Source organism: Serinus canaria, chromosome 1, assembly GCF_022539315.1.
Source record: "Serinus canaria isolate serCan28SL12 chromosome 1, serCan2020, whole genome shotgun sequence".
NCBI classification, from domain to species: Eukaryota; Metazoa; Chordata; class Aves; order Passeriformes; family Fringillidae; genus Serinus; species Serinus canaria.
Window position 1 is genome coordinate 2,069,119 of NC_066313.1, and position 143,430 is coordinate 2,212,548.

The following is a 143,430-nucleotide window of genomic DNA, read 5'->3' on the forward strand; positions in this document are numbered from 1 at the left end:
ATGCTTAACTTTTCAAACAGAGGAAATTCAAATTGTCTATGGGAAATGGAATGGAAATTAGAAGGATTTATAGACAGCTTTTCCTGTCCTGTTGTATTTATCTTCCAGGTAGTAGATTAGCAGATTTCTGATTTGCATCACTCTCTGCCCTCTGTTCCCAGGAAGGTTTGCATGTTCCCTTTAAAGGCCACCTAGCAGCCCGCAAGATGCCTCAGAAACCTGCCCACTATTGCACCAGCTCCATGATCCCTTAAAAGAACTTGACATGTTTATGAATAAAAAAGGCAGGTAAAAAAAACCAACCAACCAACCAACCCAAAAACCCCAAAAAAGCCCCATATATATATAAATAAAAAATTTATCCAGCAAGAAAGAGCACAGTGCTATTTTATTTACTGTGACATCATATCATTAAATTTAATGCTATCATACATTTGGCTTGTATGTACAACAACAATAGGTGAGTCAATGAGTGAGAAAATCAATGAGGTGAACCAGGCAACAGATTTCTTATGAAACTTCTCTTTTTCATCTGGAATTATTAATTTTTTGCATTGCTAATTCTTGATACCTTTTGGAAAAAAGCTCTGAATAACCCTATATATATATATATAGATATATATATATATATATATATCTCAAAGATTTGTATTATTATCCTCATTATCTAAGCAAATCAATTAATCAGCTATCTGCAATCCATTTGTTGTTGTCACAGTACTTCTCCGTGTCATGTGCATACTTTTTGTAGGGCTGTATTTAAGTATGATGGATATACATTGAATAATGTATATTAAAATAAATGTTATTCTTCCAGTAGAGTTTGATCAAATATTGTGAGCTTTTATCAATAACTTAATCAGATTTGTTTAATTCATTTCCATTATTTGCATTAGTAAAAAAGACATGATGTGTAAAAATATAGGGTTTTTTTTTTCCCATGCTGTATCTCATAACATTAAATTTTAGGAAAACATTGTTTTATTATGGTGGATAAACTGAATTAATTTAGTTATCATGCAGCTTTAGAACACACAGCTAGTGTCAGATCCTGTGATATTAATGAGAACAGCCAGAGGCCAACACAGAGCTGGTGACCTCAGGGAAATCAAACAACCAAAACAAGTTGAAAATGTGGGAATCAAGTAATAATTCCAAAAAGGATGAAGCAGATCCTAACCTGAGGTGAATCCTCAGCCTTAGCCTGAGGAATGAGGCTGGGCTAATGCATCCATGCTGCTGTGGATCCAGCTCAGGCTGTGGCAGCTGAGGGACAGCCAGGGGCTGAGTCTTGGCCGAGGAACTTGGAGGAGAACTGGGAGCTGTGGCACAGCAACAGGAGAGCTGAGCCACCTTCTTTTCATCCTGCAGAAAACCTGGATATTGGAGTTACTGAGGTGAATGGACAGAGCCTGGGACAATGTACCAAGGAGGTGGCACCTTCTCATGTTGTGTCCCAGCAGCTCATGTGCAGAAAATTGCAGGGATCATGGGAGCATCATGGGGCTCTGAATTCCTCCCTGTGGATTGTGCCCAGAAATCAGAGAAGCAGAACAGGAGGAAAAGAGCCCTTCAGGTCTGCACATATTTTATTGAAGGGTACAAAGAGCCCCTCATGCAGCCAGATCCCCTGGGAGGGTCAGGTGCTCTCTGTGCCTTCTGATGGGCTCACAAACTGGTGGCCTGGTGTAAATGAAGAAAGGAAGCACTTTCCTGGGGAGACAACAGTCCCAGGCAAAGGAGAGGGAAGGAGCTGCCCAGCAATCCTCTGCTGGGATCAGTCTGCCACTGCTTCCCACAGCTGGCAATTCTGTTTTGGGGAACAAGCCAAAGGCCAGCCAAGGCTAAGACCAAATGATTCACAGAGCAGGACAAAATTCAGGTGTTCTCTAACTCCCACAGCCTGATGCCAAGCTCAGTCAAACCATCACACTCTGGCTGCAAATCACCCTCCTTGTCAACAGCACTCTTGTTAATGTCAATTATTGCAAGGCTTAGAAATAGGCATTCAATAATTAAGTACACATCACACTAATCAGCAGCCTGTTAGCAAACTTCTCAAGAGCTGAAGGAAAGCTGAAGTGGCACTGACAGATACAGTTTGCATTTGCAAAGTACTGCTCCTTCCTCCTGGTGCTTACAGAACCTGGCAAGTTTGCATAGTTATAAATTCATCAGATTTGTCTCCCACCAAAATCCCCAGCTGAATGGACCAGTAAGGACCTTGCTGAATGAAGTTCATGCTAGCATGAAGGGTTTCAATGGCTACACATATATTTCAATTTATGTTGCCATGTTAGAATAGAAATATTGCTATGTTGATGGATAACCATTCTCAGTTCACTCAATTCTTATCACCTGGCAGTGAGCCAGAGAATCTCTGAACTATTTCTGTGGTTTTGTAAACTCACAATCATATTTTTCTAGGTGCCAATTCCAGCACTAAAGGTTTGTTCTGTATTTTGCACTGCAAACACCTAATTACTAATTACCTGCAGTGTCAATAAATACTGATTTGCTCAAATGAAGATGTCACATCCTCTGACCCTATTTTGGAAAATACATCAGTGATTCTGAGGGATGGGTAGATATTTTCCCTTTAATTCATAATCAACTAAAAATCACACAGAATAAAGGTAAAATCCTGAAGGAACAAGTTGAAGTTACAGGAGAAGCAAACATTAGCTAGAGCATGAGAAAAAATCACCCTCATGATGCTATCAGTCATCATTCCCATGGCAGGGAGGCAGCAGAGGGGTTTTATCTCTGGGCCCAAATTATGTTGAATGGAGTCATGAGCAGTTTTGCAGTTCTAAGATACTGCTGGATGCAGAGAAAAGCCACCAGAGCTGCCAGTAGCAGCAAAATATTCTAACTAAACCTTGAGCCAAGGACCTGACTGCTGTTTCTTGATTTCTTTTGCACTCTCCCAGCTGGAGCATGACTTGGGATTCAGTTTTGTTCCTTCTCCCTGAGTGTCTGCCCCAAGGTGTCCAGCTGAAGACACCAGATAATCCTCCCTGTTAAATTATCTCCATGGTGAACACCAAACATTGCCCTGGGCCAGAAAATGTCATGGCCTTCACAAGGCCTGTGTTTCTATCTTGGTTGTTTTCAGGGGCCTAATCTTCAAACCTTATTTTTTTATTTTCTCCCCTTAATTTCTATATGAGGTACACGAGAGTCCCAGAACATCCTTACACCTTCCCTTCCCTTCCCTTCCCTCTTCCCCTTCCCCTTTTTTTCCCAACCCATTAGTAGTCAGGCTTTGAAACACTGGGAGAAAAAAAAAACCAAAAACTCAGCCACTTTTCTATGTATCTGCTTTTTTCTCATATGCAAAAATGCCCCCTTTTCAGCCCATTAACACATATGAAACTGAACTTGAAAGCAAACAAAAAAATTATTCAGAACATAACTTTTCACAGTGCTATAATATGTCTTGATTAAATGCCCCAAGATTTATAGATATCTGGGGGAAAAAAGCAGAAGGCTTAAAAACCAAGGAGTTTAAAGCCTGAAGTACCTCTGATGGATTTAGGTAGTTATGTCTGAAAATTAAGCCTCAGTCTTCTCCGAGTCCCATAACTAAAGCTGCTTTGTATTTCAGTCCTACAAAGAACTAAATAACTCACTGGCTACTGTCCTGCAAAGTCATTTCCTCTTTTTGTTTTCCCTACTTGAATTTTCATATCTTTTCCAACCTTTTGTGCTTAGAATGAGTCAAGTCTGGCAATTTTTCCCAGAATGGCCCTTTTTTTCCATAGATACAGTCTTTATTATCCTCCTCGACTCCATCTAACACAGATTCTTGTCAGTGCTGTCATAAATTATTCTTTTTTGCAATTTTAGAACTGGTGACTAAAATGGATTCAATGAGACCATTTGTGCTAAATTAACAGGTACTGCTGAGCATCTATTTCAAATTTGGAATGTGATTCTGTATGGAAAACAGGAAAAACAACCACTTGTTAAATGATTTTAATTGTCCTGCAGAGAAGAGAAATACAGCATCTCTCTTACAATTGGTTCTCTCATCAGAGAATACTACAGCTGATTTTTAAGTTAATTTTGCTGCAGGACCCTTCTGTTCCTACCTTTGCTTTATTTGCTTGTGGAGGTGATAAAAGGGAGAGGAAATAAACCAGCAGCAGGTCCCAGACATTCTGTTTGGAAAGAACTATTCCCAGATTAGCTCTGCAAGAAAAATGACTGGAAATACTGTGATTTGTTGGTTGCATCTCCAATAGGCCAAGTCAGGGGTAAAGGATGAGCAATTCAAAATACAGAGAGCACAGCCAATGTGCAAGCAAAGGCTTCTATTTTCAGGAAGACACATTTTTAATGCAGACCAAAAGAGACAGGAACAGAGAAAGAAACAATCTGTTCATGTCAAAACAGAGGGACTTTGTGACTGCTCAAATGAAAAAAATGAGGCAAGAGGAGAAAGGATAAAAATTATTATCTATCACTTTATTGTTTATATTATGCAAAAAGCAGAGAAAGAGGGGTTTGACATTCTGTGGGGCTGGGACAGGAAACCAGTTCTTGCCCATTTCTAGGATGCTTCAGACGAGTCCCATGCCAGCTGCCCTCTGCAGAGAAGGGAAATTCCCTGCTTAATAAGGTTGCTGTTTTTCATCCTGTCCCAAGGTTCTCAGCTCAGAACATTACAGCCCCGTCTGTCCCACGCAGCATCTCTTCAGGGACAGCTTCCAGGGCCATCACAAACAGCCTGACAGCACCTGAGGGCATTCCAGATGCACCAAACCCCATGGGAATTCTGTCACTTCTTCTAGCAGGGCTTAGAAATGATCCTGAAATTTCTTGGTCCCAGATGTTTTTGTAAATGTCCAGTTCCATCTTGGGCTGTCCTAAGGGGCAGATATTTGTCATGAGTGATAAACACATCCCTGTACCTAATGCTGTTCCTTCCCCACAGACAAATAATACGGATAAACAGGAATTTTGGGGCTATTAATGTTGTTGCCCTGAAAGATGCTGTTCCAGTTTTGGGAGCTCTGACATTCTGCTGCTGTAATTAGATTCCCAGAAGTGCTGTCCACTGATGGTGCCAAGTGCCTGGTGCCAATTAGGCTAAATTCAGACCCATTATAAGCATGTGCAATGCCCTCAGAGAGGCACTCACTGAATTTGTCCCAGGCAAAATGATACCAAATTAAAATACAGTGAGATGGATTTCTGACCCTTCCTCTTCTTCTGTTTTTTTAACACAAAAATGTGCCAGTGATACTGGCACCAAAACTCTGTGCCCCAATGGCTGAATGCACTTTGGCCCACTGGGGTTTGGACCATCTGGAAAGGAATCAAAAACCCTTGAGAAAGGAAATAAAATACATGGTCACACATGTCAGACTGGGCAGGTGAAATGTCCACCAGGATGCCAGTGAGGTGGGACACTTGGCACAAAATCTGGTTTTAATAAAATGGCAGTTATTTAGTTACTCAAAAATTCAGGCCTTCATAGTTAGACATTGTTCATGCTTTAGGCTTCTCTCTCTTTTTTCTTCCTTCCTCCTTATCCCGATAAAATTCTGTAAATTCTTTGTCTTTTGGTGTGAAATTATTCCTTTCTCCCCTCCCCACTGTGTAAAACCCAGTAAAAACAGATGTCCCCTATACAAGCCAGGTGCTTCTCTGTCCCCTTCTCCTCTTGCATCACCACACTGCACTTGGTTCTTCCAATTTAAAACTAATTTACTCTGCCCCAGCCAAACCCAGCACAATGTTGAAACCTGAATGGTAACTGCAGACACAGACATATATACACAGAGAGGTTTTTTATCTATAAATATATCTATTACTCTATTAGCTCAGAGCATGAGTTAGGTTTTTCTGGTTAAGAAAATTAAAAAAATATTAGAAACTGTAATAAGAACAACAGGATTCAGTTCTGCTCCAGGGTCCAGCAGCCAGACCCTGGTCCTGTTTAGGAGGTCTCAAAGGGCACTGGAGCCAGACCATAAATATTTTAGGAGACCATCATGACAATGATGGTGACACTGGGTCACAGAGCTCGGCAAGGAGTCAGGCAGCCCTGAAGGAAAGCCACAGAGGAAGAGCAACTGTGATTGACCTCTATAAGGAGAAAACATCAGAGCAGTGGGCTCAGACCAGCACTGTTACATCACCCAGGCAAGGAGTTTTCAATTGTGGTCACTGGCGCTTGTGCAAGAGCGTGCAGTGAGAAAATGAGTCTTTGTTTTAAACACACCAACCACTTATTCCCTTTCAACCTCAGAACACAGCTTTTCTTTTCTATTTTCTTTTTCTTCTTTTTTTTTTTTCTGATGGCTCCCTGTTACACTGCTACATGGATTAGCTTCTGCTTGAATAAAACATAATCATTTTTTAAAATTATACACCACAAATGCATACATGCATAGAAAGAGGAATGTGGCTTATGGCTGAGCCTTAGTGGCCTCCAGCCTTTCCAGGATAGTTTTTCTCACCAGAGTGTAACAAAGAGGGATAGGAAAAAGAAATAACAATGCCCAGCATATGGACAAATCTTGATTCTGGCCTGAACTAGATACAAATTTTTTCCTCCAAATACAGGGATAAAATTATATTGCTGTGTTTTGGTTCTCTCTTTTGATGGGACTAAATAAAAACTACATGGGTGTAATGGGGATGGAGTTTAAAGGGGTACAATTTGAATGGGCTCTGAACAACCTCAAAACAAAGGTCATTTCATTTCACCTCTGCCATGGTCAGACACCTTCCACCATCCCAGCTTGCTCCAAGCCCCATCCAGCCTGGCCTTGGACACTTCCAGGGATCCAAGGTCAGCCACAGCTTCTCCAGGCACCCTGTGCCAGGGCCTCCCCACTCTCACAGGGAACAATTCCTGCCCAATATCCCATCTAAACCTACTCACTTTCAGTTTAAATAACATGTAATAACAACACAGAGACTTTGGAATTCATTCCTACTCCATAGGTGTCATTTTGGTCTCCCTCTTGTTGCTTCTGCCAAAATGTTCAAGTATAAAATCTATAGCAATGACATGCAATATGCTAACTGTTGCATATGTTTTTCCTCAACCATTAATTTCTGTGTACTAAATTGCATACTTTGGCAGAATTTTTAAGTGTGCACAATTTAGAAATTGCAGTATAATATGATCTGGCCACGTGAAACGGCAACATTTGGGACACTGATCAGACAAAATCAGTTAATGGTTTAAAATAGGTAGTTCCAGATTCAAATATAATACAAAACTTCAACCATATAAAATTAGTCCTAGCAGGTTAACAAAAGAATTCTTTATCCTCTTTATATCCACACAAACATATTCATCCAATACTGTTTCCATAAAATAAACTATATTAAAACTAAACCTATCCTTGAGGGGCAGTGGGATCTTAAAAAGATTTCCCTGATTTTGCTGAGTCAGAAAATGGTCCTTTAAAGTAAAAACAACATATGGATAAAAGTGTTGAAAACAAAAATTCTCAGTTAATATTTTACTTTAAGAAATCATTATTCTGGAATAACAAGTGGTATTTATTATAAATGCATAAGGTTGATATGGCCACATTTTACTCTATTTATATAATGTGAGCTGCTGATGTACACATCATAATGACAGGTATATACTCAGCTATATAGGTGAACACAGGAAAGGGAAAAAAAGCACATTACTGCAGCTACACATGTTTTTCAGAATAGGGAAAGGTTCTTTTTCAGGCTCCAATAATTCTGGTGGAAATACTGTGCAAGGCAGGCATGTTTTCCATTAACCTAAATTCTGTTAGCCCCCCCAGAAAGCACACTGCTGAGAAATGATTTCATCCTGCACCTTTCAAACCCATCACCCCTCATATCTGCTCAGGGACCTGGGTATTGTAACCAGCTAATGTTGAAATACCAGCCTAATTACCTTGTAGAGTTATTTGTTTGTTCTGGAAAACTAATCCATGGATTCTTGTTAATTCACAGACAGCAAGTCTGAGATCCACATGACAGGCTTGAGCCAGAGCACATTAAAGTCAAAGAAAGTTCATTGACGTCAAAGGATTTCGGATCAGAAGCTAAAATAAGGTATTACAGCTCAGCAGTGAATAACACTTTTGTTAGGCCTTAGTTCTTCTTGCTGCATGAGGGGAGGGATTGTCTTTTTATCTTTCTCTTTCTTCTTCTTACTCTCCTCTTTTCTTGTTTTTCCTTCCTTCTTCTTTCCTTCCTTCCTGTTTCTCTCTCTTTTTCTCAGCATGAGCACGTTGTTTTCACTGAAATTGAGTGGAGTTGTGTTATGGACATCACACAAGTAGAAACAGCTCAAATATGGCCAGCTACTGAGCATCCCTATGGAATAATCCAAATTCCAAGCTGTGCTACCCTTAAACAAACGCCCTCAGCTGATTGGAATTTCTCACAGGCTGCAAAGCAGAAGAGCTCAGACACTAAGGGCTGAATTTCCCTGCAGCCACAAGTCTGAAGAGATATTTGTATATTTAAAGCAAATCCATAGGCCTCGTGAAATCCTCACCAATTCCAAGGAAAACATCGGAGTTTATGCAGTCCTGACATTATACTCCATTACACAGCCCAAACAGGGGCCAAAAATATCTGAAATAGTGCAAATACGAGCTGTGAGATCCAGAGGGCACCTTGCAGAGTTTGTTCAGATGTTTGTAGTGTACCTCCAATGACTTCTAGATCCAGAAAGGTTTCTCAGCAAGATTTAGCACAGCTCAGCCCTTTCCTGACACCATTCTGCAAAAAATTGCTGAATGTAAAAGAAGAATACCATTTTGTCCTTTTGCATTCATCATAGGATTGGTAAAATTACCCTTGGCCTTCAAAGGAGTCTCTTTTCTTTGTACATGAGAGTAAATCCTTTGTCTTTTCTGTCCTCTTCAAGTGTCTGACAAGCCTGACATTGAAAAACTAAACCCCTGTGTTCCAAAGCTCACCCATTCAGGGTTTTTTTAGTAACTGCCTCTGTGAAGTAACAAATATTGTCCTGATCATCTCCTGAGATGCATTGAGATCCAGCTGTGATTTTCATGTGATCTCTGACATAAGAGAACTTTTTCTGTGCTTGTCCTAATTAATATAAACATTAATTTCTGCTCCTATAATTGCATTTTACTTCAGAAACAGTATTTTCAGAGATTCCTCCAAAAGATGAATAAGAAATATAAACTATCTTAAGCTGGACCCCCTGCATGTATCAAATACAGCGTCCTGCTTTTGTTTTTTTTCATTTATTCTCTATAATAATGTCTAATTGCATCTATTAATTATGCAAACCCCCCAAAACCTTGCACATAAACAACTCCCATTTGCATGAAGAGAAGTTACTCATATCCTGCAGTAGAAAAAGCCTGCCTACTTACATTTTGCTGCAGGTTTTTCCTCAAAAACTCAAGATTGTTTACTCTTCTTTAACATAAAACCAAGAAAATCATCATTTAGCTTTTGGGCCAAACTTTTTTTCTGATGTGGCCTTCGACTTGGAGTACAGCAGTGTAAAGGTGGTGAGATAGAACAGAAGTAAGTAAAAATTAATACTTAACAACACAAAGCCAGCTTCTTATGTGGTTTCTCTGCTTGTTTGGGGAAGCATCTCACTGCACAATTACATCTTCTAATGGCAATATGTGATGATTTCCAATCTGTTCTCAATAAAAAATAGACTTCAGCTGAGTGACTAAAATAAATATTACGTATACAAATATATTTGTACACAATTAAAGGCATATGTGCTACTTGCCTGTTTAATTTGCTGAAATATCCCATTACTTTTCTCTATCTTTCTTCTGGAATTCTATGACTTCCTGAAGAGTTGGCAATCACAGGTTTTGAATTTTATGGAGTGGGCAATCTCTTCTTAGTTTTAATTCTCTCTTGATTAAATCTTTCTGGTGGTTAGATTTGCATGCAGGGGGATGGAAACCAATTTCCAAGACAGATGTCCCTTTTCTTTCATCCCCCATGGAACTCTTCCATATGGAGAATGTCAGTCAGAAGCCTGGCCACCATTTACAAGTCACTGGGTTTTGTGAAGCAGGGGCAAAGCCTTATTTAAGTAGTGCCCAGAGTCACCTCTGGCACCTTCCAAGGGAAGAATTTCACTGATAAATTAGTACTGAGTATGAATTCTTTTAATACAAATACTGCTGAGAGGAGTTTCCAGCATGTTTGGACTGGAATTACAGTGGTTTTCCCCAAGTGGATGTAAAATACATAGCAAGTTTAAGAAGTTTATTATCTCTCAAATTCTCCCTGGCTCAATATAAAAATCTATTTGAGTGATTTCAAATAGCTTAAAAGAGAGATCCAGCCTCCTACTACTTATCTGTGCTAACATTATCATCCACCATGTTTAGGAAATGATTATTTCATGAGGGGATATTTTCTTCTAGTGGATTAAAAAAAAAAGTTTTCTGGTTGGGATAATAAAGTTTAATAAGGAGGAAGAAGATAATTTTTTTTTTTTGATCAGGACTTCTCTTGATTCTTATTTTAAATTCAGACTGCATGATACCCTTTAATTCAATACCCTTTAATTTGCCTTTAATACAATGTTGCTTGACCAAACCTGTGAGAAGTCTTTGCATCAACAGTGCTGACTCCCTAAACAAAACACTATCTGAGTCATGTGCTCACACATACCTGGGAGATCAATTATGGAGATGAACTTTTCTGCCCACATCTTCTCACTGCCTGCCTTGGTGCTCTCCAAGTGATGGTAAAGTGTGAAAGTAATTTAAGGTTGTTTAAAGGTTGCCTTTACTTCATAAACTGGTGTTGGCTCTTTGCTGAGAGCCAGTTAAGGATAAGCTTTGCTTGTTTATTTCCTGCTGACATCAGAGGATAACTCAAAGCTTATTAAATTACTAAATGCAGGGCATGACAGCTTTCTATACCTCATCTTGGTAGCTGAACTCTGAGTGAAGAGAAATGACCACCAACTTGAAAAAGACACTGCTGCTTTTGTCCCACAAAATGCAGGTCACTGCTGTGCCCATGAGTGATGCTACCAAGCTCCAATATCGGGAAGTGACTGAAATGATGAGTAAAAAATCCATCAAACCACAGCTTTCATGTCTTAGGTGTCCAGTCCTTGGATCTGCTGCAAATATTCCCCACAAAAAGAAGCACTTGACTGCCTCAGCCCCCAGCTAAAATTGTCCAGATTCGACAAAGTGTGTTCTTGACCAAAAAAAACCCCCACGCCCACATAAATTATTGTTAAAAATCAGCAGTTTGTGGTGAGGACCTGAGAGCAAGGTTTCACCCTTGGAAGCTGTAAGCAAGCAATAATTAGATTTCCAGGCCTAGCTGTGACTCTTGACGGGTTTTTCAGTCTCAAGGAGTGTAACTAACCCGTAAATGATCTGCTGCGGCCTCGGGAAGCAAACCCAACCACGGGTAGGGGATTTAGACCATTTCCATAAATACGTTTAAAAACAAAAATAATGGGTGTTTTCAAACAGGCCTTGAGTGAAAAAAAAAAAAAAGAAGAAATTTTGAGGGCCTGTGCAATCTCTGCAGATGATATCTTCTCCATATGTGCCTGAAGTGAGCTCCAGCCAAGGAGCTCTCGGAGAGCCCGAGCTGCTCTGACGGAATCTCGCAATGTGCCTCTGGACTGGGATGGAGAGAGCACAGCTAAAATTCCTGGCTAGGAAATGCATCACTTATAAACAAACCTGCTCCAGGAAAAAAGTCATGGAAAGCGCTGAAAGCAGTCACATGGCAATGCAAGATGTCAGCAAATGTCTTTTCTTTCACCCTAAAGAAAGCTGAAAGTCAGCATGATTGAATGTCTCATGCCTGCTTCCTTATCAAGAGTATTTTTCCTGGCCATTTATCTGAAAAAAATACCATATAATATTAGAAAAAAAAAAGAAAAAGAAAAGCAGGCCTGCTCTCACTGTGCTGAATCACTAAATCAACTACAAACAGCATTGACTGCAATCTCAAGCCAAGACCTGGTAGGATCTGATTATTAAAAGATGCCTCTGCCCAAATTAACATGCAAATGAAACCATAGGCCAAAGTAAAGAATATGAATTTTATTTAACAGCAAATGTAATGAGGAGAGAGGCAGGGGGGACAGAAAGAGACAGAATGAGTAGGAAGAGAGACACCACCATGTGGGTTCCTGCAGCATCCCTGTAGTGACCCTGAGATTTCTTTATCATTTTTACTTGATTTCTCTTCATAAAGGTTCTCAGACATGTCTAGAATTTACAGCTCCAAATGGAATATATTCTTGAAGATTTCATTTTTTTTACTGTGTACTGAAAAATATATTTTAAACCCTGTGCAAAATTTAATAAGAAAGTGGTAAAGGTCTGGAGCATGAGTGAGCTTGGTTAACATTGGGTAATTTTAATCCACTGTTCCTGTGTCATGATGAAATTAGATTTCTTGTTCTCCTAGCTGAAAAATTCTCTGAACAAAAACAATGAGGTATTTTACAGGCTGATTCAGATGCAGAATATCTCAGAACAGCTCAAACATTTCAAAGCTAAAGCATGTAGCATTATATACTCCACTTTTCACCTTTAACATTTATCATTCCAAAAAGCAGCCTGGGCCTCTCTGTGGATGCTCACACTATTAGGCACAGAAACCATCCAAAGCAGCAGCTGGAAAAGGGCAAAAGGACTCAGAATTAAGTCTGTAAGACCTGAGCCAAAGAGGACAGCAGCTGTTATTTGGTTATTTGTGTTAGCTAAGTTGTATAAGTGGCAGATCATTTTCCACCCTAACACAATTATGTGCTTGCAGAAGTTGTTGTTGTTGCTTTTAATTGTTTGAGGATGGTTTAATGCTATTAGCAGGATATCTCCAGTCTTTAAAAAGGAAATTAAGATTGTGAAATGCTGCAGGATTGTGGGAGTGAATATATTGTTGTTCCACTACTGGATTTCACAGAGAATAGCTCAACAGTGAATTTTGCTATATTATAATACAATTCTCAGTGGAAAAATACAAGCATGCCAGTGGAGGTGTTTTGATTTACATCAGTGAGTCATGTCACTCTAAAAGCTTCTTATAGCCATAAAATACTCTGATATTTAAGATCTATTCAAATCTTCATGACAGAGCTCAGATTGAGCATTATAATGTTGTGAATTTCTACAGATCATATTTTAATCACCATAAATATTTCAGAGTACTCCAAAAGAAAGTCATTATCACTTGTTCTCTTTTAACAGTGATTTAGGATGTAAGGTCAATAAAGTTATCACCACTGGAAAGCCATTTCATTATTTTTATTTCAGTATACAGGGTAAAAACAGTATTGGTAGTGGAGACATCAAGATCTGAGCTGTCTGTTCTTAATGCAACAGATCCCTTGTTTGAATTACAGTTTTGAAGGTCATGACTGAGCAGAACAACTTTAATTCAAGTTCCCAGCAAGTTCTGCCTGTTTCCTCCTCTCAGCTGCCAGACTTCACATGTAGCTCACATCCACCAGCCTCAGGTCAAGCAGGTCAGGTATTTTATAGTTCTTTTCTAAAATTTGTTAAATCAGCCCAGCTCCTTCAACAAATCAGCTGATAGAGGTCCTGTCTTTAAAGCTGCTGTAGTATCATAAGGAGGTGGAAGAAGTTCAGTTGTTCATGGCCATCAAGATCTCAAAAAAAGTTTACAGAGACAATTCAGACTAAAAATTAAACAAGTTTCTTACATAAGAAAGGAAAATGTTTTGGGAAAAGTGAATAGGGCATTTTCAAACATACAACGTGCCCTTACAGAGATTACATGAGGTGTTTAATGAAATGTAGTTTTGAATACTCCAAATTGTCCAAGACATGGGTGGAACTAGAAAACTGTTCAGTTCAAACCTTTACAGGCAGAGGAGAGAGAAGAACACTTTTTACCAATTAATAGCTTCTTTCCAGTTGCAGTTGATAATTATAGTGAGTTTGTAGAGTTCAAAAAAATCAAAGGCCTTTGCAATCAGTCCAGACAAATATTTTTCTTGGTGTGCTCTATCACCTGGACAATCTGCTTGTAGTTCACCTATTACTTTCACATCCTATAGTTTATATAGAAGATTATTTTCCAAATTCCATCTGTATATTTTGACTGTAAAGTCTTTCCTATGTAAAGACCACCAATATCTTGCCAACCCCAATTTCATGAGCTGTTTCTAAACAAAACAAAAACAAAACAAAAACAAAACAACAACAGCAACAACAAAAAAAAAAAACACCAAAAAAAAAACCACCTCAAAAAACCCAAATCCCAAACCAAACCAACCAAACAAAAAAATGCCCATCTCATTGATCACAGAATGGTTTGGGTAGGAAGACCTTAAAGACCATCCAGTTCCAATTCCCTGCCATGGGCAGGGACACCTTCCAATTTCCCAGGCTGCTCCAAGTCCCATCCAAGCTGGCCCTGGACCCTTTCAGTCCAGTAGCTGTTTAGAAATCTGTGTGCCATGAATTAATGGCACATGTCAGGCCCTGGACAGGTATTGCTCACCAGGGGTGCCCAAAGGACAAAGTGATGGCACATGGCTGAGGAGACATCAGGAATTGTTCAACTGCAGGACCTGCTCTGTGGATAAACAGAGCACTTTGCCCTCACGGTCTTGAAGTTTGGATCTTCTCACAACCATGGATTTGTTCAGAGGTGGTAGCCTGTGTCAATATTTGAATTTTTATCACGTCTACCCAGCCATTTCAGCTCTCCCCACTATCTCACACAGGGTCAGGGTGAGTTTAAAAGCACACCCATAACCCCCTCACAGTACAGTCTCCAGGGCTATCCCAGTGCTGAGTGTAGCTGGAACTTGGCTTCTGATTTAAATTAAAATAACCAAACAGGCACACAGCTTAACCTATTCCCATCCTAAGGATACAAAGAACGTGAGTCCCTAGAGAATTCAACTGTGCAGATGTCCACCAAGGAACACTCTGAGGTCACCTGCACTGAAACTGGCTGGATGACAACATCTATCTTCTTCCTCTGCTCTCCTCCCAGGCTCTGGTTCTTGGATCTTTACCTGGACTCCAGTCCCATGCCCTGGGGTCACAGAGGAGAAAGTGGAAGATCAAGGGATGTAATCCTGACTCTGCTAAACCCCAGGCTGTTGTCCCTCCTACTCATAGCTGTCAGAGGCAGTGGAGAAACCGACTGATCTGCTGCTAATCTCCCAACAGCCTCTTCCAAACCACACCATCCTGGCTCTGGCTTCACAAAAATCTCCCAGTCCAACAAAAGTGAGGCTTCTCCAAGCACCAGTCCCAGTCACAAGTTGTGGTTTCTCGTAGGTGGAGGCACCGTCAGAGCCTTGGCTGGGTCTGGTGCCTTCCTGGCCTTCCCAACACCCACGGGAAGCACTTTGGGAAAGGGAGAGCACCAGTCATGGCACTGCAGTGGCTGAGGGGGACACACACAGAGCACAAAGCCTTTCACAGGGTCTGGGGGTTCTTCCCTGCAGATTTTTATACTTTTGGGTCAAACAAGGCAGCTACGAGACCTCGCCCTGCTTGCAGCGGCAAAACATCAGAGGTCACGCACACGGATCCTTGGGAATTTATCTCCCACTGCCAGTCCCATTAGAAACAAGTAATCAGTATTGCAAATAATCAACATTCCAAATAATCAGTACTACAGGCTGCAGGGACTGTCTCCAAGAGCCTTGCTTTCTCTTACACCTCACTGCCCTGCTCAAAGGTCCCAGGAGGAACTCTGTCAAAGAATTGGAATTCAAATCCAGGTCTCTTAGACACCAAATTTACTAGGACTCTATAATTAATGTATCCTATGCAAGAAAAATGTTATGCATCTTATTTATTATTTGGGAGCAGGGTCTTCTGGTTTTTATATTCCGTCATGGGCACCAGTTCCATAAATACTTTCTGCATGTGACTGATCCTACACAAGGTCTGAAGTCAGACTGCTAAAACACATGGCTGCAACATTGAGACCCAGATTTGTTTTCAGTCATTCTTATGAGAAGCTGTTTATCCTCTGAACCCCCAAGCCACATCTCAGAAGGTTTTTAGGAGGAAACCTAAAGGTGTGCCAAAGCCTGGGCAGATAGCTGCCCTGTGTTTTCAGTCCCCCAACATTCTCTGTTACAGCAGCAGCTTTTTACCCCCCAAGAAATGAGTGAAAATAGTCAGAAATAAGAATATATGGATCAGCGGTACCTCAATGAAAAATATCTAAATTCGTTTTTACATCCTTGACTAAAGTATATCACACTTTTCAGCTGTTGTCATTTGTTACACTTGCCTGGAAGGAAAACTGAGGGAAAATCACCTGCAATCCCCTCAAGAGTGAGCAACACCAGCAGCAAGCCTGGATTACAGTAGGGTTTCATCATAGTAGCAAAGAGTGAGTAAGTTTAGCTACAAAACTGGACCAGACCCAAGCCCTGAGAGCTGCCATCTCTCCATGCACAGTCCTGCACTGCCATCTGCAGCTGCCTGGCAATGTTTGGATTTCTCCATGAGCAGGCTCATGTCAACATTGGCAGCAGCATCCTCCCTGTAAACACTAGGAGTGTTCAGTGGCAGGCAGACTTTTTTTCCATTAATATTATCATGTTAAAATAACCAAAATATTCCTCTTTTTCAAGATTGTGTTTGTTCTTTCTCCAACTTTTTTTTTTAAAAGTTGGAGAAAGAACTTTCTGCTTTATCTCACTACTCCACTTGTCTTTGCCAATTGAAATTGAATGTCAGATGCAAAGTGAAACATATTTATTAACCCAGAAGATTTATAATACACTGAGAAATAAGATCCTTTTAGAAGTTGTGCAGGATACACCTAACTACACATCTAAATTGTTTTAAATTCATTTAACTACATTTACAGCATTAAAACTGGGGTTTAATTGAATATATCCCCTAACATCTATCACCAGAGAAATACAAATAGGTTTGGTAGGATCTGGTCTGAAATAAAGAACAAGCCTGCAAAGATCCACAATCCCAAGAAATTTATTAGGGTGCTTGTCATGCTCTGAAAGATTTCTGTCTCATTAGCAGCACAAGGGCCAGGTCCTGCCCTTAGCCATCCTCCAACAGCCCCGTGATGCAGAGGGGGAATGGCTTTGCCTCAAGGGCCAAAGGCTTCTCCCAGTGCCTGGTCAAGTCACAGAGCTTAGGAACAGACCCAGGAGCCTCTCAGGAGGCAAGGCTTGGGCCAGAGGCAAATCTTACACAGGCACAGGGCCAGGAAAAATGTCACATGGAGGAAATCAGCAAGAAGGATTTCAAAACTGAGATCTAGCCTATTGCTGATGAAGTTGGGCACCCTGAACTGAGCACTTGCAGTTCCCCAGATACCAGTGACACAAAAAAAAAAAAAAAAAAAAAAGAGTTTGTGTTCGATGGGACCTTGGAGATCATTTAGTTACAACCCTCTGTCATCCATGGGACACCTTCCACTACCCAGGGTTTCTCCAAGCCCTGTCCAGCCTGGCCTTGGACACTGCCAGGAATCCAGGAGTAGCCACAGCTTCTCTGGACACCTGTGCCAGGGCCTCCCCACCCTCACAGACAAGAATTTCTTCCTAACATTCAACTTAAACCTACTCTCTTTAAGTTTAGAGCCATTCCCTGTGTCCTGTCCCTCCATTCCTTGTCCCAAGTCTCTCTCCAGCTGTCCTGGAGTCCCTTTAGGCCCTGGAAAGAGCTCTGAGGTCTCCGTGGAACCTTCTCTTCTGCAGGACCAACAGCCCCAACTCTGTCTCAGCTGATTTCTTGGATCATCTTTATGGCCTCCCCTGGAGTTGCTCAATTTAATTTCCAGAGCAAAGGTCTGAGGGAATGCATGTGGAAATTTAAACTGTAGCACAGGCATCAGTCAAACAGGGAAACATGGAGAAAAAGTGACCCATGACTTGTTTAATACCTCAAGTGCTTTCTGCACACAGTGCTTCAAGGAAATGGTTTGTAAGGGTACAACTAATCCCACCTGCCAGTGTGTGTCCCTGCAAGTGTTAGCACAGCAAAACCAGAGCCAGAACATAAAGATCAAGGACACTTCAGTATTAAAAACTATTTTTAACAAGAGGTAAATTACATTCCCTGACATCATCTTTTATCTTAAATATTTTGCCCTATGTGAAAGAGTCACTGCAAAGAAAAAGAAGATTTATGGCTGTGTGGCAGGACAAATTGTAGTGGTATATGAAGAGATTGTGTTACCAGAGTTTAAAATACTGCAGGAGCCTGAGCAGGACTGTGCTTGAATTTTCATGTAGCCAGACTGACATCTTGTGGTTTGTGCAGGACATCTGAGGGGAATTAACTTTGTTAGGGCACTGTAAAGTTGCACCCATTTCTTTCAGCAGAACTGTGTGTGACTCTTCACTGCATCCATTGGTTGCAGCCAGGAAATTTGGAATTGTAGAAGCACAGGATACCCTAAATTGGAAGATGCCATCGAGGATCACTGGGTCCAACTCCTGGCCCTGCAGAGACACCCCAAGGGTCACACCCTGTGCCTGAGGGCACTGAATGCCTCCTGCACCTGCAGTGTGACATGGAGACAAACTGGGGCTCCTCTTATGAGCAGGTCACAGCTGCTATTGCCAAAAATGCTGTGCATGCTTCCAAAGAACAACTCAAAGCAAGAGCACACCTAAAGCTGGGAAATATCCAAAGTCATCATCTCTCCCTTTCTCCATGGAGGATGAAGGAGTGAGGCCTGTCTCCTAACCCAGCACACTTGGGCTGACCCAAACTAAGGGGCAAATGTCCCAAAAATCCTTGCAGGACCTTGCACTCCTGATGCCTGGGCAAATGATTGTGCTCAGGCTTCCCACACCCAAGCACTGGGAGCTCAGTGTGGGTGTAGTGCCCCAAGGACAAGTGGCACAAGCAGAGCACCCTGCCAATAAAAGCTGGATTTCTTTCCTCCTTATTTTTAACACAAGAGAATAGAAGGGGAAGAATTAAGGTCACCATGCTAAGAGAGGTGTTTCTGAGGGCAGACTGGAGCCACATGCCCAAGCACATCGAATGACTCCAGCTGAAGTTACAGGGAATCAGCAGCTCGAGCTGGCCTGGAGCAATAAACTCAGCCAAGAGTCTCCCACACAGCTCCACTCCTGCACCTCCAACTCAGCCTGGAAGAAATGTCCTTGCTGACCCATCTGGGATCTGCTCTTCATCAACACCTGACATTCACACCAAATTGTAGTTTAATGCCCATCCCTAAACACATGAAGGTTGCTGATAAAAGTGGGAGCTATTTGGTTACAGAGGCAGCCTTAGGCAGGGCTTGGTGTTCACATCCCCAGGCTGTTCCCATCCTTCCCAACTCTGCTCCCAAGCCATTTCTCAGCTTCTTTGCATTTTGAACAAACTGCCTTATAGAACATCCAGGTCTCACACAGGAAAGGTAAAGGGGGGGAAACATGTCCCTCAAGAGATTCCCTTCTTTTTCCCACAAGATAATGCAGAATTCTGGTCCCAAAAGAGGGCAAATATTTTAAAGCAGAGTATTTGAAGCAGAGCTGGATGGCTGTGTGGGTGAGGGGGTACCATGCCTGCATGAGCTCTCCCAGCTCTGCCCTCTGTTCCCAAAGCACTTCTTTTCCCACAGCCATGAATAAGAGAGAACAGCAGCTCATTCAATTTCTTATTTCTCATTTAAAGCCCTTAAATCACAAGCATTTTCTAAAGACTGAGAGACTCACCTATCACTATTGTGAGGTAATGAAAAGTGTTTGGAGACCTCTGCACTCTCTTAAAACCCAGAGCAGCCCCCCCAGCCACAGCTGGCAGCACTGGTACTGCCAAAGCCAAGACAAGGTCATGCCACAGCACTTCATACCAGGGCTTGAAGCTGCATAGGCCAGTTTTAAACAGGACAAACACTCCTGGAAGCATTGCTGAAGCTGCTGGGAACTACAGATGCAAGCAGAGCAAGATTTTCAGGGTGAGACAACCCCTTACATTAGACCCACTGACAACACTGGAATAAACAGGCACAAACCTGAAACCCTTCTCACCCAAAGGGTCTTGGGTGTCCTAAATCTTGTCTGATTTCTCCCATGTGTATGAACTAGCCCAACAGAGGATCATATTTCTCCCTAGAAACCTTCCCCCAGTCAGGAGAGACCATCACAACCAAAGGAAAACTGCTGGTGGCACCAACACAGCTCCAGAACCAGACAAGCCAGCAGCCATGTATCTGTAGCTCTTTTTTAGAAAGATGACTACAAATAAGGCCTCTGTCCTTCTTCCTCTTGCAGTGTTTTCAGTTTCTGTGTCAGGGAATAGAACCTCTCACCACAGGCACCATCTTGCCTCATTTGGGGAGTCTGTGGTAAAGCTTTGTTGTCTTCGGCTCCCTTGTTAATTGTTACAGCGCCATGTGGTGGAGATCATCATTCTTTACTGTCCAAACCCAATCTGTAATTATCTGCAGAAAGGCAATGCTATTGAGAACTGGCCTCACCAGAGAAGTCAGGGCCTTCACCTTCTCTAGGGGGGTTGAAAACAATCCCTCCTGGAGAAGGTGGAAGAGGACAAAGGCTGGTAGGTGTGGGCTCTGCTGGCTCTGAGATGTAAGCTCAGAGCTGCTGTATCCCATACTGGTGTGCAGCACTGCCCAAGTGAATTTTATGTTTCTTTGGAGCTACCGTGAGCTGTATCAGACAGCCAAGAGACAGCACACTGGATTTTTGACCAGTGGCTCATCCAAACAGGTGAGGTTCTCCTCCTTCTTGTCCTATAAGTGTGCATGGATTTTTCCTCAGGTGGATTTGCAGCACTTAATATCACATTGGGCTTGGACAAGTGAAGAGGCAAAAGGAAGATCTTCAGCTTCCTCCAGCACCAAAAGACTTTGTGCTGTTGGAGAGACCCACCAGCAGTCAGCAGCTCTGTTCAGCTGAGAGAAATCCTTTCAGGGCTGAATTCTTTACAAGCAAAGCCTCTTCTACACTCCCCAGGTAAGTGCTGCTGCTATTTCTTTTAGTTGGTTTCCAGCAGCATTCCCCTGGTGTTAATTATGCAGCTCACACTGCTCTTAATTACAGTCAGACCTAATCCTTCACATGCAGCACACCCAAAACATTACCCCATGAAACTGCAGCTCTGCAGTTATTGCACTTCATTTCATGCAGTTTCCCTTATGCTGCCCTGAATGCATTTTTATTCTCTGCCCAGGAGCAGTCACATCCCTCCAGTAGCAAACAATAAATGAATCTTAGGAGGCTCTAGTGTACTTAGGAGGCTCTGGTGAACCTATGAAGAGGCAATTTATTTCTAACTTGGCACTAGGCACAGCGTGCCTTGTAAATGTCAATTTGTGTATGTGTGAGCATCTGACACTGCTCAGCAGCACATGGCTGGGGCCAAGAATTTGACTGCCTCTGGTTGACTTGAGAGCCTAAAAATATTCTCTTTTATCAATATGCACCTTTTTGTGCTGATTTGTATGCTAGCAAAACCCTAAGCAGGCGGTGGTTTCATGGGAGTGTGGGATGGCCTGCCGTCAACAGTGTGATGACACAGTTTGTACCACTGCATACTTTGATTTGTCACTGTTCTAAATCTGCTGGAATCAGAGACATTTTAATCTCTTTTATTGTTTTGTCTTCATTTACATGCAGTGCCCACAGGGCCACTGGCAAGCAGAGATACAGCTAAATAAGTCAAGTGCATTGTTTTTACTACTGTAGCTCCTACTGTGGGCCCAACTCTCCTCCCATTGACGTCAACAGTAAATCTTCCAATGGATTCAGTGAGAGCCAAAACTCTCCGGTCACACCCTGTTATGTTTTATACCAGCAGTACTGTGGGCTCCAGCTTCAAATTCTGGTTCTTATTCCAATATGGGAAATGCAGGGGACTTTAAAAGAGGGTTTGATGATAAATGTGTGCATTTCCTTGGCAAGATGCTTTGTTTGTTATTGGAGCATGACAAAGGTCGACTGCCAAAAGAAAATCTTCAGGAATACCAAGGAAAAAAATCCTATTTTCCAACTTTTCCTACAACAAGATGACAATGGTGCACTATGATAAACCAGAAGAATACTTAAATGACACCCCAAGTGTGCAGCTTGGATAAACCAATTTTTCTACCCCACCAGTCCTTTCCAGCTGGCGACTCTCAGTGCTGCCTTATCACTTTCAGTTTCACCCACTGAAATAGAATTAAGTAACTCCTAATTTCATTCTTTAGTGCTCATGTTGCTCCCTTTTCCTGGTTCTCTCACCCTTTTTCCTTCATTCTTTATACTCTTTTCTGCTCATTGTTTTCCTTCTGTGTTTGCTTCCTCTCAAAGCCCTCTCTGTTATGAACTCAGCCATTTAGAGCCACTCGGCTCTTCACAGCTACCAAGATTTTTCTATTGTCAACTTTCATACTTTCGCAAGGCCAAAATCACATGCTGCTTTCAGGACTGCTCCTTCTCCCTCCACTTTCTTGATTCAGCTTTGTTTCCCCTCCCTTAGCACTTTGATATGCCCCCCATACATTAATTGCCTTTCACAGACACCTCTCCAACAGGGGAGTTCAGTCTGACACACTGCACTGGCCAGACTCTTCCCTGCCTCCATTCTTAAATCAGGCTGCAAACCAGGGAAAAGGGAGAGTGCATGATTTTTGCACAGTGATACCTCAGTAGACATCACACTTCAAACTCCTCACCTTCAAGGGATGACTCCAACAAGTGAACCAAGCCTACAAAAACATTGGTCATATCAAGAGATTTCAGATGCCGAGCAATGAGGAGTAAGATGATGTCACATTTTTTTGTGGGGCTGCAAACTGTAGGAGACAGTCAGTAAGGTGACACTCAGCACATCCCACACCCCATTTTTCTGACAGAGTGCTCTGTGACACTGAGGAAAAATTATGTCCCTCCAAGAAAAGCTGCAGAATCCACCTTCACATGTGTTAAATATTCCTGCAAATGCTGGCACAAGGTGTAAGGGCATCATCAGTGGGAATCAGCAATCAGTGAAGGCAGACTCCTTCAGTAGGGAGTCTGGACTAGATGCCTTCCAAAAGTTTTTTCCTGCCTGACCCATTCTGTGATCCTGGGATTTACAAAATCCTGAGGATGCAGGAAACATACACTTAAAATGCTGTGCAATGGTCCTTGCCTTCAATGAGCCAGCAAGTGAAACTTCCAGTACACAGACCAGAATAACCTCTGGCTTTTGAGGAGCAACATCCTGCAGATCAAGAAAAATCCCAATATCACACAGAGCAACCTGCTGCCTGGAAGGAAACACTTCCAGGAAAACCACCTTTGAAAAACAAATTTTGCAATTTCTGCATGATCATCATCATCATGCCTTTAACAGATCCTCTGAGAAACTCAACAGAATAAAGGTTAATTGGCATTATAGAAGTGCATAATGAGATAAGCAAACTTAGTTATTGTGATCCTATTCTTTGGACCACCCCACCTTAGCCTCTTAATTACATGTGATTGCCACTCTAACATGTAACAAGATCTGCAAAAACCCTTTATTCCAGCTGATATTAAGAGTCATAATACTTTTTTCTTCCTGAAGTGGATATTTCTTCTTATTTCTGCCCCTTCTGAGTATTGCAAAGCCACATCCATTAAGGAACAATGAGTTCTGCTCTGCATCATGTTTCCATATGTTCTGCTGTTCTGCACTGTGAGTTAATGGATTTCTGTTCTGCATCACGTATCAATATGTTCCAAATCCAAGGCCATAATCCTGTCTCTCCAGACAGCCTCTGCAAGACAAGGAATGAGAAAGATTAACCAGAAACAGAATCTGAAGAATGTGTGCTTGCATAAATGCAATACAAGACACGGTTTGGCTGGTGGGAAGTTGTCGTGACAGGAAGAAGTCGAGGGGAAGGCAGATTGAATTTCAAGAAGATCAGAAGCCTGCAGAACTGGAAGATGGACAAATCTGTCTTGTGGACTCAACAAAATGCCATTAAAGCTGCTGTTACATAGGCATGAAACTATATAATGCCATATTTTCTGTGCTATTGTTCAGAGTATGAGTCAGTAATGTAGAAGGCCTTTCAGCACATTTTCCCTTCTGGTAAAAAAAAAACCCAAACTCCAGAGAACGGAGGAAACAAAAATTCTGGTTGTGCATCTAAATTTTTTAATTGCTCTTTCAGTGTATGGAATGAATTGAATTGACACTTTCACAGTTGCAGGTTTTGGGGCAGAGATTTTTTTCTGCATGGCTGAGCTTTTTGGACAGCAGCACATCTGAAAACCCACTGCAGATGGGTTGGATACCAGCAGTGGGCAAAGCTGGAAAACTGCATTAGAATGGGTCATGTGTAGCCTTACTACTGGCACAATATCAGTCCCATGAGAAAGTCAGAAAAATAGACCAAAGTGTCAATAAAAGATGCAAAAATAATAGAGGAGATGTCAAGCATTATCCCAAATACTGTATTGACCTTGAGTCCAGCTCCTCCATTAGGGATACTTAGTTTTATTTCAGTGAGGGCAGGGGTGGAAGAAATGAATATTTATTTGTGTTATTTACATCCCTTACTTTCTTTATGAAAACAGTAGGAAACCAGAATAGATACCCTTCATCTTATGGCAACTGCAAGCAGACTATAAATGGCAATAAACATTGAGTTAGGGCCTTAGTCAGGAGATTTTATAGCAGATGCTCTGAGCAAGAGACATTTCAAATCCTTCACAGACCTGGAGATGTGGAGTTCCCAGCTCCCACCCTGAGAGTAAAGATTTGCTGTTTCTTACAAGCTAATCAAACCATGGTAATCTTTTATAAAGATAGCACAGCAATAGGGTAAATTATGTGGAGGTTTTCTTCTGCGAGTAACCACAAATTGCTACACACTACGAGTAACCACAAATTTTAAGAGCCATTTGCAAGTACTTACAGAACCAGGAGTTCCTTAGACTAAAGAGCACTGAAATATTGAGTCACACATGCTCAAAAATCATCTTTTGCAAAAAAGGAAAAGTAGTTTTTGGAGTCGGCCTACAGACACTTAATGTTTTATTATACTTTAATCAAAGCCCAATTAGTCATAAGATAAATTTAAACAGACTTCAGCAATAAAATGTCTGTCTCAGGCTTGTCTTACGCAACTCGAGAGCAAAAGAATAAGAGTTTTTTAATGGAAAACAGTTTTGTTTGAGTTAAAGAACATTTATAAAATCAGCTGCCAAATCACAGTCTTTGCAAAGGAAAAATATTTTAATTGGCTTTCAAATGATTCCTGATGAGGCATATTTGTTATCTTTTCCATCTGTGCACCTGAAAGCATCCTCTGGCTAGAAGGAGTTCTGCAGGTACTCTGTTAGTGCTGTCATTATTATTCTTAGCATAATATCTGGACTATTGTGGTAGGTCTGTAAAATGTTTTCCTGATGGCACACAAATCTTGTCAGCAAATGCACTCCAGTCTGCTCTCAGCTGGTGCGTAGTAAAGATAAATAACTAAAGAATTCTCCATGTGACTTCATGCAATATCCTTGGTAAACTATTTATTATGTCTGGGGCTATACAATGCCCTGTCTCCCACTCTCCAGTTTGCACAATTTAGTGATTAATGGTTAAAAAAGGCAAATCCCCTGCCAGTTTGAACAAAAAGTCCTGGGGACTTGATACAGCTGGGCACGGTTCCAAATTGGAGGAGGCTCCAGCAAACCAGTGCAGAACGTTACTGATCTGCTCCAGCCATGAGAGATCAGGATCCCAGCTTGGACAAACTCCACAGAGTCAAACACGGTCAGCAGCCAACTCAGGAGTCCTCAGGATGTCCCTGGATGTCGATGATCCACGTCTGGTCCAGTGTCACAGCTTGCTCTGAGGAAGCCCTGTGATGGTAGGGAGGATATTGTACTCACAGGGGACCTCAGCCATGGGTGTCCCTTCTGTCCCTGGGTGTCCCTGGGTGTCCCTGTGTGCAGGGAGGGCTCTGAGCAGGACCCAGGCTCTGCTCTGGAGGCCAACAGTGGCACCAGAGCCACAGGCAGGGACTGATGCCAGCAAATCCCTTGCACAGGAGGCAGAATTTCTCCCAGTCCTGAGCAGAGACCAGAGAGGCTATGAGGTCTCCTCACTGGGGATATTCCAGAACATCTGGACACACTCCTGTGCCCTGTGCTCTGGGATGGCCCTGCTGGAGCAGGGAGGTGGCACCAGATGCCCTTTCCAGCCTGAGCCATCCTGGGATTCTGTAGGCAACATTTGCCAGGGCCCTAATTCAGTAAAATTCTTTTAAATATGGATAGTATGAGTTTGCTGAAGGTTCCTGTGTGCAAACCAAGGCAAAGCTGCTAAGCTGGGATGGGAAATAAACACTCTCTTCAGCAGGAGACATTTAATAAACAGTAGGCAATGTCTAGGATCCTACATCTGCAGAGTTTTCTTCAGCCAGTGTGAGAAGAACACTTAATTTGCAAAAACAAACACTCTTCTTTCACACTTATAAGTGAAATATGGAACTGCTCTGCAGTGTTTCACATGCAAATGAGACGTGGGCCAGAATTCTTGCAGAACAGAATCATAATTCAGAGGTATTGTGATTGGCCAGGAAATCTTATGACTGGCACTTCCTAAACCAGGTGCTTAATTTTGCAACTTGATGTCTTAGGATTTTTATTAATATCAGGAATTGCTTGTTTAGTTGATTGGGACTTTTTGCCATTCTCATAAGAAATGTGAAATATAAACTGTTTTCTTGTATCTCTGCAGAAATTCCTGCCTGTTCAGCAGCTGCTGAATTCTAGACCTACCTAGACATATCCTGGTTTCAAATTTGTTTCTCTCACCAATTCTGAAACCAAGCCTGGCCAAGAAAACCAGACACAACTTTGTCTTTTGTTATGAAGTGTCCCACTCCACCTCCTCACAGTGCAGAGATATCACAGCACTCTGAGAAAGCAGAGCTATGTACAGGGAGAAACAGGGAGAAAAGCAGTGTTGGAATGATGAGAAGGGCAGGCAGCTCTCCAAAGACAGGAAAAGGGATAACAGAAAAAACACAAATGCAAGTGCACTCTTTCCCACAGGACAGAGCTCAAAACCAGAACAATTAAAGGCACTTTATGCTGAAAAGTCCTATTCTGCAAATTCTGTGGTGATTTTATGATCTGCTGTTCACAGGTTGCCCATCTCTTGTCTTGGTAGGGTGACAAACACGAAGGGATGAAGTAGCAAGGGAAGAGCAGAGGTAAAAAATTAGAAGAAAGGTGACTCCAAGGAACTGGGTGTGGAGGTGGGACTGCAGAGATCAGGAGCAAGGCAGCACAAGGAGGCACAAATCACAGCCACTGATGCTGAGGCCCCCATTAGTGGCTGGATGAAAGGGAGGTGGCACCAAGGCTGCCAACAAGTCCATCTCCACAAGTTCTACAAGCTCCTTTGTTTCCTTAGTTCCCACTAGAGGTGATCCAGGTAGGAATATCGTGCCACAATTCTGCTGAAATTTCCACAGAAAACCTTCTGGGGCTTGTTCAGGTTGGAAAACAAATCCCAGAACTTCAGGTTCAATGCAACTCAAGCCATGTTGGCTTCTGAGTTTTCTCTTTTTGATTGAACTGGACACTCCAGTACAATCCCTTTAACCATGCAATGGCCCTCTAAGGAAAAAGCCAGCTCTCCTCTTTGTACAGCCACTCAGGAGGCAAGCTCACACTGCATCTGAAACAGGCAGCATCAGCACTCCCTCCTTGCCTCAGGAGACTCAATTTGCCTCCTGTAGGTCCATCTGCACACAAACATGTGTGGTTTGGCTCTGATCAAGGTCTGGAGGGACCCTTTTCCCTCAGCAAAAACCCAGATCAGCTCCACTTAGAAATATGTGGATGAAGCACTCGAAAGGCTGAATAAACAAAAACATTCTTGCAGATTTGAGGCAGGACAACTTGGCAACATATTTTTGGAGGAATTTAAATCTTCAGTTACTCCTGGAATTCCTACAGCACTACCAATTAAATCTACAAGTCAATAAATAGCAAACTGTGTCTATTAATTAAAGACTACAGGTCACTCTGTGGGTATTCTCACTCTAAAGGGTTGCACAAAATCTTTTTGTTTTGGATATTTTCTTTAAGCTTGTTTTCCAAGATAAGCAATCAACTTTTAGCAATCATCATTTTAAAATAAAATTAAAGAAAAACAAAGATACTCTTTTGTGAAAAAGTAAAAATTTGCAATCATGGAGAAGAAAGTCCCCACTTTAAATAAATGCAGTAATTAAAATGGAATCCTAGAATGGGGTTCTGGGCTCCCAGAGCACACAGCCAGGGCATATCCAGCCTCCCATCCACCTGCAGATACTTTTTAAGTTACCATTTTAAACCAGACTGAACCCTCCATTTATTTTAAATTAACATTGTTACTTTAGCTTCTCTTAAATTCTTGGGGGTTTTCTCCTGAGTTAAATGAGCTTAGCAGTGCTTTACAGAGTAAGTGTTTAACATGTGCTGACCATACAACCAGCAGGATAATTTCCACTGGAGAAAATGATTTCAAGCTCCATAAATCAGAAGCAAAATTTTTTTTATAATTTACAATGTTCTCCTCTAATTGCTGGGAATAGTTTGAAAGCAAGAGGAGAACAAAAATTTATTAAAATAAAAAGCATGTTTTAACATATTGCAAACATAAGAATCTACTGTGTCATTGTAGTGACATCAATTCACTCTCTACTGAGTACCAGGGGAGTCCTAAATTCAGATGTCACATGTGGTAATTACTGCAAGCTCACTGAGCCAACTGGGTGGAAAGGAATAGGAAAATAAAGGAGAGCCTCTTACAGCACACTTGCACAACCCAAATGTCCAGATCAGAAATAAAATTGTCAGACTTCTTACAGCCTGTCAGGAATTCTTTCCTATAAGAATGTATGTAAAAGCCCTATAAAGGTGAAGGCTGCTGGGATTTCAAGAGATTCATGAAGAATGTTTCCTGTAAGGCCAAGACAAACTACAAAATAAATGTATGCATGAGAATTAAAAATCTGCTGAAGCAACACAGCATCACTGCAATAGATACAACCACCCATCTTAAAACAGTAATTGCATCTGGAAACTTAACCAGAAGTTAAACCTTATACCCCAGATAAGCCTGATTGTAATATGAGCAAAATAAATCTCCAGGCCAGGAGTGTGGTGGAGAAATAAATCTCCATTTCTTACAGGTGTTAAAAATCAAAATAACATTCAGCATCCAAGGCTTTTGTTTGGAAATCCATCATGGGCCAAAGCTCCCACATTTTTATGGATTCATTTATAACCCATTTTGCAATCACTTGCTGCATGCCACATGCAGTGTTCTGTGAAATCAGCTAACTAATTACAAAGTGCTGAACTGGACATGCCCAGACCCAGCACAAAATAAAATTCCTACTGCTCTGCTCATTTGAAAGTCAGATTTGGAAAACAGAAAGGGGAGGCAGCAAACCTGCATTTCTGGGAGACAGGAGGGGACTTTCAAGCACAAACCTAGAGCTTCCAGATGTGAAGATGAAAAGCCTGCCTGTGTTTTGGGTTATCTTAATGATGTCATCAATGCCCCAGAGGTCCCACTGCAAAAGCATTGCCTGGTGGAGCATGGCTGGCAGGCTGTGTTTATAAGGAAGGGGTATATGAGGTCAAAGAGGAGTCTGAACATCAGGATCCATGACATAAATGTGTGTGGGGTTTGCACAGTGCTTGCTTTCTCCTGGCTCCTGTCTGCCTCAGATCAGTGCAGTCATGTCCACTCATAGAAAACATCATGTGTGGCTCAAAAAGGCCAATGAATCTTCCTGAAACTCCTCTGCCTGCTGCTAGGACTGGATGCACTAGAACCACACGGGTTTCCCAGGCACCTGGATGATGAAAATAAATTTTCCAAGAATAGGAGGAGGATGCTGGAAGCCCAAGACCCAAGGTCAGCTGGCAAAGGTGAGAGCGAGCAATGTCCCTTTAGAGAACGCCGCATCACGAAGTAGCTGTGCCCAAATCTCTGTATCAGACAGAGAGGAGCAAGAAGACAAGGAAAATACCTTGTGACTTGGCAACTGCAGCTCATCACATTCGTGCTCAAAACTGTCTGCCCATTTGCCAAAAATCCATCTAAGAAAAAAGCCAGCCTGGCTCTTTTGCCGTGGTGACAATTCTCTGATGGGATGTGGGGAGGGAGATTGCTGGGGCAATGTCAGAGCCATTTAAGGAGTGAATTGTGTGAGGAATACACATGGGAAAAAGCAAATGGAAACTGCTGAGAGCATGGGGACACACTGGTCCCTACTGGTCCTCTCTCTGAGGCAGCAGCAGCAGTGCCATGTCAGGGCACTGCATCATTTCCATAAATTCGTGATATTTTGAGCATCAACATAATCTAGTGGAAGGCATCCCTGCCCATGGCAGGGGGGTTGGAACCAGATTATAGTTAAGGTTTTTTCCAGCCCAAACCATCCTGTGATTTTATCAGTGCATGATAATTTCAGCTTCTAGAATGTATAATTGCAGTGACTAGGCTTGTAACAAGCCTTTTCTTTTAGGAGACAGGGATAATTCTTTGGGTGAATTAATCATTTTTACCTGTCATGTATTCTCTCTTCAAATGTTCTGCCAAACAAAGCATAAAGCTGTCTGGTGATACAGTGTGGGTTATTGTGCCAGCTTAAAGGCCAAAACTATTACAGGGATAAAGTCTATATATTGTGCAGAAGAGCAGGACAGTTCATTTAGGGAAATTTCTGTTGAATCTGAAATTCTGTGCCTTGCAATGCACATTTCAGAAAAAAACCAGCTAGGTATGTGATCCTGTAATTCTACATTGCTTCTTCTCTTCTTTTTAATTAGATTTATTTTTAATGGAAACTTGTTGGCACAGCTTTTTAGTCATCACTAACAAGCACAACTGCAGTGGGCTGTAAATAAATAATTACATTAAGATATAAAAGGAAACAAACTTGTGACTTCAAAACATCCATTTCTTTTTTTTTTCCTAAACATTGACAAGTTCTTACGTATTAATCAGTATGTGTGATGCTTGAGGCTTCTTACAGCATGTCCCCTGTTGGTTTGTCTGGCTATTAATACTGTCATGAATCAGGAAACACTACTGTAAAAGATACTCAAGATAATTCTTCCTTTAAATTTCAGGGGAAATCTCACTGGCACTTACTCTTCTTCAGACTGGGAATCACCATGAACTATAAAAATCCATAGATAAGACTTATTTAAAGAATAATTCTGGTAGTAGGGTTTACTGATCCTAAGATGTGAGTGAAAACACACTGTCATTTCCAGGGCATAGTAAAGATTACAATATGCCTTCCTCTAGAGAGTAACAACTGTAAGTTCTTTTAAGTCTTGAAGGGACAAATTGAAATTAATCCATTAATGTCTAAAGAGAAATGTTAACATTTTTTTCAAATGTTCCAGTTAAGTGAACCTGTGTTACTTATCTGTTTTCCTTCCACAGACCTCATTCTGTAAGTGCTGAGATTCCCAACAATGGAAACCAGAACCACAACTGTCCACTCACAACATCCTTTTTCACAATTCATGCTCTGTTTTACTTTTTACTTTTACTTTTTCTGGGCATTTGAAAGGGCTTGGAAAATGCTGGCTCTCTTGTAGTTGCAATGCTCAGATAAAAACAGGCAGGATGTTAAAACTACTGAAAAACTGTTTTCTCCCATTCACCATTAACAGCTGCCCAGGAAAAAGCTCAGCTCCCTTTCCTGAAAGCTGCAGCAATAAGATTCCCAATATCTGACACTGTGAAGCAGTAAAAGTTGTTTCACACTCACCTGTCCTAATTACTATGTAGGTAAACCATATTTAGTAGAAATTAACTTTTCAAATCTATTTAAATAGAGAAATAATCTGCACCATTAGAGCTGTCAGGACTTCCAGGGCTGTGGGATAATCCAGGTGCAGTAGACAGAGGGAACAAAAGCAACGGGGTAAGTCCCTACACCATGAAGGAATTCCCTCTCTATCCACTTTGGTGTGGCTAAAGCCGGCCTTGCTTGATTGAAAACAATCAGGTTGTGCAATCCTTTGGCTCCTGAGCTGGTCAAATCAAGCATCACTGTTTGCTGTTACAAGAGCACCTTCTACTGCCTGTGCTGAGGCATTGTGTTAGGAATGCTGAAGCGTGACACAGCTCCTTCTGAACTCATCAGTGCCCTCCTAAAAAATGTTCAGGGAAGATTTCATGTATAGCTTGGCAAAAGAAATTATGCAGATTTCAGACTACTTGTGTTTTTAAAACTATTTTTTGAGCTTCAAATCAAAATCTCATATATTTCCATGCTTATACTCCGTGACCCATGCAGATGTTTTCCCTGCTTTTCCCCTCCACTTATGTTGAATTTCTAGGTTTTATTTCAGTTCAGGCATAACTGTTGAGACTATTTGCAATTTTCTGGAGTGGAGGATCACATAGCTCACAAACCAGCCATTAATAAAGCAGCAGTTTTAATTACACTATGTTTCCAACGTTGAGGCATTTGAATTCCACATTCTCAAGGAACAACAGTGTCCTGCCAAATTATACACTACAGGAACTATCAACATTGTTTAGCAAAATGCTACTACAACCATCAGGCACAATTAGTCATTACAGACCTATCTGCCAGGGAATACTGGAACTTTTCCTTCCTTTTTTTCCTTCTCCGTTTTTTTTTTCCTATGGGTTCTGCATTCTTGATAAATCTGCCCAAATTAAATTGAGTGTCTTCACTTACATATCTCTTTCAGGGGAAAAACAGCTATTCATGAGTTTCTTGTGAACTGTTACATGAATCGATTCAGTTGCAACATAACACCAGAAAGAAGCTCTGACCTTAACAAACCTTATGGACACTAAAAGGGATGACTCAGCAATTGATTGGAGAGAAATAGAAATCATCCATTAAATCATTTAGTGGTGACAATCTTTTTTGTCTTAGTAGCCTAGTTCTCAACTAATGGAACTTAAAACCAAAAAACCCAGTGTATTGTGGGTTCAGATCTCCTTCTCTGCCAGTTTATTTGTGAATAGCCTACTCTTTTTTTTTTAAGGATAAATCTAAACAGTCTTGAAAAATCCAACCCAGTACTCTGTTCCAAACAGTTCCTATTTCAGACATGCTATGCAGAAAACCAGTCTCCACAAAAACTCAGACAGCTTAAAAACTAATATGAGTGGCCAGATGCAAACAAAAAGAGATTTCTGTTGTATTAGAAGGCCCCCTTGGGACTGGCACTGCAATACATCTGAATGACTGTGGGTTTATTCTGTCATCTCACAAGATAAGGCTCCCATGAATTTGCACTCTAAGCACGTGCACAAGAGCTTGGAATTTATCCTACTGTTCAGCTAGGATGCAAAACGTGCATACATGGCTGTCATCTCCTTGCTTGGCAGTGTCCCACCCTACATGAGCAGGATAAAAAAGTAGTTTTCAGAGATGAATACTCAGCAGAAATCTCAGCCCCTCATTTTTGCATATTTTCCCTAGCAAAAATTCAGCCCAGTTTAGCTTTTCTCTTTTTTTCTAAGAATGTCTGGATAACATCAAGTGCTGTCAGTTAGGTTAATTCTGGTCTTGTGTGAGTGGATCCATTTTGACATCATGCTAGACTTGGCCTCAGTTTTGGGTACATACCAGTGGGGACAGGTGGAATTTCTAGAATAACTCTTGTCTCCTCGGCTGTGTTATAAAGCTAACCTGTGGAATCCGAGCAGGCAAAGCAAAGTGTGCTGAGGTAATTTGTATTTTATTTTGTACAATTTATATTTATATTGAACATTTTAATCATTGAGTATATATCTTAAATCTTATAGGCCACACTAGTTTTACCATCTTTCATGAACAGATGACAAAATAGTGACCTGCTTTTAGAACACCTACTTTTTGTACCATTTTCTAAAATTAAGTTGTGGGAGCTCAGTGTGGTTTTGCCCCTGTGTATTTGGGCATTGTGAGCTGATAACTGTAGCATGTTTGTACTACAAACCGTGCTCTGAACAAGGGCTTAAATCTGTTCAAGTTTCTTCATGTGAAAGGAATGTTGGCAGGGCTAGAGAGAAAAAAGAAACCCTTTAAAAAAAACGGTCCTGCATGAAGAAAGGAACTTTTTCTCTGCAGTAAATGTGATGTGAATAGAGAGAAGGACTCATTGTTTTCCTCTTGTTCTGGCACATATAGAGTGAATCAGGTGTGATTGTGTTTAATCTTGATCTATTCAAACAGGTTGCTGCTGCTACTGTGCATTTCCTCACAATTTGCTGTTTGCTTTCAGTAAATTATTTCAACCCTCAGTCTCTGCCTTTGTCCCTCTCTAACTGAAGGGAGCAGGGAGGAAGGGCAGGAGCTTATTTGGAGTTGAATTTCCAGCTGCTGTTAAACACCACAGTGCCCAAAGTGGCAGTCATGCCAACAATCTTTCATTGCAGGACACACTGCAAGGAGTTACCTTATTTCTTTGGTGGAAACAAGGAGCCCCAAGCTTGAACTGAAAAGAGAACTGTTTGGGACAGGCATTTTGAAAAGTCCTTTCTAATTTTAAGAAAAGTGTCAATGTGCAATAGAGTGCCTAGAAAACTCTGGAGCCTGTGTCATGGATATCTTTAAGGACATGTCAGGAATGACCACAGTGACTTTCTGGTCCTTCCTTGCCTGGGAGAAGAGACAGTCTAAACCCCTCAGGTGGATGGAAGTGGGTGTAATGGCAGATTTGAGCATTTTCTCTAATTCTTTACAAAAAAACAGGTCAGAGAAATGAACCTTACAAGAAAACAGGTCAGAAACCCCTCTGGAGGCCTGTCCAAGACTCAGCTGTGCCAGGTGCTCCGTGTAGCTTTGAATCAGGCCAGCAGTGTGTGCAGTCTGTCCTCACCAGTCCCCCACCCTCCATGGCCCCAAAATTTGCAGGCTGTGAACCAGAGGGAGCCCAAAGCTGTCCTTCCCTGTGCCCCAGCAGTGACAGAGCTGCTCTCCCACCACCAGGAGGGGAGGCTGGAATATCTGCCCTGGATGCATGTAGCTTGGTAATAGAAAATAAAACAATTCCTTCCATGCCTGATACATACTGTAAGACAAAGAACTGTAATGGGATTATCCTCCCACTCCTGCCCTGTTCTGATGTTCTTGTCCTGTTCTGGTGCTCTTGTCCTTATTGTCAATAGCTCTCCATTTCTCAAAATCTTTTCAAGCTGGCTGTTGTTAATCAATAACTAAATATTTGAGGATTCTTGCCTCAGGTATGGGATATTGAGACAGAGCTGGAATAGTGTTGAGTGATGAGCCATCCATAATTTTTTACTCTTAGTGAAATCATTAATGTTTATTACCTGCACTGCTGTTTCTAAAAAGATCACTCCTATTCCAATGTCAGTGTGATACCAGAACAAATATTTGGAAATTAGATAAACTTCATGCTAGTGAAATACCATAAGGTCAAAAGAGATTTGGAGAAAAAAAAACATTTCAGTTCATGTCAGGGATTGACCAAAACAATAAAGTTCTGTTATTTTCATACTAAATTCTTTCAATCTCCCTGAAAATCTTCCTTCTTCCTCCTCTGCACTGCAAGATACTAAATTTACACTAAAGCTAGAGTTTTGAACAACTGCTGAACTTCTCATTTTATCTTAGCAAAATCCCCTTAGAACTAGAGAAAGGCCAAATTGTTTGTACTTTTGTGTTATCAGAATGTACCAGGGGAAACTATCCATAAAATGTTCGCTTTGTAAAGACTTCACTGGATTTTTGTATCTAGCTTATGTTACATGCAAAGAGTTCTGATGGAAGGTTTACAAAGTTAAATATAGTGTGAGAAGAAAGATGACTCAGCTTATTGTCATTTAAAAAATGCCTAACAGTCTTCATCAAGTCCTTAAAAAGCATTTTGATTATTTTTATTCTCTTGGGAAAACCACTGGGAAAACCATTCTTTTACTTGCTCCACCCACATCTGCACAGTCAGAAATTGCCCTGGAAATAAAACATTTTGGAGGAGTTTTATTCCTGCTCCTCAGGTATTTTGCCTTTCAGACTGGCAGACGTGGGAATGCTGGGAAGACTTTGTGATGAATTGTTTGTGGGGGAAATAAATCCCTGACATTTTTCACAGGTTATCTGCACAGATGGTTAAAATACAGCACTTCCAAGGTTTCCATACAATTTCCCTTAGCCAGAACAGTGCTGGGAGGCAATGCAGAGCCTAGGCTGGTAAAGAACTGGGACAAGAAAGTCACAGAATATGGAAGAAGATGGATCTGCCAAGGCCTTTAAAGCCATTAATTTTCAAGGAAAAGTGTCTTTGCTTAAATTAATTCTACAGGCATTAACTGACATGACTAAAGTATTCTAGGATGTCTTCCCAATCAAATTTCTTATTTGTTCATTTTCAGAAGGAAGAAGAAGTTTAATTAGATCCAAATTTAACAGTAAGACTTCTGATACAGTGAAGTATTTATATCTGATTTCAGCCATGGGGTTTGTGTAATTTTTTCCCCAGAACTGCCAGTTCAAACAACTGTAGGAGGGAGGATCATATCACATTTTTATTCCTATTTGTTTCTGTATCTGGAGCTCTGATGAAATTCTTGGTGTTAGAAAAGGTAACTCTGGTTTGTACACCATCATCAGATATATAAACATCACATCCTTAGCACAGAGAAGAAAAAAGTCTTCAGGAATGAACACCAAGAAAATTATTAATAAGAAACATCTCATTTTCAAATTATAACTCTATATATGGCTTTTTGTAAGGTCTTGTGCAAACCCTCTGCCTCATCATCTCCCTCTGCAAGCTGTAGCTAAGTGCAAGAATTATTATGTGACCTGTGGGTAGTGAAAAATGAAAGCCAAAACCTTCCATTCATTTCATACCTTCATAAAAGCATTGTTCTGATTTGCACCATTTCCAGCAAAAGGAGGATGAATGGTACTCGGAAGAATTGCATCAAGGAAAAATATTGTATTTGGCATTTAAATTCAAAGTTGATAGCAGTTTCAGAAATGCCTGACCCTGATAGTCAATGCCAAGGGCTACATTTTTTGTATTCTGTAATACTCCTCAATAATTGCTCCAAGACTCATACAGAGAGAACAGTGCACAGCGAAGGCTGTCACTGATTCTTTGATCAAAATCAGATTATTTGCCTTTCTGATTTTTCAGAGGTTCCAAGCTGTTCTTGCTTTGGTTTTTGCTGTAAGAATTCTTGATGCAATGTACAACATACATGTTTGCCCCAGCTCCTGAGGTTTGTACACGTGTGAGCAACAACAGTCAAGGTGCAGTAAATTTCCTGAGGATTAATGCCTGGCTGGGAGGGGATGAAGGTCAGCAGCACAGCCAGGGATCGTTAACCCAAACTGGTCATTAATCTCAAGAAATTATTTCATGGCAAGGTCAGTATTGTTAGTTTAAGCTGGAAACAAAAAAAAAAAACATGGCTGTAGGAATTTTTATTTGATAGGTTTCATGGTAATATCTAGCATATTAAAAAAAAAATTGACCTGGGAGAATTATATTAATTAATCAGTCCACCAGCCTATCTCCCAGTGATTGATTAATTTTGCTTTCTTTAACATATGTAATGTCAGAAAGGATTTATAACAATTTTTTTTCCATGTGCAAATGCTGTGGACCTATTAAAGAATGACCTTATTTTTGTGTATCTATTTCCAGGTTTCTATTCCCTTCCCAAATTCTAACTCCTAGAGCTTACATCTCTCTCTAAATATTTGTTTGATGAAACATCTACTCAGGGTATTACATTTCAAAGTGATGTTTCAAAAGGCTGTTCTTTGCACAGTAAGGATACTACAGATTTACTCCCTTTAGAAGCAGTACTCCCCTTTAGTACTCCCTTTCCTGAAATAAGTCCCAAAAATACCCAAGATGCTGGCAGCCCTTGTGTTTAGGCACCAAAGATGCCAAGGAGCTCAAATATCCCCCAAATGTTGTGACATATTCCAAAGTAGCATTGATACAGGTGACAGCTGATGAAAACCTTTACAGACTCAGCAAAAAGAGGAAAAAATGCAATTCATCTTACACAATCCGAGAAATCTTTCTAAAACAAAGCATTTTTTTACATGTTTTCTTTGTTTGTTCTGTGTTTCTTTTTGCTGGGAAATTGCTCCCTGTGAGGTGCTCCTCAGCTTCTCATCCTTTGTAATTTAAGTACCTCTTGGTGGGGATTTGCTGCTGAAAGGGACAAAAATCTATAAGTTCAGCCCCCTGAGTTTATACACAGCAGATGCAGAACTCCAGAGCTTTGTCTCCACTCACCACCACATCACAAAATATTTTCCAACTTTTCTTACAAACTTGAGCCCCACACTAAGAGACCAAAGTTAGGGAGAAGGAGTGACAAGGATCCATCTCAGCAGTTTTCCTGGATCCAGCTGAGGTCAACCTGCAGTGCTTTGGAGCATGGCTCACCAACCAGGCACCTTGAAAGTTTTAATTCTAAATCACCTCATTCATTCTTCCTGACATATGTTATGTCTCTACTTGTAACATATTTTTAGTATTTCCTTTAAAATATATTAACAGGTGTGAGTGTGAAGAACAGACAACTTAAGGAGGTTGTTGTTACTGGACAAAGATTTCATTTGGGTGTAGTCCAATGAAAATGTTACAAGCCAAAAATAAAAAAGTTTCACAAATCTCACATTCTGATTGTAGACCAGGCCAACTCAGCCAGGAATATGCTAATCTTCAGGTTCCTTCCCACTGTATATTCCGTTTCTTCTTTCAGTCATGCTTTTTTCTGTATTTTCTTTTACTCTTCCTTTTAAAAAAACTAAGAAAAGTAATTAAAGTCTTGATATAAAGTTATGGAAAGCCATAGAAAATATGGCCTCTCATTCATAGTCCCTCGCACTCAGATCATGTTGGTTGCAGTTTGCTCCTGTCTTGTACTGCCATAAAATCCCTCATTATGGGCCAAATTTTGCTATTCTAGTTTTGACTGAACAATGTATAGTTTCAAAATGTCATTTTTGAACAACATTTCAAGGGTTTTTTCGAAGCCAAAACCCTTTTAAATATCTCTTTATTAGGTTTTCACTCTATAATACAGACAGGAAAACCTTTCTTGTCTTTAATTTTTTGAGTTCCTGAGAATTCACTCAGAGTTTCAATTTCTTCCTTTCATATGATGTAGTTTTAACATTCACTATTTTAAAAGCTCCAATCACATTTTATTCTTATTCTTCCCTTGTTTCCTATCCTAATCTATTCTCCAGAAGGTTCAAGTCTTTTCCTGTCTTCAACAGTTTTCCATCCCCCATTAATGACCTTTACAAACAAGGACACAAAAAATATGATATAAAAATATCATCATCAGGTAACATACATATAATCAGGTAACATATATAACATAAAATGCCATAAAAATTGCTATTATAAATACATGCATGCTTATATATGTCAACATCAATATATATAATAATAAAATAATATTTCCAATTTTATTTCCTCTCCTTCTAACCTAAGGTATGTCTATGGTATCTCAAACAGATTTTTGCTGATTTTCCATGATGCTGATTTATTTTCTGACTAATGATAATAAATTTATCCTGAAATGCATAGGACAATTATAACTGTGTTTTCGAGGTTTTCTATCTTCTGTTTATGAACACTAGAGTGGTTATATCTCTGATGAAGCCAATAAAATGATAAATTAAAATAGCTAAATACCTGGTGTGGTGCATTTAAACCCACTCAGATGCCTATGATGAGATAAAATTGGTGTTAATTATTGTTTTCTCTAGCACTGACTAACTGAAATAACCAACTGACTGTGGTGTTGCTGCTTCTCTGTACAGGCCTGAATAGGACTTAATTTCTTGTGAGTTCCTGGGGAAATCAGACATCATTCCTGCTCACTGAAGGAGGAAATGTTGGTAACTAGTTATAAAAGAAAACTCTACCACAACTCTGCTGCTTTAGATGCTGTGGCTTAATATGCAAGTGAAAACCAAAGGACTTGGTCATTGGTGACTTAAAAACCCCAATTCCATTTTTGCCATTAACAGCAGGTTTTCCCAGGTTTCTGGCCTAAATCCAGTTAAAACAACTATATATGACTACTTACTAAACATTCCCTTTCTGCTCAGTTGATTATGGCATTATTCACTTTCTCTCCTGAAGTGCTGAAATACTTCTATGCACTGTTAAAAATTCCCTGCCTTTCCCCTGAGGCAGCTGCATTTCAGTGTTGGAGTGATGTAATAATTCCTTCAAGAGCTTGCAATTGGTTTTTAAAGCCTACTATGCACTCCAGGATCTTTTCAGGAAGGCCTGTAAACAAGCATCCAGCATTCCTGCTCTCTAATATGTCATGCCTGGACCATTCCTTAGCAGGTCTAAAAATCCCACAGCTGTGCCATGATATACTGCAGAATGATGTAAGGGCAAGGATTTTCATCAGTCAGGAGGGAAGCAGGGAAGTGATAAGAGATTTGAGCTATTCACCTTACAGAACTCTGTAAACCCAGATTTGACTCATCTGACAGTATCTGTGGAGAATGGAGAGTTATATGGATGATAAACCCCAAGATTTGTAGTTTGGTAGGTTAGGGAACTCAGGTATGATTAGAAAGGGTCATTGGGAAATGTGACAGTTGGAAAAAGAAGTGAATTATCCAAAGACTGGAAATGAGTAACATCCAAGTGGTTTTCACATCAGCAGCAGCAGTGGTCCTTCACTTAATAGCCAGGAAAGCAGTAAAAAGATGATATTATTTTGGTCTTGGTTAAGTGATGAGCATGTTATTCAAGGATGCCAAGGTCCAAAAGAGATGAAAGCATTTGATTGAGCTGAGAGATGGAATGAATGAGAGCAGGAATAATCTTCAAAGCTTATTGGTTAAACAACCATCTCAAGCATGAGATAGTGTTGAAAAGAAATAGGGTAAAAGACTGATTACTAAAAAAGCTCTGTCTTAGAAGCCAAAATATATAATGTAAAATAAGAATGATCAAAATTCAAAGTTCAAGGCCAGGTTGGACAGAGCTTGGAGTTACCTGGTCTAATGGAAGGTGTCCCTGCCCATGGCAGGTCATGGAATAAGATGATTTTTTAACTCCCTTCTAACCCAAGCAATTTTATGATTCTATATTTCTATTGAAGATATTAAATACTAGAACAAAAAAGTTTGGACACGTGTCCAAGAGGACAAGAAGGAAAACAGCAGGACCTCTACCACTGACCTGGGATAACAATTAAAAATAACAGCTGAGTGATGATTTTGGCCATGTGGCAGAGGCAGGTCACCTTGCTACATTACTGCGGTGTCTGTCTCCATTTTTAAACACCAAAAATTAATCTGCTTCAGCTCCCATGCATCTTGAGATGTGATGTAATGTGGAAAAGCAAGAACTAAGCTGGAATTCACAGCAGGAGCATGAAGTGAAGAAGAAACTGAATATAAATTAGTCACATACTATACTGAAAAGGAATAGTGACAGATTCAGTCACTACTGGTGACTCCTGAAATTTCAGTCCTGGGGCTGATTGTGCTTAGTGTTTTTATCAGAATCCTTGGCAACACTGGGATGACAACAAGAAATCAGGAGACATCAATTTAAAATGAAATTATCAGAGTATGAGCAATAGGCATGGAAAAAGGGACCTATTAAAACCAATAAAATGCTACAGAATTCTCACTTTGTGTTAAGTTATTTGGAAATTATTGAGGAAAACTTAGGAAAACCAGATGATCAAAAAAGGGCAAAAAACATTTCTGCAAAGCAAGTTCAGCCATGAGCCTGGCATGAACCATGAAAGTTCCACAAGAGATAATGAAGCATGTAAATTATTCAAAGCATCCGTAAGGTATTAACTGTAACATTTTGTGCCAGTCACATTCAGGGTGAAGTCAGACTTGGATCCACATGCAGAAAGTCTAGAAGTGTGGTAAGAGAAATGAAAATAATGTCTTGTGACAGGAAAATTTTAAGAGCATGTTTTATTTAGTCAAGCAGAACAAGAGCTGATGAAAACTTCTCTTTGCCTACAAATCCACCAAGAAAAACTGTGAAAATAATTGCTTAAGTTTACATACTTGCCAGAAGAATGAGTGTAAAATCTATCCCTTCTGTATTTATGTCAGGATCTACAAGGTTTCTAATTATTAGAGCACTAAAGTGTTATCTTTTAATTAGAAATTCTGATGGCAAGGAAACGATCTACTTTTAGGAAGATACTTGCTCAGTTGAAGAAAGAAATTATGAGGTTTCTTCCAGCCTTCTCTTAGCAGTTCTGCTCTTTGTATCTATCCTGATGGCTCTACTTCCTCAAATGCAGCAAAACAGGAGAATTCCCAGGTCTAGCACAGGCCCTAGGTCTCTTCCAGGAGATGCATTTGTGAAATGTTTGAGAATTTTACAGAGGAAGACTTTGAGGAAATCATGGGTTAAGGATTCTGTATAAGAGGCATGGCACTGAATTCCAGATGGGATCAAGCCATACAGCTCAGTGTAAACAAATGGTTATGATTCCTGTCAAGATCAATTATTCATCTCCACAAAGCCCAGTTTAATAACATGGCACAGGCACCGCTGAAAAACGGGAATATCAGCTTTACAACAATTTCCCAAAATTGAAAGAGAATCTGTTTTGGCAAAAACAGTACAGTTGTCCACCAAGAAAAACATTTTAGGTAGGTAGTTATGTAAGCAGTAAAAATAAATGTTTTATAAAATGCACCCACAAGGACTTAGAAGTATTTAAAAAAGCCCCCAATAATAATTAACCAGATTTCATGAAGTATAAAACAGCCAAAAATAATAAGCAGTACAGCTGAAGGAGGTGAAGTCATTTCTCCTACTGCACTCCAAAGCTTGACCACCTGGAGAGATTAAAAAAATATATCCAAAGAATTAATTTTCCTAATATGGACACAGTGCAAAATTCTGTCTCTTAACATGACTTCATTTGGCCAAAGGAATGGAATTTTATGGAAGCTTAATATGTTTTACAAGTATTGTTTCTCTGGCACACCAGCAAACCTTTGGGAAGGCAGATGAAATGAATGAGGATCTACTACAGCTGGTATTGTCTCCTGAAGAGAAAGTAACATTTTAAATTAAAAGGTAATATTAGTACAAGATCAGGTCCATGAATAAACTTACTCTGGAAACTGAAATTTTCTGAACTTCTGAGTTTCTACAATTGCTTATTTTAAATAGTGGAGCAAGAAGCCTATTATAAGATAAAGCTGTGGGGTTTCATTTCCATGATAGGACAAAAATGATTCTTGAATCAAAACCTCATCTTTGGATCTGTGAATTTTAATCTCTGGATATTTGATTTCACTGACTTTGTTAACATCACCTTTTCCTTCACTGACCTAGAGAGTTACCTCACTCAGAATTTGAGTGTTCGGAGCATTGATAATCCAGCAGAGACATTTAATGGGAATTACAATCTGTTCAGCTCTTTCTTCTGCTTTTGATCAGAATGTTTTTGGGTGTCATTGAGAAAATAATTTATCCAATCTGTGGCCTGAAATTTCTCCTCAATCCTTAATTACTGCCTCCAGCTCTGGGGGTCTCAGCACAGGAAAGAGCTGGAGCTGTTGGAGAGAGGAGGCACTAGGATGATCAGAGGGATGGAGCAGCTCTGCTGGAGGGAAAGTCTGAAAGAATTGGGATTGTTCAGCCTGGAAAAGAAAAGGCTTCGGGATGACCTAATTACAGCTTTCCAGTAACTGAAGGGAGCCTGCAAGTAAGTTGGAGAGAGACTATTGACAAGGGGCTGGAGTGACAGGACAGTGGAGAATTCAAATGGATAGAGAGTCGCTTTAGAATGAATATTAGGAAGAAATTATTTTACTGAGTGAGGCTGGCACAGGGTGCCCAGAGAAGCTGTTGCTGCCCCGGGGTCCCTGGAAGTGTCCAAGGCCAGGTTGGACAGGGTTTGGAGCCACCTGGGATAGTGGAAGGTGTCTGATCACGGAGTTTAAATGTCCCTCCCAACCCAAACCAATCGGTGTTTCTTGAAATTCAGATGCTTGGTACATAAGGATGCTGTCTAGTGTTGTTGGCTAAGAATCACAGAAATACAGTCCTTTTATTATTAGAAAACAGAACTTTTTTTGGATATAAGGGTTTCCCCCGTGCGTTTCAGAAACTTCCTCAGCAGCTCTTTCCCTCGGGTTTGTGCTGACTCCCTGTGGTCGTTCCGGTGATGGAATCACCATTTGAGAAGCCGACACCGAAACCAGGAGCAGGAGCAGCACCGCCCCTCTCTCTCGTCCCTCAGGGGCACCGACGGCGGGGATCGCACATAAAACACACCGAGGGTGCTCAGTGTTGGATCGAGGCCATCAGACGCCAGCGCTCCCGCTGCAATTTCGGCTCGAGCACATCCAAACAGCACAGAGGGACGCTGAAGGGACTGGGGTGCGTCCCGCCCGTTCCTGCCCTTGTCCCGCCCCTTCCCCCGGATGCGGGCCGGCATGGCGCTGCCCACCCCGCGGTACGAGCACCTGGGCCCGCGGGGGCCCTTTCGGGACGTGTACGAGCCGGCCGAGGACACCTTCCTGCTGCTCGATGCGCTGGAGCGGGACGCGGACAGCCTGCGGGAGGCTCGGTAGGGCAGGGCGGGCAGGGGAACCGGGAGGAGCGAGCTGATGGGGGATGGCTGGCACAGGGGCCGTGAGGGAGCTCCAGAGGGGCTGCGGAGATGGGGAAGGGCCGGGAGAGGTGAGGTGAGGGGGGATTGCTGGCACAGGGGCCGTGAGGGAGCTCCAGAGGGGCTGCGGAGATGGGGAAGGGCCGGGAGCGGTGAGCTGAGGGGGGATTGCTGGCACAGGGGTGTTAAAGCCATGAGGGAGCTCCAGGGGGGGTGAGACATGGGGAAGAGTGGGGAGAGGTGAGCTGAGGGGGGATTGCTGGCCATGAGGGGGTGTTAAAGCCATGAGGGAGCTCCAGGGGGGGTGAGACATGGGGAAGGGGCTGAGGGCACTCGGCTACCTCAGCCCGGAGAAGGGGAAGCGTCGTCGCTGTCTGCAGCTTTCTCATGAGAGGCAGCAGAGGAGCCAGCACTGGTCCTGCTCTGTGTGAGCTGAGGGAATGGCCTGAAGCTGTGTCGGGAGGGGCTAGGGTGGATATCAGGAAAAGGTTCTTCTCCCGGAGGCTGGTGGGGCGCTGGGAAAAACTCCCCAGGGGATGGTGACAGCACCATGCTTACATAGATCAGAGAATCTTTGGACAGCGCTCCCAGGGATGCACAGGGTGGGATTGTTGGGGTGTCTGTGCAGGGCCAGGGGTTGAATTGGATGATCCTTGGGGGTTCCTTTCAGCTCCAGAAGTTCTGTGATTCTTCAACGTGTTTGAGAGGACAGCATGTTCTATAATGTTGTCTTGACCAATCCCGTGTCTGTTACAAACTAAAGTAATCCAGAGTGTTCTCTCTTTAGAGTCGAGATCTGCCTTGAAATAGGATCTGGATCTGGTGTGGTTTCAACATTTCTGGCTTCTTCTATCCTTGGAACCAGTGCTCTGTACATGTAAGTATAACAGCACCTAAACTGTTGTGTGCAATAATAAAGGATGCTAGCCCAGGATGCTTACCCCTCTCATACATATTTATCATTTTCACATTTTAAAAATTATTCTTTTCTCAATTTTACAGATACATAAATGAAAGCAAAGAGATCCTGTTGAGCATTTCTGAGCTTGTGGTGCAGCCTAAATTATTTACTTCTGTAACAAGTGACTAGTGCTGTGACTAGAAATCCATTTTCCCATTTCTCAGACAAATTTTTAAGCCTACACTTGTGTTTGCTGGGTTTAATCCTTTTAACTCAGAATATTCTGTAATTCTGTGAACTAGTTTATGGTTCATAGGGTTAAACTTCCAGGTACAGAAGCCTAAAACTTACACTTTGTAATATTTCCTTTTTAGATGCACAGATATCAACCCCATGGCAGCTTACTGTACTCAGGAGACAGCTCTGCTTAACAATGTTCACTTGCAGCCTGTCATCACTGACTTGGTAAGAGAGAGGTTTCAATAGTATCTCCTTCATAGTTTGTGTAATTTTTTAATACTTATCGGAGATCATGGAGTCACACAATAGTTAGGTTTGGAAGGGACTTCCAACAGGACATCACCCCCTGTCAAAAAACCCCAACCAGCTACTCAAGCTCTAAAATTCAAAATTAAGCTCTAAAAATTCTTTGTATCAATTAAATAAATCTGTAGATTTAGTTTGGAAAGGGCTGGATGAGGAATTCTATAGTGGCCTGACATTGTCATAGCCCTTTGTCTAAAGTTATGCAGATCTTGGATCTTAGCCTTTGCTGATTTATTTAGAACTTTGGTCTGTTGTTATCTTTAGACTCTTAAAAATTGATATGGAGAAAAGCTAATTTTTCTCTTTAACCCTTTTATATATTTATAAAAGAGGATGTAGATAGGCCACAATAAATGGGATTTAAAATAGCTGAACAACTGCACTATGTAACTGTACTTTTACAAAACATTTGCATTCTTTATGTTCCCAAAAAGAAACCCCACACAATCATCAACTTCACCTGCAGGTCAAAGGATTATCTCCAAGATTAAATGGGACGGTTGATCTGCTGCTGTTTAACCCACCATATGTGGTAACACCTTCTGAAGAGGTAGGAAAACTCTGAAATACACATTAAAAACAGTATTGCTACTGTCTGTTGTTGTGACACTTCTGTCATTCTGTTTTCTGACAATCTTTGCTTTCCTTCTTCCTAGGTGAAAAGCCATGGAATAGAAGCATCCTGGGCTGGGGGCAAACAGGGCAGAGAAGTAATGGATAGGGTTTTCCCATTAGTACCAGACCTGCTTTCACCAGGAGGATTATTCTACTTGGTCACAATTAAAGAAAATAATCCAGGTGATCACTGTCCTTGAAATTCAGATGGGCCAAACCAGGTTTAATATGGTATAAATCAAAATTTATAAAAATTTTATAAATCAAAATTTATTTATCACAGCTAGACTGAAAATGCAAGCAAATTTATCAAAACTAAGAACTCCCCAAGCTAGTTTGGAAAGTGAAAGTGTATGGGACCCCAGAAGCTTTGCAGGAGTTCAGTTCCAAGTCTGAAAGGTGGATTAATTAAGTCTGAATTAATTAATGATGCCAGACCAGTTCTTTCTTATGGAAGAGAATGGTGGTGTTAACTGAAAAGGCTTAGTGGGAGATGTGATGTCTTTCATTTTACAAGTGTAGAGAAAAGATTTGGAATTGTTCCTTGTGATTTAATGCTTAATGGCCACAAATCATGTAATGACAAGATTATTCTTCACATCTGATTTATTTAGCAGCTTTTGTGAGAAGGTGCTACAAATTTCTCCTACAGTTTAGCTTCAGACAGAATTCTGGCAAAATACTGAACTTTGGTTTGTAAACTGTTAACTTTATTTGTGCTTGGTGAGAGATTATTTTGCATAAAAGTTCCTGTCTGAAAGAGTAGGAGGACAGAGTTTATAAACTTTGCTCTGCAGCTTGACAAATATTTTAGAACTACCTTCTATAACCAATTTAAACTCATTTGTAAACACTGCACTTTCCATTGCAGATGAAATTCTGGAAACAATGAAGAAAAGTGGCTTAAAAGGCACACGAGTACTTTCCAGGCAAGCTGGACAAGAGATGCTGACAATCCTCAGATTTAGGAAATCTTGATAACTTCTCTTCACCTGCCAGGTAATAGGCATGAAGAAAATTAAACAGAGTTGCCATTTGGTAAACACTAAAATGAATGCAATCTGCCCTTTGTTAATGGCAGGAACTTACTCATACAAGCAAAACATCAAAAAAGAAATGAACCCAAAAACTGAACTAGGGAACAAAATATCAATGGGTTCATAATGATCTAATATCCTCTGACATAACCAATGCCACACACCAGAGAGTCTCACTTCTACAAGCCAAGCACACGTATCACTTTTAATTTGTAGTCTTCAGTTGTCATTGGTCAGAACCAGGATCATTTTACACCATCAGCATTCACCACAAACTGCAAGTTTACAAGCAGCAGTGTTAAGGTATCCTTTTGTTGGCTTAAAAAGTTCTTTCCTCTCCCAGGATCAGCGTTCTCAGCATGGATCACTTTGGCCAGGATTAAGGACCAGAGTCTTCCACGTCCCTCTGACCTTCAGAGAAGAAGAAAGAGCCTGGTTAAAATACACAGATGCTCAGAAGCACAAAAAGCACTTGGAGGAAGTTTGGATCAGTGCACAGATGGAAATGCAGTGGCACTTTATACAATGCAAAATGTGAACGCATGGTTAGGAATTGTTTCACATGTTCTCACATAGCTGTCAGATATTTTTACTACTCAGGGTACTGAACTTCTCATCTCTTCCAGCATATGTTCTAGCAACAGATAAGGATGATTCTCCAATTCTTCAATCCCTTATAATGAGCACAACAGTTCTGCAACTCATTAGACACCTTCCCTGAGCTTCAGAGATGGCTTCTCAAGGAATGATGGAAAATTTTATTTTAGTAATTTTACATATTTATATTGCCATTGGGATTTTTTGAGGAATGCAATTTTGCAAATAGAAATTGAATTTTAGTGCTTTGCACTTCCCCCCCCCCCCCCATTTTAAAGAAACACTAATGTAGATTTTCTGGTGTACCCTGGAGGGTTTGGTGGGGCTCTCATTGTTTTGTCTGTGGATACAAAGCTTAAATAAGTTGACTTCAACTCCCAGCTTACTTTTGACCAAAATAAAAACCAAACAGGTTTAGAAGGGGTAAGATGGAAGTGCATTAAAAAAAAAATTCTATCATGGTTCTGTAGAGACTGACTTGCAAGACTTTTATTTGTGTAATGCTCCTATAAACATTATTTTGATATTTGTAGTAATTTGTGTCGTTTTAGCAGTGCTTTATCACAGGAGGGTTCTGGGCACAGTGTAGTCCTCACATCAGTCCAAATTAGCAGAGCCTTTTACTCAAAAACTTAGAGTTGAAAGTGGGATGATAATTATATGTGATTAAGCTAAATAATTGCAGATATACTGTCAAATTAATTTGACTGCAGACTGGGCCTAGAGAGCTTGTAGGATTTCTGGAATTTCAAGCTCAGGGTTGAATGCTACGAAAACCTTTGGCTGTGGTTCAAAAGTACTTTGTCTTCAGGTGCTGGAGTTCTTACCTGGCCACTTACTGAATATTTTTCAGTTATTATCGTTATCTTCCTCTTCAGTTAAATTAGGAGGCTCTGCTATGGTAATAAAATAAGACCCATTATTTGCAGGGTGCACTGAGCACTGCTTTGGTTTCTGTTCTCCACCTGTAATGTTTAATAGCTACAGACAGGTTTAATTATGAGGCCATATCTTATTGTAAACTTGATAATTTCTCTGAGCCAGTGTTTTCTGAAGAATCTACAGGAATATCCTTTTTATCAACATGACTGGAGAAACCTTTATTGTCTGGGCATTGGAAAGAGAAGGTGATCCTGAGGGTTTAAAAAACATCTCCTCTTCTCTGCCTCCTGCCTCCCCTCATAGAGTAATGAACAAAGCTGCAGGGTTTTTTTGTTTTTTTAAAGATCCTCCTGTACGTGAAATTTTTATTTTGCAAGAAGCAACATAGCAGAGAGGAGGGATGCAAAGCAGGATTTTAAATGTATTCAGTGCTTCTGCATGGTTCTAATTCAACATCAATCAATTAAGAAGTTGAAAAAATTCATTATTAACACAGCAATCTGCACTGTAAGGGAGGATTGTTTCTGGTGCTTGTTCTCAGAATCTTCATAAGGACAAGTAATTTGGATTTTGTGTGTTGCTTTCTCAGCATGTCTTTTAAGATTGTTTTTTTCTTTCAGTATTTTTAAGACATTGAAGCACTTAGCTGAACCTTCCCAACAACTTTTGCCCACGCCAAGTTTCTTCATAAAGTTTGAACCAAATTGAAGGCAAACAGGAATTTTGTATATAGCAATTGTCACCTCTGCTTATGATGGAAATGCTTACCAAAGTCTAAGTTATCAGGGTTTTTTTTTCCAGAGTAATATTTTTGAGAAAATAATGGAATCACTTTCTGAAATGTTATGTTTGGATTTCTTTTTTCTATTGAAAATTTTGTGTTTGGATGGTGTGATCAGGAGAATCCTACTGATGTTATGAGGAGCTGAAAAAGCCTGACAAAAACTCCAATCCAGCCTAAATGGAAAATATTTATGGAAGAGAACTTGAGTGTAACTGCACACACAGCAGGGCTCCACTTGAGCCAAAACACTCCTACCACAAATTGTATTTTTGTGCACTGAAGACACCTGGTGGCTGCATCCACAGCCAGCTCTGAAAGAAAAATTGGTTATTCAGGGAAGTTTTTCTCTTGTTGAGACTTAATTACCACCTTGAGCCATTTTATTTTTATGATACCATTAAGATACAAATGAGATCTTTTCAATCTCCAAATCATAATTTACATTTTTAATTCTGTTTTTTAACTCGGTCCATGGATTTGAGACACTGCAAGAGTATAGTTTTGCTTTAAAAGCATGTTTCAAGGGATAGTAAATGCTAAAAATACAGAATAAGTACTTGTCAAAGTAAGGAATAAGAGTCCTAATCCTAAACTGTGTCATTAGGAAAGGGAGATGGCAGAATGTCACCAGGTGAGCACTGATTTTCACTGTCTGTAGTAAACTCAGTAACTTCTTTGTTGAATCCTAAGAAATGTCAGGTATTTAAAAATCCTCATTCAGTGTAATTGAGTTCAAAGAACTTATTCCATTTAAACACAACTAGCACAGTTCTCTGTATTAGATATGATTATTTTGGAGGAAAAGGCTCCAAAAACATGGGGTGAAGTTCAGACCTGAGGATTGCTACAAACAGAAGCGTTTTTTACCTGATTCAGTCCCCTTTGTCAGTGCTGTTGCTACTTTACTGAAGGCAAGTGAAAAGAAAAACCCAACCATAATTTATGCAGTGTTCTTTCTGTTCCACCTCAGTTTCTCTTCTGACAAGACCAATGTTCTATTTTGGGGCTGCTTTTTTCCTGTTTGCAGGAAACCACAGAGTGAGACACAGCGTTCTGAGAGTGGGCTGCAGGAAGTCTGCTGAAAATTACCTTTTAACACTGCGTGAAGGAGGTTTTAGTGCCTTAAAGGAACAGCCATGTTCCAGTGTCCCATCAGCTCCTTGCCTGTCACTGGTGATCCCAGAGCTCAGGATTTACTGCTGCACCAGCCAAGGTAGCCCCTGCAGTTTTACTCCTCTAATTCCCTGTTAGAGGAGGGGGTCAGCTCCTTCATTTTGATGCAAGTCCTTCACAACATGAGATTCTTTGCATCTCCCCACTTTTCCCTCAGCAGTCTCAGTATCAGGAGATGAGCTGAGCCTGATTAAACGAAAGCACACCTCTTGAGCCAGGTTGTGGATTGTAGGCTCAGCTTGGGTGCTCTCATGAGGGGGCTGGGTTCATTCTGTCCAGAGCTGGTTAAAGCTCCACTTGGGGGTTTGTTGTCTGTAAAACACTTCCCTAAGTGCAGCCATGGGTATTGTAGGTGTTGAATTTGTCTTGGAGTAATGACAGGCTTCAGAAGTAAGGGGAGGGAAGAAGCAATTTAGAGCTAATTATAGAAGAATTGAGGTGAGAAGGTGTCAGTTACTGCAGTGTAATTGAATGCTGAATTGGAGCTATTTTGTACACTGGAGGACAGATAAAAAAACCACTTGAGGCAAACCAATATACAAACCCCTCCTAAGAACCTCCAAAGTCCCTAAATACTTTTTTTCCAGCTCTGAACAGAACTACTGAACAGTATTTTCAGCTGAGCAGCAGTAGCTCTCTCTATTCCAACTCTCATCCTGCACTTTCTGCTTCTACCTGAGATGTGCCTGCACATATGAAAGACGTGGTCACACGAGCTACAAATCCCAGACCCCTTGTATAAAAAGTGGTGGGATGAGGGAAAAAACCCAAAAACTGTCAAAGATTGTCTCTCCTTCAGCCTATGCAAATAACAAATGTCAGACCTAATTATCAATATCACTGTGGCCTGAAAGCTGTGTGTGAACCTACTGCATCCTGGATATGGATTGAAGTGCCTTGATTCAGTTAAAAAGGTAAAATGATACCATCAAAATTTAGCATGGCCTAATTACATGAGCTTTAAATATTTGCTTCACCTGGTTCTGCATCAGCTTCCACAAAAATCCTGACTGATATATTGATTTTGCAAGTGTGCATGTGCTGTTTCATACACAAATTGTCCACACAAGAAAATTTTACAAAGAGTATATTTATTTCTATTCTGCTTTTCCATTTCACAACAAAAAGCACTTGATCTTAATGTGCTGTGACCTGGAAATGACTGAAAATGAGAAAATGATGGTTCATAAATTCATCAGTCAAGAGGTTGCCTGAATTTATCATTGATCCATCCTGAGATATCAAGACAGGTCAGAATTCAGGAAAAGAAATGTGTAAACAATCAAACCCACGCTTGATGATGATAATTTTTAAAGGGTTGATGTTATTTGCTCAATTTTCATGAAGTCCCCAAGGGAGAGGGATCAAACTGTGACCTTTTTGGTTTCTTCCACACCGCAGAAGCCCTTCCTGAAAAGATCTGAGGCCTTGGGTAGCTGCAAGATCCTGTACTACAAATGGTTTACTGCAGTGTCAATACGTACAAAAATCATTCCACCTGGTATTCACTTGGAGCAGAAGGCATCATTAGGGAATTTCTGTCACCATCAAGAAAATCAGGAATTGACAGGAAGCAGAGGTTTTGTATAACCAGTCCTGAAACAGACTTCAGTGTCATTGCACAGGTAAATCAACCAAATGCTTCAATATCTGATGTTATCTTAGGCTACAGCAGCAGCTCCTTAAATTTTCCTGTCCCCACTTGATTGGTAAAATAAGAGACTATGCATAAATTCTATAAAAAAGGAATACCTTTATTTTTTTTTTAAGAGACCGTTTTTTCATTACCAAGTGAAAACTTTACAATGTAAAGTAGTTCTCTCCAGTATTGTTTTAATATAAAAACTTAAATCACTTACTCTGGTCTTACTGTTCCTACAGGAAGTCTTGTGGCACTGCAGGACTCAGGTATCTTCAGCCTCACTCTAGTATCTAATCATAAGTTCATGACTTATTTTTTTAAATAAAACCATTTCTGTGGCCACTCACCATCAACAAAACATCCCTACCACCAAAACAAAAATAAAGCATCTTCATCAGACCAAAAGAGACTAAACTCTAACAGCACTATTACAGTGAGAAACTTTGTTAAAATAAAAATATTTTGGAAGTTAGACACGACTTTAAAATTGTACAAAGACAACAAGCACTCAAATTACACAGAGTAAGTAGCAGTGAGTACAATGTGAATGCAACAACAGTGAGCCTTGCCTCTTTTTATATGTAAATATAAATAGAGATTATCCTTGACAAACTTCCAGCTTTTTTTTTTTTCCTTTTTCCTGAAAATCAGCTCATTATGCTGTAAAACTCAAGAGGGAGCATCTCACTCTTCAGTTCAACAGAATTGCTAAAAGGGGTTTTGGCTAAAACCAGCCTTTCTATCATGAGAATATCCCATACTGTGCAGAACAAGTTTCTCTCTCCACTGAAAAACTATTGCCTTTTATCATACTGAATGCTTCACCTTCCCATGGGACCTGCCAAATTACAGGCTTCAAAATGATTAAAAATTCTGAAGCTTGCTCCCGTATTTTCAAGAACATGCAAGCTGAAACTGTCATGGTGTGTCAATGTAAGGAGTCACACAACAGAGAAAAGTTTTGTTTCAAGAAAAACACTTGGGAGTAATTTCAGCTAACTTGGCTAAATTAATTTAAGTATTGGTCAGAGAAGAAATTATTTCTTTTAATTCTTTTTCTGTTACATTTAGAGTTCAAATATATTCCTAAAACCACATGGCAGAAAGTATCCCTTAGAGCTTGTCCCTACATTTGGGATGTAAAATGAAAAGTTGACACTGTTACCATCCTCTCTTTACTTCTGAGTTTTCTTCTTTACATTCTTGCACAAGAAATTAATCCCCCATGGAAACTGTGCAAACAACTCCATCACAGCCTCAAAACTAGGATTTAGTTCTTCCTTAGGTTTAGATGAGAAAACTTCTGCTGTAAATCTTCCCTGAGATCAACAGCAATTAAAAGAAAGTTATGTTTTATCCATCTGCAGCCATACTGGCAAAAATATGTTCTGAATTTAAGTGTTTGCAGGACTCTGTTTCATGATAGAATGCAACCACCTACTCATATTTTCTCTAAAAATGCCTTCATGATTTGGGTTATATTCATGATTTTAAACTTATTCATTCTTTCTAGATTACATGGAAGTGCTTTATTTTTCATAGCTTTACTCCATTATTAATGTTTGTTGCAATGGATCAACACCTTGATTTTCAAAAAAGCTTGAAAAGTATTGTGGCTTTATTTTTAAATGAAAATATCCTATTATTAAGACAGCAGTGTCCTGCAAATTGAGTCCATCACACTTGCCAATTGCTTCATTTTTATGTTAAACTGTAAATTTGGAAGCAACTTGATTTTGTTTCTTCTTTTTTTTTTTTCAGTTATGCAAGAGCCTATTTAATGTTCCCATGAAGCTTTCAAAATGTCTGTCAGTCTGTCAGTCAAGGGAAGAACACACAGCATCTAATCCTATATAAAATTGTTACAGGGTGCAGCCTGGAAAATCCCATGTTAGCAAAACTGAGTGAACTAGCCCAAATTCCTTTTGACCATCCCATTTCTCTAGCTGCTTTTCTTTTCTTTTCTTTTCTTTTCTTTTCTTTTCTTTTCTTTTCTTTTCTTTTCTTTTCTTTTCTTTTCTTTTCTTTTCTTTTCTTTTCTTTTCTTTTCTTTTCTCAATCTCCCATTATTCTCCATTTGCTTCAATTCTAAGATAGCATTGCTGAGGTTTCAATAAAGATTGAAAATTAAAGCAAGGATGTTGTTTCACTGTAAGGAAACAGCAGCTGTGAGAAAATACTTTCAGTTCTTGTCAGGACAGAAAAGGCCATTGGCAGTTTACCTTTCACTTGGCTTCAGAAGATTTATTAAACAGTTCTAGCCCAAGGCAGTTAAGGATTTTAAGGTAAACCCAAACTTGTGCAATAAAAAATTATATTTAGGAAGGCATATCTTCATCTCTAGGATTAGATTAAAAAGTTGCTACTGTTATATCTGTCTGAAGTCCTAGACCAGCCGTGGGCTGAGCACCCCTGGATTGATGCATATGGGTAAGAAACCTTCTGCTTTTTAGTTTTGTCCATTTATTCCAGCTGGTTTTATAGCAGGAACACAAGTGCATTTCTGCAGACTAATTGCACAAAAAAATAGTTGTTACTAAGTATGTAAGTCTCTCTCAGCCCAGCAAAGGAGACTGCTCTAGATACAAGTGGGAAATAGCTCTAAACTCAGAATAATCTGGTTATTTTGTCTCTTTTCAGCAATTCCTTGGTATTGCTGTATATAAACTGCTGTGAAACTCTGCTGGGGAAAGGAAGCTGGACAACTGGCTCCACACTCAGGAGTTAAAGCATCCTTATGTCATTGTACCCATGGAGAGGGAAGATTCCTGTGCTCCCAGGAGATGCTTGGCACCTGTCTGAACCCAGAGCATCTCCAGGAGACCTAGAGCAGGCAAAGGTCAGTTGTATTCCAGCACTTTGCACAGTACTCCTTCCTTTAATTCCAAACCTTTATGGAATATTTGTGTTAGTGAACTATTTGGCATCATCATTTGGAGTAGCTTAGTAACTATTAACTAGATTTTGGAGAGAGCAACGTTATTGAAATTCTTCAATTTCCCATTTTGCTTTCTGCCAGTCCAATAGATGTGGCCGTGGCACAGAGTAAGAAATACAGCCTTATAAGTTCAAAATGTATCTGCCTTCCTACTTGTGTTTACAAGTACTGAAGAACCTTTGCAGTAACTGCTTTAAAAACTATTTTAAACACTTCACCTCCCTTGACTGAAAGGCTGATGATAAGGCCAGATGTGTAAAGGACCTTCAGGGGAAGATGGAGCAGCCTCTTCTCCTGTGTACAATGAAAAAACCTTCCCAAGTCCTCAGTTTAGTGCCTCTACCATCCCCATTTTAGATTTAGCTTTGTCCTGCTAGTAGGGAAAAGGCAGTAATCTCTGCTAAGAACTTGGTCCAGCATAAGTTTCACTTGACAGCAGCTGCACTGCAAACCACACTCAGTTACTGGTTTGTCTACTCAGCTTTCAAATATTGGCACTGAAATGGAAGGGGGCATGTGAAACCAAGACAAAGGAACGGTGATTTTAGAAAAGCAGACATGGCAAACCTGCAGAACTCCCAGCCTTATGAGAATGGTGGAGTTCAGAGGTCAGTACAAGAGACTGGCTGGTTAAGCTGGATAATGAATACATCCACAGTTGCACCAAACAGCATAAGAGAAAGTTCTAGAAGAAAAATGTTTCCTGTTTCAAAACGTAAACCAAGCTTGAATAGAAAGTTGCAATAGTCCTCCCCCAACAGAGCAGTGATATTTTAACTAACCATCCTAGAGCTTCTTGCATTTCAAAGGTGTAGCACCTCTTCTTGGTCACTCAGGGACAGGTTACTGGACACAGCAATCCACTGCCACGAGCAGCAATCCCTACCACACCATCTTCTTAGATGCACTGTGAACCGGGGTCCACCCTTCAAGTGCCTTTTTCTCAGCTTCAGTTACAGCTGAACAGAGATCAGGTGTTTGCCAGGGATGCTCCCTACATTCCTCATGAGCTCTACATCAATGTAGCTCTGAAGTTCAGGCAGGGTTAGCAACAATCTGTGGCACACTGCCAAGTTCGGGAGTAGATTGTCATTTCTACAAGAATACAAAATAGCTTGTAAAATCAATATGTAACACTGTATATATGCATGAATATAAAAATAAACCACACCATCAATATGTAAAACTTCACAACAAGGATGAAAACAGTTCTCTTCTCAACGGTCTTCAGTGTTGATGAGCTGGTTCTCATTGTCATAGCCATCAGGCAGATAGGCTTTCCTTAGCTGCTCCGACTTGGGTATGGAGCTGCCGTTCTTAACGTAGCGGGACAGGAAGGCTCGCACAGAGGGGTGATCTGCCTTCTCCAGGGGGATATTGGCCTCCAGGCACATTTTCACAAAGTCCTGGATCACGCTGCTTTTCTCTGTCTGGGCAGCGCTGTTGCACTGCAGGGAGGCAGTCAGAGTCCTTTGCTTCTTCCTGACATTCTGCTCCTCGAACTCGGCCTTCCTCTTGGTGTGTGTTTTGGACTTGAGGTGGTCGTTGATGGCGGACTTGCGGACGTGGTTCAGCACCACGTTGCAGGAGGTGCAGAAGAGCTTCCCCCCGTCCTCGTGCAGCTCGCTGCCGAACTCGGTCACGCGGTCCTGGGGGGTCACGTACAGAGCGGTCTTGGAGCGGTTCCGCGACGGCGCCGACTTCACCCCGAAGCGCTCCATCGCTGCCTCCGGCCCGCAAAGCTGGGGAACCAAACAAGAGTTCATTCAATGTCCAGCCTGGCACCTGCTGACACCTAAAATGTCATTAGTTACACCTAAGACACGTTTGTGACACTGCTATTGAAAGGATTTTCATCTGCAAGTCCAGTTAAATGGGAGAATGAAGTTCCTTGTGGGTCATGGTAAAACACTTTTGTGGTTTGCTTTTTAGATTTATTAAGAGGAGTGGTTTTTGTTATTTATATATATGTAGGGGGATAGAATATAACAAAATAAAGATAGTGTAGAAAGTAATCTTACCCCTAAGGAGTTGCAGCTGGGCCAATTATCAAAGATTAGGAACAGGCCTGATTTTACCCAGCCACAGCTGCAACGAAGGAAGAAGAGTGCTATAAAAGAGTGGGTTGGCTAGTTGAGAAGGGAACTGGTTTTAGTTGGCTGCTTTGTGAAGAAAGAGTCAGTGCTCTAAGTGCCCTAAGAGCTGCCCAGCAGAAACACCAAGAAGGTATAAAACTTTTGTGAAAAGGCGACAGCAATGTGGAACCCCTGCAATAAGATGACAACAAGTTACTGTAAGAGTCTATCTGGACTTTTAGTATAAGATTTTATTAATATGGTGAGAGTTTTTTTCTATTTGGTTTTTGAATAGTATTTATTGTGAATCTGTTAAGATTGTGGTGGTTATATATGTGGAGTTATAAGGTATTAGATTGTAATTGTAGAAAGTGTTTTTAAATAATTATTTGAACTTATTCTCACGCCACTAATATTGAGGTGACTCAAGAGAACCCTCAAAACTCAATCTGTTAATCACTTAAAGTCAAACAAAATCACTTTTTGCTTTTCTTGAAGAGCCTTCTTCATCCTTTACACATTAGGACAAAGGGTACTTTCTTCTTAGCATTTTCAACATATTTGATAGTATCGTAATTATGCTGAATCAGTGATTTTCTGTGTATTTTTTCCATATCAAGCAAGAAAACCATTACTCTAACTTTTAAAAGTCAGTAACCCCCAACAAAAAACAACCCCAAAACAAACCAAAGCTTTGCCAGCACTTGTTAGGAAACAGCCCTAGTTTTTAAACCACAAGTATTAGATTAAACCTGGAGCTTAGAGCAAATAATTTCGTCACTGCAATTACTGCTGGAACAGCTTAATGGGAACATAGAATTGTATCTATTGCCATGCAAAATAAGAAAGTGTATTTTCAAGGAGGTTTAACATCACTCCAAACTAGACCATGTCACCAAAGCAGGCAATAACCCAGTTAAGTGCTCTGAAATCAAAGTGTCCTTTTGTTGTTGAGGTATGGAGTAGCTACTGCAAATCCCATCTGAAGATAATTTACTTTATTTTTCAAGTAAAGTTGAAGTCAAGTAACAGCTCTGTTCAGGTTTGAGGTTTTCTGAGCAAAATTAACGGTCACCACATTAGCTACCCATTTCATTAAAAAAAACCAAAACCCAAACAAAAAAACCCAAAAAGGCAACAGTGTTTCTTCTAAGTATCCTGATACCTCCGAATGTACTTCTCTGCACTTGTTTTCTTTTGTTACCCAGCTTGCTGTGATGACATTAAAAAAAAAAAAGGGTTGAATACAGTTTCTGCTGTCCAGAATGGGTTTTCCCCACCCTGGAACTAAAGGAACAGAGAATTCTGTCTTCAACACTCTTTTTTCTTAAGCCACTGCTACATGAAAAGGTTACAAGCTTTTGCAAAAAAAAAAAAAGGAAACAAAGATCTTGGTATTAGCTACTTTCCTAGTGAATTTTTTTTTGCTCTCACTGGGGTTTCACCATAAATCTTAGACTGATAGCAACGATCTTTATCCAGCATCAATGTAACCTTCTTCATTATTTTCCTTGCTTTATACATGAGTTTCCTAAGCAACCATTTCCTGAAATCAAGCCGAAAACAAGTCTTAATCCAACACTAACTTGTTGCTTCGGCTTCTGAAAGACCAAAAAAAAAAAATTCCCCCACCAAACCAGGTGTTTGTAGTCTTACTGCAGCAAAATAGCCAAATCTCCCGGGATTCCTAGAGCAGCAGAACACAGGATTTTTGGTAGGCCTAATTTTTTTTTGGCGGGGGGAGAGGGTGTCAAGTTTTGGCGTAGTTTCTTTTCGGAGGGCTGCTGCCTTCCCACCTCGGGGTGCCCCCGGATCCTCTCTCCGGGACACTCCGGGCGAGGCGGCTGCTCCGGGGTCTCGGCTGTGACCGCTGTCACCGCAGCGGAGCCGCTGGGTGAGTAGCACGGCGAGTCTGCATCTCTAAGTGCCGGGCGGGTTCCGGGACTATTACTCGTTGCGTTCCTTCCTCGGGTTTGTCCCCCAAGCTGCCGGCACCGTGTGCCCTGCGCGGGTGAAACGCGCGGGGCCCGGCCCGGCCCGGCACAGCCCAGGCCCCGTGGCTGCGGCCCTTCCCCGCAGCGCGGGTGTTTCCCCGGGAGACTCCGCAGCCTCCTCCCCACGCGCGGCTCCGCCCCGGCCCCGTACCGTGCACCATTACCCGCAGCGGCAGCACCTCCTGCCCGGGGCCGCCCCGGGGTTGCTCCGCCGCCGCCGCTCAGCGCTGGGCCCCGCCGGGCCGGGCCGGACGCGCCGCTCCCCCGCAGCCGCACGGCCTCGCCCACCCCGCCGGGCCGCCCCCGCCGCCGGAAGTCACTTGCTGATTGGTTCGCTGCGGAGATGGGCAAGGCTTGAGCCCAATTAAAAGTGAGGGGCGGGCGTGAGAGCGCTGATAGAGGCGCGGGCTGACCAATCAGAGCGCGGGCGGCGGCGCGCCGCGGACGGGGCATCGGGCGGGCAGTTGCGGTGGGGGGTGTGACAGATGGGGGAGCAGCCAGTGGAAAGGGGGGACCGAAGTAACGACGAGACTTTTCCACCAATCGCAGCGCGCTCCTGCGAAGGAGCGGAGCCAGAGGTAAGCGGTGCTTTGATTGGCAGAGGGGGTGGACCAATGGGAGCGCGGCGCGGCGGGGGCGTGGCCGGACGCTTGGCGGCGCGGCGGGGGTGGCTCTTCCGGCGCGGCGGGGCGGGGCGGCGGCGCTCGGTACGCGCGGGGCGGCGGGGCCGCCATGGCGGAAGACGAGAGCGACCAGGAGTCGGAGCGGCTCAGCGAGGAGCTGGAGGCGCTGGCGGCGCCAGGGCTCCCGGCCGGGCTGCCCGCTCTGCTCCGCAGCCAGTACTACTGCCGCCGCTTCTGCCAGGTGAGCGCCGCGGCGCGGGGGCAGTGCCGGGGGCAGCGGCTAAGAGAGCCGGGCCGGGCCCTCACGCTGCCGGGCCGAGGAGCGGGGCGCGGCCCGGGGGAGCGGGGCTGGGCCGGGCGGGCAGGGAGGCTCCCGCGGGGAAGGGAAGGAAGGCGAGGCGGGTCCCGGAGCGGGCAGGGAGAGCCGGGGGCGGCTGCCGGGACACGCGTGGTGGTGCCGGTGCTGCGGGCAGAACGATCCAGGGTGGCTTCGCTTGCGTGGCCGAGAGGCAAGAAGGGCCTCAGGGGTGGTTCTCGTCTCGCTGACCGGTTTAGACCAGGTTGTTCTATATTTTTTAGGGTTTTCTCCTTTAAAAAGCAGCTTTTTCTCGATGCGGGCCCAGGATCCTTGTGCTCCTCGCAAGCCCTTTAGGTGTGCCTTGCAAAGTGACAAGCACCAACAGGTTGCTTCTCCTGGTTGCTTTCATCAGCAGGTGTGGATGGAACATTAGTTATCCTTGGTGTATTCCAGCCACGCCACTTGCTGCTGCCCGAGACACAGCCCAGCGGTTATTTTATACAGAACTGCTTCCTTTTATCAACTTTTTGACTTATCTCACCTCTACAGTTGTCTTTTGCCGTCTACAAAAGTGCGATGCCGTGTTGTCACTTTGTTTCTGTTTCATCATTCAGTGAAACATCCTAGTTGAAATATAATTTACTGCTATATGTACTTAAAATAATCTCTGGGGGCATTCTCCTCACTAAGCCCATGGGTTGCTTTTTGGGACTGTTAATCCTTTCATATTTTCTTCTGTTTTATAATATCTCAAAAATTGCAGAGCCAGTAAAAGGAGGAGCAAATTTTTTGCAAGTCTGGCATTTTCTACAACTGTAAGGAATGACAGCCATGTTTGAGAATGTTGGCTGGTTGCAAAGACATTTACTTTTGCTCGACCCTGAGGGTTTTATCTTAAATTTTACTCTCTCTGCTTACTGTATGTTGAATTCATTGTGTTGAGGAAGTCCAGACAGGGCGATGGCTTCATGTACTGATGCCAATTCCAGGGAAAAGTATAAATTAGTAGGAAACAGAAGAGGACAAGAGAGAGGAAGAATTTTCCTGTGAAATAGTTGTATCACAAGTGTTTTATGTGTTATATATCTCGTTGATTTCTGCAGATTTTTTTTTTGTGTGTGTTTGTGTGTGTGGGGAGATTGCCAAACCCTCTCCCTGCTTTGAGTTGATGAACTCTCCAGAAAAGCAGCCAATGTTCTGAGTATGTAAAGGGCTCTGCTCCTTTTCTCTTAAACTTTCTTTTCAACAATGCATAGTTTAAATAATCCTGATGAGAGCAAGTTTATATATTAACAGTTTATCCCCAGGGTTTCTTTTTTTTTTGCTTGTTTTGTGTAAATTTGGCCTGGTGTGAACAGCAGTCATGTGCTCAAGGTAATCAGTGTTTTGTTTAAACATGTTTTTTACTAATGGGGTTTTCAGCTGATTTAACTACACAAGCACAAGATCTGAAGGGGTGTGCTGGTTTGAAATCCCGTAACTGTGTGACATTCATGGATTGACAACAAATGAAGTTGTATGTGCTCCACATGAGCTCATTTTCCCTCCTGGGGTTGACACTGTGTAACTATACATGTTATATATATATATTTGTACTTTTCTATCCAGATCTCCTGAAGGATGTGTTTGGCTGCTGTACAGACTGAGCCTTCCCACCTCACTCCACTTTGCACTGCTAACACAGTTTTGCTTGTCTTTATACTCATTTGGCCCTTCTGCAGATCCTGATTTCCCTCCTGTGCTCCTGGTTTTGTGTCCTAAGTGGAACAGCACTTGTAGAAATAGTTGCTTAGTGATGGTGCAGTGAGTTTGGACTCCCCAAAAGAAACATTGTTATTTTCAGAATAACAACCTATCAAAATGCTTTGTTGTGCTTCAGACATGGGGGCTGGAGCTTGCTGTTACCTGAAAATAATATTATTTAGATTGCTTGTAGTTAAGCTGATGAAGTCTGAGCATCTCTCAGCAAGAACTACAGGATAAATGAAGCAAGGTGTAAATAAAGCCTTTTTCAGTCTGTAGATATGTTTTCTGTACACAGAAAATCCTACTGATCTTTAAGAGTGGCTTAGAGCCTGAACTGCATTGGTGTGCACATCTTTTATCCTTAAGTGATATTAGAAAGGTAAAAAACCTGCAGTAAACAGCCAGGTTCAGTTCTCTTGAGGCCTGCAGTATTGTAACTCAGCTTGAGTTTTGGATTGATTAAGTGCCAGTTAAAAAAGATGAGGTGTCAGGATTATGAGAGCATTTTCCATAAATTTATGGGTAATCACAATTTAGTGATACAGGATGCAGCTGGAATGTGGCGTCTTGAAGCCCATTTGTAGTTTTGGGATCTGTATCTTGTAGGTGTTTGTGGTCATAGAAAGTCATTAGAACCTCAGTCTTTCAAGGCAAAATGGAATAAAATGTTTTCTTGGAATGTTATTTGAGTTTGATGACATGGGCAAAGCAGAAATCAAGCTTTTTGTGGCTGGAAGAGAAAAAAGACAGTTGGAAGATGAGTCAAGTGCCCAGCCTATGCATCTCACCAGCTGTTTCTGTGTTACTTTCTACAATTTGCTGATGTGGCTTTTCTGCTTATTTGTGGAGTTCCAGGCCCACTTGGATGTTGGGAAAAGCAAATCTGCTGTTCCCAGCTTTGGCAGGCAAAAGAACAGCGCATCTGTAACTACTTTGTAAGTTAAAGACATTTGAAAGGTGGTACCTAGAAGAAACTCCCTCAGCCTAAAGGTTTGGAAGAGTTTCAGCTTGTGTTTAGATGCAGAATTTGTAATTCTTTCAGAAGGTTTCTCAGGAACCATAGAGGTTCCTGTGAGACAGAAATACAAATGGTGAAGAGTAGTGAAAGCAGCACAGATTGCGACTTTTTTGCTATGAGGGTTAAGGGGAATACTTTTGTAATTGGAAGGTTGAATTTCCAATATTACTTGGTTTAAAAACAAACTTTAATGGTGAGGTGGAAAATGGATGTATCTTTCTTCATTGCAGTGGAAGTGGGTACAGTTTTATTAACTAGAAAAATACATTAATTTCTTTTTTGAGATATTTTCTCATATCTTTACTATCAAAATATTACAAGTTGCTTGCAGCATTTCTGTAGTTGTCCTCAGGGCTGCATAACTGGATTAGATGTTATTTTATGTTGTTGATACTGACTGGAATAAACACCAGGTGAGTTCATCTCAAGTAACAAGGTGATGCTGTGAGGGGTAAGCACTCCTTGATCTGTTCTTCCTGTGGCATCAGCTTACAGCCTTCCAGCATGATCCCACTCCTGAAAGAAAGATTACCTCCTTTGCTTACATTAGTTGGTGGAAAAACAATTCTTGGGCTTATAAAAAAGTTAAATAGTAAAATATAGTAACACACCAGAGAAGATAGTGTTTCCTGGATTTATTTTAGCAGGCAAAAAAAGGCAGGGAGGGGTGTGTGACTCAACTGTTGTTCATCTTGCTTTGTGGTCATGGAAGTAAAAAAATATACAGCTTTAGATGTTTGTTCTTCTGACTTTGGGGTTAATGTCATTTCACACTTCTGCCTAAATTTCAGATCGATTGTGGTTAAATTGTTTTTATATTAAAAAATAAAACAAAACCAAAACAACTGCGAGCAAAACCTCCCCGAACCTTTAGGTTATGCCAGACTTTATCAAATTTATCAAATTTTGGACCTTTGGGATCCATATTTGATCTACATACACCATTTTAAGGCTCAGCTACACAAGTCTTGCTCACATGAATACTAGTAGTGAAAAATGATTTCTTCAACATCCTTGAAGCTTATTTCTCTGAAAAGGCACAATCTATAATTTTTCACCACCTGTTGTTTGTGTAATAATTTGTGGTGTTGATGTTTTGGGGTTTTTGTACCTTCTTGAACAAATACACTTTATCCTTGTTAATGGCTCAGGTTTTAAGAGCACTGCTCTAAGTAATATTTGACTTTTTCACGTTTTTGAATATTGGTACTGCTTGTTACATGAAAGCTTGCAAAGGGCCTATCATACATTTCAGTAACTAAATTTCAAAGAGTACCATAACTACTTAAAACTATTTAAATCGAAAATTTACCCTGTCGTGGTGTTTTTCACATGTGGGACTAGTGGAAACCAGTGTGTTCAGTTGACTTTTTGGTAATTAATATTGTGCTGCTTGAGTTTCAAATGAATTAATGTTTCAAAGGAGATCCTGCTAAGTTGGATGCCGAGGTGAGTTTGCAGTTGTGGTGAGGATTTACCTGTGAGTGCGGAAGGGTGTCCTTGGCCTGGATTAGGTGGTGTCACTCCTTCCTCTGACACTCGATGGGAAGGCTGATAAGGGTCTGTCATGCAAAGTTGGGCTCTGGTGGGTGAAGTGCACTTGACTCCTCAGTCAGTCCAGGAGCATTCACAATAGCAGTTGATTTGCAAGCTCTTTATCTGAAGATTGACTCCTCCAGGCTTCTAGTCTTCAGTGCTCTTGTCATTAACATCATAAAATCTTTTCTTATTCACATACTCTGGGTGATTCTCATCAGCTTTTGTGTCTGCTGTCCTTTCAGCTTTACCCTGGGAAATGGTCTCCCTGTTTTACAAGTAGGATTAAGGAGTTAGTCTTTTCCAAAAGAAACATTTGTACATTTGTGCAATACATTGTAGGCTTTTCTTGATCTTTGTAACATCTTTTTACTTCTCTGAAACTTTCCTCTTTAACAATTTCAGACTTTTGGATATTGCTACTTCTTCAGGTTTTAATGCCTTTTCATTAAAATGTATAGCTTTTGCATGGACATAAGCTCGTTATTTTTCCTTGGAAAAATGTATCGGATTATAACTTAGAAAGGAATTGCAGGTTTTTATTCCTAAAGAGAGGCTCTCCAGTGAGTGACTCTTCTGTCTGGCTTTGCTACATGGGCTTGTTCAAGTTAGAGAAGGCACACGCGGTGTAGGAGCTAATGCAAAAATCCAGAAGTTTTGTCCTTTTGTTTAGATGAGGAAAAGAAGTAATTGTACTTCTTCACTGATACACCTAATAAATTGTATTTTACTGGTTACCTGTGATGTGGATGTGAGCAATTGTGTGTTCACGAGATTGGCAGATCTCCCTTTGATATGTGAGCAAAACAATTCTTTTCATTAGTTGACTTTTTCATTTGGGGGGCGAGGTGCTAATCAAAAGATGAGGAGGAATCTTTCTACTTTTCAGTATATAAATTTATCTCTCAGCCATTAATCACTGCTCCAATCAGCCCAGACTGCTTTTCTAGAATTAATGTATAGTTTTCACTGTTGTGCAAGTGACAGACTATAAACATACATGACTTTTTGGCTTGCTAAATATAATGGGTATATGGTAGCCAATCTTGGGAATTGTTCTTGCCTGAAGCAAGCTGAGGAGATGGATGAGATTTTGGTGATTAAGAGTAGAGGGAAAGCATTTAGCTTTAAGGGTAGAAACTTGTTTCATAGGATGCATCATGCTGTTGCTGGGTGATGTGTTTGCTTTTGCCAGAAGTGTGATCATGTTTGGTTACTCCTTATATAATATTCACATGTGAATTGCAGTAAAGTCATTGCTTACATAGTTTAGTATAAAGCCATTTTCAACTTTTACATGTCAAGTAATATTTCATATTACCCTAAAATCATCAGGCTTTTCCTACTCTCTATTTGTATAGTAAAATCCTTATTTATAAGGACATGGTTGGCTTGTTTCTATGTGGAAACAATACAATATGCTCTTCATCCACTGAACAGGTTCAAAAGACAGTTAAAAAGCTGTGATGATTTTTTGTGATGTTTCCAGGAAGAGTAAATGTAGTATTACTCAAGTTCTAGAGCTGAACTTTGGTATCTGAGCTGCTCTGGTATTTCTGCTGATCAGGCAACTCTGGTGGGTGCTTTTAATTCTGGATTTTAATTTTCAGGAAACTTTGGTTTTTCTAAGCTTGCCCTTTTTGGGTTTGTCCTCTGATGTGACAACCCTTACATATGTTATTATAATGAATTGCAACCCTTATATTTGCCAAGAAGCTATCTGTGTCTGAAAACTATAAAGAGAAAAACTCACAGAATTGTGGGTTTAATCCTGTGGTGACTTTAGTGTTAAATCTCACAAGAAACTATGGGAGTAACTTTGTTTGAAATCCTAGTAATGATAAACTTTTAAAATTGTTGGTATTTTTTTTTCTTGTGTGGAGGAATAGGGAAAGCTGTAGCAACTTCCAGCCTAGCACTGCATAAAACATTTGGGGTTTGTGTCCTGTGTATTTGCAAATCTAATTATTTGCAATGCTGTTTCTCTTAAATCTTTGAAATACAGCCAAATAACTTTATATGTGCATATTTAATCACTTTAAATATATGTACAGAATTAATCAGTTATAATTTTACATGTGCATATTTAATAACTTATATGTGTATAATAATCAGTTAAAACATAATATTCCAAGAAAAGCTATTGTTTCGCTGCTATAGTTCAGGTTTTTACTTACTACCTTGTTATTTTTGAGGTTAGCTGTCTTAGATGTGTGCTCAGAAATTTTTGATGAGTCTGGTTTTGATTTTTTTAACGGGACACATCTGAGTCTGAGATTTTTCTCTAAGTTACTAAAACCTATTAAAGGAGGGGAGTCAGTGTGTTGGTGTGGGAGAAAGATGAAGCTGAGTGGGGGATTTGGTGTCTGGAAGGTGCTTCAGCATCTCTTCAGTGCCTTTATCTGCTCTGAATGAGAGAGGGAAGGCAAAAAGGCCCAGCCCCTTCATGGTTACTGGCAACGCCAGGTACAGACAGACTGGAGGTGATGCTTTAAGAATATTAAAAATTGCACCCTAGCAGAGTCTTTGAAAGTACCTGTTGCAGAAATTCACATAAGAAGTGTTGCTTCCCTTCTGGTTTTCTCTCCTGTGTATTAAACAAGGCTACTGTGCTTTGACAATGTTATGTTCTTTTTTTTTTTCTTGGTTGACTTCATTGTATTGAAATTGGTGTGCCTGTTCAAATTGTGCTGAGAAACTTTTACTTATGTTCTGCTTTACAGTCCTCTTTCAAAGTACAGCATCTTGAGTATTTTGTACAAAAAAAGAGCTTGGTTTCTATTACAGGAAAAGTTATTCCATGAGATGACTTAAAAACAGACATTGAAGTATACATTATTCCCTGCTCCTCTTTCCATATAGAATGTGTGTGAAGTGTGGTTTGGAATTTATTACTTTATACTTAGTTTAGGTTTTTATCCACACACTCCCCACACCCCCATCTTTCCTGATTGTTGCAAGTCTTCTGAGACTTCGCCACTTAGATTTCTTTTGTTCTTGTGACTGATGAATTCATGGTTTCAGGTTATCTGCATTTAGGAAAAGTTTGCTATTCCTGTTTTTCCTGAGCATTTTGGGATGTGGGGGCTGTTTCTGTGAATCTGTTTTGGTACATTTGAGTTGCAGACCAACTGCCAGGCCAAGGTGGTGTTGCTGCTGTGTTCCTTTCTCTGCTGGCTCTGGTGTGGCAGAGGAGCTGATGCAGACTGGGACTGATTTTATTTGGGGGAGAGGCTGTTCCCTGCCCATTAATTCCTAATTGAGCTTACTTTGGGTTCAGATGAGTGCTGGAGGTGCAGTGAGCGATGTACAGTAGGACACAAAATGTTGTTTTATTGCTTGAAATAATTTATGAACATATCTATACTGTGCCCATCAGGTGCAAGCATTCTGAAACTTTCTGGTGGGAAGCGATGCTTTATTTCCACCTTTGTTTGACCTTTTGGAGGCTCACACTTTGAAAGGATGTTTTTTGTTTCTGTTTGCTTTGTTTTTCTAAGGCTTTTGTGGTTTTTCTATAAAAGGGACTTGGTTAAACTATTTCAGGGAACTCTTCATAGATCTATGAGGCAGGACTATCTTAAAAATGTTTAGTCTTCTTAAGAGGAAGAGTATTTATGTACAAGTCTGTTAATTCTTTTTCAGTTGACTTAGATATTTGCTGCATTAAAGCTGACAGTTTTTCAAACAAATTACTAAAATAAGTTTGGAAAACATAGACTCTACATACAAGTATGGGTCCATCTCAGCTGCTGTTGCCTTAGATCCATTCTAGGTCTAAATAAAGCCAAATTTACTCATTTGATCAGATAAGGAAGAAGGGTTGGAATGTTTGTGACTGCTGACATAAAGGCTGGAAGAGTGCAGGTTACTCTTTCCTCTCTTGGAAAGTTTTTAGACTCGAACGTCTGGATGTTGTTACAGACTCTCTAATTTGCATCCCCTTGCAAAATAAAAGCTTGTGTTTAAATGCAGAGTGCAGTATCTACTGTGGCACAGCATAAGAAGAAAGTATTTCCTGTCTTATCCTCTGAAAAGAATAGCTGAAGGTCCCTTGTGATATTCCTTTCATGATCTAGGTCATAAACCAGAAAAGAGTCACATTTTTTAGGTTACAAACTCTGCTCCTGAGGGAGAAGGTGGGAAGCTAAAGCAGATATATTGTTAACTGCTTCTTCTTTCTGACCAAGGAGAATGTCTTGGATAATAATGTGTATTTCCATGGTTTTGCCTAGGTTGTTGAAGACTATGCTGGGAGGTGGCAGGTCCCTCTGCCTCAGCTGCAGGTGCTGCAGACGGCGCTGTGCTGCTTCACGTCTGCCTGTGTGTCCTTCCCAGCCGAATGTGAGCACGTGCAGTATGTACTGAGTAGCCTTGCTTTGTGAGTACTTCTTTTTTGTTATTCCTTCCTTTACAATAGCAGAGCAAAAGGGTTTCAGATCTTCAGAGCTCCTCTGAGGGGTTTTACAGGTGGTGTAGCTACACAGAACCAAAAATTGCTTATTAGAATTTATTTTCATCTTTTTTTTATCCTTGGTAAATATTCAAGTTGGCTATGACAGTGCTTTGTCATAAGGGATGTTTGGCAAAATGAATAATCTAAGAAGTAAGTGATCATCATAACCTTATTTTGGAGTATTTGAAGACCAGCCTTTGCCAGTAGATAATTTTAAATCATTCATCTCAAATTTTTACTTCTGTACTTATAGCGATGTAATAAGCTAAGTACTTCTTAAGATAAATGTCTTAAGAAAGAAGTCAATTACTTTGAAATTGTATGGATTTTTATGTTTGAGTCATCACAATGTTTCTGGGCATTACTTGTCATGCAGTTAACTGACCCAAAGTCACATTCAGCTTCAAGAATTGCAGGATGTTGTTTCATAAATCTTGCTCTAATTTCAATTTTCTGGATGTATTGGTCATTTTCCCACATAAAGACTGAAAGTGTCAGGGTAATAAGTACATAATGAAAAATAAATGCTGTCTGTAATGTTGGTGAAGGTTCACTGTGGACATTTCCTGTTTTGTGTGTGTGAAACTGTTTGACAGAGGACTATTTATGGCATCATAAGACCACAATTTTCAAACTTACATCAAAACATGGTGACGTGTATTGTAGTGGTTTTTTTCACTAGTTTTAAGGAAAAAACCTACAAACCATGTTTATTTGTACTTTTAAATAGCAAAACTTGGGAGGTAAAAAGGTGGAAATTCAGTTTTTGGTTTGGTTTTTTTTTTTTTTTTTAATAGATGCATTCTGATAATCCAGAAGTAAATTGGTCACTGAGTTCATGTCACCCTTGTCTGTTTTGGTTTTTGAGACTGGGTTTACTCCATGAGATTTGCTTCCATTCTAGGATGTCAGATTATTTATTCTTCTGCCTGGCTGGCACAGTTTTGCATGTGATGAGATATAAAGGGATCCCAGGGCTGAGTAGCTGCAGTTACCTGGGCAACCTTGCTCGAATCTCTTTTGAAAATTCAGTGTATATTAGGTCTTAGTTCTTGAAGAGCAAAACTCTGCCTGCCTGTATTGTCATCCTTGAGTAAGATTTCCTTGGTAACCAGACAATAAACTGTTAAGAGGAGCAACTGGTTTATTTCCTATACTTAATAACCTTGCTATTCATATCAAATGAAGCAGCATCTGCATTAATATCAGGGGGTTTTATAATGGTGCCACACTGGTGTTTTGAGGCAATCTTCTCATGCCAAAGCAGTGATGTGATCAATCTAGATGGATATAAATGTGGATATGCAGTGCTGCAGACAGTTATGAAATAAACAAAGTTGGAACTGACTGTAGTAATTTTAACTGGAGACTAATGATGAGGAAATAAAAATATTTTGATGGCTTCCTTTATTAGACTGTGAGCAAGTACATTGATAAAGCAGAAAATTGTAGTTTCCACTTGTTCAGTATTGATTTCCAGATTTTTTTTTGCAAGATCTTCCTCTTTTTAAGTCAGTCAAAACAAATTTAAATGCAAACATTCATCACTTCCTCTAATTAGTTTTGTCTTATTATTTAAGTTCCAGTTTGGTTGCTTGCCAGTTCATGATGTGACTCATGGCTGACCTTTCCTGAGAGTCAAGTATGCTGCAAAATTTTGTTTAACATGAAATGAGCTAATGTTTTTTTCAGAACCACATACGTATTTGAGTAGGGATTGTTTTTTCATTGCATATTTGAATTGAGATTCACAGACTTAGCCTTGAGAGAAATTCTGTCACTGAACATAATAAGTTTGTATCTATTTCTTTTAAGCCTGTTTTTGGCATAGTTAATCATTGGTTAGAAAAAAAAAACCTTCAGCATAATCTATTGGAAATGTAATTTTATGGTACTTTTCCATTATTCCTATAGAAAACTTAATTTTGTCTGTGAGTATTAAAACTTATTTTAATGTACATGTTTAATGAAAATGTTACTGAGGAGAAAAAAATGCCTTTAATTTGCACAATATTTTTGAAGTCCTGCCTGTTCCTCTGAGAGTTGCTCAGTTCTTGTCTGCTGCTCTTGACTGTCTCAATCAGCAATTGCAGCTCATTAGTGCAGTGCCTGCCTGGTACTTTTTCCAAGTAGAAATGAAATTTCTCAGAATCTTCAGGCAGAACAGTAACAGTTGCACTGCAGATCCACAACTGCCAAGTTTTTGATTGACTTCACTCAACTGCATTATCTGGAAGGAGGCTTTTATAAACAAAAACCTGAATTGAAAGGAGATCTGGAAAGCTGCTTTTTACCAGCCTCTCTTATTCTGTAACAGGATTTAAAAGAAAATGCCAGACCAGTATTTTAAGATGGTAAAAACCATGGAGGCCACAAATCAGTTTGAATCTAAGCAGCTGTTGAAAATTGAAAGTGTTGGTCCTTTCTTCACCCATTTCTGCCACCTCTTTTTGGGGTAACACTTCTGAATTCATCTTGCTGGACAGAGACCTGATCTGATTAAAAACTTGGTGTTGGTAAAATTCAAGTTGTATGAATTTGAATGCCACACAGAAGGTGAACATAGTTTTGTTTAATATTTGCACAAAAGCTGTCCCTTTCTAAATAATTTTCAAAAGGTTTTTTTTTTTTTTAAGATAAAATAATACCTTTAAACCAACATCTTAATAGAGGAACTTCAGTTATGGCAAGACAGGCTGAAATGTAACATAGTGTGTTTCTAGTAAGTGCCTGAAAACAGGAATTGTTGGCCACCAGAAACCTCCATGGCACAAGTCTAGAATTCACAGAATTCCTGATTTTGGTTTGAATGCTGCTACAAGTAAGAGACTTAAAAGTAGTTTCATTTTTAGAATCAATGTTTTTAGTTTGACTTGTCACTACTTCTGTTTTTTAGGAGTTTGTTTGAATTGCTGCTGTTCTTTGGAAAGGATGAGTTCTATGAAGATCCTTTGAAAGATATTTTAGGTTCAATCCAGGTAGTGTTGCCTGCTTTCATATAAACTTTTAATACTATTTTAGTAGATGTAAAGACAGTTTTTGTGACTGTACAACCTGGAGGAAATGTGCCATTATATAGACATAAACTTTGTTTATGTCTATTTAGGGCTTAATGTCATTCAGTTCATGACATAAAATCTCACATTTCCCCTATGGTTTTAAACAGTAAATTTGAAATTGAAGTTTGTCTCAATGAAGACAGCATAAACCTGCATAGTTTAAATTGTTCTATTCTTGGGTAGACTGGGACAGAGTTTTCTGTGTGTAAAACTGCATAAGATAAATGACCCTAGATTAAGAACTTGTTTTGCCAGGTGAGTGTGGCGTTTGGTTTGGGTTTTTTTTTTTAATACCTGAATGGATTTTTAGGGTTGTGCCACCATGAGAGGACTTTGTAGGGAAAGAAAGGATGAAAAGCTGGGTTGTGTCTGTATTAATACTGCTCATGGAACTGCAGTTTGAGAAAAAGCTCTTCCTTTGCTGTTTTTATGTTGATACCTGTCTATTAATGCTTCTCCAAATTCATGTGCCAGCACTGTTTCTGCATCAGTTGTGTAATAAACTGGCAGTGAAAAGCAGGTAATTATGTGAATGGAAGCCAGTCTTCTGCTGCATTTTTTGTTTCAATATTAGATAACTCATTACTAAAATTTTCTGTTGATTAATAGTGTTGTTGACACTTTTACAGCAAATAATGCATGGGTATGAGAGGGAACTTGACATGTGAAAATAATGGCTGGCTAAACCATTCCATGATATTACAGGCAAACATAATTCCTGTTCTGCAGAGATCTGGAAAAAAATGGTTGCTTGAGGGCTGGTGACTCACGGCTTAAATCACTTTTCCCCTCAGAAATCACAAAGCCAGCTCAACATGTCTAAGTCTGTGCACGATGCCATGAGGTGAAGGCTTGTCTCAGTGTGTGCCAGTAATATCTCCAATCCAAGTTGGTTTTTGCATTGTTACACAAATGGAAGGCTCTTTCTGAGGGCTGTAGAAGCCATGAATTTGACCTTCAACAGTTCTGTATTGCTATTTGTAGATAATATCAGTTGTTGCTTTAGGGCTTTCTGTATGGTCAGGAAAGGCTTTGTAGCTCAAGTTACTGACTGAGGAAATACTCAGCCATGCATGGATTTTTTGGGTTGTATCTTTGGGATAATCTAAGTGTTTTAGACAACATCTTTTTATTCTTTCTAATTGTTTCTCTTTTTACACTTAGGAATGTCAGAACCTTCTAAATAAATACAGGAATCTGAACCTGGAACTAGTGACTCGAATCATTCGAGATGGTGGACCGTGGGAAGATCCAGTATTACAAGCAATTCTTAAAGCAAAGCCTGTGTCACAGGAATTAGGTACTTCATTTATCACAGTAATTTTCTAGAGTACTGAAAAATGTGTTCAGCTATGCTTTTTGAAAATATATGGGGTCAGGTGTTATCAGCTGGCATTGCACAGTGTTTTAGCTATTTTTCTGTAGTAAAATGTGCTGGTCTCTTTTTTGTTTGAAAGAAAGCTGAATTTCTTTGTTAATTTAAGTCTGCTTTTATAGTGTAGAGATCATATTTGTGATTTTGTATCACTGGCAGCTATGGAGTAGTTAAAAAAATTCACAGATCTAAATGTACAAATCTAAGTGTACACTTAAAGCATGGAGACCAACTTGACTTCATTTAAACTCCTGAAATAACATGATTGGAGAGGATCTGATGTGTATTTGTCTCCTGGCACTCTGACTCATTTAATATTTCTCTTCACTTGTAAATACTTGGTCTTGTGGCTTTTCTTGGTTCTGTTTCCAATGATGCCCATGGCTATGTGTGACAGCTGCTTTCTGTTTATGGACATGTAATTCCTGGAGCTGGGAAAGGTGCAGTGCATGGGAACAAAATCACTGGAATGTTAATGAAAGTTCCTAAGAGGAAAAGTACCCAAGCTCCAATATAGTTTTTACTAACATATCAAGCAACAGCGTTCCTCAGGGGAACTCTTAAAAGTTGTTTTTACTTTGATAGTGATGGAAAATGCCAGCTCTGCTCTGGTTATTATGGTCTAGTGCCCGATGGAAACTCATCACTGTGTTTGTGACAGTGTGCTCATTGAGAGAGGAAGAGCACTAAAGTCAGGACAGCTCAGTGAGCTGGCTCCTTAACCAGAACAAGGGTTTGATAGCAAATTAACATCATTATGCCTTTGTTGTTCTGTCTCTTTTGTGAAGCAACTGCTTGAGCAACAGATTTACCCATGATTTTTATTAGATATCTCATAAAGTTCTGGTCAAAGAAGTACAGAAACAAAATGAAAACCAAGATGAACCTTGTTTTTGTTCTGCATCACATGATTTTGGTGATTATGATGGGGAATTAGGTCTTGCTCTCCAGCTCTCCAGCAAAGAGTTAGTTTAGTCCTTTCCTATAACAATTGTCTTGGTCATCATGAATTCTCTCTATGATGGGTAACAGTTTGAGAATGTTTTTAACCTGGCAGAGCAGGAATGAAACTTGTTATCACTAGATGACCACTTTGTTCCCTTTTGTTTCAGGCTGCATCTCCTTTCCCTCTGCTGAGAGATTTTTCTCTCCTTTTACCTTGATATCCTCACACACACCCTTGACACATCTCATCTGTGCTGACAAACATTTTATTTTAGATAATTTATATTTTGAGAGCTTGTTCTTTCTTCCTCTCACTTCCTCTAAAATTTGATTCTTGTCGAATCTTACACAAAGCAAACATCCTGTGCTGCTTTGTAGGCTAGCAGTGTTTAGTCTGTCTTTTGAAACTTGGCCATGTAGCTCCCTCAGGGGTTATTTAAATTGGTAAAATTGCCTATTATTGCTGAATCACCAACCATTCCCTGCAAAAATCAGTTTGTGTGAACTACGTAATCCTGTCCTGGATTCATTAACTCCGTGGAGAAGCTTAGGCCAAGACACACCTCTCAATGCCAAGACACATCTCTCAGTGCCTGTCTTTACAGGAGTTGTAGTAAACTTGAGATGTCACAATCTCTTTGGAGATGGCTGGAAACAAAGTAGTCATTGAGCTGAAAGAAACATAGGAGCAATCAACTTGTAATGGACTAGGGAGAGTAAGGTGGGCATCAGGAAGACAACATGGCAGATGTGCAGTCAGAGGGAGCAGGTAATGAGTGTCTGAGGTGCTGGTTGATCTCTGTTGCTCTAAAGCAAAGCATCACTGCTTGGGTAAGAATGGAGGTTGTTTCTTAGCATATTTCAGGCTTGGCCAAACACTACTGTAGCTGGCAGTTGTCTTTGGTTTGGGGGCTTAAAGAGCTCTGCATGCTGCCCTGGGAAAATAGGACAGTCCAGGACAGGGAGGGAGCACTGCCCTGTCAGCAGCATCAGTGAAACTTTGGAAACAGGAGGCTGTAGGAACCCTGATCCTTGGGCAGCTCCTGCTGGCAGTGGTGTAGGGCGTGGAGATGCCTTTCTCTGGGACAGAAGGCTGTCAGAGTCTCATTTCTGGAACAGAATGGACCTGAGAGTTCCCCACACCAAACAGGAATAAGAACAGGGTGAGCTGTGCAGTGCAGTACTCCCTCCTTTAAGGGAAAAGCATGTTACAGCCACTTCTTAGGTGGGCAGCATTTCCTTACCGTTGGCACTTAGCAAAGCTGAGTATTTCCAGCCTTATTTTTCAGTAATGCTTGCATACAAAACAGAGGATGTAGTTATTATCCTAAGGGTGATAATTCAGAAAAGGAGAGGCCTTTACTTGGCTCTAAGGACTTTTCCATATAATAATTTTTTCTTGTTGTTCATCACCCCCATTAGACACTGGCTTTCCTTTTATAGTCCTCTTGTTTTCTGAGTTTGTTCTCTAAAGTGCTAGTGGATAATGGGAATGAGATGTTTCTTTCTTACAGTGACTCTGTTAACAAATCAAATTGAAACCTGACACCTTGGATTATACTGCTTAAATGTTCATTAGCATGGATCACTGCTAGCTTCCATAAAAATAAAGATGCTAGAGAAATCTTGGGTTTGAGTGTAAGGAATAATTTCAATCCTTAAAAAAAAAAAGCTTCATCTGAAAGGTTGTTGTACAAGCAATCTCTTCATTTTTGAGAAGAAAAAAAGAAAACTTCTTTGTTCTGATTGTGGTTTTTAGTAACCATTTCTTAAGTATCACTTTTAAGTTGTTGGATGAACGTGCAGCCTTCACTGACTTTAAATTGACAATCTCATTCTTTCTTTCTTTAAAACATGAGACACTAAAGTACTCAAGTTGTAGCCTTGTAGCTAGTGATATTTTAACTTAAAATCCACAGAGATACTAAAATCTGTATGATCTTTTATAATAAAGATGCAAAGATGTCTTGTAGGTATTTCTGAATTCCCAGTTACTTCAATGTTGAGTATTTTCAGTATCTTATTTGAAATTTTTTCATTCAAATATGAGTGTTAATATTATCTTTTAGAGCTAAAAAACAGATTTCCAGAAATTAGGAGCCAGAATTTAAAGGTATTTAGATAGGAATCGTGCCCAATAGCACTTTCAGAGGAAGATATATTTTTCAAGCAAGCAAAATTAAGGCATTCCAAGTTTTTTAAGGCAGTAGCATGTGAATTGTAGTTAACTTTTTTCATTGCTTTGAGGTCTTACATTTTAATGGATAATGAGTATCTTGAGGTTTTAAAAAATATTTTTAATTATAGCTTTGGAGGTGATGTCAATCCTGTGCTTCTGACAGTCACACATATTCCACTGCTGAGAAAGGAGGGAATTTTCTTTCTTTAAAATGCTCACATCTGCTTCTGTATAATATAAATTTTGCCAATCCTTTGCAGCACCTTGTATTTACTTGTTAGAAACAAAATACTGAATTAGATTACTGGTTTAAGAAAAATAACAATTTCTGTTTCCAAGCAGGACAGATTTCTTGTGGTATTTAATTTAATATTTGATAGAGTTTTTTTTAGCATAGCCTTTATTTTTTCTTAATATTATTTGTTATTAAAGACAGCATTACATTTAGATATATTTGTTGTTTGGACTTCATATTCTAATTGCCTTTAAATCTTTCTTTTCTGTGCAGTTAACAAATATTTAAGCTCTGAAAATCCACTGTTCTTTGAACTCCGTGCCAGATACCTTATTGCCTGTGAACGCATCCCTGAGGCAATGGCTCTTATCAAATCTTGCATAAATCATCCAGATATCAGTAAAGATCTGTATTTCCATCAAGCTCTTTTCACCTGTCTTTATATGTCACCATTAGAAGATCAGCTATTCCAGGAGGTATTGTTTGTCAGTATACATTTCTTTTTTAAAATGAAGTGGTGCTTTATACTTGCTGTGTACCAGTTGTCAAGAGGAGCATGTGGAGCTCTGATTTTGTGGAAGCAAATGTCATAAAATCAGGCAGCCAAACTGGTGTTGCTCAACTTAGCACTGACTTGAGCTTGGAAAAGTTGAATGTGAAGTGCCTACAAATCTTGTTGACCTAAATGCAATTTCTTGGTCAAGTATTCTTGTAGTTATAGTCCCTAAATATTTTGTAACTTCAGTGTATTGACTATTTTATTATTTACAATTTTAGTAAAAGCACTTGAGCCTAATTAATGTAATCATACATTATATAGTTTTGTTAAAGTTTTTTAATGATGCCCCAATATGTAAAATGACACCTGAGCTGATTTGATTTGAGCAATTTTATCACTGATATACTTAGTAGATAACAGTGCTTGTCTTAACCTTGTTTTAAGAACAGGCCACCCAAAAGTGGCAAGAACAAGTGCTTTTGTGTTGTATTTTAATTTCTCAGACAGTTATTTCTTACAGTAATGACCATCAGAATATGAAAGAGCTCGAATTCCCTCCAAAATCTTTACTTATAGATGTATGCAAAAGCCATTCCAAAGACATCTGGTGTTAATAGCAATTCCTGAAGTTTTTAGTAGAGCAAGATCTGATTGGTTTTGATTTTATGTCAGCAAATTGATCTAAATTGATTTTATTTTAATTGTATAGCACTTGTTGAGGACTGATTGCAAGAGTGGAATTGAGATCATCTGCAACACTGAAAAAGAAGGGAAGACTACCTTAGCCTTACAGCTTTGTGAATCCTTCCTAGTCCCACAGCTCCAAAATGGGGACATGTATTGTATATGGTAAATACTTTATTTCTGGGGAAGCAGCTGAGCAGAAAATACATGCTTATTGCCAAAATGAAACTCACCTAACTTAAAAATACCAGATAAAAATGATTTTTAAATGTTTCTGGTGCTTCTGTTGTGCCTGTTTGCCCTTTTACACACAGTCATATGCAGGGTAGCCTAATATTTCTTAACTTTTTATTTACTATTTCCAAGTAACAGAAAAGTGAAACTTTAAATACCCTACCTAGAAATGTAGCATTTATTATTAGCACAATGCAGTCTGTAGGCTTAACCATGTAGATACTTTGCTGTATAACTGCAGTGTGTCACCAGTTTGCCTAAAAAGAGAATGTGTGGTGCTGAAAATGTGCTGTTAATTATGAAAACTTGGATGTCATGAACAGAAGTATCACCTAAATGGAGTTCTCTAGAAAACATTGAAGATATCTTCACACACATTCAATTATCTTGATACTGGGACTTGTGTTTAGGGCTAGGAAGTGTTTTCTAGAGTGCTGTCAACAAATTTCATTATTCTGAGGGCTGAGAGATTATTGAGGACTATTTCTGTTGAGCCTGTATAAGTCCTGTACCTAAAGGAACATCTGCATTCCCTGATAAAATATGCTGTCTTTGTTTATGTAGTTAAAGCAAAACATCCTAGCAAGGATTTGTTAGAGATAAAATTATCAATCTAACTGATTTTAATATTGAGTTCAGAAGCTCGTATTCTGTCTTCACAGATTCCAGGAAATCAAGAAGCTTTGTTGTCTTGAGACACTAATGAAAGTTTGATATGATAATGTTTGCTTTGATAATAATATTTTTCCTTAACTTCACGGCTGTAGGAGGAGTAATTGCTCAATCAAAGCCATTAGGATTATGATAATGACATCCATTATAGTACAATGTGTTGGTAATAGATACTGATATTTTTCTTCCATTCTGTCCAGGAAAAGATGGACAGGACAGTTCAACCAAAAAGGCAGAGTTTGTGTGAGCTCAGTGGGAATTGAATCCATCTTTGCTGATTCCAGCCCAAAAGCTGCATCTCCCTGTTTCTTACTAGGAAATTACAAATGTAACCTCCATGGATTAATGCTTTCTGATTAGGGGAGTCAGTCTTTGAAGAAATGCAGTTTCAATACTGTAATTAAAACTCCTTTTGCTGTAGTAACATGTTGACCTTGCTCTTACCCAGCTGATTGAATTTTGCATCATCCATTTTTGAAATTGCTGTTCAAAGCAAGATGTCTCTCATTTTGTTCTGGCAAATCAGATGTCAAAGATGAAATTCTACTAGAGGCTCGAGTACAGTTTGATACCTTGATTTCAGAAAAATAATCTTGCCATCTCAGTACTTTTAATTTATTCAGAATATAGAACTTGAGGATCTTTGGAAGAGAGTTCAGAGCAGTTCTGTCTGTGCAGCTCAAACAGATGTTTCATTCTTCACAGATGCTGAGCCTTAACAATTGCATTCCCAACAAGAACTCTGTGTAATACTTAATAGCTCATGGAAACTGAAGCAAAGTTTGTGAAGGCATGACTATACTGTAGTCCAATCTTTTGAAGAAGTAGGAGCCTGGTTAAATTAACCTACAGAGTCTATTTTTTCCCCCAGGGAAGATTTTAGTGTCTCCAGCACAGTAGAAATCATCTTACCTTGTCTGAAACTGAGGGCCTTCCAGATCTAAGAGAGATCTAGCTGCTAACACTACAAGCAAAGATAAGACAACAGATTAGGAAGCTGTAAATAGCAGATATTTGCTATAGCCTAAATGAAATCTTCTAGCTGAAACCATCAGCTGTCATCTTGGAGGAAGATGAAGTTTAAGGAGCTTGGTCACAAAACTCAAATTTTCACTGATATTAAGAATAAATTCTAGATTGAAATGAAAAAATTATTTTTCTGAAGTGAAATCATCAAGCAAGCTGTGCTTGGTCATACAAAAAATATTTTTGTGCAAAGTAATGGTAAGAAATCAATTCATAATACTTCGTATCAAAGTGTTGTGTCTTCAGGAAGACAGACAATATTTTGATGGAGCAGGCATAGATGGCCTTCCTTCTCTGACAGATGATTTTTAAATGCTATTTTGGCCGTTTTCAGGTGATTACCATGCTGTAAATTCAGTAAGTCAAAGAATTTTTACCACAGGTTTGATCAGTCTTTTGGCAAAGCATGTTCACTACTTACTAAGAGCAGCAAAGGGTTTAGATCCAGGTAACCATCATTTAACCATTTAACCATCATTTCATGTGCCATACAGTGGTTTTGGTATTCTGTAGGTAGTTAAGAGGCTGGAATGCATGGTTGCCTCTGGTAAAGAGGTGCTGAGCTCTGTGATCTCTCAGTAAAAATTTCAATTGTCCCAACAAAGTCAAAAATGGACTTGAAAAGGAGAAGCTATTGTATCGACATAGAAAAATAAAACTAAAAGACTAAAATACCATTTCATGTCAGGGTCTAGGTAAATGGTGGGTAACACCTTGTTCTTCAGCCATGCAGCTCTTCCTTCTACTTGCAGTTTTCTGCTCTCCTTTTTCAGCTCTTGCTTTGTGCCAGCCTAGCACTTGTCTGAACACCCAGCAAGCCCCTTTAACCACTAATCTCTCAAGAATAATTTTTCTCATGATGTCTGGTATTAGTATTGAAATGGCTTGCTCTGAAATGGTGTGAGGCAAAGCAGAGGATGAGATGGATTATTGAATGGTAACATATAACAGCAAAGCTACTCAGTACTTCTGTACTTCAGGTTGAGATTTCTACTGAGTTAAGAATGGTTTTGTGCATGAAGACGCTAATTTCAAACTTGCATATGAAGTTTGCAAGTATGTAGAATTCAGGTTTCCAGCCTGGTGAAGGCAGAGGTGAGCAGTTTGTATCTTTAGGAAACCAGAAAGTTTAATTTTTTTGTGTGTAGAGCTGCTTAGAGGTCTCCCTTTTCAGTTTCCCCCATAAGCTTGATCTTTGTTTCAGCTTTAGTTTTCTTGGGTTCTGAATGCAAGAAACCAGTCAAGGTCTCAATGTCAAGCAGAATTCTAAAGCTGTCCTGAACTTAAAAGTGAAGTTGGCTTTGTTGTAGGCAGTTCTGTCACTTCCCTTCTTTCAGGCTCTGAGCTCACTAAGAGAAGCTTAACCTCAAAAGGTTTGTCTGACTCTGGAAATCAACCAAATACTTTGTTAGTAGGCAGGTTTGTTTTCTGAGGGAGGAGATTGCTAGAGTAGAAAAGTGTCTTCCTTCAGAAAGTGAAAGGCACTAGGTCCTGCTTTTCATTGTGACACTATGGTGGGATTTCTCCTGAGTCCTAACTAGAGCTACCTCTGTGTGAGATCTTAGTGCTGGCAAATCTTCTCGTGACTAAAAGTTAGCCCAGTTGCCTTCCTAGGTCTCTGAATTAAAGTGAGCAGAACTTTTATGCTGTAAACTTCAATTAGCTCTATTTTATAGGCTGATACATCACTTGTGCAGAGTTTAGCACCAATCTGTTCTTCCATTTCCTTTTCTCAGGCAGGGATGTTATTTAATTGCAGATCATGGAGATGTAGGATAGCTGTAGAGCCCGAAACTTTGGTATAACTGCTCTAGGCAGAAAATTGTGCTGTAATAGCTGGAGAACATCACTATTTCCTGCCACATCAGGAGCTTCCTATGCTGCTTCCACTTTTCACATTCAAAAGCTTCTTTTCCTGAAGGACTCTTCATCCTTGTACTGGAAGTGACTTAATCCCAAGAGCACACAGATGTTTATTGCCTGGGGTGTTGAGGGCTAGGTGCTGTTCTATCTGATTTTATTGTGCACTTCTCTGAAACTGAGCTGAATACATGAATGTTTTGTTGAATATTTAATTGCTTGGTGATAGGAGATATCCTGAATGCTTTAACCAAGTAATTAAGTTGCCTTTTCCGTTGTGCACATCTTGGTGTTAATTAGGTCAGTATTACACCCTCAAATATGATTTTAATCGCAGAATATGCAAATAATTGTCTTTAGTAATGCACTGTGCTTAGTGAGAGAGTTCTAAAACTCAGTGTAATTGGAGTATTTTATTCTCTACCTAATAGGGACCTGATCTTCATTTGGAGTAAGCTGCAGCTCAAATCTAACCCATCCAAACAAGTATTTGTGGACCAGTGCTACCAGCTTTTAAGAATTGCTACAAATGTCAGAGTGATTTTCCCTTTCATGAAAGTCATTAAGGATGAAGTAAGTTCTGTTTGTTTTTACCTCATCCACTATTCTTTGGGTAACCAGTTAAAGTAAAGAGAAGTGATGTTTATATTGCGTAATGACCACTTTTGGTGGAAAGTTAAAAAAGAGGGGTTAGGGAAGGACACGATATTATCTTGAAAATTTTGTCAGGTTCCAGAATGAGCTTCAGTTTTATGATTGCTTGTGTGATTTTAAGTTTTGTTTTTGTGGTTTGTTTTTGTTGGGTTGTTGGTTTTTTTTGGGGTTTTTTTTTGGTTTTTTTTTTTGTTTGTTTGTTTGGTTTGGTTTTTTGGTTTGTTTTTTTTTTTTTTTTAACTGAATTCTGAGTTTTTCCATTTCTGCAGCAAGTTTGAGGAATAAGTCCATGGAAAAAAAGGATGATTTGCATTGGGGTATTTTTTCAGCCTGACTTCTTAAGGAAATAGGACCTGTGTAATTATACGTACCCTTCATCCTTGTTAAATTCTGAATCCTTTTACCAATTCTAATCAAAACTGGAAAAATGGCTTGATATAACATAAAGGAAAAGGCAGAACAATACAGGAGAAGACATTATTTTGCTTCAGAAAATTGTACTGTATTTTATGCTTCAGATCTTAGTCTTGTTTGCGCCATCTATAAAAGATGTCACGTGCAATGCTTTGCACATAGGCCTGAGAGTTGTTTCCCAACAAATGTTATTTATCATTGACCTGACTTAACAGACCTCCTTCATATTTTATGCCCTAAATGAATTCTAAATTACTTTGTCAGATCTAAATGCAATAATTTGTTGCTGTATGTATTCTAAAATGCTTGTGGTGATATTAATAATTCTATTTGCATCTGAATACTTTGTTAAAACCCAAATACAGGAGGTAATAATTATTTCTAAGTTTCCTGTACCTCTTTTGCCTCTTATCTGCTGCCTGTTGGGCAGAGTATTTTTCGGATCATTCCTCTGAGTTCCATGTTCTCTACAGGGCCCCAGCTTCAAGCGTGGAATAGGAATTCTGCTCATTAGAAAGATGGGTCATCAGTTTTGGAAAATGAAGCCTTTTAGACTTCTTGGCCATGGCTTGTTCAAAACTGTGAGCAATATTACCATGGTTTTAATGTAATTCAAGCTAAAAAAGTTACAACAGCCAAAATATAGAGGAACTGTCCAATTATAGTGTGAAGCAGCCTAGGTAATGAAAAGGCTGGCAGATGATATTGGTAGATCAGATATGATCTCTTGCAGTTCTGGTTTATATCCCCAAATAATTGTCTTTAACTACAGAGCTGCATGGGGCAAAGCTGAAGCTTTGTACCTGTACAGCTTTCAGTGCAAACCATTTTTGTATCTGTATTTATAACCTTGTTTGAGCAATATTTAAAAGTGTTCATGCCCTTGGGTGAAGTTCAGTAGCAGGATGCTTTCTGAACTCCTGTTCTGCAATAGATGAATATAAATATGTGGGATGATTGGCAGTTGTTTATGCAGACTGTGATTTTCTTCCTGCAGGTTGGTGAAGATGGCCTTCAGATCTGTGTTGAGATATGTGGATGTGCCCTACAGCTGGACCTCCGTGAAGATCCCAACATGAAAAGTCTTATTTATAAAGCAATTGCTCATTTTCTGCCAAATGACTTGGAGATCCTCAGAATTTGTGCTCTCTCCATCTTTTTCCTGGAGCGCACCTTGGAATCTTACTACACTGTGGAGCACTTGTACAAATGTGCAGATGAAGAATACAATGAGTGCACTAGTTCTGTTCAGAACCGCGTGCGGTTCGAGCTGCTGCCCATCTTGAAGAAAGGATTGTTTTTTGATCCTGAGTTCTGGAATTTCTTGATGATCAAGCAGAATTGTTTAGCCTTGTTGGGGGATAAAGCCTTGGATGGCTTGAGTGAAAGTACACTGGAGAACTCTCCTGCAAACACAGAGAAAACAGCAGAGTACAGGGCTCTGGGTGAGGAACGTGGCTGTTTAACAGATGTCAGCAATGGGGAGCTTGACCCTGGAAACTGCTCCGGAGCCCGCTCCAAAGGGAATGCCAGAAAGAACCACCAAGCTCCTGAGGCGTCCAGAACGTTGGATCAGACTGAACCAAGGCACCGCTGTGTGATCTGCAACAAGGAGTTCCTTGGGGATCACATAGTGAAACATGCACAAGCTCACCAAAAAAAGGGCAGCTTCTCCTGCGTGCTTTGCACCAGGAAGTTCAGGCAGAAAGGACTCATGCTGAAGCACTTAAGGAATCATGTCAGGAAGATAGAAAGGCAACATCTTGCTGCCGCTCTTGAGGCTGGTCAAGAGTCTCCTCCTCATGAAGTGCAATGTTCTGCTGCTTCTGTGTCTCTTGAAAATGGGAATTCTGAGTGTTCCAAAGATACTGAACCAGAGGCTACAGTAGCTCCAGTAGCTCCGAGTTCTGATCAGGTCCAGGAGGAGGCTGAGAATGCAGAACAGGTTTTTGAGGCAGTGGAAAACCATCTAAGTGACCAGGATGATGCTACTGAAAACAGTAGTGACAGTTGTTTTAATAATGTTCCTGATGCTGTAAGTACAGAGAGCTTGCCTGAGGATGATGAGAGCTCCAGTAAAGAGTCACCCATTCTGCATAAAGTGAATGGAGTGTTTTGCCCTCAAAAAGATATTGATGCTTTGGATGAGGAAGGAACCTTTAAGTGCCCTGCTAATGGTTGTGCTAGAGTGTTTAAAAAAATAAGATTCCTCAACAAACATGCCAGAAAAACTCACCCAACTGATCTGAAGGTGCAGCAGCATATAATGAAATGGAATAAAGGAAAATGCCGCTTCTGCCAGAGGAAATTTGCTGATTCCCAACATTTTATAGACCACCTGAAGAGACATGTGTATCCAAATGTTTACTTTTGTTTACACTTTAATTGTAATCAGAGATTTAAGCTGTCAACTGAGCTTGCAGAACATACAAAAAGTCACAGTGTGTTTAAAGCTCAGTGCAATTTCTCAAACTGCTGTGAGCTATTTGAGGAGCTCCCTTTGCTGTATGAACACGAGGCTCAGCATTATTTAAGTAAAACCCCAGAATGTTCAGAAGATGCAAGTGAAAAAGATTCTTCAGATGATCCTTCAGAACTTTGTAGTAACCAAGATGATGATGAATCCATTAATGAAAGAGAAACTGTAGATTTACCAATTCCAACCTGGAAGTCAAGGAAAGATTCTGCAGAACCAAAGACATATATTCAAAGTGTGGAGAAGAAAGCAAATAATGTAATTCATAATGGAAATGAAAGCTCATCTGAGGGTAGTGCTCCAGTTTTAAGTTTGATAGACCAAAAGACACCTGTGTTACAGCTAAATCCTGAAAACTGTAATGTTGTTAGTGACCAACTGGTCAATGGGCACAGTGACCCAGATCAGACATCATCCAAGGCAGCCCAGGTACCTCTGGACAGAGTAGCAGATGAACCAAGGACAGAAAATGGGTCAGTGTTACCAGTTTTACAGAATTGTCACGATGCACCACAAAATAATGCTCCTGCAGCCTCACAAGTACCTTCTAAACCAAATCAGACAACAGAGACTACTTCATATGGTGTCATCTTAACAAAACCCTATGTCAGACCACTGCCTCCCAGTTACCTTGATGAACGTTACATTAGCATGCCAAAACGGAGAAAAATTTTGGCTGATGAGGTAGATGCTTACTCTGAACAAGACAAAATTTGTAGCAAATCAACAGAAAGGTTTAGATGTGGCAACTGCTTGACCATCTACTGTAATTCAGAAGCACTTGAGGCTCACCTTGCACAAAAGAAGTGTCAGACGCTCTTTGGATTCGATTCAGATGATGAAAGTAAGTCCTGCAGTCCTTCCATGCTGGTTTCTTTGGCAGTCAATAGCAATCAGAAAATGGTCTTTGCAAACAGGAATAGATAAGACACACACTAACTAAATCACAGTACCCTGCTAAATTGGAAGTTGAAATTGGACATGCTGTTCAGAATAAGAAAGAGGTGGTGAGAATTTGTAGGTAAACTAATGGAAAAGACTTCTGATAAAACAGAATGGGGTAATTTAATCAATCTGTCTTTCCTTGCATATTTAAAACTAAATATGGTGAAAAACATGAGCAGTGTTCTAGATTAAGGAATGATTTACATTCTGGTCTTTTGTCTTTTACAGGTGCCTGATTCAATGTTGTGGAGAAAAGTATCAGATGAGGAGTGGTGTAAGGAAACACTACATGAAGCAGCATCAGTTTGTTTCCCAGTTGGCCTTAATCATGAAGCAGTCTCAAATTCCTATAGAAAAACATGACCTTGATAAAGACAAAGCACATTTTCTAGACAAAACTCACAAAGGAGTAATAGGAGCTCTGCAGGTCTTGAGTCCAGAAAAGTTGCTACAAAACCCCCAAAGTACCAGTTATCCAAAAAAGCCATGTTTGTTCCAAATGTATGATTGAAGCTTAATGGCACAGCTTTTCTAGCATGAAGGTTGAAGGACAATGAGGCATAGAGGTGAGCAGGCAGAGGAAGCAGAGGTGTGTTCATGGCCTTATTGAAATCCAACCAGCCAGTTCTGAAAGCTGCTTTACTTTGTGTGGTTAATGGCTATCTGTCCACACAGCTGAGAAGGAATCATTCAAGGAGGTGTTACATTCTTACCTTGTGGAGAAATGCATAAAGAAACCATGCTTTGGTTTGGGTTTTTTTTTTTTTTTTTAATTCTGAGTATGTGAGTCCATTATCTGCTCAAAAGAATGGAGCTTGTTTCATAAACTTCTACTCAGAATCCAAAGAGAAATGTGGAAGGAAATCTTGAGCTAGGTGGGATGCGGGAATAGCCAAAAACTTGAAGTACAGAACAAGCAGGAAAAAGTGAGTTCATGTGCTCTTTTGTGAGACTTTCACACAGCGGAAATCAGATGTGTGCAAGAGAAGCCCTTTGCAAGGCTGAGGTAAAAGTGACTCCTGTAAAACATCTGCTGTAGGTGTGGGAAGACCAACACAAGTGATAGATTGTGTGGATATTAACAGCAGCTGATGGAAGCAAATCTGGAATGTTGGGAGGGCTAAGCTTGCAGAGTTAAACTGATATTCTGCAAGCACAGAGGTCCCTCAGCTGTTGGTAGGACAGACAAGAACTTGAGAAGGCAAACAGAAGCAGAGCACATCAGGTTGGGGTGAACAATTGGTCAGGGAGAACCTGTTTCACATCTGTTATGTTGCTTAATGGTGGTGGGCCACAACTCAGTACTGTCACTAATTATTCATTGTCTAGAAGGGAGAAAACAGGGATCCTCTCAATCCTTGAGACATATTGCAATCCTATTTAGTAGCATCCCTTGAAAGGAGAGCCTTTCCCAGAGGCTGGTGAAGGAGTTAAATGTTAAGCACTTTATTCACAATTCACTGTTCATAGAAACAATCACAATGTGAAGATAGGAAATAGGAGTTCTTCAATTTCATATGGAAAACTGAAATACAGAGGATTTTGAAACCAAAAAGATACCATTATAATTTTTGGTCTTCCTACCCTGAGGCAGAGGTGTGGCGAACATGTGCATTGTCCAATTACTGTACAAATGTTTCCTCTAATTTATCTCACACTGTCTTGCTACTTAATATTTTTTTAATTTGGGATCCTGTTCTATGGAGGTTGTAGTGGGATTGCAGGCAGGGGAGGCACAGGGGTGAAAACTGATGTTCAGAGTCATTCCAGAAATGCAGGACAGCACAGAGCAACTGTTCCTGCTCAGCTGTCACCGAAGAGTTCATCACAGTGTGTGCAGGGCTTAAATCAACAGGTGGGTGAAAATTAATGAGTAAAAAATCAGGGGGTGCATAAAACCCCCTGATCATTGCAGCAATGGCTCACTCTTGCAAACCCAAGGGTTTCTCTGTAAGATTGGCTGTGAAGTAGTTCTTGAACATAAACTCAGTAGTTCAGTAATGCCTCTGCTGATAATCCCCTGTGGAACTAAACAGATATTTGCATTAATTCTGCTTTCTTTCCCCTTCCTGTGAGGTAAAAAGAATGCAAATTCAAAATCATGCTCTAGAGTTCTAGAAGAGTTTTGCCTTAACTTTGAGTTGGATTAACATAAAAGGTTCTAAAATTATGATCACAGGTATGTGTGCATTACATGAATCCCAGTTATGGCCCACTTCCAGAGATTTGTATGATGTTTGAGGCACCAAAGAATTTTTTTTTTTTGCAGTTGCAAAAAACCTGTTTTAAATGCATCATTCATTATATATACATATATACACACTATATATATATTTACATGTGTAAATACATTAAAATTTTTAAACATAAAGTTAATGAGGTCCTTATCAGACAAATGCACTTTGACATTTTTTACTTTAAGATACCGACTAATTTTTAAGGACCCGGGTACTGTGTTGAATGTTCCCAGGCTCCCCCTTCTTTGCTTGACATTGCTTAAATATATTTGGGAGGAAAAAAAAGGTTCATTTTAAAGTATTACAGTTCTAAAAATCTAAAAAGTGAGTCACCAATGATATAACAAAGATGTTTGTGTAAAATATTTTTAATGTACCTTTTAATCTTTGGTGCTTTTTTGCCTTTTCCCTGGAGCTCCATATGTTTGAAGATGTTTTAAAAACATGACTGAGACTTGTATTACCTTTGGTTTAAGTGTGTAGATAAATGCATCTGTGTACATGCATAAACTGTGACCATAATTTTTTGTACCTGCATTTAAGTCATTTTTGTTTCAAGATGCTTTTCTGAGACACCACCATGTGTTTCTCACATGTATTCAGTGTGTACACTCTGGAGAATAGGAAATATGAATTCTTAATTCTTACATAGGTGAAGATGAACATCATCTAACAATTATCAGGAATCTGTTAAATTGACTTAAAGTAGCAAGTGGGTGGTAATGTTTTAAAATAATTATTTTCACTTCAAAAGACATTGCATTTTCTTTAAGCTACTCTCTGATACCTGTTGGTATTCTCAGATAGTTGCAGAATTAAGCAACTTTAATCAGAGGCAAAAAGACACTTGGATCATGTATGGAATAATTCTCCATGCTTTTTAAGGATTCTTTTGAGTATTACCCCATACCAAGCCTGCAACTTCTAAGACTGAAAACAGGTTACAGGTCTTGAAAGTTGGAGGTTATTGGCTGATTTTTTTCCCCCAGACATTAAACATTGTGTGATGTCATTGGAAATCCTTGAAGATGTCTCACTTTGATTCAATAAATCCTGAAATACATGTGTAATGTAAGCCTCCAGCTACCCTAAAGCTGCCTGAAGTTGTCCATGAGCTTAGGAGCCTTGTTGGATCAAAGTTGATACAATTAATAACATTCCTTCAGTTGGATTTGGACTTTCCTTTTAAGAGTGTTTCCTCTAACCCCATCATGTTTCACTGTAAAGGTCATGGAATTTCTAATTTCAAAAAGCTGCCGCTTGGTGTAGGCACCTTTCATAAAAAAAAAGGAGTACTGAAAGTAGGTTGCAAGTGGTCATATCTGTGGGAAAATGTCACTGGTACTTTGGTTATTTAGCCATATTCATAAAAATTATATGAATTGTATAGTTTGGATAATTTATAACATTAAATTTTGTGATTTTAATATCACATGGAAGGTTCAGCTGTACTCATTTCTTTTATTGTTTAACACCAGTGCTATGGACAAAAGACCCAAAGGCGGTGGTAGTGTTACTATTTTCTTAATTTATTTGGTACTGTATAACACCTTTCTGATTAAATGCAGTGTATGCATTTTGGGACTCTTTAATTTGTAAAAGCTGTTACAGGTTCAGCAAGAAAGGAAATTTGTGCTTCCTTGTTGAATGTTAAATTATTTTACTTTGCATTTTATATAAGAGTACAAATTAAAACTGAGCCATCAAACTGCAATAAATCTACAGTAGTGTTTCATTTTAAAGACCTTTTGTACTGTACATAGATTTGTTCAATAAAACATTGTCTTTGTTGTTGATAGAAACTGATCTTGTCTTTTGGAGAATCACTCTGGAAATGCTGCTGTGATGTTCAGAGCTACTGTGTTATGTTTTGTATGTGATGGTTGAGTGGCACATGTGTGAAGATGCCAGGTCTTGATGTTTCAGGTGTGTGGATATTTGGATTTGAACAGACCAAGCTTCAAAATGGGGGCAGCAGTTAATTCCTAGGGCTCAAAATCCAAATTTGGGGCCACAGACAAGTCAGGGTGCAGCTGTTTTAAGATAGCTTCTGGTTGGTTGTCAAGTTGAGACAGAAAGACAAGTGTAACTGCTTTTTTTTTTCTTTTGCTTCAGAAAGTTCAAGACTACCACCTGAAATTACTGGATAATTTAGATTTATTATTCACAGCCCTGTAAATTCCTAGGGGGTTTTGACTGCAGATTTTTGACGGTCTTCTGTACAATTTTGGATGGTGACTTTTGTGTGTGTGTGTAACTTCAAACTTACCTTTGTTTTCTACTGTGGATAATTTTGACAAGGTCCTTGCCTTAGGAAGGTAAGTATAAGGGTAAGGGACCTCAGGTACATTTTGCCAGCAAAAATATTTATCAAAATGGCAGCGTGTACATAAGCCATTTAATAAATAAATTGTTAAATATGTTAACACCAAATATAAACTTCTTTGCCTCTCCTCAGATGGACAGAAGAGAGAAAATGCAATGAAAATCCTTGTAGTAACTCCTTGAATTGAGACAGCAATTTATTGTTACAAGAGTACTGATCACCTTTTGGTTTATGTAGGATAATCATTTTCCTGTTTCTTCTCCTTTGGGGATGCCAGTTCCTGCTCAATGCTCAAGTCAATTAAAAGTTTGAATAAAGACTCTAAAGGGAATTTTGAGTTATGAGAAGGAGAGAAAAAAAACTACTTCTGAGATGATCTGTTTTCCACCCCATTACCTCCAAAGGGGAAAGATTTACAAAGTAAGATAATATGTAAATATATTATAAATAATCCTGCTGAAAGGGCTGGTCTTGGTTTAGAACAGGAAAGGGGCTGTGGGAAGACATCAGTCCTGAATATTGAAAAATCTCTCCAATCTCTGATGCCAGTGCACGTTTCCTCTCTCAGGATTAATGAGAATGTGACTATTCCGATGACCTTCTCTCTGCCTTCCCCTCCCACCCCCTGATTTCTTACTGAAAACACAGCCGCATCTAATTTTTAAAATGGAATCTTGATGGTTGGGGTTCTTTTTTCCCCTGAATTCCAGAAGAATTGGATAGGTATTACTCTTAGAAAGCTGCAAATATAAAGGTTTATTGAAACATAAGCAAAATGAAGCAGAGGTAATTTATATTTCTTAGATGCACTGCCTAATTTGTAGTTTGCAGGATTCATACTAATCAAGAATATTAAATCATTGTGCACATGAGGGGAAGTTTGGCACAGCAGACAATAAGCATTATTATGTTAAAGTTTCCAGATGCTTCCAGATTGAATTTTTATCTGAATGTTGCATTTAAACTTCATGGGCAAATTTTGTTCAGCTGTTTCTGGCTCATGGAATTCATTGCTGCAGCTCCAGAGAACATCTCTTACTCAGCTGAATGTATGTTGCTTTTCCTTCTGATCAACCTGGGACATCTGCATGGACATTTTTTTAGATCTCAAAGAGGAAACAATCATCTAAAATAAAGGCCTAAGGAATGTGTTCTTTGTTCTCATCAGTGTTCTATTGTAGAACACTGATCTTGGGGGCAGGCATTCCTTACTACGATGTGGGAGCTCAGCACATCCCTCCTGATGTCCAGAGCTACCGAGAGAACCCTTGGGGGGCTCGGGGGTCTTGGAATGTTGCCAGAAGCACTTGGTGGGTGGATTTTGATCCATCTAGGGATGTGCCACCGATGTATGAGAAGATGGAACCTGTGGGAATTACCCGGGTGTGAATGGTGAAGGGAAAATGTAGTTATAGGGTAAATTACAGATTTTGGGGTTTCTGTACAGGGGGGTTATGGAGACAAGATGGAGGAAACAAGGCAGGTCACAAGACTCTTCCTCCTTCTTCTTGTCATCCATCTTCTGCTGTGGTGTTGGCATTTGGGGATTGGTCTGGGGTAAGAATGTATCCAGTGACGAGGGTGACAGGTATTGGGGATAAAAAGTAAATATGATATCCGTAGTTTTTGATATAAAAGATGTGCCTGCCTTGGGGGTGGCCAGAGTGCCTTTGGCTGCCCTGCTAGTCAGATCCCAGTCGGGCAAAGAAGGGACTTTACAGATAAGATATAATAAACAATTCTGAAGACCAAAAAATCCTGGAGTCCAGACCCATCTTTTGAGACACAGCCTGCCAGAACCATCCTGGGCGTGTGTGGGGACAGAGACAAACAGCCGAACTCCACACTACAGCTCTGAAGAGAGCCCACCACAATGATGAGTTCAGGTGTTTGTGCAAAAGCCTCATCAGTAATTCAAATGTTCTTTTGTGTGTCTTTACAGGATCTGGGTGTTCCTGGGTTTGAAATCACAGGCAGCTTTAGCACAAAAAGGTGGTCTCCTTACACATCCTTGTTAAAGCATGGGGTGGAGGAGAGTGTTGGCTTTTTCTGCCACAGAGAGGTGAAGCATTCTTTGCACCTTTATTTTTCTTTATAGGTGTGTAGCTTATGATGCTTAGCTCAGAGGAAACTTCTGCTGTCTTCCATTCCCTTTTTTTGTCTATCTTTCCTTTTTTATGAAGTGTCTATCACTGGTTGTCTGCCCCTGACAGAGAAAATAGTGCTAAGTGGAAGAGCAACACAAGCTTGAGAGCTTGCATTTAGTAACCAAAAGCATCTTTAGCTTATAGGGCTTTGTTTCCTTAAACAGGTGCTGTGCTGTTGGATTTCCCAGTCCTGGAGCCATGCATCATGTGGGCACATGCAGTTCTTGCCTCAGGCACGAGTGGATGACTCTGGCTTGGTCGAGATGAGGTGCCCAGTGGTAGGAATCAGAGAATGTTATCAGAGAATATCCTAATCTGGATGGGACCCCAAGGACCACCGAGTCCAACTCCTGGCCCTGCACAGGACCCAAGAGTCACACCCTGTGCTAGGAGCACCATCAAGATCCTTTTTGAGCTCTGCCAGCCTGGTGCTCGGGATAAGGACTCTTTTTTAATATCCAGCCTAACCTAACCTTTTTCTGACACTTCAGATCATTCCCTCAGGCCCTGTCACTGTCACCACAGAGAGCTCAGTCTGTCCCTCCCCTTCCCCTCACGAGTAGCCAGTCTTCCTCTTGTCCAGCTGAAGAGACCAAGCCCTTCTCATACAGCTTCTCCTCAAGGCCCTTCTCCATGGCCATTTTAATGGCTTTAAAACCTTCTGAGAGCGTGGTGCTCAGCCCAGAGCAGGACAATCCCCTGGCTGCCATGCTGTCACTGATGTCCCAGGACAGGGATGTCGCCCCGGGCTCCAGGGCCAGCTCCCATCCGCTGGCCATGGACCAGTACCCAGACATCCCTTTCCGTGCTGCTGCTCTCCAGCATCTCCCCAAAGCTCAGCACGACTTCAGGACGGGCCGGATGGGAAGGACACGCTCAGATATAAACTCTCCATACGTATAACACACAATCTGTACATTTCAGCCCGCCTCCCTGGCGCTTTGCTCCCCCCCGGACCCTTTCTCCGAGCGGAACCTCGGTGCCGGCCGCTCTTTCCGGCCGGCGCTCGGCGCTGCACCAGGCGCGGCCATGGCGGGCCCGGGGCTGAGCGAGCGGGAGCGGGAGGGATGCCGGGACCTGCTGGAGCTCCTGCACACCGAGGAGCTGCTGGCGCTCACCGACACCGTCACCAGCCGCCAGGTGCACCCGGAGAGCCGCCAAGGTGCGCGGGCAGCGCCAGAGCCTGCGAGCGGGCCGGGCCCTCCGTTCGCATCCCCGGGCCCGGCGGCTGCGGCTGTCCCGGGAGGCCGGGGCTGGCAGGGCTCAGGGTCGCTGCCGGGAGCCTTCCCTGCACGGCCCGGCAGCTCCGGGGCTTGGCTGCTCGGAGCTTGGGGCTGTTCAGGCCGAGGACGGGCTCGTAGCAAACCTGCAGCTCCGCTCGCATCTCTTTTCTCTCAGACCCCTGCAGTGAGCTGCCAGCACGGCTGTGCCCTTAGTGGTTAAAAGTGTTGGAAGCTCAAGAGTCTTTCGCCGTTGGCGTCAGTCACATTTGCTTTTAGGTTTTGGAAGGATAAAATACGAGTCTACATTGAACTTACTCTTTTTGCAGGACGCTTCCAGTTGTGACCATCCTCCATCACTTCATTGAGATTTGTTTCCTAAGAGTTATTTTTTTATGTGACTTACCTGAGGCCACTGGGTTTGTTGCCTCAGGTTTATATATATATATATATATATATATATATATGTATGTATGTATGTATATGTATATATACATACATATATATATGTGTGTGTGTATATATATATATATATATATATATACACCCATATATATATGTATATGTATACACACCTGATGAATATATGTATGTATATGTGTACAAATATATATATGTGCTCGTTCTCGGCCTTGAGTATATTTCATTTGATGTAAGATTTGCCCAACACATTTCTTTAAAAGGTCTTTTGCCTGTAGTTTTTTTTTTCCTTACCTGTTTTCCCCTACTTTTTGCAGTGGTTGTAGGTTACACGAAAATATTTTTGTGTTTTACTTTAGCTATTTCTTTCTTGTTAAATTTAGGCTTTTTATAGGTCCCCTGTTAAGTGCTAGCCTTAGTTCAGGTGGGAACTGTCTGCTACAACTGCTTTAAAAGAAAATTTAAATTTTTATGTTTCCTCCTTCTGCCACAGAGCCTTGTAGCTGAATTTTGTTTATTGTTACCATTCAATGCACTGTTGTTGTGCTATGATGCATATTCTTATGAACATGAGAGTTGTAATCACATTAGTGTGGAAACGAAACAGATTTAGTTCCACTTCCAGCAGGCTTCACTAAAGAGGAAGGAGATGGAACCTCACTTTCTCAAGCTACTGTGCATTGCTGAAACACTTCACTAGAATTCCTGTCCAAGAAGCATATTTGCAAGCCTTTGGGTGGTGTATTCTCTGTGATATGATGAGGACAGGTTTCAATTTACAGACAAACTGTTGGTCTCTTCATGTCCTGCCACCTTGTCTTGTACTGTGTTTGGAGCTGAGGAGTGTAAGAAATGATTTAGGTTTGGGGTTTTATTGTGAAAGAAGGTAACTCTAACTTCAGTTTCTTTCTTTGCAGAGGCCATTCATGCCATTCTGGTGTACAGCCAAAACGTGGAGGAACTTCTGAGGCGCAGGAAAGTCTATAGAGAAATCATCTTCAAGTATTTGGCAGCGCAGGGAATCACGGCTCCTCCCTCCTCGGAGAAACACGTCCTGATCGAGCGTGTCAGGCAGCTCTGGAGCGGGCAGCTCACGGCTGGAGCCCCGGAGCCTGGGCACAGAAAACCTGCGCAGGTGAGTGCTGCTCCTGCTGCTGGGAATCCTCAGGCTGCTCAGCGCTGCCTCCCCGGGATGAGCAGTGCAGATGTGGCTCTGCACCTGTGGGAAGGTCCCCAACCTTTTTAACTCTTGGTTTGGTGTTAGTTGGGTTTGGTTTGGTTGGTTTTTAAATTGCAGCATCTGAAGGTGTCTGCTCTGTTTTTCACAGTATTTGAGCTCTAATGTGTGGGGTTTTCTCCGTGCTTTGAATTTTTAGATTTTCCTATAGGCTGAAATGGAAGATATTCACAAATAGTTTTGTGGGTTCAGGGACAACAGAAAACAGTAAGAATGGCACAGAAATTCTGCAGAGGCCCTTGTGATTTTAGTGAGTTTATATATTGATAAAATGTCCAGTTTCCAGCAGTGACAGGTCGGTGCTGTTTGTTTTCTCTTTTTTCCAAACAACTGAACTCATCATCGTGGTGGGCTCTCTTCAGAAGCTGTAGTAAGGAATGCCTGCCCCCAAGATCTGCTAAACCTACAACAGACCACTGGTGGGAACAGAGCACAAGTTCCTTAGGCCTGTATTTTAGATGATTGTCTCCTCTTTGAGATCTAAAAAACGTCCATGTAGATGTCCCAGGCTGATCAGAAGGAAAAGCAACACACATTCACCTGAGTAAGAGCTGTTCTCTTGAGCTGCAGCAATGAATTCCATGAGCCAGAAACAGCTGAACAAAATTTGCCCATGAATTTGTAACACTTAATACAGCATAAGGAAATGGGTTTTGGCAATAACAGGTTATTTTGAAGTTAAAATCTTTGCTATTTAGCGAATTCTCGTGGTGTAATGAACTTGAAGGGGTTAATTTGTGGTTCTAGTTGGCCCCCTTGCTGTAGTTCAGAGCCTTTGTGGGCAGCAGCCCCACCACCTGGGCTGTGAGAGCTCTGTCCCTGTTGAGAACCTCTTGCACTGAGCTTGCACTCAGGGTTTAACTGATGACAGCATTTAGCTGAGAATTGTTTCCAAAAGGATTTTCTGTGTGCATAATTAGAGAAAAAAGAAAGGTTTCTCTTAATAAAATTCTTTGGTTGATGGTACATCAATGAAGTACTTAAAACACATTCATAAATTTAAAAGAAAGTTCATCTATTTATCACATACATCTTTCTTTGCATTTGTTTTCTCTGAATTCTCGTCCCTTCTTTCTTCACCACTTTGAAGAAATGGGAAACTTGAACCTGTGTCACAGAATTGGAAATGATTTCAACTTGTGGTGAAGCAGATACAGCATTTCTGTACAGAATTTTCCAGACTTTTCATGCTTAATTACTTAATGCTTATAACACAGTGTGTTACTTACTAGACTATAGTGTTAGCAAACTTGATACTTTATTTACTTCTAAAAAAAGTCTTGCTGTCAAGTCAGAAATACTGAGAAGTCCTTCAAAGTAACTACATTTAATTCCAAAAAATATTACTTTACATTCTTCCCCTGCCCTTTTTCAGTAGAAACAGGATTTTCCTCTTTGTTTGTAAAGAGCCAAGACATTGAAGCACTTTCTAGGTGTAATTCAAAGAACCTGTCCTGGTTCTCTACATTAGATAATCACGTTAGTAAAAATAAATTATATTTTACTTTGGTGTTTCTCTTCTTCTCTTCTTGGTGTTTCACTCTGGCTCAGAGCACTTAAAAGATTTAATATAAATATGTGCATGATTTGATGTTTTTTCTAAGTGATAATCTTGCTGAACAGTTCTAAGGAAAAAATTTGTTTGACTGCAGAGTCATGGAAACAGACAGAAGTCACCACAGGATGACCTTGGTGGTCTAGGAGGAGAATTCTGCCAGTGGTACTTTGAACTCCTGAACTCTCAGCATCCTTTGGGAGTAAAATCTGAAGCAACATGGGGACCACAGCATTTTTGGGAGGATGTCAAACTGAAGTTCTGTTACAACACTTTGGAAAAAAACGTGGAAGAATATGTGGGTGCAGACATGGTGAGCCTGCGCCTGCTGTCCTTGGTTAAAGAAGAATGTCTCCTCTTCAACCCAAATTTGCATTCCAGTGGCCTGAAATGTGCCATTTCCCCTCATGGATTAGTGCTGGTGGCAGTGGCTGGAACAGTTCACAGAGACAATTCTTGTTTGGGTGTCTTTGAGCAAATCTTTGGGCTCATCAGCTGCCCCCTGAGGAATAACACCTGGAAAATAAAACTGGTGAACCTTAAAATAGTAGGGCAGAACACTCTGGAGCCTGGGATGCAAATGGAAGAACCTTCCATAAAATATGAGTCAAACCAACTGAGAGAGTTCTATGATGGGAATGAACTGACTGTGTTTGAACCTCAGAGATTCTGAGCATTTTGTCACAGCTGGGTGAGGGGTGGGGTTGTTGCTGCCATGCAGTTTCTCCTCTCTGAGTAAGATTTGCTGACTGGTAGGCTGAGATACAGGGTATTAACACAAGTGATGCTTGTGGGCACTTTCCAGGAGCTAACAAATATTTAATGGGTATTCCTTCATGTTTGCACTGTCATTAGAGTGGAGTTTGGTTATTCCTGGTTGCATTTAAATATGGATTGACAGCCATGTGTAATGAGGGGTTCACAAACTGCAAATTCTCTTCAGGACACCATTTGAAACTCTCACCTAAGCTGTAGCAGGAAGTCATTGCATTTGGCTTTGGAAATTTGGGAGGGCTAAGTGTTTAAATGGACATCTCAGTCCCAACAAAAGCAATGGAAAACCCAAAACAAAACACTGTGGAAGGAGGCAGCTGCTGTGGATGTTCTAAATGTGTTTTAATGGGACAGTGCAGGGAACTTGGCATTGTTAAAGTCTTTTTTTTTTAGCTTCTTTGCACTGATTGCTTCCTGTCCTTTTTCCTTATGGTTCCAGTTTTGTCATGAATACAAACAAACGTTTCTGTCTGTGTCCCCAAGCAGACAGGCTTGAGATGGGTGCCCGTTTCTAGCACTAACTGTGTTGGATCAAGAACTTGATTTCAAAACTTCAGCAACACTGTATGAACCAAATGCTCTGATAGTTATTTTGAATATAATTACAAGAATTTTTAATATAATAGTTGTGATTTTTGTATGTTTTCTCAAAATAAGTATTTTGTTTACTCTGAGCTGTTTTATTACAGGTACTGAAAGTTCATTTATTACCACTGGGTGGTTATAGTGATAGGTCATGCTAAGAAAAATATCCAATTACTACTTAATAATAGGATATTATTCAAATTATTGCCAGTGTAAAACTTGATTTTTTTTTTTTTACTGCATTTATTTATAGGGGATTAGAGATGACGTGAGGTGAAAACTTCTTTTTTAGCATCTTATTTGATTGTTTGGGAATTTTGTTTTAATTTTCTGGCTTCACTGTTGTCAAAGTTCTGAAAACATAAACATTCCCCATAACTTAGCAGAACCAGAAGAGCTGTTCCCAGGTTTGTGTTGGTGAAGTTTGGCTGGGTGAGAAGAAACAAGGAAGTTCAGGTATGGACAGAACTGATCTTTGTGAACAGTCTGAATCTTGCTTTCTCCTTAAAAAGTTCAGATACTTTGTGTTGGGATGTTCTTTCTCAATAAACAGCTGAGTTGTGGCTTCTAATGTTTCTGTTGTTTAGAATAAATATCCTTACTTAGAGTTCCAAATTCAATTCTCAAATCATTGACACAAACAGAATGTCTTAAGAGTAGAAAAACATTGACTGTGTGGCAAATGTGAGAAAGTACTTTTAGCTTAACCTTGACTTTAAGAGAGAAGTCAGGACTTGCTTAAATGGAGCTGAAATTGTTTCTGGACTTGTTCAAGTGGAGCTGGACAAGTTTCAAGAAGCTGAAATATTTACAGGAGTGATTCCATCCCTCTTTTTAGATGCTGCTGTTCAGAGCTGAAGGAATTAATTGCTGATTTACTATTGGAAGCACTGGACATTTTAGTTGTATTTAGGAGATTGAAAAAAATGAAGTAAAATTTCTTCAAAACTGTTATCATCCATTTTTCTGGGTTTCTTACCATGACAAATATTTTCAATAACAGTTTCTTATGTCTATCACTACCACTGAAGCTGGAATGCTAAATTTGTGCTTTCTAGATCTTTCTCTGGTAAATAATCTGATAAAAAGCAAAATTCTGATCTATAGCAAAGCACGTGGAACTTTCTGAACGTTAAGCAGTGGAAATTGTGTCCCTCTGTGCTTCCTTCGGATACTCCCCATGAAATGAAGGTTTTAAGTGTATCCAGGAATTTGTAAAAGTTGTTTATAGTCTTCATCAGTTTAGACTTTATCTTTTTTTTTATTCTGTTTTTTTTTTTCTGTTGCAATTGTCTTCATTATGACAGGACATTTTTTATGTTCCCTTGTCACAAGATGTTTCTTGCTTGCTGTTTTCTTGCAATCCATTATCCGTCTCAGTAGCCTTTTTTTTTGTCTCCCTAAGAGTTGGATAAGGGTAAACTCTGCAGGGTGATAAAATTCTGTAAAATGAGAAAAACAGGCCTCCAGTAAAGATACCAAAAGCCGTAGCATTTTGCTTTTAGCTCTTGTAGTGTACTTCAGCTTTCAAAGCATTTTGAAGATGTGTTACAGCTTCAAAGTTTCTTTTCTTTTTTAAGGGCACGAAATAGAAATCCAAAGTTAAATGTGGGTGTAAGTGCAGGAGTGATGAGTGCTGTGACCATCCCTGCTGCCTGCAGGAAATCCAGAAGCTTGCTGGAGTCTCAGCAGGGGAGAGGAGTGGCCTCTGGGTGACATCTGGTGGCAGATTCATCACTTTCCCAGAGCTGCAGTCCCGAGGAGACTGTGCAGAACAGGCTGCTTTATCCCACTCCTTGCTGACAACAAAATGCCCTGAAATTGCCAGGTTCCCCCTTGCCTTGATCTAAAGGAAATCTTGAAGGGAATCCCTCAGCAGAATGGAAACTAAGAAACTTCTTATATTTCTGGGATAAACTTAAAGAAATGACAAAAGCACAACATTTATTGGGCTTGTTGCCAATAGGAGTTGCTCTTACAGAAACTCTTTAGAGACATGGGTTAGAACAAAGCAGAGATTTTTGTGGAAGTGGTATTTGTGTAGAGAGGTATCTGCTGGAAGGAGCAGGGGATGTGTAATTCCTGCACAGCCACCTCTTCTCTGCCCTCTGAGAGCATAAATTGCAAGGGAAATAACATCTTGTTGTACATGCTGCCATAAATCACTCGTTTTATAACCAGTAAAAGCCTGAGCTGCTCATCTCAATGAGGTTTGGGTGCCTTGCCAGCATTTTCCCACTTATGACTATTGAAAGGAAATGGTGATTTTTAATAACTTTGACTGTGGTTTAATGGAACAGGCTCATCTTTGATGTCTGAGCTTTCTTCCTTCTCGACTGCTGAAGTCTGTTGTCCCAAATAATGAACAGGAGCAGCTTTCAGGTAAGAAATGAGTGAATAATCTGGGGATCTTCCTCCAGGAGAGATGGCAGCACCTCCTTTGCCGTAAGAACGATGAGACTGAGTAAAACTTGCAGGTGTCACATCCACTCCTAGTTTGAGACTTCCAGGGCTGGCTATTCCATCACTTCACTGAGCAGCCTGTTCCAAAGCCTGACCACCCTTGCAGTGAGGAAATTCTTAATAATATCTAGTCTAAGCCTCCCCTGGCACAACTTCAGTCCATTTCCTCTCTTCTCTCTTGTTCCCTGGGAAAAGAGAACCTCACTGTACCCTCCTTTAAGGTAGCTGTAGAGAATGATAATGTCCCCTGACCTCCTTCTGGCTAAACAACCCCAGCTCCCTCAGCTGGTCCACATTAGACTGGTGCCCCAGACCCTTCCCCAGCTCTGTTCCCTTCTCTGGACACACCTCAGGCCCTCAATGTCTTCCTTGTTTTTCAGGAGTCTCTAGAAAATCACTGCGAGTGTTCTCTGAAGCAGCCTGCGTAACTCCAAGTGTGCTGTTTGAATACCATGTTATAATTCCAAAATACCAAACCAAATGTTTTGATTTTTCCTCTTGGCAAATTGCAGAACCTCCCAAGCACAAGGGAAAACATGTTCTTGGGTTCTGCCTTGACAAGCTCTCAGAGCCCTTACTGAAAAGGCTGTTTTAGATCTCCCTGGTTGTCACTGGGTCATTTGGGCTGTCTGGGTGAGTGTTGCACTCTGCTGTCCTAGTGTGAGCCCTTTACAGTGCCCTGAGTGCTTCTGCTGCAGAAAATATTTCAGTGTCAGTCAGGAGGGTGCTTTTGAGGAGAATGCTGTGTTTGCTGCCACACCCACAATCCTGCCATCTGATTCACATTTCACAGCGTTCACTCTGGAGTTCCCTTGGGACAAAATGGACCAGGGAGCTCCTGCAGCCCTGTGGCCAGGGTACCCTGCTGTCTGTGAGGCTCTCAGGCTGCAGGACCACCCTGGAGCTGGCTGGCAGCAAACCTCTAACACATGTAGAGATGCTGTGCTGGCAGCATCTCAGCAACAGCTGTTTCATGCTCCTGTTGCACAGCACTGTTTGCTAATGTAAACACAGCTTAAGGGTGATGAAAATGGTAATATGGCCTCTTTAGGATGAAATTAAATTAGTTTTCATCCTAAAGCTTTCTTAAAATGTGTGTATATATATGTACATATATATTTTTAACATGTCTTTCACTCACTTTCTAGCATTTCCCTTGCAGGATTTATATTTCAAATGGAGTAGTTGTCAGCTCCTCTTTAACAGCAATAAGCATAAGACATCATGTCAGTACTTGTTCATCTATTCCTTTTTCTCAGTTCATTAGTGTTATTTATTGCCTGGCTGGATTTTGAGTATTAATGAATTTTCCTCAAAGTTTGCATTTTTTATTGAAATAAATCGATCCGTTTAATATCTCTTCAGTAATTATGTGTTTGGATATATTTGCACAGTGCCCCAGCTCTAACAAGATTAGTGGCAGGAAAATCCCATTCTGCAGATTAGCGTGATTTATTGAGTTGAACTTTAGGATTTTCCTCTGGTGCTTCATTATGAAGGTTTATTACAGAAAAACACTTTGTCCTCAATTACTTGCTGGCTGATGTGCATCTGAAAGGCTCAGATGAGCAGTCATTTTTTTTCTGTGAAATTAGAAACATCATCTTATGAGACACAAACTCTAAATGCTGCCATTAGAAATACTCCTCATGACAGTAGAAGTATCTCAGTATTTTCAGTTTACAATTCAATTTTCCAATCTGTCATATCTGTGGCATCCTGACAGTGACCAAACCATGAGCTCCCAGCAATGTCTCCTGCATCTTCCAGGGGCTTGCCAGCCCCTTGCACCTGCCCCTCTCTTGAAACATGGCTGGGCTGGGGTGCTGTGGGTTTCCCTGGCTGCCTGCAGACTCAATTCTACATTAAAATTTGTGTTGGTGACAGAAACTTCTAAACATCTGAGTGCTAACCATGGCACAGATGACTTTGCAGCTACTGTAATAATCATAAAAGTTTCCTTCCAGCTGTCTCCAGCAGCTGCTTTCCCCAGATATAACAGGCAAGGACTCTGCTGGAGGCACAAGCGAGGACATCACACAATTGAGGGGTTAACAGCAAGGATAAAGGCTTTCAGAGCAACAGAAGGGCAAATTCTTCCCTAGGTGAGCTGAATTTCAGTGCTGGTTGGTTTTCCATGTTATTGACCCAGACTGGGATTGTGTTGTGGATCTGCCAGGTTTTGTGGGAGCCCAGGAGGACTGGTTTGTCACTGCCAAGGCAGCTCCTGCTTCAGCCCACAATGCCACCCCTTTACAGCTGGCTGGGAAGCATGAGCAGTGTCAGTGGTGACAATAAAACCACTAGATCATAAAATGAACATGTTAAAAACATTCTAATTCAAACACTGTTAATCGATTTTGCATCTGGGAGAAAACCACCCATGAGAAATTTTTCACCGTGGGTGCGAACTCTGTGTTTGCCCTAAAGCTTTTACAGATGGAACAGAGGGCTTGGATTCCAACCTAAAAAAGTTGGATGCTTCCAGGCTATAGCTGACAAACTTTGGCAGCAGGCTGACACTGCTAAGCATGATGGATAGGATTTTTTTAAACCCTGCCATGGAAAATATCTGACTATGGGCTCCTTGGGGAGAAGCTGGTGTGTGGATGAGCCCTTCCAGTGGTCCTGTGACACAAGGAGACAGCTCTGCAGCCCTTTGGAAAAGACCACCCACCCTGTCCTTCTCAGGACCTGGGAAGAGGTAAAAGTGTCTGCTTATCCTAAAATGTGTTTCTGGGACTTGAGACTCCACATGTGGGAAGCTGCTGAGCACGAGTGTCCTGCCTCTTGCTTGCATGATGTCAGTTGTGATTTCTCATGTCCTGGGAGCCATAAGGATTCTATAAATGTGTAAGTTTAATTAGTAGCTATGCCATGTTTCAATTGCATGGAGTTACCTGGGACAGTTCCTTGTGTCTAATTCACTTGGAGTGCCCTAAATCTGTATTTTTCATCAGAAGGTATGTGTTCTACCTCCCTGTGTGCTTCCCCTGGCCTCCTGCATGCTCGGCAGGGCTGGAGAGGATCAGAGGCTTTGTATTTCCATATCTGCTCACAGTAACTAGAGCATTACAAATTAGGGAATGGGCTTAAAATTATCTTTACTTCTTTTATCTTTTAGTTTTCACCCTTTTCACTTTGAAATTCTGAGTTCCTCACTTCACTTGCAGATTGCTTCTGCTTTCAGTGTCCCCACAGGATAGTAACACATGTTGGAAAATCCTTGACATTTTCAGTGTGCAAAAAGAAAATGGTGCTGCTGGAAGGTTGCTCCCCTTTTCCCAGTCCCAGTGATTGTTTAAACAAAAGTTTAAACAAAAAAGTTTAATCAAAACACCTTCAGTGTCTATTTTTAACCTGGGAAACCCTGGATCTATTGTCTGTAGATAGGCTTTTTGTAGTATCCAGTTTTTAAACAGAAGTGAAATTGAGCCAGAAAAGTACGGCTACAGATCCTAGGTCAAAAGTGAAGGGCTGATGAACTGGATTTCTGTTTGTAATTACTTTTTTTGTGATGTCATTTGATCTCTGCAGGTAAAAGTTTTCTGATGAATTGTGTGCTCCTGACTGGTATTCAGGATGTTTTAATTTCAAATCTTGCATTCTTTGAATGTGTATGTGGCCTGTGTGCTTTTCTATCTTCTTGTCTCTTTCTTCCTCTTATAATTCCCCTTTCTTGGAGCATTTTGAGCAACTTAAATCAAATGGGCTTAAAGTTTGCTGAGTTGAATGGGCCAAGTTAATGCTCTTGATGTTGTGGTACACCCTTTGTCAAACTCCCTTGGTTTTTCTCAAGTGCCAGTAAAGCCGTTTTGACCTCTCGAGAGAATATCTTGTCAGTATTTTCTCAACTACCAAGTGCACACTAGGAAATATCCTCAAGGAACAATGCCAGTTTGAATATTGCAAGCTCATTAGGGTATTTTTTTCCTTTTATTTTTTCTCTTTTTTTCTCATTTTAAATCCTGTTGTATATGCCAAAACCTGAGGTGAGTAGAGGGGGAGGGAAGTTGTCTCTTGGAGCAGTGCTGGGGATTGCTGCCTTGCTTGTGGCAAATGTTACAGCTGTATGCATTTGTTCTCCTAATGTACAGAGAGAAGTGTCCTTTTTCCTTCCCAGCTGAAATAACATTCACTTTGATCAAGTCACTTTCTTTTTCTAATTTTGTGCTGTTCCCAAAGAGTTATTCACAAAACTTTGGGGGCTCAGACAGCACCATTAGCTTTTCAAGGTAATAGCATTAGTATTTCCTTGAAGGAAGGATTGGGTTGGAACAAGAATTTCTGTTCCTGTTCCTGAGCAGAAAAATGAATGTTTTCTGTTTGCACCCACTGCATGTTCAGTGTGTTGGTCACTCTGAATGTCCTGAAGGAAACAAAGTGACAGAATAATTGTGAGGGGACAGCGACCCTCCTGAGGATGAGGAGATGCCCCCTCTGCTCTGAGCCCTGGGGAAATGCAGGGGCCGGGGAGTTTGGTCTGCTGGTGACAGGCACGTGAGGAGAGCATGTAATCATGTAAAAAACTCCAGCAAGCACTTGGGACCTTGATTTTGAGAAATCAGGGAAAATAATATTTTCCAGCTCTTCCCTCCCTGTGGCTTTTTTCATACTTTTGAATTGATATGTGAGCCAAAGTTTGAAATCCATAACATGTGGGGGGAGTGTGGTTGGGTTTTTTTTTTCTTCTTCTTTTTTTACTTTTTTTCCCCCACTTTTTTGAAGCTTTGTTTTGTGTCAGGACATGGTACAGTCTGCAGAGACACAACTCAGACCTGGCAAAGTCATGCTGATGCCTTTGCTGTCTGGTGTTAGCTCTAAGTCAAGGATGGGAAGGGGGTGAGCTGTTTGCTGAGGAAACAGATTTTTCAGGCAAAGTCCTGTAGGAAGAGCTGTGAGTTAGGAACGCTGAGCTAAAATGTTTTATTCTATTTTTATTGGCAAAGTCCAGCCAGGGAGAGGTGATAGCTTCCAGCAGTGTTGATGTGTAGCAGCAGAGGAGAAATAGTGTTCTTCTCCTCCACCTCCAAGGAAAAATGGGATCAGAGGGAGCACCCTGGCCTGTTTTGCTGTGCTCCAACCTCTGTCCATGGGTGTGTAGAGGAAAAGAAAAAAGTTTTGTTGTTGAACTGTAGATACAAACTTGCAACACTGTTCTGTTAAGTTGAAAGTGGCTTTTGTTGTGAGGAAAGCTTTTATAAAAACCTCACGTCTGAGAAATGGCACTTGGAAAATCAAACTGCAATCCAATGCAGGCAACTCTATAATGTAGCTATAACTCATTATGAAAAATATGAAATAAATCAATAGGGTCATCAGCTGATACTAAACCATGTCTCAGAACTGGGCAGGTTTCTGTGTTGTATTTGCAGAAGACTGAATTCTGGTGTGATCAAAGGCCTTGCTCAAAATTTACACTGCAAATTGCTGTACAGCACAAGACCCTCCTCAAGGCTGCTTCCTTTGTCAGGAGGTGGTGATGGTGACAAAGGATTAAAAAAATAAATTAGTCATTTATTAGGCTTCTTGCTGCTCCTTGACATTATTTTCAGTAACATCAGTGGCACTGAATGTGGCTCTTGGGGACATGGTAATGGCAATACAGAAGCAAAAGCAGCTGCACAGGGAGTTGGTGCTGAGGAATCAAGGCATTTAGGGAAAGGTGCTAGAGCTGGGTTGAGTCAGATGTGAAAAAATTGCACCCTGAAATGTGATGGTATCAGTGATCATAGGCAGAAGAGGTGGTTTTCTCAAACTGAGCAGCTTCCAAAAGATGGGAAAATATTCAGAGGTAAAAATCAGAATTCCAGCCAGCATTCAGCTACATATCTATTCAGAGCTGAACTTCACAACAGCTGCACTTATAATGCTGCTTTGCAGATCTAGCACTTGAAAGATGTGGAAAATAAAATTCAGGATGAATTTTAAGAACGCAACAGGAATAACCAGCGTGGCAGATGTAGATTTAGGGTATTCTGCACTTTCTGAAGGATTTGTTTTTAATGTGAAGCATGTACCTTCACACTCTGTAACATGTGCTCTGATTCCCTGACAGATTCGTTCTGCACAGTCCCGCTGGAATATTGGCACTCACACCATCTATAAACAGACAGTCAAGGTTTGTGTCTGTCAGGACTGGACTTCATTTTATTTACTGCATGGTCTTTGGGGGTGGGAAGAAAGGGAATTAATCAAAAGAAGCATGCAATTCTCCCTTCCTCCTTCTCTTTATTTATTTATTTTTGAAACTTGAAAGCTCTCAGAACTCCTCATTATTCCCAGGATTCATTTTTTATTCTTTTTTCCCAGTAGGAAAGCAGCTGATCTCAGCAGGTGAGGGGCAGGGCAGATGAGCTGTTGGAGACAAAAGGCATTTCCAGAGATCACCACAGAGATAAGGAGTCCTCTGGTGATTCCTGGGGGTGAAGGGAACAGGGTGCAGAGGCACTGGGGGGCTGGGGGAGGAGGGTGGAGGTAGAGGGTGCAGAGCAGGAATAGGCACAGGGAATGGTCTTCCAGGGGTCACAGTGGGGAAATTTGCCTTTCTGCATGCAATGTGTTATCCCTGAATGCTGTGCAGAGTATCTGTGGGATTGCCTCCAGTCTGGCAGATTTAATGTTGACCCCTGTGTGTGTGATGTACTAGCAGTGTTTCCATGTGGGATCCTCTGTGTGCTCCAGCCTGTCAGTAGGAAAAAGCCCTACAAGCAGGAGGCCCTTCGTGTTAAGTGGTAGTGTTGGAAATGATACCGAGTTGAAAATATTTTTATATCACTTTAGTCATGGGTTTTGTTCCCTTTACCCCTGGGGAAGGGAATTTTGTTTCTTTTCAAAGGACTGTTTAGCACTCGAGGCCTGATGTCTCAACAGACTGGGAGTAGCACAGAAGGTACACAAAGGATAACAACCATCAGTGACCAAACAACACCCCTGGCGTGGTCAGAGAAACCTGGTTCCAAAAATCTTGATAAGAGAATCAGGGAATGAGAACCTAATTAACATCAAAGGGACGAGATTGATAACCAATAGGAAACCAAATACTGAGAACTGTGTAACTTGGGGCCAATGAACACTGAACCAATGAATTTCTATGGGTTTTTACTCTGTGAAAAATCTAGTAAAATTGATATGTGATGGAATGATTTCCTCTGCACGGCTTGGGCCCTGTGTGGATGAAATGATTTCTGTTGCACATCCTGGCCAGCAAAAAGTAATGCCTTGATTCTCCAACACTAAAAATGCTGTTGGTGAGTTTTTCTTTTTCCTGCAGTTATGGAGACGGTAGGGAGACAGCTCAAAATTACACATATTACAGATAACTGAGAAACTCCTTCAGGGCCAGTGCACTGCCACACATAGTTCATGACCACCAGCACAGAGCAATGACAGACAGTCCCTTTGAGGACAGGAAGAGTAACAGCCCGCAGAACTCTTGTGGCAATCATTTCTTTCACAGACAGGACTCTCTGGAGGAGAGTCTTCTAGTTGAAGACTCTAGTTTCAATTGAAGTAAAACAAGCAGGACTACAAAACTTGGCAGTGTTAAAGTTGGGATAAGAAACTTCAGCGGGAATGAGAAAGCGAGTGGTGGAGAATGCGGGACGGAGACAAGAGTGGTGCTTCCCGCTCAGGGTGATGCTTACCCGGGATTTAGTGACCTGAGCCATAAAACCCGAGCCACGAACGTGGCGGGGAGGGATCGGGAGGAGCAGGCAGAGCCTCCAGCCCCGCTCCATCCGCAGTGCGCGCAGCGGCCGCGTTGCGGAGCTCTTGCCCCGCGGTGGCAGCGCGGCCGCCGCGCTCCGCACGGGAAAAAGGCAGGAAAGGCAGAAAAAAGAGAGCCCGCCCGTGCCACGGCAAGAAGGGACGAGCTCCGCAGGCAATTGCCACGGCATCAATCGTGGTTACCGTGCTCTCCTCCGCTCGCACGGGAGGGATCCCGGCGCAGCATCCCGTGCGCGCATCTTCCGTGCGGATGACAGCCCCTGGCCCGGACAGGCGGCCCTGGCGCTCTGTGCCCTATCCCGGGGCTCTGCCGCTGCAGAGCCGGGCTGGGTCAGCATCGCGGAGCTACTGCCGTCAGATTTACTGATTAAAACCCCACCGGTTTGGCCCAGAGTCTGGGGACAAACTCCTGGATGGGATTTCCCAGGGGTACAGCCGTCGTTCCTTGAGCAGCAGGTATCGGGCACGCCGAAGAGGCGGCCGGAAAGCTGATGGTGGCATGCAGTGATGAAAGGCAGGAGAGGAGTTTTGATGCTGAGGTGACTGGGATACTGTGGGCAAGCCTAAATCCAGCTCGTGGCTGGAGCTGGAAGAGCAGCAGTATCAATATGGGTAATTTCATTCTTGCTGAAACCCTGACTCTACAAAGCTTCATTCTTTGGCAGTGCTCACTCCCTGCAAGGCTGTTTGCAGCTCAACAAGTCTTGCTCAGGTCTGCAATAACTTGTAATGCAGGGAGGGCACCCTAATCCTGATCTGAAAAATTTAAACAAAACCTAAACCGCCCAGCTTCACCCCCTGGCAGTTCATTTCAGGGGGTAGCTGTTCAAAATGTGTACTGTGCTTCTAATTTTCAATGACCTGGATTTAGCTGTCAGCCCCTGCCAGGGGTTATTCCTCTCCCTGCTAGGTCCAGTCACCCTTCCTAGAGCAATAGAACCAAGGGCTGTTTGCATTAGGGATGTATTGCTGGCCAAAACCTCGGGCTCAAGTTTGTTTCCTTTGTGAAGAAACAATGTCTGTGCTGTTGGCTATCCCCATCCCACTGAAAAACCCTCTTCCTACTCCTGCTGGGACGATGACAGGCTCCAACCTGGGGCAAATCCATGGGAACAGTGTTTTGGAGGGCAGTGGCCCAATGCTTTCACACTGGAAAAGCAGCATTTGCTGGACAGAGTGAGGAGCTTTTACCTTGGCTCTGGCCCACAGGCTTTCTTCAAAATATCCCTTTCACATGGAAATTGCTGCCAAGTGAAGATTGCTGGCTCTGCCTGGCATGTCAGCCGGGCAAGAGACACAAAGGTTCTGTATCAGTGGAAATACGTGACACAAAGGAAGGGGAAGGGGTTGTTTTGTGCTGGATACTGTCATCGGCCAGCAGCGTCTTTGTGGCAGGGCTGGGAGAAGGGGGAGTGGGTATAGGAAAAGAGAGCTAGATTTATTAACATTAATTCCAAAGAATCAGTTTTCTGCTGAAGGCAGCACCGCTGGTCTCAAATTTCCCTGCCTCAGAGTCACTTCTTGAGTCCCTTGCCTGCTCCATGGCCAAGAAAGCACACCTGCATTAACTCTGCTGCACGTAATTTATTGAGCCATTTTACCACAATGCTTTTTTTGTTCCCCATCTCCAGCAAAACAAGAGTAACTCCTAGCATGGCCATCCTACATGTTGGTTTTTAATCAGCATTGCACTGTGCAAACAAGGCAGGTGTGCTCTGAGGTACAGTCCCTGTCTGCGTTTTGACTGTCTTTGGAGATTGGCCTACGGCAAATTCCCAGGTTTTTCTAGGAAATCAAATCATACTTTTGTGAAAGGAAGTTAAAGACAGAAAGGCACCACTTGGTCTCACCTTTCTTACCCCAACCCAGACAATCAGGCACTGAGTATCAAAAGAATATTGCAAATTCCCACCTGAGGTGTCTGATGTCTGCAACATCTCACAGGAACCTTGACGTTTCCTTAGAATAGGCAAGTTGTGTCTCAAGGGAAGAAACCCAGTGCATGGTGGACTCTCACAGTGCACCTGACAGTGCAGAACTATTGCAGCATGAGCAAGGGTGAAACTAAGAGTGATTCACCCCCTCTGAACCTGCTCAGAGATTCTGGGGATCTGGCATCACCAGCTGAACTTCTTTTTCTCTATGGATCTCAGTATTTTGTTGTACAGCCATTTCCATCAGGTTATCAGGCTGGAGCTCTTGCAGCACAGTTTCCTCCTCATCTTGCTTGAAAGGCCTTTTGAGAACCTCTGTTTTCTTAGAAACTTTCAAATGGTTGCTTTAAAATTTACTCATGAATTAGTGAAGATGATAAAGAAGTGCAAGGTGCTGCACCTGATCTTTGGAAATTGCAGACATGAGGACCTCAGAGCCCCTTGCTGTGCCTGAAGAGGGCTTATATAAAAAAGGGAGATTGACTTTTGCATGGGCAGACAGTGGTAGGACAAGGGAAAATGGTTTTAAACTAAAATAAGAGAGATTTTGTTGGGATATTAGAAAGAAATTCTTGACTGTGAGGATGGGAGGCCCTGGCACAGGGTGCATAGAGAAGCTGTGGCTGCCCCTGGATCCCTGGAAGTGCCCAGGTGCTTGGAGCAGCCTGGGACAGTGGAAGGTGTCCCTGCCCATGGCAGGGGGTGAAACTGGTTGAACTTCAAGGTTTACCCAAACCATTCCATGATTGCATGAAGTTATTACAATGTGATTTTTGTGCATACATTGACTTCAAATGAAATTTTTATTCTCTCCTTGAAATATCTATTGTAATTTTATTTTTTTCTAAGTCATCCTGAACAGAAAGAGGAAGACTTATTTGAAATGTTGGTATTTATTGTGTAATCTTCCTTTCTTCTTTCTGGAATACAAAGGGACTTTTATTCACGTCTCACTTCAGTTCTGGGGTTATCTGGAAATTTATGGGGAATGAAACCAGAGCTATTGAATTTCAGTGCATTTTCAATATCTGTCAGCATCAGCTTCTGCTCTTTCCTACAGGCTTACATGGTGCTATGTCTCCATGGGCAGCTTGCAACAAGAGAACTCACCACACCTAAAACCCTCTTGATAAGGAGAGACTAATGCTATTGGGCTTGGTTCTTTCCCTCTTTTCTGCTTATTCTCTGCTTTTTGGAGCTGTCTGCCATCCTAATTTTTAGGCAAACATGCCTTACCCTATATCTGTCACTCATATTTCCTTCCCTCTCTGCTGCTCACCTCCTTGTGAAGCCTTAAATATCTCTTTTGCTGCATCTCACTGTTCATTAGGATATTTAGGCATCTTCCAGCTGCTCCATCTGGGGTTTTTAATTGGAACAAGGATGCCTGAGGGTAAAAAGAGGCAAAGAGAAGATGAGGGAGCAAGTAGGGTGTGGGTAGGGTAGAATACAGATTTTTCACAGCTGGGAGGGGAAGGAGCTTCCCTGCAAGCAAGCAAGAGGAGGGGAAAGAGACAGGAGGGAGCCAGGTGAGAGCCAGGTGAAGGGAGTTTTGAAAACCCTGATTAGTTAATGTTTGTAAAGTGCTGCTGTTCGTAAAGTCAGCTGTGTATGCTAATCTCCTAATTGATGTTTTGTGGAGTGTCCTGGTTCATGAATCTTGGCTGATTTATCACAGCTGACTTGTCAATAGCAAGGACTGATGGGAGTGTAGTATAAAACTTGGGCAGCAAGGAAGGGTAGGCTTTTCCTCTTTTCTGGAGCAGAAAGGGATTTTACTTGGAGGAACTTTTAGAAGATTCCCTGTTTGAGTGGAGAGAGCTCTTCCCCCAGCAGAAGGACCCCCTGGCTGACCCTGGTGTGCCCCTGCCCTGATGCAGAGAAGGTTGGTAAAAGTTCTCATTGCTTTAAAGTTTTCTAGCAATATCAGGTGGAATAAGAAAGAAAAATGGCATTGCAAGAACCCTCAAACAACCCTGTCTTACTTCAGGTGGTATAAAAATCTAATCCCATGTGGTTTGTGGGAATTGAATACAGAGATTAGGGGAAAGCAGCAGGTGATGAGAACATCTTTGTGTGGCTAAATGGACACATTTTGTGTGTCCCACAGTCTGTGTGAGCTGGTCTTTCAGGTGTCCTGCTGGGGCTGGTATCCAGAACTGACATGGTAATAGCAATGATGGCCAGGGAGAGAGAGGTTATTACTAGAAGGAGGCTGTTTGGTCATTTTTAGAACTAGAGTTTGTTTGTCTTGGGGTATGGGAGCAGAAATTAAAAGCTGCTGATGGTGTTGGATGGAGTTATTCTGTGCTGGCTTGGTCTTCATGATCATGGTGAAAGTTCTCTCAGAAGAGGCCTGACAATCAACAGCTGAAGCAGCTTTTGCTCTCCCTTTGTCAGGCTCCTGGGCCTGAGCTAAGGTATTCTGAAATGATTTAGTGTTGGTGAGTGTGAGGCATTTTTCTGTTATCTGCCTTTTTTTGGAAATGAATATAGCCTCTGTTTGTATTAGTGCTTTAGCACAGGTACTGACCCTTCTGAAAAACCTCAGTGCTTCATCTCTGGTCTCTGATAAGGGTCTTCAAAAAGTCCTGGTGGTCTCTTCTCTCTGAGGCTCCCATACCTTGGTTTATCTACTCTCTGTGTAACTGTAATTAGAAGTGGTATTGCTCAAGAGCAAATCAATCTTTTTTTAAACACAGGCAGGGCAGAGAATCACTTCTTGTTTTAAAAGAGAAATCAGAGCTGAAACTTGCATGCTAACAGGGCAGTTAGGAACCATGCTGACCTTTACCTGCTACTTTCATGTTTAAAGCACAGGAATGATGTTCAACTTCATCAGCACTTCAGTGGCAAGGAGGGGAGAAAAAACCCCAACCTTTGCTCCTGTCTGTGACTTTCTGTTCACATTTTTTTCATGCCTGTGATGCCAGGAGTGCTGCTTCCTTGTCTGATTCCAAGGAGCTGTGAAAGCAAAGATGTGTGCTTGGGATATCTTGGTGATTGAGGTTCTCCCCCTGCCCCCAAAGAAAACTTGGTTGTCTGGGGGAAAATCCTAAATATGTCAAAGCAAAGCAATTAACTGTGGGTAACATTGTTTTCAGGAGGGATGTGGCAGAGCTGTTTTTCTTTTGGGGTGTGTAAAGGTGAAGGGTTGATGTAATTTTCAGGCAGTGGAGAGAGAGAATAAATATTCTTCTTTGGGAATCAGATGCAGGACTCCTGAGTGGTGACCAGAACAAGGATTTTGGGAGCCTCCCTGCTAGGGAACAGCCCTCAGGTTTCTGTGTGCACTGGCAAAGAAGGGCATGTGAAGAGTGCCAAAAGCCTGAGATATCCTGCATGGCAGAAAGGCTTTCCTCTGCTGCAGGTCCTGCTTGGCAAATAGAGAACATCTGCAGAGAAACACTCACTGGTGCCCTGCTAATCTGCTCAGTTGGGCACTGCAGAGGGGAGCCCTCAGATGAGAGTCTGGCAAATAAACATCAGCTGAACAATCTTCGTTTTATTTGGCTGTGAGATAAATCTGGGAAGTGTCCAGTGGGTTTCTCAGTCTCTGGTGCAATGGAAATGCTCATGGATGGTTTTGTGCCCTTATGCTGATGTTGTAAAATGCAACAGGAAATACTCTTCTGTTGTACAGTGACATGAGGCTCTGTGAGTTTAGCAGTAATGCTTTGAGCCTTATTTTTTCACGGAACAAAATAATAATACAAAACCCCTGTTCAAGCTACTGTTGATGGGAAGGTCACTGGGTCAGCTCTTGTTTCTATGTCTGATATCCAGGCCTGAGAGAGTAATTTTCAATGACTGTGCCTTCTCCTGTTATCTTCTTTGGAAACCACTGTTTCCTTTTCCCTCCATACCAAAGACAATATAGGGCAAGGACAAAAGCAAGGATGCTGGGCTGGTGGGAAACAGGGAGCATTTGGACACTGATGCCCAAACATGAACATCAGGATGAGTTGGGGTGCAGGAGCTTAACCTAAGCAATCTATCAGGGAAACCTTTGGGGTGGGCTGGTGTTGTGGTGTGTGTTCAGTTCCCAATTGAGTTATCTTCCCTGTTTTGTATTGTTTTGTGATGCTTTCCCCCAGTTACACCCCTATACCCAGTTCGATGGTTCAGTCCTGGTTCCCCCTTTCCCTCCAATGGTGTCCTCCCTGTCTGGGCTCGCTGCCAAGCCCTTGTCTCCACCCCCGTTCCCCTGGCAACTGCCCCTTTCCCCTCCTCCAGAGCCCCCTTCATCTCCTGAAACCCCCCCATCCTTCCAGAAACTTCTCCCTTCCACAGGGGGTGATTGGGCAGGTGCCCTGAGCCCCTCCTTCGTTCGTGTACCACTTGTTGCCACCCCTGTCAGTCATGTTGAATTCCCCTCCTCAGTTTCCCCCGATTGGTTCTTGTACACCCCTTTATATACTGCTTCTCCCCCTTTTGTCCCGTCTTTTCCCGCCTGGACACGGTGGAGAAATGATACATTAAAACAAGTGGGTTACACCGGGCGTGTCAAGACCCTCTTTTCTCTCGGCTTCTCCGCCTTGCCGCTTCTTTTCGATACTGTTGCTGCTGTCCTGCCGAGGAAGGCGCAGCCCGGACGTCCCTGACGGATCTGGGTAGTGCCCCCTTAGCTGCTGCTGTGCTCCGAGCTAGCCCCGGCCGCCTCCCCCCCTGCTCGGACGGGAGGGGAGTGCTTTCGACACAGCAGCGCTGCAGGCTGGCTGCTGGAAAAATGAGTTGCTGCAGGTAGGCTGTGTAGTGGCATCTCTGGTGTCCCTCAGGTTGCCTGCCCTACATACTCTGACCTATATAGTAAAAGCTGAACCAGGTTTGGCACAGGACACACTTTTTCCTATCATTTGGGAAAATACATTCTTCACTGAGTTCCATTTGTCTGGAAAACTTGAATTGTTTGTGTTCTGTTTGTGGCTTCCTGGAGCTGAAATCTGCCTGGCTCCTGACCTTCAGAAGATCCTTTAGGACTTTCCTAGGTGGGACTTAACTGAGCTATTTTAATATCATGTGATTACAAATTTGTGCTGAAAAATGTGCAGATTATTCTCACTGACCATCCTCCTGTCCTTTCTCCTACTCTTTTATGTGGAAGCAAAATACTGCTAAAATAGCAGAATCTGTAGGATTTTACTTGGAAGGTGTTTTGGATGCTGTGCTTGGGATTAACACCTTTAGACTTGAGTTTTTCCTGCCATCTTCTAGAAAACTAGTCTTACCTCAAAATATAGATCTATTAATAGAAATACTCATCTTGATTAATTTCTAAAATGGAAATAAATGTCACGAGAGTTTCTCCACATCAAATTATTCACACAGGCATTTTTAAATGTTGCTTTACATATTCGTGCTATTTTGGGGAAATACTATTTTAATTGAGTATGGGTTTGAGGTTTTGTTCTTTTGGGGAGGGCTGTTTTACAAGAATGTTTCAAGATTTTGTTTTTCTTTTACCCTTTTTAATGCTTAGTTACATAAAAATGGAGGGAATAATATATTAAAACTGAAGAGGCAAATCTATAGGCTTCTTGAAAGTTTCCCCACATTCTTAATAGGGACCAGGATTTAATCTCAAATAAGTGATGTGGTTTTTGTCCTATCCTCACAGCTTCTTCTTTATGTTTAAAACCAGTCACTGAATCTCCTCTTGGATCTGTATACTCTTCCTTTCTCCTTGTCATTTATCACTGAGGGAGGAAGGGTGCAGAATTATTTTGGAGCAGAATTTTAGGACTTAAAAAAAAATCTGCATGGACATCAGTAATCGGTTTGATTTTGTTTTTTTTTCCTCTCCAGTATTTCACAGGGAAATATCCCTGGAATGCATTTTTCTCTGAGAAAAATAATTTAAACCCAAGTCAAACTTGTTTTGTAGCGTCTGTCCAAGGAGCTGATCATTGTCTTAATTTCTTTTTTTTCAGTGAATTTCATGTACTTATTCTGGATGTGGCATTAGCAGGGTCTGAAGTTGGCCTCTACTTGGGTTTTAAAAGATGGTGGGGCCTCAGACCTCTTTGAAAGACTTGTTGCAGGATTGGGGCTGTTTGATTTTGCAGTAGGAACTCTTTGGTTTTTTTAATTTGATATACATAGATGGATTTCTGGGACCAACAAACCAAGCTAAGAGAAAAATGTCTAGGCAAACTTCAGGAACTTGGAAGGTATTTTAACAGCTCCTGGATATGAATCTTCAGCTGCTTATCAGTAATTTTGCAGGACTTTGGACCCATAATATCTTTAATTATTTACTTCTCTATTTAATTCTTTCCTAATCCACTCCTGGTGTGCCATCTTATGTGTTTGGCTATTTTTTAATTCTGGCTGTATGGCATGGGACAGCTCCTGTGTAATTTGCTGTCTGTCCTAATCTTCAGACACAATCAGTGTAGTAGGGCACAAAAGGAAATATTGCCTCATCTTCATTTTCACAATGATAAAGCTTTTTGACCTTCCTTGTATTTAATTTCTGTCTTTTCCCTCTGATTTCTTCAGTGTGAAAGCTATTTTTTTCTGGGAGTGAACAAGGAGGGAGGGGAATCTTGGAATTAAAACCAGCCCCCCATCTAAACCTGTGTACCAAATGCTAAAACAAAAATTGATTAATTGCTTTAGGATAAAATTGGTCTTTGACTGAAAACATGTTTATTATACAGTGCTTAAGTCACAGAGCATCATTTATTGATGGGAAGTGATGAAAGACAAGGTTAGTCAGTGCAGACTTGATCATGAAATTGCAATTTTATTAATGGATGCAGAACCTTATTATTGTTTTCCAGGATAGGAAAAAGAGGCAGGGTATCTGTGGCTGTGAGTGATGGACAGCTCAGTAAGCTTTCATATAATTTGGTTAATTTCAGTAGGATTTGGTACAGTGAAATTCAGGGTTTTACACGTATATGAGCCTCTTAGTTTTATACTTGGAAAACAATAATTTATTGGCAATTCCTCTTTGGGAAAGGCAAAAAAGAAAGTGTATCAAGAATTCCACACAAATGCCAGTAACTTGAAAAAGCACAGACATTTTGTGGCTTTTGAGCTACAAAATAACATCATCTCTAAAGCCTTAAATCCCAAAACATAATATGAAAAAAGGGGATTTGCCTAATGGAAATTAAAAAAAAAAATATTGCTCTGCCACAGATTGGACCAGAAGCAAATGCTGAAGAGGGAGCTCATCATTATTCTCTCCTCTAAAAGAGGAGAAAATTGAGGGACAGCAGCCTTGATCTTACTGAGAAGAAGATTGAAGTGAAAGACAAGGTTGGTTGTTCTCGCTTCAGAAGGGTCTGAAAGCTAAATTGCAAAATCAATTTACTGTGGTTACTATAACAATTAAACTGACGTGATGAAAAGATGGAGGAGGAGGAGGAGGAGGATGGATCAGGGAATCCACCCCCACAAAATATCTGTGTGTGCAGGTGGCAAGTGTTGGAGCTGCCAAGGGTAGAGCTGCCACGACTGCCTTTCCTTTAATGTGACAGGCGGCCATCTCCTCCCCTTTTCCATCTCCTCCCAAGGTCTGTGCTGATTTCCCTGCTCAGATTTCCCTCCTGGGGTGATTTTTGGGGGTTTTAATCCTCTAGATCTGATTTCTGGGTGTCATGCACATAGGGTGAGTGACACATTTGGGTGTCTCCTTTTTCCATGTCTTTCAATGGTCCGTGCTGGTTTATCTGCTCGGCTTCCCCTGCTCTGACAATTTTTGGGGTTTTAACCCCCAATCCTGTTTTTTTTTGGGTGTCCTTCAAACAGGTGTCTGTCTCCTCCCATTTTCCATCTCCTCCTGAGGTCTGTGCTGCATTCCCTGCTCAGCTATCCCCCTTGTGGTAATTTGTGGGGGTTTTCAACCCTAGTTCTGTTTTTTCGGGTGTTGCACAAACAGGCAGCTGTCTCCTCCCCAGGTCTGTGCTGCTTTCCCTGCTCAGAAAAACCTTGTGGGTGTTTTCACCCCCAAATCCTGTTGGTTTGGGTGTCTCAGACCTGAGCATCCTCCCTGTCTCACCCTGCTGGTGTTTGCACAGCACAAGGAGACATCTGCTGCCCACCAGCTCACGCGTGTGCCCCGGCAGAGCGCCGCAGTTGACTGCTCTCCCATTTGTATTAATTGAACATGCTGTATTCTGCATACACCACTGATTACCCTCATTTATTTCGGCTCCTAAAGACCCAAGGATTTCTGTTGCTTCGCCCTCCCTGCATTGTTTTACTCATTTGGCTCCAATTAGCCTCAGCTAATGAAAATACATTATCCCGAGCCTCTCGTTACCCCGTTGCAGTTTCTAATGACATAATTTGTGAGTTTTGAGCTTTCTCAAGTAGATACATTAGGAATTGCATTACAGTTTCTTCGGTGGAGTGGAGAAATATTAATTGCAGGCATCTGGGCTCCTTCCTTTAAAGAAGGCTGGTGATTTTTACTTAACTAATAAATGTTGACATAATCAGGGAGCTATCAGCACCATATGTTGGCCTTTTGTGAGATGCAGATCTTATCCCTGCCCGGCTGGGTAAGGAAATTCTTCAGTGTTAGCACCATGTCTTGGTATATTTTTAAAGCATCACTCAGCACAGGCAGATTGCTGAGAGAGAAGAGATGAAACCTCTCTTTAAAGAGCAGGTGGGCCGTTTCCCCAGCCATCCAGGTGAGGTTATCTTTAATGATAAACAGATGCCAAAAGCTGCGTGTGTGCTACCGTGCTTATCTCGCGTGGTATTTGCAGAGCCCCTTTTTGTTAGCAGAGCTTTGCCCTGGGGACTCTGAGGGAGAGGGTGGAAGGGAGCCAGATGGAGCAGTCAGCCTTCTGTTCGTGAGGGGTGCGCTCATCTCCTCTCCCTCCCTTCTCCTTTCGGGAGCGTCGTGCGCAAACACCGGGCCCTGAGGATGCTGCGGCAGTTAATGAGATTTGAGGGTCGAACCTGAAGGAGAGGTGTGCTCCTGCCCTTCACAGAGGGGTTGGTGCCATTCTCCTGCCTCACCATGCCACAAAATTAATTCAGGGGAAAAAATGTGTATCAAGATTGAAAAAAAAATAAATTCACGGGTGTGATGCGTACAGCCAAAAGGCAACAATACAAAAATAATTCTTCATTGTGTCTAGTCCAAGCTGCGTTTTGACAGAGCACACTTCAGCCCTGAAAGCTCTGCACATCCTCCTGTTCCTTCCTTACCTGTTGGCTGTCTCGACAAGGAAGCCTCACAAAATGTCCCTCCATCTGTCTCTATTCTTTGGAAGAGTTTCTTTGGCCTGGTCTCCTCTGGATTTTTCTGCAAACTCCTCATGGCCTTGTTTCTGAGAGAAAGGGAGACGTGATCTGGGGGCAGCTGGCTGGATAAGGCTGCAGTACCTCAGGGATGTTTCCTGCTGTCAGTCTTAAAAACGTGTAGAAAAAGAGGTTGTTTAGCCCATAAGTAGCTGTTAAAAAGGAAGGGGGGAGGTATGGGGAGGCATTATAAGCTGTGGCATGATTTGAGTGGCTGCCTGGTAGCATTCCACACAGCCCTCTTTGTCTGAGGCAGCAGTTGGCTGTGTGGCAAGGGCTGGGAGGATCAGTTCTTCTCCATTAATCACTCTCTGCTCAGCATCGCCTCTCCTGCCAGCCAGCAGGATCGGATTCCCCCAGCACGAAGTGTTCCATTTCCCCATGAATGGGATCAATCAGGCCTGCCCAGCCCCGTGGGGTGACTGGGGCTTGCTGGGTCTCCTCCAGCTGAACGTGGGCTCAGTGGCAGGGCTCGTCCTTACCCCGAGGAGCTGCAGCTGGCACAGCTTCCAGGGGGACCAGCACTTCTGGGCAGGACAAGTGCTCCTTGAACAGCCAGGGTCAGGAAGTGTCACCTTGTTGTCACAACCCTTGTTTTCAGGTGTTTGTGTTGTCTGAATTTTTTCTCCATGGGTTTTATGGAACAGAGCAGTCCAATACTTTGGTCCTGACTCCCTTTCAATCCCTGTGCATGCTCTGAAGAGGTGAGATGGGCTGCTGCTGTATTATCCTTCTTTTGGTTTGGCACCAGCAAGAGTGAGAATTCTTTAGGAAACCCATTATCAGGTTGCACTCTGAGAACAGCACACAAAATGTGTTTACTTGATTTGTTGGTTAATATCCTTTATTTCTTGCCTGAAGGCAACATGGGAGTGGATATGTCAAGAAGACAAGCTTCGAAAAACTTATTTTATTTATTTATTAATGAAATAAAATAGTGCCCCCTCCAGTAGCTTGTCCCATTTTAGCATTAACTGCAGGTACTTCCTCCACACACATCAGCAATCCAGGCAAATGCAAGCCTATAACATCCTTGGAGGTAGCAAAATAATGTTTTCCAGCAAATGAGAAATAAGGGTTAGAGTTAGGAGTGTTCCCTAGCCAGCCATGTGCCACCTTCTCAAAAGAACCAAAGAGAGCTGTGTGACATAAGAAGCACATTTCTACCTCAAGAAGCTTTTAGGGTGAAGAACCTTGCTGTAACGGGCAAACCTGTGTTTTCCTGAGGATGAGAGTATGGAAGGGCATTGCTGACCCCTTCTGGGCTGATGCTTTGAAGAGTAACAATGAATTTTATTGTCTTTTGTGACTGGGGTTGTCCCTGGCTGAGGTGGATCAGGGTCTCAGGGCAGGGATCTTGGTGGCCTGTGTGAAGGTGGGGATGTGCTGGGATGGATCTCAGTGCCAGCTCTGGCTTTGGAGCTGGGGGTGCTTTTTGCTTTGCTGGCTCTTCTGGTGGATTTGCAGAGCAGGGAGAGGCTGGAGCTGTGTGAGGGAGAAAAGGAGAAGGTGGCTGAGGTGCCACTGGAGGAGATTTGGCACGTGGAGGGGGCAGGGAGCCAGAAGGACTTGTTCTTCTCTGCTGGCAGGGTGACTCTGAGCACACAGAGCGAGGGAAATCTACTTGAAAAATGAATTTTTAGATGAGAAGTGTCATTTAAGTATGAAAGCAGAATGTGATTGCTCGTCTCTATGAAGATGTGACACAAAGACATACAAACACACTTTGGGGTGTGTGTCCAGAGCACCATGACCCAGATTCTTCTTGATTCCCTTCCCTGGTTCTTTTTTTTAAAATTTTGGAGACATAGTGCTAGAATACAAGATGAGAACAGAAATCATTGGGCAGTTTTCAGTTAAGGAGAATTTTATCCTTCAAATAAATCCACCCTGCCACAGAGTGCAAAGCTAAGTGGGGCAAGAGGAAAAGAGCCCCTGAGAGGGACAGGCTTATTGATCCCTGTAATGAATAGTCTGGTGTTCATCTTGCTGAGGCAGCGTCTCAAGACTTATGGCATTTGGCTGGAGGTAAAAAAGTGTGTGTGTGTAAATTCATGTCTCCATGAAGTGTTCCAGCCATGTTTTGATGTGCTGGCTGAAATATTATGGCCAGGCTGAATCAAAGCTGGCTGCTTTGGTTTGTCTGCTCAAATCCTGCCTCCACCTGTTTTGGAGGACAACAGGAGATTGTTGTGAGGGATGTGTGATTCTCCCTAGCAACAGGAGGGTGTGGACCATGATTATGGTAACTCTGTTTGAATGAGGTGGCTGAAGAGACATTTTTAAGTGTTTAACCTGAATAAAAGGCTTAGAAGCCGTCACTGGTGTACCCTGGTACATTTTGGTGACAGCCTGTGTGTGCATCTGGGCCAAGACTTGATCTCTGTGCAGTGTCCCCCATTACAGCTGCTGATCCCAACTGCAAAGCTTAAACTGTGTCCTTTCTGCTCTTTGTTAAGGGTGTTGACAAAATCTTGTCTTTATTAATTAGGCAAACCCATGTCCACTGTAACTGGAGGCAAATCCAGTAATTTTGTGGAGTTGGTTCCTTTATTCAAGGTTAAAGTCTGGCTTGGTGGCCTTTATTTGAGTGGCAATTGAGTAATGTCACCAACAAATTTAAGTGAAAATGTCCTGGGGTCATCTCCTTATTAAGATGTTGCATTACCCCTCCCTATTTTTGATTGAGGTTCACTCTGTCTAGGCCTACTTTACATTCTTCAGCATAGGAATAAAAAGTTTTGAAGAGTTTATTTTTCAGGGGTTCAGTGTCACTATTCTTACTGGATTGATAATCTTAATGGGTTATGTTTGGAATGGTTCCAAATTCTAATTTTGGAAATTGAATTGTTTTAGTGATTAAACAAAGTAACTGAGGGCATCACCCTATTAAATAAGATATTTCATGCATATGATTAATTGTAATCTCAATGTAAATCGTTTTGATTTAGAGATTAATGTTGATTCTTTGCTTCAAATTTACTGTCCATTTGTTTTCTTAATTAAAATTAAAGGTAGAAGACAGCTGAAGAGCCTCTTCAGGATGTTGATGTTCACTTTGTTAAATAGAACATTTTTCATTAGGAGGCTCAGAAGTAATAGGCTTGGTATAACTATATTAACCCTCAGACAATAGTGGATAGATTGTATGGGTTTTCTATTGCTGGCTAAGCTTGTCATGCTTTAGATCACTTAAAAAATATTGGTAGCTGATTTTCTGGCTTGAATGCAGTCTCTTTCAAAATTAAAAGGTAGCCTTTGAAAAATAGCTTCCTGCTTTTTAGAGAGGAAATTTCTCCACCACGCTACTTGAAGAGAGTGTATTTAAAAGTAGATCATGTTCCCAAGTCAAAATAAGAGTGTGTGGGGGTAGAGGGAAAGTCTCCTGTTCCCCATCACACAAAGCATCTATGCCTGGTCCTGGTCCAAATGGCTCCAGCATCATATCAGCTTCTATAAATGGTTATCTTCTCATTGCTCAGCTGTTAGACTAAATCCAGTGGGGTGTGTTAATGCACTGTGTTATCTCTGGGTAGGAAAGCCAGGAGCAGTACAAGGGCAGTATTGACACAACATTTGTGTTTCCAATATATGCTGTGCAAAATGTACATTAAATACTTTATAATACAGAGGGAAGCCATAGAAAGGAATTGTTGTGTTCATGCAGGAGAATGGTAACAACATTAACAGCTTTTTAGTGCAAGGATGTTGGGCTTTTGGGGAAAATGAATATCACTGATAAAGCTCCAAACTGCTTTGTATTAATGGGGTATGTTATGATACAACATGATGATCTTAATTCATCTTAATAGGAATGCAAATTATTGCCGCAGTGATGCAGTATTGAAAATCATTGGAGATCAAATAATGACAGCAAATTCCCCCATGTCACCATTCTGGTGCCTGATTGTGATTTACAGCAGCAGCATCTCGTGCTTGATTTCTAGATCTTCAGATAAGATTGATCAAACTACAAAGGGAGAGGAAACTTGAAAAAAAAGTAGTGCACACCAGAGAGCCATCAAGTACACTGAAGTAATTGGTGATGGATGTCTGACTGATCTGATCCTTGGCTGCTGCCTGGTTTTCTGTGCTGTTCCTTCCTAAAATGTGTTTTTATGGCCTATTGATGCAAATGAAAGCTTCTCTTCTCTTTAATGTGTGGACCACCTGCCCTATAGCAAGGTAGAAATCATCTGTCTCATGTCTACAGCCTCTTTCATTGAACCAAAGTCCTCTCCTTGCATAACTGCTTCTGATCAGATGATATTGAGCCATTTTCAGTTGTAAGCTTTTGGAGCTGGCGTTGGTGAGATACAGCTCTGAGGGAGAAGCTTTTTTTCCCCCAGAAAATGGAAAATTCTTTCAATGTGGAGGCTATAGCTACCATTTCAATAACAACCATTTGAAATGTAACATTTGTTAAACTGTGAATGTTTGAAAACTTGGTTCTGGTGCATTCCTGGCATTGCTCATGCAGTGAGCACTGTTAAGCATTCTGAAAACATAATCTAGTATTTCCTGATGTTCTTCTCCTGTGAAAACTGATTTAAGCCAGTACTAAAATAGTGAAATCCTCCATCAGTTTAATTTTCCAAAGAGTTTGTTAGTTTAAAATTTAAGGAAAATTTTCAGAAATCCTCCTATAATGTTTGTAGTACCAACAGAACAGTGTATCAACACAACACACCAGTGAGATACAACATTAAAAGCAGCTTCTGCTGCCTCAAAATGTGCTTTCTCACATGTCCTGCAGGACCAGCTTGTTTTCAAGATCTGTCAGTGGTTGCACTGTAGCTCCCAACACTGTTTAAAATTTCCTTCTTTTCCAGATGTGTGTTTCCTTCTTTTCTGTGTGTTTGTGAGACAAGCAGGGTTTGGGCTCTGTGTCCTTGTCAGTTGTGCAAACAGCTGGATTGGAGAGGACAGCTCAATGTTCCTTCTCTGCTATTTGGTTTCCCAGAAAAATCAAAGATAATGATAGGGGAATGCTGCCCTAATTTAGGCTTTGATGGAGCCAACCTACCACTTTGTAACCACTACAGACAGAGCTGTGTGCTCCCACTGATCCTAGCAGTGTGCAATTCCCTAATTATCCCCTATCAATGGAGAACTTCCCATGGAGATCAAGGAGGCACTGAAGAACTGCAGAGAAGTACCTGTCTATTTATCCTTTCAAAGACCTTCTAAGGGAGGAAAAGGAAACCCTTGGGCTGCTCTCCCATTAGTTAACCCAGGAGGATGGGGACAGCTCCCCTTTTGGTGAACTCCTTGGCACAAGGGAGCAAATGCATCATCTTCTGTGTAGGAACAATGTCTTGCTTTCCTTTGTTTCCTCTTGTTAGATGTGAGCCAATTTGTTCCTGATGCATTTTGTCCCTTTCTAGTTAGCTTTGTGTCTTGTCTTTAATGCACTGTGATTAATGTTGGTTCTTTTGTATTCCTCAGCCATGTAAACTTGTTTTTGACATATGATTTATGTTTCTTTCTGTTTTCAAGTGCCTCTTTCTGGCACAGCCGTGATGGTCTTGCTATGCATTCTGTTCCTCTCTATCAGAAGGAAAGCTGTTTTGCTTAAAATAATTATGTATGTATATACTCATGCTTTTTTTCTGGACTGCTTTAATCCACAGTGTTATTTATTACTCCCATATGTCAAATTCTCAATTGCTTCTCTTCTATTCTCCTGCTCGTCAGGACTGGAGCAGAAATAACTCCTCTCTAGTACCTTCTCTAAATTTATTTTTTTTGGTAGCTGGAGGTGGTATGGGGGTTTATCCAGAGATTATCCCAGTGAATTCCAAGTGGTCAGTGTGGCTCTGTGCTGCTTTCTCAACATCCCTAGATGAAGTTCTCTGCCCTATGCATCGGTGGCTTCTTTTCTGGGTTGCTTTAGATCTGGTGATAGTAAATAGTGACATCACCTTTGGGATTTTATTTTTCCTTTTTTGGTCTTTTTTCCTCATTTTACCTTGAATTACACTTGGAATTTAATGTAATAAATTCCTGTGTTCTTCCCACAGAGTGAGAGGTGCTCAGCTGTAGGGTGTGCTCAGGAAAGCCTCTTCTAGTGCTGGTTCAAGTATTAGAGCTCCCATTTGTTCCTCTCTGCCCTGCTCCTGGGGCTGCTGAACAGACATCCAAGTGAGTTTCCCTGAGTGTCAGGCTGCTGCTCCTTTTGATAGACTCTATTACAGCTCCTTATCACTTCCCCAGATTTCAGCCCCCTGGGCCAGATCGTTGCTTTTGGAACACTCGAATTTTGTTATCCTCTGCTGTTCAATCTGCCTGCAGATCTCTCCCACTTGATAGGCAAGCTGATACTTTCCCCCCTGCTCCTCTTATCTCTGCTCAGAGACACTTCTTGGTGGGATAACATTCCCTAGTTGGAGGAGCCAGAGCTGCCTTGCTGGTGCCATCTGCACAGCTACAGAGAGGCATCTGTCTCTGTCACTGCCAGCCCACAGGATTTGTGCCTGGGCTCCAGCCTGGCCCCCACCCAGCCCCATCAGTCACAGGTGAGCCTGGTGCCCTCCAGCTCCTCTGCAAAATCAGGGAGCTGCTCTCAAAGAGATGGGCAAGGGGAGAGGAAAAACCTCCACAAAATCTCACTTGAAATGCGGCTTCTGTTCTGTAGCAACATTTGGAAATGGAGGTGGTTTTATATTAACACAATGGAATTACAAAAGGCTTATCAATCAGAATGGTAAATTGTAAAGGAAATGAAACTCTTTTAAACTGCCTTGCTGTGGAGTGCCTAATCACTGCAGGGGATAGTGCTTAATCTGAAACCCTTCCTGATGCTGCTTTCCTTGCAGGGGTGGGAGATCACCTAGAATAGGAAAGCAGGTTTTTTCAATCAATTAAGCACAGTATATTTACTTTATGTACATGCATATATATTTTATTTCTTATGTCACTGCTTATTAAACTGAAATCCATCATCATAATTTTTCAATGACTTATAATTTAACCTTTTGCTCTACATAAATATTCAGTTCTCCTTATAGCAATCAGAAGAAAGCCTGGTGAACCTAATAATGCAGGATTTAATACAAAATATGTGCAGGAGATAATTGGTGAAATGACCTTTCGTTTGTGGCAATAACTTCATACTCCTGATTCAGAATTATTCCCCTGCCTTCTACCTCTTTAGGCTTGTTGTTCTGAATAATGACATCTCTCAGCTGGCAGATAGCAGATCTGAAGGAAGGAGTTTTCAGGAGGTGAGTTATGCCCCATGGACCCACTTCTGCCTAGGGTGGAATGTCTGAGAGCCTGTCAGTAAATGAACCTGGGCTGCTGTGAGCACTCTTGGAATTGCCCAGGCTGGCATTTCACACTGAGCATGCCCCAGGACCCCGTGTAAACATTTTTTAGCTTTTAAACATTTGTAATGAGAGGACCCAAAGGTGCTTATGGTGTTTCAAGGGTTGCCAAGTGCTGCTCAAAATGGAGGTTTTTCAGGGCTGTCAGTGAGGGAACCATGACAAGGAATTAAATCCCAAGTGTGGAGCCTCCTTCACAGGCACAATCTGTGGATCAGGGGACTGTGTGAGCTGGGAGATGTGGAGCATGTCTGGGGGTGGCTTCCAGGAACAAAAACTTGAGGCTCTAGCCTGTCATGGGAGTCCTTCTTCCCAGGAGCCATCTCTTCCCAGCTGCTCTGTCCCATGATTGTGCTTGTGTGGCAGGGAGTGAACATTTCTCTCCTCTTCTGTCAGTGTGGAGGGGGCACAGCTGTCTGGGAGTCAGCCTCACAGGGTCAGGGTTTGTTTCTTGTTTCTGCAGGGGAAAAGGAACTCCCTCACCTCCACGGTGTGCTTGGCACCATCAGCTGGAGTCTCTGTGGTGAGAAATGGCAGCTCATGAGGCAATTTAATGTTCCAGTGCTGGATGAGAAGGGTGCATGCCTAAGGAAAGGCTGTTCTCCACATCCCTGGTTTTGTAAGGACAGAATTCCTGTCATCATTTCCCCAGAGCCAGCTGTGACCATGGGCAGCACCCCCTGCAGCCCATCCTGCTGCTGGAGGGCATGGATGCTGTTTAAAATCAGAATATTTTCAGTTAGAAGGGATCTGCAAGGTTTGTCTCACCAAACTGTACAACTTTCCAGTTCCCCAGCACTTGGACATTGCAGCTCAAGGATTTTGAGCTTATTTGTTCATTGTTCAGTATCACTGGTTGCAAAACATATTTATGAATGGCTGTAGGAAGCTGGGCTTTATAAACATTCCAGAAAAAATAGTCTGAGAAACAAATGCTATCAGATCTCAGATAACAATTACTAGTAAGGCAAGAAATGTGATTGAGCTAATAGAAAATACCCCAGATTCTCTAGTTGGCTTGTATGCTAACACTGTTTATTTTTTATTAAGATGAAAGGTAGAGATGTGTGTGTCTTCAGTACATTAACTTTAGTGGCACTGTTTCAGCATTAGCCCATTTTTTCAGCATTGCCTTTCTATTCCCATACATGTAAAAATAACTTACTTGCTAAAGGGGCAATTTAAAATTCATTTCACAGTGGACAGAGAAGACCAGAAATCTTCCTTAAACTACTTCTCTTTATTTTACATCTTGCTTGCTCCTGGACACGATTTTCCTCTCACAAGCAGCCAAGAATTGAGGCCAAATGCCAAAAGCAGTGGATGGTGCTGCAGAAACTTCCATCCTCTGCCTGCTGGGCCCAAGAGGAGCTTCATGTGAGGAAAGGCACCCTTACTCACCCTATTTCAAGTGCTTTGGAGCTGAGAACTGCTTGCTTTTCCTTGTGAGGCATTGCCCTTGGAAGGAAACCATCCATTTCCATGCAGATATTTGGTGGGAGGGTTTCTCCTTGGTTTGGTCTGACATGTATGACATTGTGGGAACTGACAGAGACAATATCCCAATTTTCTGTTCCTTGGCTGCTCTGAGCAACCCTTGCAGGAGCAGTCACTGGCCATGCTGCAAAGGCCATGTGCCCTAGACAGAGCTTTGAACCCAGGCATCATTTTGGTAAAAACTGACCTTCAGAGCCTAGTTTTTAAACCATGCAGGTGTCCTGTGTAGAAAATATGGTGTGTGCCTTCTGTCTCCAAGGGAAGGAAAAGGGGGAGGTCCTAGGGCACAACAGCTGAATGATTTCTATATCACTTACTTTATTTTAATAAATTGTATCTGTCTAGCCTAAGATCTATTTTACTTTCCACAGTGTTTGGGATCTTTAAAGCTGTATTCCACACAATTTTTCCAGTGAGAAATTTTTGTCATTAGGAGCCCAAAGAGATTTGGAAGGGTGTGATGAACATGAAACTAGCCATGTGATCTTGGAATATGAATTTTGTGTGCCATTTACCCTTGACTTCTGAACAGAGAGGTTAGAGGTATTTGCTTGTGGCCAATTAATTTTCAAGGAGAGGGTTAGCAGATTATTGCTATGCTTCAAAACAAATGAAGTTTCCATAATAGGTATAATTCCCATAAAAATATGTATTAACTACCCACAGATTAACAGCAGGGGAGAAATAAATGGGAAACAACCTCACCACAAAGATTTTTATGGGAAGTTGCCCAGAGGAAAAGGAGCTGGGGGTGCTGGTGGCCAAGGAGGCCAGGGGCACTGGGCCTGGATCAGGAATAGTGTGGCCAGCAAAACCAGGGCAGTGATTGTCACCTGTGTTGATGAGGCCACACCTCAAATCTTGTGTCCAGTTCTGGGCCCCTCACAGGAAAACAGACATTGAGGGGCTGGAGTGTGTCCAGGGAAGGGTCTTGGAGGTCTAAATTATTCTGTGATATATTGTTTGAGGCCAACTCTTTGAAAAGGGACCAATGTTTGTGGAGGCAGGGAATGCTTTAGGAGGGATGCTGGGAATGCTTTAGGAGGGACTTTATTCAAACAACATTTATTGTGAATTTCAGAGGGTTGTTGGTACCCTAATGAACATGTGGGGGAAGCATTCTGGGTTATTTGACATTAAAAATGGAGAACTAAATGGCTCAGGTGGGCAGGCAGGATTCTTACCTCATGACTGGTGGCTGTCTCATAACCCAAATTTGCAAGTTGTGTTTCCTGTCTTGTGGTGTCCCCTGTGCTGTGTCCCCTCAGGAAAGGATTTTGCAGGAATGTGAAAACTTTGACCACTTTTGTCCAGGATTGAATGATGTTGGTGAATGTGGAGTGATGCCTGATAGCAATTAGCTTTGCACCAGGGAGTTCAGCAGCACCTCCCTCTGCTGACAGAACAGGGACCTGATCTGGCTGGCTGGAGGCAGAAGGAAAATTATTTTGAAGTTGTTTCCATACACATTTGTTCTGTTGAAATGATATTGTACCCACAGTTTCCTCCTCACCACATCCCCAGAGTGCATGGATGCCACTTCATGTACCAAAGGGAAGAATATTTTGCTATAATATTTGTAGTTGTTCTTGGCATTTGTTTGCTAGTAAGATGTGTGGCTGGAAAGTTTAAGGTTACTGCTATAAAAATGTCATCCTTTATTTAAAAAAAAAAAAAGACAAAGTGATACATGGCTATATGATAATGAAGCACTTTGATTAAAAGCACCCAACAGCCTGTGATGTATGGGAGCTCACTGGAAGACCATTGGAGTGTAATTAATTATTAGCTGTTCTTTATGAGCTCTGGTTGCTCCTCTGCTAGCAGGATTGATTGTGAATGGTGACAGAGAAGCAGGCTCTTGTTTGGAGTGCTGCACAGTGAATATCTGGCTGCTGGCAGGAGCAGGGGGTGTGAGATGGGTGATGGAGAGCAGAGCCTTCCCCCTGCAGCCACTCAAGTCAGACAAGTTGTTGCTGCTGCTGATGGACTGGTTGGGAGCCAGCACAGCTCCTGCCTGGTGAGTGTGGAGCTGTGTCCTAAAAATTGTGGTCGAGCACAGCAGGACTCTGCTTGGGCTCTCAGCTTTGCCTCAAAGGCTGGACACACTGCCACAAGGTTTTTGTGCTGGTCTCCACGGCCCCTCCTCTGCTCTGGGGTTAAATTGAGGAGTTAACATAATTTCTCCCCTTTTATGACATCTATATATGCTTTAAATTGAGCTTTTCAGAAGGGAGTAGTGCTAATTCACTTCAAGAGAAGTTGTTAGTACTGCAAAGGATTTTTGTAATCAGTCATTCAATAATCTGCATTAATGGAACTAAAGTGAAATAATAAAAAATGCTTCCCCTTATTCTCCCCTCTACAATGCAAAAATGTTTATTTCCTGTTAATGTTGCTCTCTGTCACAGAGTAAAACATTTTAGGCTATCACTACATCTGGAAGCATCAAAACCAATTTAATACAATTTTTACATAGATAAAACCCTCACAAGAAGCTTAAGGCTTGCCTTACTGTGGTTGTTGGGCTAATTTGGCTGCCTGAGCTCTTGGGAGAAAGAGCCTGAGATATTTCCAAGATCTTGTTTCAAGTGCAAATGAGCAGCTTAAATTGCTGCTTTTATTATTATTATATGAATTTACTGAAAGTTGTCAAAGGAGTTTTCAGGTGTACTTTTCTGGATGGAACTCGAAGAAAAAAATCTGGTGCTGGTAATGTACATACCCTGCTGCTGAATTTCAGGAAATGCAAAAAATCAGAAACCCCCAAAGCAACAAAACAACCCCAACCCTAAAATCATTTAGTGATAATCTGAAAAGCAAACAGAAAACTTTGAATTGGGATGGATCCTGGGAAGCATGAGACAATCAATCCATGTTGAATGTAGGGTTATCCCATGAAGAAAGAGGTTAAATTTGGAAGTGTTGAAACTCTGTCCCAGCACTTTGTACCCTTAATCTAGGGTAAAACTTGAGTAAAAATTTTACTTTTTACTGAAAAATGCTCTTATATTATGCTCTCATCTACATTAAAAAAAAATAAAAAATCAAGTAGTTAGTCTTAAACATTGTCCTGTTACTTTTGGAGTAGAAATTTTGTATTAAACCAGTTTTCTTTTAAGGGTCCTGTTTGCTGGAGCAATCAAGAAAATCATGGGTGGTATTTTCCCAGCCAGTCCTTTGCACAACAAATAATGGAGAGCAGTGGATGGCAGTCAGGGTTGGGATTGTTTTTACTTTTTCTGGAACCATCTATTTGGAAAGAACAGGAAAAGAGGAAGGACGAGAGTCCAGGCAGGAGCAAGGCAAGCGTGGCTGGGAATATTTTTTATTAAATACGTGAAGGAATGAAAGGCCAAGCACCAACTGCCTGCAAGGCTCCAGTCTGCCCTGATGATGTGAGAGGGAGGGAGAGATTTCAGGGCTCTGTGAAACAGCCCAGGGCTGCAGCTCTGCGTGTGGCTTTCCTGGATGTGGTCAGGAGCTCCCAGTCCTTGAGCTGAAACCTGGAAGCACTTGGGCTCTGCAGATCTCCAGCAGTGGTTCCTGCAGGTCCAGCCTTGGGGAGGGATGATGTTGGGAGGTGAGGGTTTCTTTCCCTCCCTCTGGATGGGAAGGGGGTCTGTGCTTGGAGGGAGGTCTCTTCCTTACTATTCAGTTGGGAGATAAACAGGATCCAGCTATGGTCATACTCAATGTCTTTTCTTCCTGAAATGTCTTTTTTTTTTTTTTTTTTTTTTTTTTTTTTGCAGTCCCACTGCCACTTACTCTGTAGCTTATTTCATATGTGAAAATAATAGTTTATAAATTACATTTGTGGTTAACTTTTGCTTATACATCATAAAGAGAAATATCCTATAATTATTATGGTTCCCTAGTAAATGCACTGTTATTACCTACTTATTTTGGCCATATGGATTACACCATATTTAAGGTCCCAGTTCAATAAAAGTACATCTGGTTCCTGTGCTGCAAAAACCTATTAAAGATTGAGGAAACCATGCAAATAGATTTATATGGTCTTTTGTTGCATTTTACAGTGTTTAATTGGCCTTTCTATTGAGAGTAACCATGACAAACTTGAAATTCTGGGAGTGGCTACTTTGAGCAATATTCCTGTAGTTCCTACAGAGTTAATATCTGCCATTCTCCTGTTAGGACATGTTTTAAGGGTCTCACTTGTTAGAGTCTCCTCTACTTCCTTTGGGAGAATATCCCACAGCCTCATAGATCTCCATGTCAGGAAGTCTTTGACCACAATTTATGTAACTGCATATGTTTCATATGGATTTCTCCTTGGCCTGTGCCGAGGGCTTCAGCAGGAATTAAAAAAAAAAGATTTGAACACAAATGGCATTAGGAACACTTTCTATGTAGTCTATAAAGCTGGCTCATTAAACAAAGCTGAAAATGGGCTGAAGGGAGAGGGATTCCACAGCTGTAATTAGCAGCATTTCAACTCATGGAAACAAGTTTAGCAGGAGCAAAGTAGTAGCAGAAATATTTTTGCTTCCTCTCCATTGACAGGCTCCTAGCCAAGCAGACTCTGTAGTTTTCTGATGTTCTTGTGCTTCAAACAATAATCTCTTGCAAATTTCAGCATTCCCCCCCCCCCCATTTTAATGTACATATTCCCCCACCTTCAGAACTTTTAAAGCACTTAGCAAATTTAGACATGAAATAAATGTCTAAATTTGTGGTGTGTATTTATAGCAAATTTAAGACTTGCTCCTGGTTTAGCTCAGGATATTGACTGCTTCTCCTTCACCAGAATTTTTTAGGCTCAGGTGAACTCCTGATAATGCCAGTGGAATTATGTGTGGTCTTTTGTCAGCTGTGAAATCCAAGCCCAGAGCCAGCACTTCTGTGTTATAGATGGGAGAGAAGGCTGATGCTCCTTAGGCTTTAATCTGCTGCTGGAAGTTTCTTTGAAAAACTGCTGCAACTTTTTGCCTTGGTTCTTTTCCTCCCCTCCTTCCTCTCGAGTAAATCTTTAATGAGGATCTGAGTAATTTAGGGTATCTCTGTTTCTGATGTGACAGGGCAAAAGTTTTGCTTTCCTTATTAAGATATTTGTCTAAGATGGTTCTGGATCATTTTCTCGTTGGCACGATGACGACTTTTTTAGCTTTAGGCTCATGCTCTCAGCTTTTATTAAAGTGTGAAGTGATAAACTCCTTTTATCTGAAAAGATGTTGGGGACTTAATCACAAAACATACCCAGATAACATTAATTTCTGCTATCCCATTTTAAGGGAGTGAAAGTTGAAACTTTTTATGACATTTTTCATCTTTCTGTAAGGAAAAATAACTTTGGAGGAAACTTTATCTGGTAATCCTTGCAGGAACTAAAATTCCAGTGCATGAAGGATACCTGACATACCAGAGCTGAGTTCCTGTGCAGTCAGCTTACTTAATATGGGAGCAAAATAGGGTGACTGTCCATAGGATTCACTGGATTTCTCACTGGGACCATGCATTTCCTTGGGGCTGCCTCCCAGGGACATGGGCTATGCTGTACACTCAGGGGGATAAAAACCCTTCTCTTTTTTTCTCCAAAACCAAAACTTCAGACCACATATATCCAATGTTTCCTTGTGCTAGAGCCCAAAGTGCAGCTTCTCTGTATAGAGGGTTGTGACTCATTTTTAACCTGAAAACACCTTAATTTTATTATTAATGATCTGGACTTTTTTTGAGGGGGAGGTGGTGAACAGATACTGGCTTTGCTGTGTGAGGACACGTTCCATTTACAGCTGCAGAGTGCTGGGAAAGGGGCAAGAGAGGAGCTGCAGTCAGAGACTTAATGAAAATGGGAGGGAAAGGTTTGTAGGAGATCCATCATTCTGGGAAGAGAGACAGAGGAGAGGGCTCCAGCAGCAGGTTGCTCAAAATCCAGGTTTGTGTGAAAGGCTGTGAGGAAGGAAAAAAAGCAGAGGAGCAGGAAAAGGAGCTCCCACCTGGAATGATGCCACCAGGAGCAGCTGCTCACCCCACTCCTGCTCCAGAATTTGTAAGGGCAGATTCCCTGCCAGGGGAGGGGAAGGGAGAGCATCCAACATCTGCCACATTCCTGGTTTCAGTGCCTGCCACAAGCTGCTTTTCATGGGAACACACCAAGGCTCCCTCCCCTCTGTGTGGTGTCCTGGCAGGGATGATGGGAAATGACAAAACTGAACCAAAAAAATCCCATCCAAACATGTTATTTGGCTAAAATGTAAATAAAGGTCTTGCAAAACCAGTGACCTATTTCCTGCCCTCTGGCTCCCCAGATATGTCTGGAACTAAATGTTTGAGTTTGACTGATTTTGCAAATCAAACCCTTTATTTGGGTGAAAGAAGTAGGTAGTACAGATAAGTAGAATAAAATTCCCCATTAAAATGAGCATGTCAAATTTGTCATTGTGGCAGTGTTGTCATTGTCTTTACATTCAAAACAACAGCTCTGAAGAATCTAACTTCAGCTGAAGTCTGATCTCCTTAGAGTTACCTGCAGTTTCATAAGAAATAAAATGTAATACCAGATTTTTTTTTTTAATTTTTTTTAAACTTTGTGTGAAATGGGTGTGCTTGACAGACAAAAAAAAAAAGATCCTTAGGAAGGCAATATGCTCAGGGTCACAACATCTGTCTTTAATGTAAATTGGACCCTCTTCAGGCATTTCCTCATGTGCTGTGTTTGCACGTTTTTGTTTATTATTGGCAGATGAGTTGCCTTTATGCAAGGGACATGATCTATTAACTATTTACATACACACATCTGTCTTGTAGGGAAATCTACTGGCCCAGGAGAATGTGTCATGGCTTGTAAGGGTGCAGGTTCAGCAGATTGCTGCTCCTGTGATCTGCACGAGCTCTCACAAGCAGTGTTTGCTCAGCTTTGCAGCTGTCTTAGCCTCACACATGCATCCTCCTAGGCTGTAGCTGTAGTTTTCACTCTATCCAGAAGGATGTTTACATTAGGATGCTCAAAAAATGAAGGAGAATAAAAATTAAAAGTGAAATAAATCCTGAGCAGATGTAAGCAAGCAGAAGTCTGGTTCAGCAGTTCTGGGTTTGGAGTCCAGGAGCTACAAGAGACTCTTGCATTTCTGTTCATCCTTTGAGTAGGTTTCCAGCAGTGTTCCAGATAATTTTTTTTCAGATTTTTCCTGGAACAACACAACCATGAGAAATTAAAAAGAAAATAAATTGCCTTTTCAATTGAGTGTAGAATTTCAGGTAGGACAGCCTGGAGCTTCATTAGGGTTTGCCAACAGCGTGGAGGGTGAACTGCAGAATATGAAAATCAGTGTTAGATTATTTTTTTAAGGTAATCTGCTGGCTGCTACATGCTAGACATCATGAATGTGTAGATATCTGCATTGGCTGGGCAAGAAAAATTCTGTTTGTGGTAGAATAGCAATGAGGAGAGCAGGGTGGAAGGGCCTCACTGCCATCCTGAGTAAAAGGAACACCAGCAGCATGTCCTCTTGTGGTAAAAACATGACAAAGATCAAGGCAAGAGGTTTCCAAGGCGAGTCTCCTCTCTCAGCACCATGGATCCAGAGTTGCCAAGATCTAAATTCATCTTCCCTTCATATTCAAAAGCTTCAGTGAGAGGTTTGCTGAGATGTTGCATTGTCACACTTTGCTCTTCTTACTGCTCTCTGCACAAAGGGATGTAGCTGTGACTTCTCAAAATCATGAATATAAAACTTTTCTGGTTTTTCCCCTGTGATTTTTTTTTCTTTTCTTGCAAAGTTGGTTTGTGCCTCCCCTTTCTTAATCATGTTCTAGCAAGCTACTTGGATTTTTTTCATTTCTCTGTGACTTAGTTAAGAAACAAACCAAAATTATATATGGACAGCTATTTTTTGTGGGTACCCTCCCAAGCTTTCCTTATAGGGGTTCAGGTAGGAAATATTTTACTGTTTCTTGTACATAGACACTAAAAAGTACAGAGGGCTGATATTATTTGAACACAGGATTTTCTGTGAAGAGAAGTCAGCTTGGCTTTCAAATTCAAAACTCACATGCAAGTCTCACAGGGAGAAATCTGAATTCCAGCATCTTCAGTCTCTACTTTAGATTTATGTGGTGTCTGGTTATGGGACAGCATTAAATCTTTGTGTGACCATCTTGTATCTTTTTTTTCCATGTGTGTCTGAGGTTGGGTTTTTTGTGTGTGGTAAGTTTTTTAGGTTTAGTTGGGTTTTGTGTGTGGTGTGTGTGTGTATTTTAAATTCAAGTTTAGATTTTTATAACAGCATGTTGGGGTGGTTTTTTCCCTTCCACTGTTCCTACCAAGATGATATCTCAGCTTTGTAAGTTTTATCTGGATTGAAATTTGACACAGATATGTTCACCCAAAGCAAATTTGAAACAAATTTGGTTGTAAAACCTGCACATGTATTCAAGCAGATGCTCCAATACAATGTGATTTACTTATCTGGTCAGTACATGACCAAAAATGTCCCATTTTAGATGAGTGGATTTTTCCTGAAGTTGTTCACATCTGGTGATATTTTCATGCTGGGTGATTGTGTGGAACCTTTACAATGAGAGCCCTTTCTGGTGCAGATGTGCTGGTTGTGCCAGGTGAGGGTTATCACTCTTTACAGCTGATGTCAGGAATGTTTATGGGATGGGATTTGAGTCCCTGGGATCAGCCAGTGTGGGTGGGTCATGTTTTCACTGCACTCACACCTAGGCTGATGAGTTAGGCTCTTCTGGCTGGTGCATGTAGCAAAAAGCCAGGTGTGATATTTGTAGCACATTGGCTCAAAAACTTCTTTTTGTTTTCAAATTGAAAAGTTACAGGGCTGTACAAATGTGCATCTTTTAACTGGGGAAAAAAAAAGAGGGTGAAAAAAGATCTGTTTTCATTAGTTAGGCTTTTTCACCATCCCATGCCATTTCTGGTTAATGGTCATTTATTTTATAATGGTTTGGGTTGGAAGGGAGCTTGGAGAACATCTCATTCCAACCAAAGTCACCTGCACTGCCTGGAAGAATCAAATCCTGTGCTGAGTGCAGGATGCTTCTGTAGGTTTGGAGCAGCCTGAACAGCCCTACCTACTCCCATTCCTGGAATTGCCAGCCCTAATTTCTTGTCCTTGCTTCTACCAGTAAATAAAACACTGCCACCAAGAAATTTTGCCTTCTTAATCCCCAGTCTTCCCTTGTTTGTTGGCAGCTTGAAAGCAAAATTCAGATAACAATATATTGATTTCCATGTCAGGCTATCAATTCATCGTTTTGTATTAAAACCCCAAATATACAATATCTAATTATGTGATGCATTTTGGAAGGAAGATTAAAAATACTTAAAAAATCAATTAAATTTAATTCTGTATATTTTTGGAATGTGGACTGAATGCAGCTGTCTCTGGCTGTGCTTTTTTGGCTTTCTATCACCCTTTAGAATGTCACTGTTTTAAAGCTGAATAAATATCTAACAACCAAGAGATAATAAAAAGGTTATTTAGTATTCTCTTCCCAGTGGCTTAGGAAAGGTTACAAACCCTGATATCTGATTAGTGGTCCTATGGGTTTTCCAGCAAGTTATTTAACTATTCACTTATTAATTTAATTTATAGTAGTTAATAGAGCTAAAATGCAGGCACAGGATTCAGGATCCCAGAAAAGCAGACATAAATGATGAATAGGTTTAAAGAGCATGATGTGTCAAGTGATCATCCTGGTAAACCACCAGGAGCTTGGTGTCTGTACCACAGACATTTGTGGTAATCCAGCTCTGCCTTGTAGGACAGAGCTTTCTTTTACTCCTCCTTGCTGCTCTGCCAGCTCCCACTCGTCTCTGAGACAGGGAAAGATTTCAAAGCTGGCATTGAGTGGAACATATGAAGTGCACTTAAAAATGCGGGGGATGTTTGCAAATGGGTGGGGTAATTCTGTATGGCATTCTTACTGTCTGGTATAGAACTGCAGGCACCTCTATGTGGTGTCTGGAAAATTTAAAAGAAAAACCAAAACAAAAATCTTTGTTATGTTCTACTCGCCTAGATCAAAGCCAGTTCACAAATTCTTTGTGTTATGGAACATCTTTCTGAAATCTAAATAAAGTTCTGTCCACTCTTTGCCAGGTTTTAAGGTCCAGATGGCTCAGGCTTGTATTTATGCTGAAGGAAAGGACTCTAATCTGTCTTCATATTCTTGTAGTAATCACCAAAAATGTTGTAGGGTCTTGGGGCTGGTTCCTTTGAAAACTCAGATGTGCTAATAGGTGTTTGTCAAAGTGAGGTCCTCGTGGACTCAGACCCTCAAAAAGGTGGTTGAGTCAATGTTTATTTTTCAAGGCATGCAGGGATGCAGAGGTTCATATAAGATTATGTATATAGAAGTTAGTGGTGTAGAATTATGAGCTATTTGATTAAATGGGTGCTGAAGTGTTCAACTCCTTAAAGACCAGTTTAGCCTGGGTATTTGAAAACAAGAACCCTTAATCTAAGTCATTACAGCTTTGGTATTGTAACCAAATATAACTGTGCTCGTAGCAGTTGTGGAATAAAATGGAAAGTGAAAATTAAACAGGGGAAGATTTACTGCTGTTTCAATCATGCTGAGTTATTGTAGTCATGTAAGAACACTTAGAAAAGCATGAAGCACTTAGAATGCCAAGCTCCTACAATATTATCTGGCAAGTAAAATGGTGCAGTATTATATAAGTTAATATTTCTTGACACATGCTGACATTTTAGTTAAAACTTCTAAATTATTTTAGACTTCAAGGAGAATGTGCTATTTTTTCTGCTTTCCTGGCAAACTTTTCAAGCTGTTTGGTGTAGAGCTGGCTTGATTCTGATCTGCCCTGTACACTTGTAACTTAGAAATTTTAAATTTAACTTGGACAGTTGTTGGTCCTGTGTAGAGGTCGAGTGGGAAGTTTGCTGTAGAACATTTGCCCTCCAGCTTTAATATTTTATTGTGTGAAGGTGTTTGGAGGTAACACCGTCTTGTGACATGATCACAGTTCCTTTAAACTGTGGGAATGTAGGGAGTGATCATGCTGAGCTCTGGAGGAAGTGGCAGAGGAAGTGGGCAAGCACCCAGAGAACATCCATGGAGTGCTTTCTCCTTCTTAGCTTTCTGAGGAGCTTCTACCTCCAGGCAGCGAGGGTGGGAAATGAAGCCTGGGCAGATGAAGGGGTTGCTGCTTTGTGATGTGCAGGGTGTGAGCACTGATCATGCAGAATGCTCTTGTAGCAGCTGTGCTTGTGACAGAAACGTGGCCATGGCACCTTCCTGGAACCTGGACCTACTGTCCAAAGAGGGAATCTGTGGAGAATAACTTGAGAGGATGTGCTGCTTTCTAGGATTTGAGGCAGGAAGGGAGGGTTGAATTAAGTGTGAAGGAAATGAGTCAAGTTCCACTATTGTTTCATTATGGTCAGCACTCACTGTCTGGTGGATCACCTCAACCATCTTAATAAATTTTGGGGCTGCAGTACACTGAAAGTGCTTTAAGAAAAAATTGGAGAAATAATAACTACACCTCACAGAAACATTCACATCCTGTACCAGAGGCTGCATTTCACAATTCCAGCTGCTGCCCTATGGGTCACTGTAGCTTTACTGTGCTTGTTCTGAATTCTAAATATTGTCCTGGCAGCTCTTGCCTTTGGCCTGTTGGTGCTTCATGAGGAGCTCTACTAAAATACTTTAATATATGTGACAGGATAAACCTTGGATGATGATAATAGAACTTCAAATCTTTGTAGTGTCACGTACATGATTTAGCTGCTTTGGTTTTATGAGATAATAAGTAGTAAAACGAATTATTTACATCCATATGAGCTCCTCCAGTAGCAGTGCAGGAAGAGAGCAAAGAGAGAGGTTTTTTGGGAAGAATTTCTGTGTCAGGCTGCATTGTTTCCTAAGCCATAAAACGAGCTGAGCCACACACAGCTGCTGCTGTGAGGTCTCTGCTCTGGTGCTGCTGCTGTGCTGAACACCCGCGTCTGACCACCTGCTCTCACTCAGCCCAAAACATCCAAAAAAGAAATTCAAACCACAAAAAATGCCTCAGAAACAACTGCCCTGTCCCATCCAACCACACAGTCACCCTCAAGCTGTTCTAGAAAATTGGCCTTGCAGTGAATAATATGGAAGGGCAGGTGAGTAGGAGGCCAAACAGCCTGGAGATCTTTCTTCCTTGTAAATCAGTGCTGGAAAAATTACCTATTCAGGGTGGGGATTCAAAAGCCAGTCTGCATTCTCAGCTATTTCTAGTTATATTGCAGGTGTTTTCTGCTGGAAAACTTCATGGTTTCAGATGTGATTGCACCTGAAGTTATCCTCTACTCATCTGACCTCGCTTCACTAGGAAAAAAATTGTCTTTATTCTCTCATTAGGAGACCTGGTTCCAATACTGTGAAGCTTTGCTTTTTTTGTGCTTACTTTTTTAGTAAAGTTAATTAACTGTTTTCTGAAACACGTGTAAAATACAATTAGTAATATATTTTACTGTGTTATTTTTGACAACAGGCAGATAATTACCTCCAAAAAAATAACAGATTTTAATCTAAATAAGTATCTAAATTATGGTCGTTGAGCTGTGAAGAAAACCAAATCCAGCTAATCCTTATTTGCATGTGCCAATTAGCTAAGTGTTAATCAATCTCCTATATAAATGAAAATGAGAAGACTCAGCTCTCTGCTAAGATAATGTTTCCCATTAACAACAAGTAAAACCTCCTATTGCTATTACAGGAGAAAAAATTCCACTTCTCTTCCTGTTTAAAATGCCAATAAAACACAACTGCAATAGAACATATTTTCTTTAAAAAAAGCTAGTTTTTGCATACTTACTTGTTGAGAAAATTTTGGTCCAAATGTTATGATGGCTTTTATGACTTGTGCACACCAAAAAGAATGCAGGAATGGTTAAACAGACAAGCAGTTTTGTTCTCTGCCTCCTTTTCCCAGTGCTGCCTCCTAGTTCTGAAGAATATACCTTAGTACAGGCTTGGAAGGATGAGCCCAGTTAAAAAATTCCCATCTGGGGAATTGTGATGTTGAGAGTACAGTGTTTTCTTTCATGGGGAAGTAAGGAACAATCATTTTGATTTTTCAAAATAGGAATGTGTAAATAACTATGTGTGTGCACTGCAAAGAAGTTGTGTGCGCCTGTGTTTGTCCAAGATTTATCTTTCACAAGCTATGGGATGATAATTCCCTTGAAAGTTAAAACCCCCCCTTGATTGATCCCACTCTGTGCAAGGGCAAGAGATGCAAACCAGGACTTAATAACAGCTCTGTGAGGGTAAGTGCCAGCTTACTCTGGTAATCTCTGGGTATTTCAGAGACACCACTGCAAGGAAAGCAGCACTCTGTGTAGCAGCCATGAGGAATTTCTGCACATGCCAGAAATTGTCTCTGGAAGCAGAACCATGTCAGAGTTCCCATGCTGGAAGCACTGCCTGGTTTGCCAAACCACTTCAAGGAATGGGATTGCAAGCATGTGAATATCCCCAGGACTGCTTAAACAAATAAGAGTTCCATCCTAACATCTACATCTCTATCTTCTTCAGAATGACTTTGATATAAGGGTGTGGTTGTTGGTTGTTTTGTTTGTTTGTTTGTTTGTTTTGGGCTTTTTTGTTGTTGTTGGAGAGACTTTTTTGTGGCTTTGTTGTTGGTTTACCAGAGCAAATTCAACTTTTGGATGTGTGTGTCCTTTCAAAGCTGAAAAATGAATCAGCAGGCTCATGCTGTGAAAAGTGAGCTGTTTCAGAAAGGTGTGCAGTGATCATGGAGTGATGACCACAGATCACCTTTGGAAGGATTTTTCTGTATGGTTGCTTGATGATTTCAGGCAGAGTGTGAGCTCATCTGTATTTCAAGTGTTGTAAAAGAATGCATCAGTATCTCGTTTTGCAAGAGATTATACAAACCCTTAGCATAAATGTTAGTGTTTTAAATCTCATTGTGATTTGTACATTAAATCATAGTTCCATGCAGAGAAGGGGGACAGTGGAACCCACAATGTTTGTAGGCAAAGGGTAAATTTTGTGTGATATCT

The 143,430-nt window shown here is 41.2% G+C and overlaps 4 protein-coding genes across 7 annotated transcripts; 3 read left to right on the top strand and 1 right to left on the bottom strand.

The window, feature by feature from the left end:
• The first annotated feature begins 44,366 nt into the window (after nucleotides 1-44,366).
• On the top strand, nucleotides 44,367-48,731 carry N6AMT1 (N-6 adenine-specific DNA methyltransferase 1). The gene is made up of 7 exons (XM_009092689.4): nucleotides 44,367-44,522; nucleotides 45,352-45,441; nucleotides 45,840-45,930; nucleotides 46,478-46,561; nucleotides 46,668-46,809; nucleotides 47,498-47,625; nucleotides 48,007-48,731. Exons 1-6 carry the CDS (start codon nucleotides 44,377-44,379, stop codon nucleotides 47,602-47,604), a joined length of 660 nt encoding a protein of 219 aa, XP_009090937.2. The 5' UTR covers nucleotides 44,367-44,376; the 3' UTR covers nucleotides 47,605-47,625; nucleotides 48,007-48,731.
• Nucleotides 48,732-54,690: 5,959 nt separating this feature from the next.
• CGGBP1 (CGG triplet repeat binding protein 1) lies at nucleotides 54,691-60,035 on the bottom strand. 3 transcript variants are annotated; one of them, XM_030234324.2, is made up of 2 exons: nucleotides 59,928-60,035; nucleotides 54,691-57,421 (listed from the first exon to the last, which is right to left on the bottom strand). In XM_030234324.2, the coding sequence occupies exon 2, from the start codon at nucleotides 57,398-57,400 to the stop codon at nucleotides 56,897-56,899; it is 504 nt and encodes a 167-aa protein (XP_030090184.1). In that variant the 5' UTR covers nucleotides 57,401-57,421; nucleotides 59,928-60,035; the 3' UTR covers nucleotides 54,691-56,896. The 3 variants fall into 3 exon arrangements, with proteins under 3 accessions (XP_030090184.1, XP_030090182.1, XP_030090183.1); XM_030234322.2 differs by having other exon boundaries at nucleotides 59,913-60,035; XM_030234323.2 differs by having other exon boundaries at nucleotides 59,900-60,035.
• Nucleotides 60,036-60,439: 404 nt separating this feature from the next.
• Nucleotides 60,440-90,721, top strand: ZNF654 (zinc finger protein 654). Its single transcript, XM_030234688.2, has 9 exons — nucleotides 60,440-60,612; nucleotides 69,205-69,350; nucleotides 72,322-72,403; nucleotides 73,649-73,784; nucleotides 77,492-77,694; nucleotides 78,427-78,566; nucleotides 82,625-82,766; nucleotides 84,259-86,581; nucleotides 86,911-90,721. Exons 1-9 carry the CDS (start codon nucleotides 60,481-60,483, stop codon nucleotides 86,916-86,918), a joined length of 3,312 nt encoding a protein of 1,103 aa, XP_030090548.2. The 5' UTR covers nucleotides 60,440-60,480; the 3' UTR covers nucleotides 86,919-90,721.
• A 3,682-nt stretch (nucleotides 90,722-94,403) lies between these two features.
• C1H3orf38 (chromosome 1 C3orf38 homolog) lies at nucleotides 94,404-100,135 on the top strand. Of its 2 annotated transcripts, none has more exons than XM_009092693.4 (3): nucleotides 94,404-94,554; nucleotides 95,950-96,167; nucleotides 97,922-100,135. In XM_009092693.4, the coding sequence occupies exons 1-3, from the start codon at nucleotides 94,422-94,424 to the stop codon at nucleotides 98,495-98,497; spliced, it is 927 nt and encodes a 308-aa protein (XP_009090941.2). In that variant the 5' UTR covers nucleotides 94,404-94,421; the 3' UTR covers nucleotides 98,498-100,135. The 2 variants fall into 2 exon arrangements, with proteins under 2 accessions (XP_009090941.2, XP_018772440.1); XM_018916895.3 differs by having other exon boundaries at nucleotides 94,404-94,532.
• The last annotated feature ends 43,295 nt before the right edge of the window (nucleotides 100,136-143,430 follow it).

Bases quoted from the DNA above. Each gene is read 5' to 3' on its own strand.
- ZNF654 (XM_030234688.2), top strand. From the start codon at position 60,481: ATGGCGGAAGACGAGAGCGACCAGGAGTCGGAGCGGCTCAGCGAGGAG. The intron at 72,404-73,648 runs GTAGTGTTGCCT...TTTTACACTTAG, and splicing joins ATATTTTAGGTTCAATCCAG to GAATGTCAGAACCTTCTAAA. The intron at 82,767-84,258 runs GTAAGTTCTGTT...TTCTTCCTGCAG, and splicing joins TGAAAGTCATTAAGGATGAA to GTTGGTGAAGATGGCCTTCA.
- N6AMT1 (XM_009092689.4), top strand. From the start codon at position 44,377: ATGCGGGCCGGCATGGCGCTGCCCACCCCGCGGTACGAGCACCTGGGC. The intron at 44,523-45,351 runs GTAGGGCAGGGC...TTCTCTCTTTAG, and splicing joins GACAGCCTGCGGGAGGCTCG to AGTCGAGATCTGCCTTGAAA. The intron at 46,810-47,497 runs GTGATCACTGTC...TTTCCATTGCAG, and splicing joins AATTAAAGAAAATAATCCAG to ATGAAATTCTGGAAACAATG.
- C1H3orf38 (XM_009092693.4), top strand. From the start codon at position 94,422: ATGGCGGGCCCGGGGCTGAGCGAGCGGGAGCGGGAGGGATGCCGGGAC. The intron at 94,555-95,949 runs GTGCGCGGGCAG...CTTTCTTTGCAG, and splicing joins GCACCCGGAGAGCCGCCAAG to AGGCCATTCATGCCATTCTG. The intron at 96,168-97,921 runs GTGAGTGCTGCT...GTTTGACTGCAG, and splicing joins GGCACAGAAAACCTGCGCAG to AGTCATGGAAACAGACAGAA.
- CGGBP1 (XM_030234324.2), bottom strand. From the start codon at position 57,400: ATGGAGCGCTTCGGGGTGAAGTCGGCGCCGTCGCGGAACCGCTCCAAG.